This window comes from Acanthochromis polyacanthus, chromosome 3, assembly GCF_021347895.1.
Source record: "Acanthochromis polyacanthus isolate Apoly-LR-REF ecotype Palm Island chromosome 3, KAUST_Apoly_ChrSc, whole genome shotgun sequence".
Lineage (NCBI taxonomy): Eukaryota > Metazoa > Chordata > Actinopteri > Pomacentridae > Acanthochromis > Acanthochromis polyacanthus.
Window position 1 is genome coordinate 29313551 of NC_067115.1, and position 144179 is coordinate 29457729.

Sequence of the window (144179 nt, forward strand, 5' to 3'; positions counted from 1 at the left end):
TAATTTGTAAAAAAAAAAAAAAAAAAAATCAGTTCTGCTGGCGCCAAAACAGTACATAAGACTGCCACCACCATGTTTGGTGTTCTTGGGGTTAAAGGCCTTGGCTTGTCTCCTCCAAAAAATAGCTAATTTTTTTTTATTAGCATTATTATTATTATTTCATGGTGCAGGCAAGTGAAGTTTTCAGGATTATCTTGGAACATCTGTAAACTAATATTATTATTGTTGTTTTTAATGTTTTGTTGTTGTTTTACAGTGTATGTTGCTGTCCAGGATGCTGGAGAGGTGAAACCGCAGAAAAACTAGTTGTAAAGGTTAGGTTTCTTTCTTTCTTTCTTTCTTTCCAGCTATAATTGCTCATTTTAGGACGGTGCAACGACCCTTCTAGAGACAAGATCACCCCCTTTTTTTTTCTTGGCATCATCTTATTTTAATGGGACAGTACATATGTATATGTAAATTCAGTCAGTAACCAGTCCAGCTCTACTCTTCTACCTCCCTGCAGCTGAACAGGCTCAGATTAGAAACTCTTTTCTGGTCCGGTGCTGAGCCTCGGTGAGGAGGCGGCCGCTTTAAAAGCATCAGGCTCCGACGTCAGCGCCGTTTGAGACATGTGGGTTTGACATCCAATAGACGGATCAGGGATTTAGTCAGCGCCTTTCTCTCAGGAGATCCCTCCGTGAAGACCAGCGTAAAAGAACGAGGGGTTCGCCACGGCTGCAGCACCGTCAGCAGATTGAATTAGGACCAAGATTTCCTCCGCAGCTGCAGCATCACTTCACCTCCCGGACAGAAGCACCGTGTAGCGACCATGTCTGTAGCGGGGCTCAAGAAGCAATTCCACAAAGCCACTCAGGTAAGAGGACACGGCGTTCTGCGCACCAGCCCCCACCGTGTGTCAAAGTGTCACATTACTGGAGTGTCCAGATCCTGTAATGTTCCTGTTTCTGGTGAATAATCGCTGCTGCGCTCATGTGAAATATTTCTGCCCCATCTGTTACCTGCTACCTCTTCCGTCCTGCTGCTTGAAAACACTGCAGCATTGCGCCAACAGAATAATTTATCACTCGTGCTTTACTCTAGTTGCTCTTGTGCGTAACGAGAAGACACGAAATTCATCCAAAACCACGTTCTGCTCCGTCTGGGGCGGCGGATGTCACCACGGTGTGATGATACCGGAGGACGTCAGCTCCTCCCGGTACCCTTCAGATGACATTCCGCGCAGAAAAGCAGTCAGATCCGCAGCTCATGGCAGCCACGCACACTTACGATGCGCAAGTTGTAGCCCTGAAACGCAGGCCCTGATTAAATCGGTGTTTCTTGCAGCCAACCACAGTGGGAATTCCGACGCGCACGACGTTATGCAATCGTTAAGTGCGCCTTGGTTGAAAATCCGCTCCTGCCAGTAGCGGCACGCCATGACCTCTGCGCCCTCTAAACGCACTTACCGCCTATTGTGGGATGCCAGTGATAAATTAAATTAGGCCCTGCGTATTCCCCATCTAACGCTGAATCATGTGGTATTATTAGATCCCAGCACGGTGCGTGTGAGGCGGCTCGGTTCAAGGTTATGGAGAGGCTTCCTCAGCCCACCCACTCATCTGGCTGATTGTGATGCTTTGTCTCAGCTGTGGAGTTTAACTTTAGGGCCCCTCAGGGAGGCGGTCAGGCTCACATGTGATCCTCTTTGTGGCCGGAGCCGCTGACAGATCTGTCCCTGCAGTCGGACACCAAGTCCAGGGCTTGGGGTGAGTTTTATTTCCGGGGTCTGAGGGAGGTTGTGGGGGTGAGTCACAGTGACAGTGACAGCTTCAGACCCCCACAGCAAGACCCGTGGAGGCCCAGTGAGTCACACACAAGCCACTCTTCTTTATCCTGGTTGTCCAGATCAACCGAACTCTATCTACGGGCTCCAAGGTGCATTTTTCTTCATCTTTGCTGGCAGCTGTCACTAAGATGGAGGGTATAACGGAATAATTGTGGGACTAATAACAGCCTGTCTGTTGAAGGTCACTGCCTGCAGATGGGAAGCTTTCTTAACTGCACATTATACCTGAATTACACAGAATGAGGTAGCAGCTTGTGAATAAATTTACACAATTCACAACGGGTGCGGCGGAGTCTGGTGTCGTTTTCGTGTCCGACACAGGATTTGCAGATCAAAACTGTAAAGTATAACCGGAACAGTTAGATCTTGTTGAAGGATCACATTAGAAAGCAGAATAATTTGCTGTTAACATGTTTCTCAGCTTTAATCAAGAGCTCGTTATATCAGATCGGATCTCGACAGCAGCCCACACAGGGCATTAGATGGCTGCACAGATTGTGTTAATTCTCTGTGATGAGTCTATTGTCACCCATTAGCGGAGCCTTCCCTCTCCATGTGTGCGTCTGTGTGTGCGAGGTGAGGCTTTATATCTGTAAATATGCATACCGTTATGCAGCTCATGCATGAAGAAGGGTTGTCAGGTGTGCAGATATGCAGTGTGTGTGTCTGGAGTTGTAGCTTTTCACACAGCTCTGTCTTCATTGCTCAGTTTTAAATCCCGGTGTGATTCAGCCGGCTCCAGGCTCACAGCGAGTCGTCTCTGTGGTCTCCTGCTGTCTGCCTCTCAATGTTACAACCCCCCAAACACACACTGTAACACACACACAAACACACAGTGGCAGAAGGCTCCCCTCAGCCCCTCTGTTCTCGTGCCGCCACCGTCCTAATCCAAGTCCAGACTTTATAGGAAGCAATCTGGCTACTTGCACAGATCCATGCTGTCCAGCCACACTTTAGGAAGACCCCCAACCCCAACACAAGGACAGGGGATCAAGAGATTAAGGGTTTGGAACCGGGGATTTAAAATAATCAGACGGCAGTTTGAGGGGAATGAATATCAGGATTGGTGGTTTTTATTTTGCACAAGTTGCACAGTTTGGGCTCATTCCTCGTCGCCTGTCATGAAGCAGTGCAGATAAAACGATAGAATATCGACCTGCAGCTGTGCTGATTTGGAATCAATCATTTAAACCAGAGGTGCCAAACTCATTTTAGTTCAGGGGCCACATTCAGTAAAATGTGATCTCAAGTGGACCGGACCACTAAAATCATAACATTATAGCCTATAAATAACATACATGATGAACAACCTGAAATTTCTGAAGAAAATTAGGTTCAATTTCAACAACATCATGCCTCAGTTTATCATTTACACATTACAGCTTATGGATCACTGAGTGTCTACAAAGACACGAAACATTTAGTCATCTGGAACTGAACAATGTAGTATTTTACTTTTTGATCAAAACAAAAGTCAGACAAAAAACAAGACAAATATTATAAAAATGAGACACAGGACCAAGGGAACAATGATTTATGATCAAAATGACAAAAAATATTACAAAAACAAGGCACAAAATGACAAAAGGGAGAAACAAAGTGGCAAAAACTAGACAAAATACGCAAGTGAGACAAAAAGGAAACACAAAACAAAAAAACGAGAAACAAAGCGACAAAAACATGAGACAAACCCCAACGTCAGACCAAAAAAGACAACAAACAACAAACAACAGGGGAAAATATTTTATAAAAGAGACAAAAAAGAAAAAAACGAACAATGAGCATGATAATTTATATTTTTACAAATTTGTAATTTGCAGTTAATGTCTTCTCTGTAATTTTTACTCTGTACAGAGTCGTTTCTCGGGCCGGATCGGACCCTCTGGAGGGCCGCGTGTTTGACACGTTTGGTTTAAACCATTTTTAAGCAAAAATCATCTGATGCAGCTCCTCTGTAACTGTGAGGGTTAACTGGTTTGTTCTGTTTAATGCAACGGCAAAAATATTTCATGTTTTGATGGATATTTTAAAGTTTTTTGGAATCTAGCTATTGATAATAGTATCATAATTAACAACAACAAATAACTATCCAATAATTTGAAAAAGAAAATGATCTGCAGATTATCAATAGTGGAAATACTCATATTTTGCAGCAGTATCGATTCACACATAATGTGAATTTAAACTATTCAACTGATTTTATAGAGAAATCAGCCGAGGAACATCTTATTGATAGAATAACTGTCAAATCTGTAGTTCATCATAATAATCCAGTGCCTCAGTGACTGTTTTATGCGTAGATTGGAGCAGATTTTGAATCCTAAAATGCTGCATTGACCTCATAGCCTAATGTGTCAGTAATCGCTAATTAGCTGTGCAGCTTTGTCTGAAGTTAAATATGCGACATCTGCTTGAGAAAATCCTCTTCCTTGGTGAGGAGGCTTGCCGCATTTCTTCGTTCTGGACTTTATGGGTGCTGAGAGTGCCGGCTCATAAAACCAGAATGCCGTGAAGCAACTGGGAATTTATGAGATTCCTTCACACCACCTCAGTTTCACCTTCTCACATACATCACTTAGTAATTTATTTCGCACAATCACACTTTTCCCTGATAGAAGACATCTCTCTCTCTCTCTCTCTCTCCCTCTCTCTCGCTCGCTCTTTCTCTCTCTCTCTCACCCAAGGACATCCAGTCTCAGTGTTGGTACATTCATAACGGAGCCATTTTACTAAAGAAAAGAAAGCACAGGGCCATGAAGGGTAAAAACCCAGCTGGTTCACCAGAAATTGCTTTGTTAAATTTATGATTGATTTATTTAGCAAGCAATTAATTAGTCATTCTCACTATGGGCTGCGTTACAAAGTGATGCAACTCTGTAATGAATCAGAACACCAGGAAACATTTTGTGTTTGATCTAAAAGAAAGTACAGCATCATAGCTGTGCATGCGATGGTCCTCTCTGTGTGTTCGGCTCAGTCTTGTCGTATTTTTAAAGGTGACGATTTCTTGCTGTCACGTCACGAGTCGGCTTCACCTCACAGTCAAATGAGTCATGCTCGGAGCAGATGCTACTTTCACCATGCCTCTGTCAGAGTCCAGTTCTGCAGCTGATCGCTTGTGCATACGAGCATTTGATGAGTGTACCGGCGTGGTGAGGCTTTTTATATTGGACTGTCCACTAATGGGTCGTTCCAGAACTGGAGGACATTTATGTTCCACCCATCAAATTTCAAATAGTCCATGTACTAAATACATTAAGTTGTGTAGTAAATTTACTTGTTCTGACACCAAATCTAAAAAAAAAAAAAAAAAAGGAGAAAAAATGTTTGAAAATATTTTAAAAATACCAAATAAGTCTGGAGTTCCCCCTAAAATGCCATTTTCTCTTGTCATTTTCTCTGTCAGTATAACCTTTTTAGCTGGTAGAAGAAGAAGAAAACAGTGAGTCACATGAATTGCTGGAATTAACATCATCAGCAGTTTTCCAAAAGAATGAGTAGAGTGAACTTATGTCTTCTCTTGTATTTTTCATATTTTCATAACATTATCAGCCTTCATTGAATGTCTCACTCTACCTCATATTATCAGGAAAAGACTAATTCTTTTGACTGTTTTCCATCAGTCAGTTTGTCCTCTTGGTCAGCAGTAACAGCTAGCTAAATATCTAGCTTCTACTGCTGAGAAAAAGCTAACATTAGCATGGATTAGCAACCCTGTTACTGTGATTAGAGTAGGGTTAGCAAACAACAAATAAAACATGGAATAAAAATAGTACCATTGATGTGTAAGCTGAGCCAGTCAAGCCTTTGATAGTTTATTACCTATTATTGATGAATATGTAGCAGAAAATTGTAAAAGAGAAGGTTTATTTTTCAAACGTTGTGAAGCCCAAATGTCCTCCAATTCTGGAGTGACCCTAATCATGTCTTTTTAATTGAGATCTGACTAGTTTTTTTGGTATGCGCCAGGCTGCAGAGAGCTCGTTTTATTTCAGTGCAGCGAGCATGTGCTCCGAACCGAAAGAAAAAAATGTTCATTAAATAGAAATTGCAGGAGAGAGAGAGAGCAGTGGGGCCATGAAAGCTTGAGAAAGAGAGAGAGAGAGAAGCAAACAAAAAAGAGGAGTCTTTGGGGTGTTTTGCTCTTGCAGCTTTTTCACATAAAATGGTTTCTTTGCTTCTTGTCAGTGTCAGAAAAAAGCTGACAAGTTTGCTTAGAAGTTTGGCTTCCTCTGCACGCACAGCGCATACAAAGGCACTTCATTTAGGTTTTCATTTATGTCAGATTAGGAAATTGAAGGTTGTTTTTTTTTGCAAACAACATCATCTCTAAACAGTTGAATCATAGACATGGTAGATCTTTTTGTCACTATGTTGGCATCTTGACCTAAAGTCTCATTTTGCATCACAGGCATCTCAAATAATCTTTTTTTTTTTCTTTTTTTACCTCACTAATGTGTCTATATAGTGTGTTTTTTCTTATTATATGCCGAAAGACATCATTAATCATCCAAGTTGCGACTTACAATTGTGTCTGGTAGAAGAGTTTTACAATATTAAATCAGAGTTAGACATGAGCCGATGTGCTTGAGCTGCAGTGAGAGAAGAGAGGTACACCACCGTTCAAACGTTTACTTAAAAATGTTCTTATTTTTGAAAGAAAAGCAGTTTTTTCAATGAAGATAACATGAAGTGAATCATAAATACAGTCTAGACATTGCTAATGTGGTAAATGACTCTTCTTGCCCGAAACAGCTGATCTTTAATGGAATATCTCCATAGGGGTACAGAGGAACATTTCCAGCAACCATCACTCCTGTGTTCTAATGCTACATTGTGTTAGCTAATGCTGTTGAAAGGCTCATTGATGATTAGAAAACCCTTGTGCAGTTATGTTAACACATGAATGAAAGTGTGAATTTTCATGGAAAACATGAACTTGTCTGGGTGACCCCAAACTTTTGAACAGTAGTGTCGGTCACATTTTAGATGAAGTAACAGTGTAGAGTTGCATCAGAGTCATTTTAAGGCAGGAAAGAATCATTTTCCCAAAAAAAGCGTCTAAATATGTAAACCACAAGTGTTTCATAAGATAACATGTTTCTTAGAGAGAGCACTGTGTACACTTACAACGTTTCCAGCAATGTTCTTGGCTGCAGAATGACACCATATGGCGATATAATTTACAGTGCAGTTCATTAATTCTCGTTTATTACAGTGTAGTATTTATAAAATTATTATCCATCACAGTGATAAACAGAGGCTGACGGCTCCACAGATTCAGTTTATTTCAGTGAAACAAGATTTGCTGAAACGCCCTGTCAACAGGTATAAGAAGTGCGATTGTCATTTCCTGACGGCACACCGTGGAAACGGCCAGTGCTTTCCTTTTAGTATGTACATGTCACAATGACAGTGTCACCCATTATATGTCAGGAATGATCTCTGCAGCAGTTTTAACATCCATTCATCCATTATCTATGTACTGCTGAACCCTCATTAGGGTCCCTGTCCTGCTGATTAAAGGTACATGTCCACCTCATCCATTTTTTCCTGCATGTAAACACACTGCCTCTGGAAATCGCCCGCTTGGTGGGTATGTATTTGAGGCCTGTAGGTGGTGTTCAACTCCTGTCGACCTTCTTCTCCAGCTATCCCGTCTGCCTCTGATTGGATGAACGCATTGCCTCTGGAGCTGTCTACTCCTGGATTTCAAGCTGGACCAACATGGCGGCTCGATTGCAAACTTTCTGTTTTATTACGAAAACAGTTCAACAAAAAGTATTTCTGAAAGCGTTTGAGGAGCAGCCTGTGCAGCTGCTGAATATGTTCTCATTTTAGTTGAACGACGGCTCGTTTAGACATTTGACAAAAATTTCGTGATGCGTCGGATCTCCCCACGCCGCATCGAATTTGCATAAAGTAGAAGTTGAGTCTACTTCATGCAAATGAGCTGCGGAAGCTCTGGGGAGACACACCTGATCGCAACTCAAAAAGCACCACAACGGAACCAACATGCAATGCAATGTGTTTCACGTAGACAATGGATGGGATGCGTGAAATTGAAGGATCATTTGGATACATAGAGACAAACAATCACACGGACAATTTAGAGTTACCAATTAACCTCAGGATGCTTTTGGACTGTGGAAAAAAGCTGGAGAACCCGGAGAAAACCCACGCATGCACAGGGAGAACATGTAAACTCCATGCAGAAAGATCCCGGGAAGAAAACCGGGGATTTTCTAGCTGCACGGCAACAATGCTAACCAGCAAGCCGCTTTGCTTTAACGTGACCCTGGGAAAACTGTTAGAGAGAGGGGAAAAAAAGCAGGATGACGTGTCAGCTGTGTTCTGGGTATAAAGCTAGATTATCTGCCAGGATACTGTCGCTACATGTAGACGCGCCTTTGCTGGAATCTGCATCCGTCTGTTATCAGGTTTGAATGGGGTGTGTTTCCTGCAGTGGGTGATGGAGCGGTAATCCTTGATTCTGTAGTCAGCATCGGTTGGAGTAGAGATTTCCCAGCATGTGTGCTGCATACTAATAGATAGATAGATAGATAAATACTTTATTAATCCCGAAGGAAATTGTACAATAGTCCGTTGCTCACATTCATAAACACAGAAATAGAAATAAAGTTAAAAAAGTACAATTAAAAAGACAAATAGCAACAGCCATAATAAATAAATCCAACATTAAAAAGTCAAGTGCTACTCCAAGGTGCTATGAAGTTAAAGTTAAGGCACTGAAAAAACAAAGTTCAGGACCAGCATCAGTCTCTCCTGCTCCTCCCTGAAGTGGCTGCATTATACAGCCTGATGGCACGAGGGACAAAAGAGTTTTTAAGTCTTTCTGTGGAGCAGCTCAATGAAAGATACCTGGAGCTAACAGAACTCCTTTGCCCAGAGACCACAGGATTTAGGGGGTGGCTGTGATATATCTAATATATATAATTTCAGAGCCACACACGATTTGTGATATGTCATTTCATTTGACAGTTTGTAGTAAACCTCGGGGACTTTTTCTTGGTCCATTTAGATTTAATTCTTCATCCCTATCGCGCAAATACAGGCGTTTCCAGCGTGTACTTGGCTCTTGCCTCGTAAATAAGTTTGCAGTGTGCAAGCACGTATGTGGACGTGCATAGATGCGAGCCTGGGGACGACAGTGGGGTCCTTGGATGTGGTCGACGCCTGCGGGGCTTTAGGGCAGCAGATTGTGAGTGGGTGACTCATCCAGCCTGGATCCTCGCTAGGCCCTACTGCAGTGCAGCGTAAAACAGATCCAGCTGGGAGATAACAGATGGGGAGGGTTGGACAAAAACAGCAGAGCGAAGGAAGAGAGATAAGAGAAGACCTGAATAAAAAGGAGAGAGAGGGAGATAGAAAGCACCCTTGGAGGAGGCGGGGAGTGGCAGAGAGACGGAGGGAAAATTCAGCTGAAGGCCGGAGCAGGAGGACAGGCTCAGACAAATCAAACAGAAGAGTGTGGAGAATGTCAGATCTGCAGGGATTTACTGTCTTGCAGGAGACTTTTACACCAGCGCAGAATTTTGTCAGCTGATATTAGAACCAAGGCAGTCTGTATTTATTTTTACCTGTTGTGTAATTCCGAGTAAAATTTTTGGTACGACATATTTATTTTCTTTGCCAATTATTCTGCAGATTGTTCGCTTAATTATTTAATTTATGAAAAATTCTGGTCAAAATTCCCCTTAGATAAAGGCGACGGCTGTTGTCCGTCCATCGGTGTACTGCAGTAGGAGAAGAAAAGCAGCAAACCCTCAGTTTTCAGACCTGATAGTTACTCCGCCAAGGAGGTGGAGCCCCAGTGGAGTCACGTGATGATCAGTTTACGTCTGTCTGTCTGTCTGTTAGCAACATTACTCAAAAGCAGACAAATGGATTTGGATGGAATGTTCAGAGAAGGTCAGAAATGACACAAGGACCAATTGATTAAATTTTCACAGTGATGCGCCTTATAGTCTGAATCCACGGATTTGTTAAAAATTTTTGCATCACCATGGGGTAGCAGCACAGGGTCACTATTACTATGACAAGTGAACACTACATCAGCTGTCTGCTGACGATCACAATTGCGATCCGACTACAAATCCACCACTGCGGACTTATCAGGACTTATCCGTCAGAAATGATGCAAGAAATATTTGATTAAATTGTGGGGGTGTTTCTGAGTCCCATCAATTCCTGCCGCCTGCTTCATATTTAGGTCACGCAATTTGGTATTGGTACACAACGTACACGTGCATATCATGTGGGCTCAACGCATGTTTTGTTTGTAGGTACATCTGTATTAAATGGCCATTTTCTGTGGTGCTGTGATTTTTCAAGATTTCAGCCGTTGGAAATGATACGACCGAGCAGTCTTGGCGGAGTACTGCACTCGAATGGTTAAATCTTTTTGGCTCCATTTCTGAGAGAAGAGTGCCATATTTCCCAATAAAGGATTACTGTGGTCAGAGGATACATGCAGTGGGGTTGTTTTATGTTGACACTGGATGATTCTGCAAATCATCAGACTGCATTCATGCTTTCACTTCTTGCATCTATAGCAGCTATGGTGTGGTTAGGGGGGAAAAAAAACTCCTTCGTGGTTATTAAACTAATTATGGAATGCTGGTAACAAACAGGCAAATGTTTCCTGCAGAGCTGTGAGAGAACACAAACTCAGATCCAAGCCAAATGTGCTGCACACCCATCCTGACCTCTACACCTTTGTGGCACACTTCCCCCCCCTGCGCTGGCACTGAACCTTGGCAGTGGATGTAAATCGTGATGCCCAGAATGGTCCAATATGGACATAACAGCCGTAGTGATGATGCCTCATGTCTGCCACGTGCTCATAAGACAAAAACCCACTGCTGAAATGCTCTCCGAGGAATTAATGCTCCTTTCAGCCGACACACTGGATCCAGATTTGGCCAAGTGAGGATCAGCATTGCAGTAAAAGTGATGCTGCACTGGATTGGGTCCAGCGGTACGGTACCTGCAGCAATCCACCTCCCTTCCTTTTTATCTCGGTTTATTTTCTACCCTCTCGATGCTTCTAATGCTCTGTTTCTTTTGCTTTATTAAAAAAAGAAAGATCTTAGTACCGCAGTTGAGTGTTTTTTTTTTTTCTGTAATGTCTCCGTCTACAGATCTGATGTCCTTTGCTTGAGCCTTTCAAACAGTCGTACTTTTTTGTCAACCCTCGGACAGTAAATCTCTCACAAATGTTTGGTTTCGGTGGCTGAAAGCTGCTCCCTTCCTGAGGGAAATCTTTCACTGTTTCTCGGACGTGTTTTTCTCTACGTTAAGGTCGCAGTGACAGTTTTTTCGGCTAGTGTGAGAGTCAAACGTCACCTCCATCAGCGCACCTGCAGCAAACCAGTCATTTTCCTGACACCGCATTAATCCTCAGGACAACATTACAGCAACTAGTTTTTGTCTGTTGAATCTTGAGCGAGTGACTCACCATCCCCAGGCCTGCAGTGGAAAGGTGTGGCCAGAAATGACACAACAATGAGTCTGACTTACCGTATATCTCACTAAACTCAGTATCTTTACTCAGTTTATTAAATAGAAGCTGAACTTTGGCTGAATCTTTGAATACAGTGTCGATACGCTACCGTTCAAAAGTTTGGGGTCACCCAGAAATGTCCTTATTTTTGGAAGAAAAGCTTTTTTTTTTGCAGTGAAGATAACACTAAATGAATCATAAATCCAGTTTAGAGCAGGGTTGTCAAACATGCGGCCCGCCAGAGGGTGCTAGACCGTGACAAGTTGTTTTGATCATAAAGTACAATACTGTATTGCTCATTGTTCTTTTGTCATTTTGTGTCTCGTTTTCGTAATGTTTTGTCTTGTTTTTGCTGTTTTTGTCTGACTTTTGTTTGTCTCTCTCCTTTTTGTCATTTTGTGTTTCCTTTTTGTCTCGCTTGTGTTTTTGTCTTATTTTTGGGATTTTATGTTTCCCTCTATTCGTTATTTTTGTCTCGTTTGTGTCGCTTGTCCATTTTTTATCGCTTTGTGTCTCATTTTTGTAATATTTTTAGTTTTTTGTCTTTTTTTGTCGGACTTTTGTCATTTTGATCATAAAGTAAAATACTATATTGTTCAGTTCCAGATGACTAAATGTTTTGTGTCTTTATAGACACTGTGTGATCTGTGAATTGTAATGTGTAAATGATACACTGAGGGATAATGTTGCTGAAATTTTATTTATTTTTCTTTAGAAATTTCAGGTTGTTCAGCTTGTTTAGTAAAAAGATAATTCCATAAATGTGATCTTTTTGCACTAAAAAATTTGGAGTTGTGGTAATTTGTAGGTTATTATGCTGTGATTTCACTGGTACGGCACACTGGAGATCAAATTGGGCTAAATGTGTCCCCTGGACTAAAATGCGTTTGACACCCCTGGTTTAGACCTCGTTAATGTGGTAAAATGACTGAAAGATTTTTGAAAGAAAAGCATTTTTTTCCAATGAACCAATGAAGATAACATTAAATTAATCAGAAATCCAGTCTAGACATTGATAATGTGCTAAATGACTATTCTAGCTGGAAACAGCTGATTTTTAATGAATATCTCCATAGAGGTACAGAGGAACATTTCCAGCAACCATCACTCCTGTGTTCTAATGCTACATTGTGTTCGCTAATGATGTTGAAAGGCTAATTGATGATTAGAAAACCCTTGTGCAGTTATGTTAGTACATGAATAAAAGTGTGAGTTTTCATGGAAAACATGAAATTGTCTGGGTGACCCCAAACGTTTGAACAGTAGAGTAGATTGTAGGTAAAAGCGTTCCACTGGTTGCACATTTCTCTGTTCTGGAGGTTACAGACAGACGGACTCGACCTACACTAGAACTACTATCAGCTTATCAGCTGTGGTTAAATGCTGTGTGAAAAGGGGAACTAACAAGATAAACTCATCAAATGTCTTCATCCAGTGGAAATGTGGGTGAGCGATGTTTAGCCAGTTCCAGATCTGTCAGAGGAGAAGAAGGATGAGTGAAAACGGTGATGCCTGGTGTTCTGCAGAGTCATTCATTCTTCTGTTGACAGCCACTAGATGTTTTATGGTTTGGCTATAGAAAGTAGGTTGCTGTTCATCACTGTCCATGGTTTCTCTCTCGTCTTCTCCATTTGTTTCCTTCTCACTCTTTCTCAGCATCAGTATTCAGGCCATGGTTGATGTTTTATTCACGACTTGTATATTATATATTCTGGGCATCAGCCACTGCAGGAGAGACGAGTGTTGACTTTGGGGCTGGAAAATCGAAATTCTCAGGACTTGTTTTTAAGCATTAGAAGAAGAATTTCTTCACATAATCAACGGGAAGAATGAGCGCTGGTGGTTGGTCGATATGTTCTAATCCAACCAGATTCTCATTGGTCAGACAGTAGGTGGTATCACATGTATGCAGCGATAAAGCACAGCATCAACAGCCTAGCAGTTCATTATTTTTGGCGGTGGGTGGAAGAGACTGAATGTGAAAAATGGGATGTTTTGTATTTTCATAACTTTGCTCTCGTTCAACCTGATCAAGGATGCTAGGCTGAGTTTATTACATTTATCAGACTTTGCTTGGAGTCGGCTTCAAAATAACTGACTCCATGGCAAAGAAGTTGTTGTAGCTGCGTTTTGTCCGAAAAGAGAGACCACAAAATTCTTCCATCCATTATCTAAACACCACTTAATTGTCATTAGAGTCATGGGGGACTGGAGTCTATCCCAGCTGACTTAGGGTGAAGGCAGGGGACACCCTGGACAGGTCACCAGTCTGTCACAGGGCTACACATAGAGACAAACAATCACACTCACATTCACACCTACGGAGAATTTAGAATCACCAGTTAACCTCAGCATGTTTTTGGACTGTGGGGGGAAGCTGGAGAACCCACACATGCACAGAGAGAACATGCAAACTCCACACAGGAGATCCCAGGAAGGCTGAGATGCAAACTGCTGATCTTCTAGCTGCAAGGTGAATTGCTAACCACCAATCCACTGTGCAGCCCAGACCAGAAAACAAAAAATTTGAATACCACACCTAAACAGCCAATACAGCATGCCATCTAAAAACAGCAAGCTAACCCGACTGCATCATGTTCCTCCATAGTTCTTGTACTCCGATCCGCGGGACGACTTTGTAAAGTGTAAAAATTACAGAGAAGACATTAACGGCAGATTGTAAATCTGCAAAACTGGAAATTTAAAATAATATCTAGGTAATGTCTGACTTTTGTCGCTCGTCTCATGTTTTTGTCATTTAGTTTCTTGTTTTTGTCTCGCTTGTGTTTTTTGTCTTGTTTTTGCCATTTTGTGTTTTGCTTTATTCGTGTTTTTTGTCTCATTTTTGATGTTTTGTGTCTCCTTTTTGTAATGTTTTGTCTTGTTTTTTTGTCTGACCTTTGTCATTTTGATCATAAAATAAAATACCATGTTGTTCAGTTCCAGATATCTGTGACTAAGCGTTTTGTGTCTTTATAGATGCTCTGTGATCTGTAAGTTGTAATGTGTAAATCATAAACTGAGGCATAATGCTGTTGAAAATTAATTTTATTTTTCAGGTTCTCATGATTTGTAAAAATGATTGTTCCTTAAATGAGACATTTTTTGCACTAAAACGAGGGGGGGGGGAATTAGAGTTGTTATTTATTTATAGGTTGTTATGCTCTGATTTTACAGGTCCGATCCACTGGTGCTCAGAATGTGTTAAATGTGGCCCCTGAACTAAAATGAGTTTGATGCCCTGATCTATGGAGATATTCCATTAAAAATCAGCCGTTTCCAGCTAGAATATTCATTTCCCACGTTAACAATGTCTAGACTATATTTCTGATTCATTTAATGTTATTTTCATTGGAAAAACTGATTTTCTTTCAAAAATAAGGACATTTCTGACCCCAAACTTCTGAACAGTAGTGTAAGTTAATATAGTTCTGTTTTCCGAAATGAATATAGGCCGGTGTGTTTTTATGATTTAAGTACAAAATAACCAGGTTGAAATGACCTAGTGTGCTGCAAATAGTCACCTTTTATGTTTATTTATAACTTATTTAGGTTAATAAGGCTAGCAGGTGGCAGCTTCAGTTGGTGCTTTTGCTTTCGTTTTCCATCTGAATATGATTTTCACCATTAACAGAGCATGGTGAGAGCTCAGTAATATTTTGCTGTGTGACGATCCCACAATTAATATGTTCAAAAAGCAAAGCAGTTTCCTTTTACGCGCTGATAAATCTCCGCTCCAGGGACGTTCAGGTCGCGTCACTACGACCTGAATCTATCACTCACTCTTCTTAAAACCAATTCACCGTAGCTCGATATTGGCTTCTGTTTGACTGTCAGCGTGGCGTGGACATGATGGAGGGCATAATTTGCAGATATGGATGTGTTTACAGCCCCAACAACCTTGTGCGAGGCATTGTGTGTGATGGGTCAGACATTCTCTCAGGATTAAATAAAGGGTCACTGTCCGAACTGAGGTCACGAGCTAAATCACGTGATGTGATCGTATCTTCAGATTTAAACGGACAAAAAACATTATGCATCAACAGAGCTACCATTTCATTTGACTTCATACTTTGTGCTACTCTTGATGAGCGGTTGTATTTATTTTAGAGATGGAGGCGTTGAAATAAAGACACAATACGTTTAATCTACAGATACACGTTGCTCGCATGTTTTACAAATACACATTTCCCCTATACATCAGTGTCAAACACTTCACAAACGAACAACTAAAAAGTCAAAGAAAGGCATTTTTTTGTATCATAGCTGAGTTTTTCCTTCTTTTCTACACCCTGTATCATCTTCTAGTGTAATATTTTTGACTGATATACAAAACGTTAAGGATGATATAATTATGACAAATGCTGTTAAACTAAATAGAGTTAAAACATGAATAAACTGCATAATAGTGCATATTCTAGTAATGACTGACACACACACAGCTGGAAGATCAGAAAGTAAAACATGTATTTTTGGTGTCAAGTCAAATCACATCCTTTGTAGAAAAATGATATATGGCGTACTCAAAACATTATAGTGTAAACTTAAGGCAATGTAACTTTTAAAAGAGGCGTATCAGAAACGTAATACATAAAGGTACGCTGCCTGTCCAAAAAATAGTCGCCACTAAGAGTCTTCCACTGGATAATTACTGCAGTGATGAATATGTTTCAGGCATTTTGTGTCTTCTGTGGGGGGTGATCTAGTGAAATATGATAACCTGATGTCGAGATCTAGAAGTATCATGGTGTCAAAACTGTCCCCAGAAATGCGCCCTGTAGGCATGAAGAAAATGACCGACTCTCACTGCATAAAAGACGAAGCACAGCTCAGTATCTCTGGCTTTTCTTGTGGTGTTGTCACTGCTAAGAACTACTCTTGGATTTTTTTTGTCGACAATTAATCCTACAGCCTCTGAATGCTGACTTCTTCTAGGGATTCTTTGAAGATATTTAAGGAAGCTTTTTAGACATTTCAACATTGTCAAGTCTTAGACTCTGGCCCATGATTTGGGACTTGGTTTCCACTTCCTCGTATTTTGCTGGTAATGCTTTGTTATTTTGTGCAGTTGCGTTGCTCTAAATCACAGAAGAGAGGACATTTTAACAGGAAATAAGGAGAATAAAAGGACTGAAAAGGGGGTGAGGGGACAAAATGTAAGAGCGAGCAGGAAGAGATGAGAGGAGGAAGTGGTGGAGAGAAGTGGAGAGAAGAGGAGGATGTTGGGAACAAAAGAGGAGAGGAAGCAGAGAATCCTCAGTTTGGCTCATGAGGGGACTGTAATGAGGGAGAGAACATGCTTTTTTCTGTCTACATGTCTGCTATGGCAAATTTCCAACAGAGGAAAGTATATATTTAACTGTGAGGATGTTCCCTCAGTAGGAAACCATGTTATTTGAGCTGAACCGTGGACAGTGAACCGGTCGCCCCGTGCACAAACAGCATCCTCCCACCAGCTGCAGGCCGCGGGCTGAATGGCTTGTCGGGGATTATACTCCGATTAATCAGTGACTTTGCATCATATCGGAGCTGCGTGTGACTCAGAGTCAGCGCGCTACAGCAGTAATCTGTGAAACGTGCTGCATGTGCCGCACCAGACCGCCAAACGTACCATGTGACAGGGTCAGAGATTCAGGAGCTCTGCCGGGCTTTTCTTTGTTTTTTTCAGAGTAGTTAATGTCATTTGGGGATTTTCATTCTGCGCATGATTGCACTGAAAGATGTTCAAACTATACGAGGATGGTCGTGTAAAGCAGGGCTTTCAAACATACGAATGATTTTGTAAAGTGTAAAAATTACAGAAAAGGCATTACCTGCAAATTGTACATTTGTAAAACTATAAATTTACAATAATTTCTAGACCATGAAAAGTTGTTTTGATCATAAAGTAAAATACTAGATGGTTCTTTTGTCATTTTGTGTCTCCTTTTTGTCTTGTTTTTGTTGTTTTTTGTCTTTTTTTGTCTGACCTTTGATGCTTGGCTCATGTTTTTTGTTGTTTTGTTCTGTTTTTTTCATTTTCTTTCCTTTTTGTCTCGCTTGTGTTTTGTCTTATTTTTGTCATTTTGTGTTGTGCTTTATTCTTTTTTGTGTGTGTGGTTTTAGTCGTTTCGTTTCTTGCTTTTGTCATTTTTTGTCTCGCTTGTGTCATTTGTGTAATTCTTTTGTGACGTTCGTCCAATTTTTTTGCCAATTTGTAACTCTTTTGTCAAAATTTTGGTCTCTTTTTTGTTTTGTTTCGTCTCGTTTGTCTCATTTCTTGTCATTTTGTTTCTTGCTTTTGTGTCTCCTTTTCTTGCTGTCTTTTTTTGTCGTTTGGATCATAAATCATTGTTCTTTTGCCATTTTGTACCTAATTTGTGTAATATTTTTTCTTGGTTTTGTTGTTTTTTTGTCTGAATTTTGTCTGAATTTTGACATTTTGATCATAAAGTAAAATACTACATTGTTTATTTCCATATGACTAAGTGTTTTATGCCTTTATAGATATCTGTGATCTGTTAGTTGTAATGCAGAAATGATAAACTGAGGCATAATATTGTTGAAATTGAACTGAATTTCCTTACAGTATTTCAGGTTCTCCATAGTGTTTTGTAAAACAAAATAAATATATAAACTATTCCTATAATGTGAACATTTTCAGAATGTACTTTTTTTGCCTTTTTTGCACTAAAACAAAGGAAAACATTTGGAGTTGTTGTTATTTATAGGTTATAATGCTCTGATTTTTCTGGTCCGGCCCACTTGAACGGACCCTGAACTAAAATGAGTTTAACACCCCTGTAAAGATTCAGGCACTGCATTTATTTTGGTATAATCCACTAAATATGCCTTCATTATATAATTTTAGCTAGGTGCAGTAATTAAATGAAATTAAACCCTCACTGGGATGTCTTGTAATCCCTCTAATGCTGTTGTTTGCTGAGCAGTTGAGTAATTATTTAATTACAGCTGTGCTCTGTATAAACAAGCCCCTTCGTCTTGTAAAGCTGAACAAAGTTGTTTTCCTGCTCTTCACTCAGTATAACGAACACCACCTACAGGCTATATCGCAGATTAGACGCCTTAACTTATTATTATTATCTAAATGAAGGATAGCTTTTTAATTAGGGGGAGATGTTAATGGAGGTGTGTTGTGTTCGCTGCTGTGTGATCAGGTGTTTATAGAAGAATGTGGTGGAGAATTTTTCTGAGATAATTGAGTGCAGTTAAGTAAGTGAGAGAGAAAAACGTGAATAGAACTGAGATTTAAGTGGATTTTTTTTTTGTTCCAGTCTTTAAAGTTTGTGTGTTTGTCTGCATGAAACACACAAAAACCAACATAAAGGATGCTGTTAAAGCGAGCTATGCAACGCTTTGCTTTCAGCGTTAGCGTTTACAAGCAGTGTTAATCTGGTTTATCATGTGTTAGAACTCATAAATGGAGGCTGGTGTAGAAACAGCTGATGACACATAGTATAGTGAAACACTTCACTGGTGACGTTTAGGCTAATTGTTCTCCTAATATTACCTTATGATAATATATGCATTAATAAACACCCAAAAATGCTGTACATCAGAGCTGTCAGTCATTTTAGTTCAGGGGCCACATTCAGTCCAATTTGATCTCAAGTGGGCCGGACCAGTAAAATCACAGCATAATAATCTATAAATAACCACAAATCCAAATTTTACCTTTGTTTGAATGCAAAAAAGTACATTCTGAAAATGATCATGTTGATGGAATGATCTTTTTACAAAATATCATGAACAACCTGAAATTTGTCAAGAAAAATAAATTCAATTTCAACAATGTTGTGCCTCAGTTTGTCATTTAGACATTACAACTTACGGATCATAGAGTGTCTACAAAAGAACAAAACATTTAGTCATGTGGGACTGAACAATATGGGGTTTTTTTTACGGTATGGTCAAAATGACAAAAGTCAGACAAAAAACAACAAAAAGAAGACAAAATATTACAAAGAATAGACACAAAGTGAAACAAAAAAAAGAAATGGACTAATGACACAAACAAGACAAAAAAATTACAAAAGCAAGAAACAAAACCACAAAAACGTGAGACAAGCAAAGGCAAAAAAGACAAAAAAAAACGCAAAAACATGACAAAATATTACACAAAATGAGACAAAATGGCAAAAGAACAATGAGCAATCTAGTATTTTACTTCATGATCAAAACAACCTGTCATGGTCTAAAAATCATTTTAAATTTATAGTTATACAAATTTCCGATTTACAGTTAATGTCTCCTGTAATTTTTACATGTTACAAAGTTGTCCCTCGGACTGGATTAGACCCTCTGGGGGGGACGCTTTTGACACCCCTGCTCTAGAAGAAGAACAGTGTAATTTATTTTTTGCTGGCAGTGTATTTGTTTTTTCAATCTTCTGTTTGACGTACTGTCTTCCCCTAAAAATCTCACTCATGTGTCTAACCACTGACATCAAACTGTTAACTGACAGATTTTGGTAAATTCATCACAACAGAGTTTCTAGTAAAAAGGGAGCAGAAAAATGGATTTAAGCATGTGGACAATAAACCTATGAGTCAGAGAGGATGCACATCTCAGCCACAGTCAATAAATTATTGACTTTAGCCTGTGCACGGACACAAACACGCCACTGCTGACCATCTCTCTAATGCAGCGGCAACAAAAGCTGAACTTTACAGCCTTCATGATGGGAGGATTTATTGCAGGGTTGTTGAATTTGGATGCTTTAGTTTTATCTCAGCGTACTTGAAAAAGTGTCCGTTTGAGTGGTTAGAAAAGCTCCCCAGACACACTTCAGACTTTTGTCATTTCACTGTAAATGATGCTTTTAATATCAAGCTTTGATTTAACACCTGGAGATGAATTCATGGCACATGTTGACCTGCTTTTTTGTTTTTTAGTCACAGTCTTTTGGGTTTAAATAAAGCTAATGTTCTGACTACAACTTACTGATGTGCAGACGCTTTTCATAAGTTTTCTTTTGTATCCAACTTCTTCCTGTTTAGGGTGTTTTTAAGGGCTGTGACCAATAATTATTGAAAATGTTGTTGACGTATTTTCCCAATTAATAACTTTCACATGCAGTCCAAATCCCAAAGATATTCAGTTCTCCAAGGAGGTGAAGTTATGTGGCCACGTATGTTTGTCTGTCTGTCTGTCTGTCTGTTTGCAACATTACTCAAAAACGGACCAACGGATTTGGAGGAAATTTTGAGGGAAGGTCAGAAATGAAACAAGGACCAAGTGATTAGATTTTATTACTGATGCAGCTTGTAGTCTAGGTCCACGGGTTTGTTCAAGATTTGTTCAAGATTGTTCAACAATAGATAACCCTCCTGTTGTCCTCATTTACGGGCACCAAAAAATAGTGTTTCTTTGTCTGAAAAAAAATCCAGAAATTCAGCAGAAAAATTCCCCAAATTTCTGACAATTTGCGAAACCTTCAGGAAGAAAATTCTAATAATTCTTTAAAAGTTTCCCTTAAAAGTTTTGTTTTAAAAAAATTGCCCAAATTTGGCAAGAAAATTCTTGTAAATATTTTCAAAAAATGACTAAAAATCTTCCAAAAAATCCTTAAAATATCTAGTGATTACATATATATCAGTAAAACTTCTAATGTTTTCTTTAAGAACATTCACGCACAAGAAAATCAACCAAAATCTAGTGAATTTTGCTGGATTTTGGTAGATTTTCTTGTGTGAATGTTCTTAAAGACACATTTTTTTAACATTTCTTCTTTTCCACCAAAAAATGCTCAGAAATGTCCCAAAAATTTTGAAAATCACGTCAGAAGTTTCACTGTGAATTTTTTTTTTTCTCCACATTTTCAAACTTTAAATCGGGTCAATTTGACCCGCAGGATGACACGAGGGTTAAATTGTGGGGATGTCTCTGAGTCCCATCAATTCCCAGCACCTGCTGCATATTTAGGTCATGCGATTCAGTATCCGTACATAACATACACATGTATAACACAGACCTGTGCTCAGCACAAGGTTATTTTGTTTGTAGGCACATCTATAATAAATGACTACATTCTATGTTGCCGTGATTTCTGATCATCAATAACTAATAAACAAATGCTGCATTTCTGACTATGCCATATGGGGGAATGAGCAGCCTTGGAGGAGTACTGCACTCTCTGAGTGCTTTTCTAGTTATTGTATGTGAAGAAGAGGCTTAAACCACAGATTTCCACTCCACAGATGACTGAAAGAAATACAATCGATCATAAGAAATCGATGTAGACTGAGTTTCTGTTAGCTAGCTTATCATTTTAGCTTGAAATATTTGAGTATTTATCGTTGTATTTGTGTTGAATTGTATATTTCTGTGTTCGTGGAGGTTCAGCAGTAGCAATCAGTGTTCTGGGTGTCATTACATGTCCAGTGAGTCTGTTATGACCTTCTTCATGGGCAGGAAATCTAATCAAACCAGACCGGCGTTGAATAGCAGCTAGTCAATATCAAATCTACAGAACGTCGGTCTGCAGGGGCTTTTCAATTTTCTCATCTTTTATTGGGTCATGGCAGTTTCTGCCTGCATTAATATTATTGCTTATTTTGGGAGGGGTTGGTGCAGTATGATTGAAAGTTTAGTATCAGGAAGGTGAGGATTTTGCAGTTTTATTGATTTTAGCGTAAATGCTGCTTGTTTCTTCCAGGCTGAATAAGCGTTGAGTGGCTTGAACTTAGAAGACATTTATCTTCACTGGCAGAAATAATGAATCTGCTCCAGTCTGAAAAACCTATGTTGTATTCAGGGACCTCTCATCTTGGTGGATAATGGCAGCGTCTTGTTTTCACTAGTGGAGCTGTTTTTGCTCTCACTGTTGTACTGACCTCTCTGCTTATCTTATGTGTCGCTGCTCCAGATCTTTTGTCGCTCGCATCTCTTCTTATCATCTCCTTTGTGATGTGTCCTCAACTGTCACTGGTTCATTTATTTAAGAGGGACAGCATCCAGCTCAGAGAGAAATGTCATCATTTGATGCACTGTACCAGATTATAGCTTCGAGCTTATTCACAGCTGCAGTCCTTTGGTAGGTCAGAGTAAACAAACAACACAATAACTGACAATAGAGAATTGTTACAAAATACAGAGTTATGCAGAAAAGAACACACAAGATGCACAGTACTGTCTAACCTAGATCTGTACTTTATTCTGTCATACTGCAGTATTATAACACAGGACATTAAGCTAATAAGAACACATACACTACCGTTCAAAACTTTGGAGTCACTTAGAAATGTCCTTATTTTTTGAATGAAAAGCTTTTTTTTCAATGAAGATAATACTAAATTAATCAAACGTACAGTCTAGACATTGTTAATGTGGTAAATGACTATTCTAGCTGGAAACAGCTGATTTTTAATAGAATATCTCCATAGGGGTACAGAGGAACATTCCCAGCAACCATCACTCCTGTGTTCTAATGCTACATTGTGTTAGCTAATGGTGTTGAAAGGCTAACTGATAATTAGAAAACCCTTCTGCAGTTGTGTTAGTACATGAGTAGAAGTGTGAGTTTTCATGGAAAAAATATGAAATTTTCTGGGTGACCCCAAACTTTTGCACGGTCGTGTAGATTGTAGGTAAAAGCATTCCAGTAGTGGCACATTTCTCACATTTTTCACCTCTCCTGCTGGTACTTGTTTAGAAGAAGATGCTACAGAATCTGTGTTACTGTTTTCAGAATCCTATTTACTACAGGAAACACCAACAACAAACACAGCCTCCGGACAGCAACTTACCACACTGGTAATGTTAAAGTTTGCTGAAGGTTTGGTTTGTTGAATAAAGCAGCTCTGCTGGTTTTATTCACGACATTTAAATGTTCCACCAAAACAATATGTGTCACTTTTTTTGACTGAACTTTGTTGCATCCTTTGGTTAGCACCACCCAACATGACTGGGATTGATTTAAAGACATATGAACAAGACAAATCAAAATGAGGTGCAGTCAGACCATTCTGCACTGACAGTTCTAGAGAATGGTCTGACTGCTACAGGGCTACAGAAGCTTTAATGTGGATATTTTAGGCATTTTTTTCTTGAAAAATGATTATTCAGCACTGTTCCCAGTTATATTTTGTTGATTAAATCATTGATGAATAATTTAAATCATACTGTGCAGTATTTTAGTTTGCCTCTCTATATATTTTTGCTCTACATGCATGTCCATTGTCTGTCTTTTCATCTGTCCCTTTAATGTAATTCCTTGTTTTTTTATTATTTTTAAATGTCACTAATCATTATTTCCAGGAGCATTAAATCCTAAGGGTAGCATTATGTAAGTGTCTCTGAACTGAATTAATTCTAAAAAAGTTAATTTTTTAACATGAGAACAGTAGTGTGAGGACGTCGTCTTAACTCTCAGTTCCCTTAGAGTCTTTTTCTCCCAGCATACGGACAATCTCGGCCTAATTGGGGCTTTGAGATGCAGTTAAAATCTACAGTAACGTCCCGTATCTTTGGTAAGCGGTTAAAAGGGAGCTACTGATTATTGTAACTCCATCCATTACAGAGTGTATATTTCAAATCCTTTCACTGGGCTTCATTATTGATTAATGGTCATGTGCTCAGTGGAAGGAGTGTTTTGGATAGAGACTGATGGAGTGTAGCTTTTAAATTGGTTAAAACAGCTCAGCCAGTGTGTGTGATTGTGTTTATGTGTGATTTATGCAAAAGGTCAAACTCCTCAGAAAAACAAACCAGCCTGTGCTGTGGGGAAACGCTTGCATTCATCTTTCCTGAACCTGTTTCCCCTGAGATTGAAATTATAGAAAACCAACAAATCAATCAGTAGAGCAGCAGATATAAGAAACAGCTGCTGTCACCAGAATTAATGCATCTGACCAAATGAATGACACAATCAGAAATGCCACTGGATCACATATAATGCAAGACTTCAGTGCCTTGAAAAAGTATTTGCCCCCTTCTTGAATCCTTATTTTTTCAGTATTTTCCCCACTTTAATGTTTAACACCATCAAAAAAATTTAAATATTAAGCCAAAATAACCCAAAAAAAGGAAAAATGCAGTTTTTAATTGATGATTTCATGTTTTAAGTGAAAAAGCTATCCAAACCTACCTGGCCCTGGGTGAAAAAATAATTGTCCCCCTTGTTAAATCATGATTTAACTGAATGGCTTTAAAAAACAAAATGAAATGGACTTGAATCCGATGGAAATGCTGTGGCGTGACCTTAAAAAAGCCGTTCATGCTGGAAAACCCTCCAGTGTTGCTGAATTGAAGCATTTCTGCAAAGAAGAGTGGACCAAAATATCTCCACAGGGATGTGGAAAACTCATTGGCAGTTCTAGAAAATGCTTGATTTCAAACAGTTATTAGGTTTAGGGAAATTACTTTTTCCCACAGGGCCAGGCAGCTTTAAAATTTTTTTTTTCCTTAATAAATAAAATCATCATTTAAAGACTGCATTTTGTGTTTATTTTGGTTATCTTTGTCTCATATTTACATTCATTTGTTGATCCTAAACACGAAAGTGGTGACAATATGCAAAAAAATAGGAATTTGAAAAGGGGGCAAATACTTTTTAATGGCACTGTATGCGCTCAGCTTGTGTGGGTGGATCTATGTTCTCATTTTATTCTCTACAGGCAGCTCACCTGCTGTTAAATGACCCTCTCTAGAAGTGTTGATCAGATTGGATACGATTCAAAATTGGGAAGACTCTTCAAAATAAAGCTGACTAAAATGTCACTAATTATAGATAAAGCTGGTGAAATGTTAAGTGTTCATGCCTAATAAAGTGAACTGTATTGAGGATAAACGATGTGGTCATGCACACACTCTGCAGGCAGCGGTCTGAAAGTGAGCTTTAATAACTATCATCAACACTGATTTTCACTGTTCATTATCCAAGACGGCACCATCATTACTCCCACGCAGATTTAGCTCACAGCACTGCTGGGTAAACATTAAAACGATATTACTATTAGTCTACTGTATACATTTAACGTGTTTTCCTGTTCGGTTGTGGTTTGGAAAGAGTCGGGTCCTCGGCGGGCCTCAGAGCTCTATCATTATCTCCTGTGAAGAACACGCTGGCGTTTGAAATGGAAATTGCAGAGTGGCAATCATGTACAGAGGAAGGGAGACAGCATGTGTGTCTATTTTTGTGTTCACGTTTTCTCTGTGTGTGTGTGTGTGTGTGCGTGTGTGTGTGAGAGAGAGAGAGAATCAGTCGCTCCATGTGGGGATGGAATATCATTTATATTGTCAATCATTGTTTCAGGGTCCTGTGCTGGTGCTGAATGAAAGTGGAATATTTTAGATTTAACCAGTAATGATGCTAATAGGTGATATTTTATGCAGCATTCATTGTTGTCATGAAGCGGTTCCATTTCGATGCCGTGACAAGCAGCAGTCAGTTCCTCCTTTTACAGATAAAAAATTTTTTGCAGCTTTTATTACAGTCCAAGCACCGAATGGTGTGAAGACCCTGTTGAATCCATGGGTTTTTTCTTTTCTTTTCTTATTTTTTTCCTGGCAAAACAATCTCAAATTTGGTGGCCTAACAATGCTCGAAAATGGGTGAAAGTTGCCACACACATCAGGACCGGTGAAAAACTTGATATTTTGTAGGATTTGCATAGGTATGTCCCAAAATGGCTCAAAAGCGCAACAGGAACTAAAGCCACGACGTGTCACCTACAGCTATGAAGTCTGGTACATATATGTAACTTGTCAAGACGAATGACAACCGAAGTACAACAGGAAGTCAGCCATTTTGAATTATGTCATATTTTGGATGATTTTGGACCAACTTTTGCACATTTTCAAAAGCTATAAACCCAAACAGGGTAACTTCAGCAGAGCTCAAATTTGGCCAGGATGTACACAAAAGTTATCAAAATGCTCCCCAAAAGTCTAAGGATGTGGAAATGGCAGCCTCCGAAATTTTGACATTTCACCATGGCACAGGAAATGCTGTGTAACTAGTCTGTACATGCTCCAAGCTGCCTGAAACTTTATATGTGTGATCAGAGTCCAACCCTCATCACATCAAGAGGTCAAAATACCCTCTTTGTCGCAGCGCCACCTGGTGGACATACTTTGACTCGCTAACCAGAAAGGATGTGAGGACCCAATCAATTCCTGTCGCCCCCTGCGTATTTAGGTCATGTCATATTAAACCAGTATCTGGCTGCTGCTATTTTCCCACCATGGTGTGCCAGCTTTTGTGGAAATGGGTTGGAACGTTAAATAATTAATTTTGGAATAAATATTGTCAATTACATTATTGTCAATTAGGGGTGGCATGGCTCAGTGGGTAGAGTGGCCGTCTTGTAACTGGAAGGTTGCCGGTTTGATCCTCGACCCATCGAGCTCACGTCGAGGTGTCCCTGAGCAAGATGCCGAACCCCTAATTGCTCCTGGTGGGTCGTGGTTAACGTCTTGCATGGCAGCTTCCGCCATCAATGGGTGAATGTGACGTATCATGTAAAGCGCTTTGGATAAAAGTGCTATATAAATACAACCATTTACCTGAAACATGTTCTACAAGCTGGAAAAATGCAGCTTTTTAGAAATTGTCACTTATCTCCTGCAATTCAATCTCAACAAATAAGCTTAAAACATAGCAACTTTTATCGCAATTTTTTAGAAAAGCTGCCGCGAATTCAGGCATTTTCGGCCGCAACAGTCACGAAAAACGCCCGCGAAATCCTGGAGGGACTGATCATCGAGCGGTTTGACCATTTCTGGGAGTCCATAAATGTACCTCAGTTTTGGCCATTACTGGAGATATGAGATGGGAACCTGCAAACATCTGACATAAGTGTTTCGCCTTTGGAATAGACTGGTAAAGATGTCCCATCAGAGAATCACTAAAAAGATACTTAATTGGGACACCTTCAATCATCACCCCTGGGCTAATGAGCTAAAATGTTTGTTTCAGTTGAACAATTAATTATTGATTTTTCACAAGTCGTTATTCTGTGGTATTCAGGAGATGAGGAGTATTATGTTTCTTAGGTTTAGAGAACAATGGTCTGTTGATATTTGGTATAAAGCAAAATTACGAACTTATTGTCTTATAAAGGACAGATACAGTGTGGAACCTGTGTGCACAGTTACACTCAGGAACATTACCATTAGAGACTGGGAGGTTAGATTCTTCTCGACAGAAGGACAGACTTTGTTTGCTGTGTATTTTCGATGAAGTTGAGAATGAGGTTCCATTTGTGTTTTAAAAAGATGTAAGGAAGGAACTTTTCAGTAAAATGTCCTCTGTTTATTTTGATTTCTCTTGATTGGATGACCATGAAAAAACTTAAGTTATGTCTTAGAAGGGAAACGTTTGTCTGGACAGAAGTCTTTGCCAGGCCTGGGATAAAAGGCAGCTTGTTTGTTTGAGGACTGAGCAGCAGAATGATGTGGATGTATTACTGGGATGCTGGTGTATTGGTGTCTTTTATATCTATGAGGGTTGCTTGTGTGCATGACATGAAAACAAAGAAATCAATTGATCATGTACTCATACAGCAGCAAATGTATATAAAATAAAATGGGCTCTAAGGTAGAACCCTGGGGGATGCCGCATTTAGGATTAGTAGAAGAAGGTGAACAGGAGCTTATTCTGACTTGTGCCTTTCAGGTAGGAGGTAAACTATTTTAATCCTGTACCCTGGGGACCATATTATTGGTACATAATGTACAGCAGACATGATGGTTCAGAGGGAGAGTCTGTGGCTCTTAAGAGGAAAAGAAAAAAGAGACAAAAATAGACTCTCAGTAAACAGGTGAGAATAACAAAAGAGCAAGAAGAGGACTGCTTAGAAAATGTTTGTGTGTGAAAACCAAAAGAGTCTTTCACACCTTCAAATGATTCCTGGCCAGACATCCAGAGAATACTGAAAGTGTTGAATGCTTCATAATGGAAACAGATGGGGATTGTTCGTATTTCCAACAAATGATGGTTTCATTTCCTCATGTACAGTTCCATGAAGGAGTAAACGTGCCACTCTCACTAATTTCCCTGCACTACACACATCTTGCCGTAAATTATGAAAATAAAGTGCCGTATAAAACAGCAGTAACTCATGTTCAGTCCATCTCGTGTAATTCAGCAAAAGGCTCGTCATCATTCATGTCGCGTGTGCTGCTCCTCATCCTCCATCTCTGTCTCATCATCATCATCAGCGCTCACAAACTCTGGCACGCTTTCCTCACACACACAGTGCCAGCTGGTTCTCACCCTCCTCCTCCCCCCTTCTCCCCCTTCCTCACCCTCTTCCCCTCGTTTTTTGAGCGCTACGTGGACGGACGGGAGCGTGTGCACACATCTCCCCAGCTACAGACTCATCCCGGCTGTTACATAAGAGCCATGCAAAGGCTTACAAATCAGATTATAATAGCTATGGGCCGCACACTCACAGAGGATAGAGGTTAGTGAAGCAACATGGCCAACCAGTGGACTGATGCTGCATGAGTTTGGACAAGGAAACATCTGGCACTCCGTCCCGTCTGGGTGTTTGTCCAATTAGTCTGGCACCTACCTGTCATACAAAGACTGACGGGACTAAGCGGTGTAATGGCTGTTGTCATTGCTTGTTTCTCTTCTGCTTGTTTTTCTTTTTGTGGTTTCGCAAACATCACCACCGGCAGCACTGTTGAATTTTCTGCCCACTAATGTCACCCCAGGCCTTGATGTTCAGCGTGATTACTATCATCCTGAAACAGCTGTTGTTGGAACAAGAGCCAGCCACCCCCGCCGTGGCCATGATGTAAGAATAACAGCGGGATTGTCCTCGATTCCACGAGAGCACAGATCTCTTCTCAGGACACACGGTACGGTTATAGATTTGCCTCTAAATAAGGTAGAGGTTCACAGTTAGGACCTCCTGGTGTCGTATCCTCAGATAGCTCAACCGCTACGGTGTGGGTTTCCGTTAAGGCGAATGCAGTCAGACATATTGTTGAGTCACCGTCCAATGGTGCCAACAGTGAATGTTCTGGGAGCAGAGCTGCATGAGAACGGTGAGGCCTTGAGGGTATCTGGAGGTGAGAAGAGGAAAAGGAGGAAATGGTGGAGACAGCGGTGAAAAGAGAAGCAGAAAACAAGAGCGACCGTCTTAACATGAAGGAAAATAGGACACGAGACTGAGATCTTTTGGGCATTGTTATGCAATTTTTTCATTGTCGTATTCCCAACTGACCCAAGCTTTCTGTTCTGACCTACACTAGGTGACAAAGACTTTAAAAAACATGAAAACACAGGCTAAACAACTGGAAAAAGTGTGATCCAAGTGCCTCTGTCACGTTGTAAAATGTCCCCACAGAAGAGAAAAAAGGGCAGTAAGGGAGCAGGTAGGTGGATCAGGAGGAGAGGGTGTTTTAATGCTGTCAGGAAGAGTCAGAGCCTCCTGTTATTGTCCAGCAGCAGGGGCTGTCCTCCTAATAGCTTCACTAATCACTCTTGTCATTTTTAATCTCCCTCTTCCACCCTGGGCATATTTAAAGCAGGGGCCTCCGTGTGCCCTACCAAGGATTAGACTAGTGAGCAGGAAAGGAGGAGGGGAGGCGTGGGAGGCAGAGGGGGAGGAGAGTAGCGGCGGCGGCGGCAGCACTCCTGGTGCGCCTCACATTGGGCGCCATGTGACTAATGCTAATGCTAATAGCACTGTTTTTAATTCTCAATAAAAAGAAGATGGTATGAGGAGACAGTTGCAGCAGACGATGTAGTAAACCTCTGCATTACTGGATACATCCTGAGCGTAAAAGCAGAATTAAATGAAAAGTCATTCTGGTTTTAACCCACCCAGCAGCACAGCTCTTTGGGTATCAGTGTCAGTCTGTCAGTCAGATGTGTCAACACCTATTTGATGGATTGATGTGAGAGTGTGTGTAGACATTCAGCCCCCTTCAGGAAGAATTTTAATGACTTTCTTTTAAGCGCCAGAATTTCTATTTGTGCAAAAGGCATTGAGTATTAAAGAGACACTTTGAGCTGTGTTTGTAACTTGGTGCTATTTAGCAAATGTTAGCATGCAGAGACGCTAAACTGAGGACCACAGTAAACATCAGACATGCTTAACCCTCCTGTTGTCCTCATTTACAGGCACCAAAAAATATTGTTTCTTCATCTGAAAAAAAATCCAAAAATTCAGTAAAAAATTCCCCAAATTTCTGATAATTTGCAAAACCTTTAGGGAAAAAATTCCAATAATTCCTTGAAAGTTTAATTAAAAAAAAAAAAATCCTCCAAATTTGGCAAGAATATTCTTGTAAATATTTTCAAAAAATGTGTAAAAATCTTCCAAAAAATCCTAAAAATATCTGAAATGATTCATATGTATCAGTAAAACTTCTAATATTTTCCTCAGAAACATTCATATAAAAATCAACCAGACATGGGAATGTTCTTAAAGAAACATTTTTACATTTTTTTTTTCACCAAAAAATGTTCAAAGATTTCCCAAAAATGTTGACAGAAGTTTCACTGTGAAAATACATACTTTTTTCCACATTTTCAAACTTTAAATCGGGTCAATTTTGACCCGCAGGACGACATGAGGGTTAATATTGACATATTAATAGTGTCATTGTGAGCATCTTTGAATGTCAATGTTAGCATAATGCCTGCTTGTTTTCTAATGCTGTTTTCTTGTCTTGTCTTCTTCTAAAAGTCTAAAAGTCATTCCAGAATTGGAAGAGAAGGTTTATTTTTCTAAAATTTTGAAGCTCAAATGTCCTCCAGTTCTGGAATGACCCAGTAGCTAATTAGCCTCGCTTAGCATAGAGACTGGTTTTATCTAAACATAGCCACATACAATAACCAACACATAAATAAAAATTTGAATGTGTGTTATCTGGCTTTGTCACCTTTTGACAGCATGTTAAGCAGCATTTTCTGCTATTTACAGTGTTTTTTCTAAGCTAAGCTAACCGGTTGCTGAATGTAGCTTCATATTACAGGCATTAGGGTGGGACCAGTTTTCTCTACAAGAGTTGCTATAAAATGCTGAACTCATGCTTCACACTGGAGAAGCTTTTAATCAGTTTTTTAACTGTTGGCGTGAATTGTAGACATTAGTCCTGTTTTTCCAACAAATCTTCCTCATATTTGTGACATCATTGACCTGTTAGCATCACCTTTTCTGTTAAAATCTGTGTTTCAAATTTGAATTAGAAGTTTCATTGTTGCTAGTTATGCTGATTTATTATTTACCAGTTAACCAACTTTTGCTGCATTGTTCAGTTTAATTCAGTCTTTAGCGTCCTGCATGAGAAATACTGTCTTGCTGCATGACAGGAACAACGCAATGTGTTTTTTGTGTTAATGGACAAAAGCTTTAATTTTTATGACAACTATAACCATGTCATTGCTAAAAATGCACATATTAAATGTTGAATACACTAACTGTTGTTCTGATAATGTAAAAATGCTTTAATATTTATATTAGGTCACACAAGCTTTATTTTACAGGTATTTTCATGTAAATTTCAATTCTTCTAAAGGTTCAAGCTTTTTACAGTAAAATATGGAAAGAAGCACATTTTTGTAACCATAAAATCAACAGTATCAATACATTTCTTCACCATAAATGAAGAAAATGTTCTGCTCTTCTGGCAACCATAGTTGCCAGAAATTTACAATAGAAGATTTTTTTTTCTTTACTGTGCAAACAGTCCTTTAAAATAGTGACTGAGATGATTTAGTGGGTTTTTTGCACTGATGTGAAAATGACAACATAATTTTTTTTGTTTGTTCTTTTTTGATATACACAGTTAAATAAATTCTTAATAGTAAATGTATTTAAACAGTTGCACATGTCCTTTTGGAGGGTATAAAAATAGATTGAACCAATCTGCAAATTATGTCAAATAAATTCGTCACATGTAGAAATATGAGAGAGAAAATAAGCCGACATCAGAACCTTAGTCTTGCGTGTGCAAACATGATGCTGTCGTATTGATCACCGTGTTCTGCAGCGAGCAGCGAAATCTAATCCCGGACTTCCGTTTAAAAGCGACAACAACTGCTTTCTATGTCAGAGCGTGTCTCAGGCTTTTAATAGTATTAGCTGAGCTTGTCCTACACAGGTGTAAAAGCCTGGTGTTTAAACTCCAGGGCTGTGTTCGCCAAGAGTGTTTTCATTAATCTCTGTGAGCAGCTCCTCGTCAAAAAGAAAACATGGCCCGATGGCCTGAAGGTGAATAGTTACTGCTGATTAAATATCACAGAGTGGATCCTGTACTAATTACAACATCCATCAGTGTCCCTCTGGTCACTTTTAAATGGATATTTTCACTCTTAAAGGAATAGCCTAACATTTTTGGAAACATGCTTATTTGACATCTTGCTGAGAGTTAGATGAGAGAATTTAAACCGCTCTCATGTCCTCGCAGTGAGTGGATCCTTCCAGAATCAGAGGACATTTGGGCTTCAACATTTTTGAAAAATAAACCCTCCTTACAGTTTTCTGCTCCATATTCATCAACAATAGGTAATAAACTATCAAAGACTTGATTGGCTCAGCTTGCACATCAACGGCACAATTTTTATTCAAATTTACTGATGGAAAAAAGTAAGAAAAAAGTAAAAAGAATTTGTCTGATCTTGATAATATGTATAATAAGGTTACATGACGTAGAGCAAGACATTCAATCAATGCTGACAATGTTATGAAAATATGAAAAATGGAAGAGAGCACATAACTTTGTTCTACCCATTCTTTAGGAAAACTGTTTGATGTTAATTCCATCCTTTTATGTGATTCACCATTTTCTTCTTCTTCTACCAGATAAAAGGGTTATGCTAACAAATTTGAATTACAGTTTCAGTGTTGCTAGTTTTGCTGATTTATTATTTACCAGTTAGCTAACCTTTTCACTTCAGTTCAGTCTTTATTATCCTGCATGGGAAATGCTGTCTTGCTGTGTGGCAGAAACACAAATTACATTGAAAAAGTAACAGTAGTTTACAATAGGAACAAGGAAAAGTCAGCTGGCCTCAGCAGTAGCATTTAGATCGGTTTGGAGTTAAATGACTTTTCATTCAAGTAAAGTCCTCGACCTGAGAGTTGAATCTCTCTCAGCAGTAAATACACTGTAAGTTGACCCGTTACATCACTGGGGTTGACCTTTACTACACCTTGCTGCTGTCACTGCAGGCTCTTAGAGAGTAGACGGACCTTTAACAGATCCATCGGGAGAGCGTGTCGGGACACTCTGCTGTCTGACCCCGATGATGATGCAAGAGATTTTAGGAAGGCAAAGGAGGACATCTCGCTGCCTTTGGCAGAATCTCTCAGTGTTTTTTTTCTCTCTTCCAGTAAGCATATTTAATCTGATCGGGTTCACCTGGGTGTTAAGCAGCCAGAAAAAAAAAAAAATGGAGAGTGAGGATCAAAAGTGTTACGTGAACCAGGCCTGAAGGTTATCTAGGTGTCAGTTAGTATTTTTGTTCCGTCTTTTCTGCTTAACATTTGTGACTGATCCACCGTGGAGAGGGTTTTTATAAATTCCTAGAAAAATTCACTCATTCATACCCAGAGGATGAATTTCTCTCACTTTGATCTGCTGACCTTTGCTCTAGTGCCACCATGAGTGACTTTATTGGTTCTGAGTTAATTGTTGGATGTATTGGCGTGAAATGTGGTCCAAGTGTCCCTCAGGATGACAGGCGATAATTGTTCAAATTCCTTAAACTTCTGTGCAGTGCCACCATCAGGTCAGAATTTGAACTTCTCCATTATTCTGCCTGCTCAGGTCAGTTTAGTGTCTGCCTCCATTTAAAACATGTTGTTTTAAATCCGCCAAGGAACATGGCAAAGTTATGTGACAATTGATGTTTGTCCATCTGTCTGTCCATCTGTCTGTGCGCCACATTACTCAAACACAAACAAACAGATTTGGATGAAATTTTCACGAAAGGTCAAAAATGACACAAGGACCAAGTGATTAGATTTTGGCAGCGATGCAACTTATAGTCTGGATCCATGGATTTGTTAAAGATTTCTGTATCATTGTGAGATAGCAGCACGGTTTCACTGTAACTATGACAACAAGTGAACACTACGTCAGCTGCCTGCTGATGATCACATGATTGTGATCCTGCTACAAATCCATCGCTTTGGACTTACTGGGATTTATCCATCGAAAATGATTCAAGGAACAATTGATTAAATTGTGGAGGTGTTTCCAAGTCCTATCAATTCCCCCCACCCGCTACATATTTAGATCACGATATCCAAACATAATGTAAACATGCCTAACACATGCCTGTGGTCAGTGCAAGGTCATTATGTTTGTGGGTACATCAATATTAAATTGACAATTCTACGTTGATATTGACTTCTACCATGAATTTTTTCTGCCCTCAGAAATGATAGAAAAACTGAGCAGCCTTGGTGAAGTACTGCGCTCTCTGAATGCTTTTCTTGTTCTGATCTTTACTCCACCTTTGCTGTGCAGGCTGATTTCTGAGCAGACTTTGGCTTCACCTGCTGAGCGTCTGTGCTCATCTTTAAATCTCAGTTGGACACTCAGTGCACCCACAAGCACGATTTTTAACAACTAGTTTGTAAGTCAGTCAGTGTTCAGTATGAAACTTACACAAGAGCATTCCTGAAACTTGAAACCTCCACTACGCGTACACTACCGTTCAAAAGTTTCATGTTTTTCATTAAAACTCACACTTTTATTCATGTGCTAACATCACTGCACAAGGGTTTTCTAATCATCATTTAGCCTTTCAACACCATTAGCTAACACAATGTGGCATTAGAACACAGGAGTGATGGTCGCTGGAAATGTTCCTCTCTACCTCTATGGAGATATTCCATTAAATATCATCTGTTTCCATCTAGAATAGTCATTTACCACATTAACAATGTCTAGACTGTATTTCTGATTTATTTAATGTTATCTTCATTGAAAAAATGCTTTCTTTCAAAAATAAGGACATTTCTAAGTGACCCCAGACTTTTGAACAGTAGTGTAAACTAGAAGCTGACTTTTCAGTGAAATGGGAGATTTCTTGCACCCCATAGTTAAAGATGAACAAATATTCATGGATTCTTTTCAATTAAGGTCAGAGAACAGAAGGGATTTACAGAATTTTCTCAGAAGCTAATTAAATTTTCATGCAAAAAAAAGTGTACTAGGCATAAATGTTTATCCAAAGCAGCATGTTTTTACAGGGTTCAATGTATCTCTCTTGAATTATGATGTTCACCGTGTAGTAGGAACAGCCTTTTCAGAGATGCGCATTGAAACTAGGTCTCTGCGTTGCCTCCACTCACATGCATCCTTCACGGCGGTCTTCACCACCACAAGTGTGCGTGACGTTGCGTTCTGTGACATCACAGGTTACATATCACCCACGTCACTACTGTTTTTTCTCGCCGGCCAACTGCACAATTTATGGATCTCTTTAAGGTTCAGTTCACAGTGCCGATGCTGCTGCTCAGCTCACCTTGTCGTGTCCTTCCCCTGCAAGGAGATGGAGAGAGAGAGGAGAAGGAGGGCTGAGAGGGAGTGCTGGGTGAGGAAGAGGCTGAATGAGAGACACATTAGAGGTACAAAAGGAAGCAGTTGTGTGTAAATGCACAGTGACGTTGCTGGTTCCCCCGGGGAGGTTTGAAATCACTGGCTTCCTGGCCATTAGGTGAGACTGTTGGCTTGCATCACATTTACATGTGGAGCAGTAAGTCAGTGGGAGTAGCGGAATCAATCATCACTCCCTCGGCTATCGGCTGCGACATGCTATATATAGTCGTTTAATGTGAGGACGTCCTGGTGTGTGGCCTCCTTCCGCCGCTGCACTCAGTGTCTTCAACCCCGCAGCCGTCAATGCACAGCGTAGACTGACTTTGCAAGCGCCTGGGGGTTGAACGTGCATCGACAGCAGCTAGAGCAAAGTCGCTCCACTTAACAGCCACCAACAGCTCATTTTTATTCATTCAGCTGCTCTTCCCCTGCAGAGCCGTACTCAGGTCCCTATAGACGCTGCTTGACTGAGTTGTTTTTCATCCATTTCGCTGAAGAAATAACTTCTTTCTACTGACTGTGACTGCTCTGCCTCCCTGTATCTGTAAGCCAAATAAGTCATGTGGATTCAAACACACAAATACGTTATGGGTGAAAGTAGAGCCTTCGAAGAGTGTGGCTTCTTTGGCTTGCAATGGGGATCAGACGGTAAATCAGTGCTGAAATTCTGTTGAAGAAATTTCACCCTTAGTCCTTCAGCGTTTTCTGTAGTTGGGTGTTCATTGGTATTCCGGCATACGGTGGGCTTACCAACACAGAGCATGAGTCTGTGAAGGTAAGCCGACCCAGAGCATTTACAGAGTCCACATTTTAGAGGGATGGTCAGAGAGTAGGGAGGAGGTCATATGTAAGCATAAGGGTGAATAGTGGTGCTTATAGTTGCTAATCAGTGACAGAGGACCAAACAAAAAGAACAAAGAGTAATTGAATCGAGAAGTCTGACAAGCAGTTGCAAATAGCAAAGGTCTGACAACAAAAGCAAGAGGGATGTCTGGCAGACAGTAACGCATAACAAAAGATGAAAGAATTGTGGATAACCGTGGGAAATGGAATGAAGGAGTGATAAGTGACACAGGAAAGTATCTGTAGCAGCAGGTGTGTGCTATTTTCTTCCTTAATTCTTATAACTTTAATTACAACTTGTGCATCATGCGGACATACACTACTGTTAAAACGTTTGAGGTCACTTAGAACCATGCTTATTTTTGAAAGAGAAGCAGTTTTTTTTTAAATGAAGATGACATGAAATGAATCAGAAATCCAGTCTAGACATTGTTAATGTTACTAAATGACTATTCTAGCTGGAAACAGCTGATTTTAGTGGAATAACTACATAGGAGTACAGAGGAACATTTCCAGCAACCATCACTCCTGTGTTCTAATGCTACATTGTGTTAGCTAATGGTGTTGAAAGGCTAATTGATGATTAGAAAACCTTGTGCAGTTTTGTTAGCACATGAATAAAAGTGTGAGATTTCATGGGAAAACATGAAATTGCCTGGGTGACTCCAAACTTTTGAACAGTAGTGTATGTTTCTGGTGGTAAAACACGTAGGGCTGATCTGTGGACAGAGAGAGCAGCGAGGTTTATAAGGCTAAGCCCGTGACAGCAGTTTATGCAGCGTAAGACTTTCTGAGGATTGCTGCTCCGTGAGTCATCGTGGCAAAGTCTGTTCTGATCCCACTTACGAAAGCTCAATATTCTGACAGCGACGCAAAAGCACACGAAAAGAGTCCAACGGCCAACCCCGTTTCCTGCCGTTAGCTTCACCTACACGTCACTACGACGTCCTTGCATCTTCTTCAGCTGGTTACCATGGAGACGGGTACCTGAGCATGCCTATCTTATCGAGTGTCGTGTGTCTCGGCATCTGTGACTTCCTCTTTCTCCCGCATCGTTTTCTTTGTTCTGTTGCACTTTATGTTCAGACTCCAGCAGGTAGCTTCAGGATCATCACCACACTGTCAGTTGAGAGGCTCTGACTGTACCATATATGATTCGTGTACGTATGAGCCCCAGCTGTGGTGACACCTCTGGAGTTCATGTATTACATACAGAACTGCTTCCCACTGGGCACTGTATAAAGGCAGCTGTCATCTGATTTCAGGTGTACAAATGCTGTTAGACTTTATACACAAATATACTGTAGGCCATGGTTTTATATAGAAACTAGTATTCTCTACTCAGCGCAGTTTAACATGGACTTTAATGAGTCATCGGCGCTGACAACAAAATAAAAGGATAAGATCAAAGACAGAAGATGAGTGCTTTTTTGCGCTTTAATCTTGTCAGTGTGTGGGCTCAGAATATTTAGCTGTGCATAATGATATTGTCACTGTTTTGGTGGTTCTGCAGGATTTTGCCAATTATCTTCTCTCTCTATAGACAGAATCTAGCTCAATGTTCTGACCCAAGATGATGATTAGTGTTTACGTCCACACCGGGCTGAACGTGTGCGAGTGAAGCTTAGAAAACAATTAGAATTTATCAAGCCTTGTGTTTTCTTGTTTTGTGCTACTCTAGTGAGCAGCTTGGCGCCGTTCTTCACAGTTTTGAGGCCACAGAAAGAGGATAAATGTGCCACTCTGAATTCATGCATCAACACAACAGCAGCCAGTAAATACAATGCGCCATAGCAGGATAAGTAATGTGTAGAGCTTATCCTTGAATCTAGAGAAAAGGCTTACACTAGAGCTTAATCCCTTCCTGTGGTTGCTGTTTTGGACCTGCTTACTTCTGATTTTACAAACCTTTATGTAAAAACTTCACATGTAAGCATCCCAGGTCTGCTGGATGACTGACACTGAAGAAGATGCTTGAAAGGCTTCCTATATAAATGATTTAATTCAGTTTATTGCCATATATTCAGCATGAAAAATGCTGGTGGATTCACAGAAAAAGTCCCAATATTCTTGTAGATATTTTCCTTATTGTTAATGTCTTATTCAGTCTAGATATTAGCAATGTCTCGACTGGATTTCTCATTAATTTAATGTTGATCTTCATTGAAAAGAAACTGCTTTTCTTTCAAAATTAAGGACACTTATACTTATGAACAGCAGTGTAGCATCTCATTTTTACTCATTAACTCAAAATATTTAGGTTTGCAAAGATGTCCAGGAACCAGAAATGTAACCTTCACTCGTTCAGTCCAAGAATCATGTATGATTTTTTCCGTTTTGTTGCTCGAAGGAAAAGAATTCATCCCTGCTGACCTTAGCTTTCGTGGTTTCTTTGGTCACGCTTTCTGATGTCCCTTCTTCCTGCTGGATCTCTTTGTAAAGTACTCTGAGCGTGAATCAAGTGAAAAAACAAGTCCTGAATGCCTTTCCTCCTCCCTCGGTCCGCCCTCTGAGGGCTGTCTGGCCTCATTGTGTCAGAATGCTGCCCCCCTCAAGGCGTCCGGTTATATCACAGACTGGAGCTGGATGGTGGCAGAGCTGCAGCTGTTATCAGCAGACAGAGTGAGCGACTATTGCCGTGTTTATGTCTGTGCATGTGGATCTGTGCCGTGTCTGAAGCTTTGAATGCCCAAACACTTGAGATGCTCGTACTTCTTGAACTCCACTGGCTAGCTGCATCACACGAATATCGCTGAGACGAGATGCAGAAGCCATTTTGCCTGAGCAGTGAAGCTTGATAGTGAAATTTAAAAAGGCAGGAAGTAGGGGTCTGATCTGAGGGAAAATAAGTCTTTCAGTAATGTGGAGTTTATCTGTGTCTTCATGTGTGTGTGGGTTCTTATTATATAAGCTGACAGAAAACATCATATCGGCTGCAAAAGGAAAAAAATATTTCGAAAATTGGGACATGAAATGGCAAAAATGAGACACAAACGGACAAAAGGGAGAAACAAAGAATGACCAAAAATTTGACAAAAGTTACAAAGCGAGCAAAAATAAGAAAACACCCCAAACGAGCTACCAAAAAGATGACAAAAGTGTGAACAGCAGATGACAAAACAAGAAACCAAAACACAAAACATGAAAACAAATGACAAAAGTCAGACACAATTTTTTTACGAATATGGGACACAAAATGTCAAACAAAACAATGAGCAATCTAGTATTTTACTTTATGATCAAACAACTTGTCATGGTCTACGAGAATTACTTAGAATTTGTTTTGCAAATTAAAATTACAGTTAATGTCTTGTCTGTAATTTTTGCCTTTACACAGTCGTCCTGTGGGCTGGATTGGACCCTCTGGAGGGCCGGTTTTGGCCCACGGGCCTCATGTTTGACACCCTGGACTAATTGTTTAAAGACACGCTGTAACCTGCAATTGATTCCAAAGTAGACACTGCTTAATTCTAAGTGCTCCTCAGTTAGAAAGGCAGATTTATGTTCCTGTAGAAGTGTTTAGTATTATTAATAATATATTAATCAGGTTTATTCCACTGAAGCTCACTGAGATGAAGCCACACAGCCCTGATGATGTTGCCTGATGAGTGCTGGTGATTGCTGCAGGATGGTTTCTATGCTTTTGTTGTTTGAGTTTTTCCTAATCAGTTCAGAGAAGCACACTACTCCTAAAGAGAACAGGAAACATCAGTATCTGTGTAATTCGTGTCATGTCATTGATTCGTCTCTTTTTGCCCTTAAACCAGTTTGAAAAGGAAACTTTGTCATCATAAATCTGTTAGCTGTATTTGTATTTTACTTCATGTGCAACACCTGAATGTTTTTTGTTTTTGTCTCTGGCAGATTCTTTTTTTTTTTTTTTTTTTAAATAAGCGTTTTATTTTGACATAGAGAATGGCTGGCATGGTAAAATTTGCAGCATTTTGCATTTTAATCATTTGTTGAGCTGATAAAATGTTTGTTTTTGTCTTGTTTTTGCAGAAAGTGAGCGAGAAGGTTGGAGGAGCAGAAGGAACGAAGCTCGATGAGGACTTTACTGAAATGGAAAAGGCGAGTCTGAACTATGTTTTCTCAAGTTACTCTAGGGATTATAGCTAGATTAGACTGTAGTCATTGTTAAAATCACATTCAAACACTGCAAAATACAGTTTAAGGTTTAGTCATTAATCCACTGATTTAGCTTTGAGGCACAAATATTCTTCCCGAAACGAACAGGATTTTGCCATAGAGGAGTTTTTGGTATTTGCCTTTGCTGAGCCATATTAAAGGTTTCTTTTGATAAAATGGTCTGAAAAAAACAGGAAATAGCAAACCTTTCCTGTATGCAGACAATTAGGTTTACTGACATGTGTAACCAACTTCTCAAAGGCCACAAACACCCTGTTCAGTGTTCCCCTCCAGAGAAATCTTACACAATTAATTCAGAACTAACATTTTGGAAGAGTGGTTGATGGGGCAGAGCTGTTCTCACTCTCGGCGCCATTCTGCAGAACGCTTTCTCTTATCTTTTCATTCTCAGCTTGATGCAGGTTTAAAATCCATTAATCACGCTTTTTCTTGTCGCTGGTTTTACAGAGGGTGGACGTCACTGCTCGAGCAGTGCTGGACATCATGACCAAGACCACCGAGTATCTGCAGCCAAACCCAGGTATATAAGCCAGGTTATTTCTTCTGATTTCTTTTGTCTCCCAGAAAAGTAAACTATTAAAAAACAAAGCCGTCCACTGTCTTATTACTGTTTTCAATGCTATGTACAGTACAGTACTGTTTAAAAGTTGGTGTCACATAGAAATGTCCTCATTTTTGAAAGAAAAGCAGCTATTTTTTCAATGAAGATAACATTAAATTAATCATAGATACAGTCTAGACATTATTAATGTGCTAAATGATTGTTCTAGCTGGAAACGGCTGATTTTTAATGGAATATCTCCATCGGGGTACAGAGGAACATTTCCAGCAACCATCACTCCTGTGTTCTAATGCTACATTGTGTTAGCTAATGGTGCTGAAAGGCTCATTGATGATTAGAAAACCCTTGTGCAATTATGTTAGCACATGAAAAAAGTGTGAGTTGTCCAGGTGTCCCCAAACATGCCAGTAGCATACCACTGGTGGCTATGGCAAAGAGCTAATTTTGAACAGTGACTGGCTCTTGTAATGAGGTTTAAAGTCACTTCAGACAGTGTAAAGTGCCAGCTGGAAGCATTTTGGTATCTTGTTACAGCCGTGCTTTGCTTTTCTAGGCGTCAGTCAGCTTTATTTTTACATCTTTTGTCAGTTTCTTGGAGGAGCCCGTCGCTGCTGAGTGTCGCCACTGAGTTTAAAGAGAATTTATCAAACTGAGCCATCATCAGCTGACAACTCCTGACCTCATTTGTTGCGCAGGCCGCTGTTACTGTTGATTTTTTTTTCTTTTTCTTACATTCATTAAATAAAAATGACAGTAAAAGTATGTCAACAGTTGAAGAAATTCACAGTTGTGTCACAGTAATTTGATGCTCGTTCCACAGATTTCTTCAGTGTAAATTTATCATTCCATGAGATCTGTAGTTAAATGAACACAGTAACTGAAATAGCATCTATTTGCCTCACTGTGATGTGTTCTGATGTTGAAATATATCCAGGAATAAATACATAATAAATGTTAACAGTCACAGTAAAATATGATTAATAGTAAAATTGTTGTGCTTTTGCTTCTTTAAATACTTACAATTCTTGTAATTTCCAAAATTGCTCCATAAATGAAGGTTTGCTCAGCAACTAAGCTGATTTTGTTGATGCATACTGACTCTTACCTTCTGGCCTTCTGTTTGCTCGTCACCTCAAACCCTGAACAGTTTTTCCTGGATGCTTCAGATTTTTTTCTGAAGAGTGCATCTGAATTTTGTCTGAACCTGTCAAATTCCCACAGTGGGTCTGATTGTGCTCACAATGATCCTCAAATTGAATAAACTCCAAATAAATTGCAACAAACCACAATGAGGCATTTTGATTAGATCTGATTCTGGTGTCTTTGGCCTGCAAATTTAAACAGCACTCAAACATTTGCCCCAGGGTGTTTTTGAATTCATTAGTGCTTTGTCTTCACAGCTACCAGAGCCAAGATGAGCATGATGAACTCCATGTCACGCATCCGGGGTCAGGAGAAGGGCCCCGGCTACACGCAGACTGAGGCCATCCTGGGAGAGTCCATGCAGAGGTTTGGCAGGGAGCTTGGCGAGGAGTCTGGCTTTGGTGAGCTGCAGCGCAGAAAGTCTGACAAGCACAAACTATTTTTTGTAGGCTTCACAAGAACAAAGTGGAATAATTTCAGTCCCTCAAGGACGCAGTAACAATGTCATGAAAAATGTATGAGCCTGTTTTGGAGACGAGATGGCAGCGGTTAGTTATTTACTTCACAAGTGAAGGTATTAAAATGATATGAGAGCGAAGCCTGTGTCTTCAAAATCTGCAGTAGATTCTAATGAGATGCTATAACTGAGAAGGACACCTATGAAATATTGAGACGTTTTCTTTTCTACACGCTGGCATTGAAATGGGGCTGCAGTTTCTTGGTGGTTAGCACTGTCGCCTCACAGATAGAAGATCACCGTTTTGCGTCCTGGCCTTCCTGGGATTTTTCTGCATGGAGTTTGCATGTTCTCCCTGTGCATGCGTGGCTTCCTCCCCCAGTCCAAAAAAATGTTGAGGTGAATTGGTAGCTCTAAATTGTCCGTAGGTGTGAATGTGAGTGTGATTGTTTGTTCCTGTGTGTAGCCCTGTGATAGGCTGGTGACCTGTCCAGGGTGTCCCCTGCCTTCAGTCTAAGTCAGCTGGGATAGACTCCAGCCCCAAGCGACCCTAATGAGGATTAAGCGATGGATAGATAACAGACGGATGGATGGATGGATGGCATTAAAATACATCATTCAAGTTATTTATGGTCTAAATGTGAGTGTAATTTTCCCAGGCCTTGCTCTGATCGATGCTGGAGAAGCCATGCGTGAGCTCGGAGAGGTGAAGGACGCTCTGGACATGGAGGTGAAGCAGAACTTCATTGATCCACTGCAGAACCTCCATGAAAAAGATCTGAAGGAGATTCAGGTACGAGTGCAGAGCTTTAACACACAACGACAAGGGGATCTGAAGTCATCCCCGGTTCAAGGGTTCAGACTACTGTTTGTCTTTTGCAGCATCACCTGAAGAAGATGGAGGGTCGCCGTCTGGACTTTGACTACAAGAAGAAGCGTCAGGGCAAAGTGACAGACGATGAGATCAAACAGGCACTCGAGAAGTTTGACGACTCAAAGGAGATTGCTGAGCAGAGCATGTTCAACCTGCTGGAGAGTGATGTAAGGATCTGCCTTCCTGCTCGGTGTTCATGAGTAGTGGCTCAGTCTCAAACAATTTTCTAGTTCCCTCAATAGTCTTTATTTATTTCATCATCTCAAACTTTCCTCTCTTGGTGTCACTACATCTCTTTCCATTACCCTTTTGTGCACCTCAAACTGTGCCAATAAATTGGGGTCATGGCTCGTGATGTAGTCGAAGCCCCCTGTATTACTGCTGCTGGAGAAAAACATTTATGTACCAAATTGAAAATACAAAAATGAAACCCTTATGAGCATCAGCCTGCCTCAGTGGCATCCATAGCTATCATTATGTGACTCTTATTCAAACAGGAACCAGCTTAGGATGCAATTTTAGACACTTTCACATCTACAGTGGTTCCAGATGTTGCTCCAGTTTATTTACAGTCACCCCTAAGCAGTGTTTATGCACTTTATATTGAGCTCAGGACTATAAAATACCCTAAAGCAGGGGTGTCAAACTCATCTTAGTTCAGAATTCAGCCCAATTTGATCTCAAGTGGGCCAATATAAAAACCTATACAGAACCACAACTCCAAATCTTTCCTTTTTTTTTAGTGCAAAAAAGTTCACATTTAAGGAATCATCTTTTTACAAAATATTATGAACAACCTGAAATTTCTTAAGAAAAATAAATTTAATTTCAACAATACTATGCCTCAGTTTATCATTTACACATTACAACTTACAGATCACAGAGTGTCTATAAAGGCAGGTATCTGAATCTGAGCAATATAGTATTTTACTTCATGATCAGCACAAAAGTCAGACAAAAAAAGCCAAAAACAAGATAAAATATTCAGAAATGAGTCACAAAATGACAAAAAAATGTGACAAAGGACTTGAAACTAACAAAAGAGACAAAAATTTGACAAAAAGTTACAAAGCCACAAAAAAATGAAAAAATGATTCAAACGAAACAAAAAAACTACACAAATGACAAAACAAGGCAAAAATGACAAAAGTGAGAACAAACCAGCATAAAAATAGACACACAAGCGAGACAAAAAAGGATGCATAAAACAACGAATAAAGCAAAACACCAAAATGGCAAAAAATCAGACAAAAACACAAGCGAGACAAGAAAGAACACAAAATGACAAAAATGAGAAACACAAAATGACAAAAGTCAGACAACAAAGACAAAATGCAACAAAAACAATGCAAAATATTACAAAAAGAGACACAAAACGACAAAAGAACAATGAACACTAGCATTTTACTTTATGATCAAAACAACTTGTCATGGTCGAGAAATTATTTTAAAATTATAGTTTTACAAATTTGCAGTGAATGTCTTCTCTTTAACTTATACACTTTACAAAGTCGTGCCATGGACTGAATTGGACAATCTGGGGGACCAGTTTTAGTCTGTGGCCGCATGTTTGACACCCCTACCCCAAAAGACTTGAAACTGACCTTGAGTTTGGGATTTTTTGTCACCATCCAGGATTCCAAATAATTTTTTTCACTGAGTACTTTCTTCCACCTTTTCAAAGGAGAAAGACTCACTTACTGAACATCTTATCATTAAATACTACATTTACCGATGTTCCCTAACGCATCACAGTGCAGCCTGCTGACTGTGGTGTGCTCTGACAGGTGTTTGACCACAAAGTACATTAAATTAGTCAAATAGGCATGTTAATATCAGATCTGTTCAAGATGAAACCGAGTGATTTTTTTCTTTGTCTGAGTGGTTTTATATGAGCAGAAAAAATAGCTCTTTAAGGTGCATATTTTACAAGAAGGCCTCATTTTTTAATGTACATACCGCAGCTGACTGTGTTCGTGTCATTATAGGAAGCTAAAATTATCATTGTGATTTAATTTTGTGGCCCTGTTTCTGCATTAACCATCGTCATTGAATGAACTGTTTTTTTCATCAAGTGATTCTGAGGTGGGACCGCTCCATCTCCGTCTCTTCTTCCCTCATTTTCTTTTTAAATAATCAGCTACAGCTCATTTTATCTTTTATAACACACAGCAACAGACACAGGAACACACTGTTAGAGCCAATGATGTTATAAAAGTTCTACTTTTCGCCACTGTGGTTAACACAGCAGCTGCATGTTCCAGTTAGAGAGAAGCCAAAACAGCTTCAAGATCATGACACACTCACATGAAGGTTTAACTGGCACACTGTCAAAATAAGGTCAAAAATGCACCATTTTGGTTGCAATCTGGAGCCCCTGCCGTCTTGTTTGTTTGTTTTTTTTTTTAATCAGGGAGTGACGGGTGGATCTGATGTAAAACTCAAACACACTATGCACACTAAGCCTGTCCATCACAGAGTAGCCACATGGAGCGTCCACTGTTTGTCGGCTCTTTGACTGTAATCTGGACCTTAATGTAGAAAATAAACAACCAATGTATTAAAGGAGACTTGAAAGTAGTATTGAGACCCTGAATGCATCTCTAACAAGCTTACTGAGGTAACTAGTCTAGTCAAAAATAAGGTCATTTTCTCATAGATTGTAATAAAAATCAAACTACTTTTTTGCAAACTGGCAAGTCGCCCCCTGCTGGCTGTTGGGGAGAATGCAGGTTGAAGGCATTTTAACATTAGCTTTACTGGACATAGCCTCAGACCCAGAGACTATGTTTCACCCTTTTATTAGTTTTTTACACTAATCTGATGTAGTTTGAAGGAATAAGCATGCCTTTAGCCACTCATCTTACACAGTTTTGCATGTTACCTATCTCAAAATCCACTTTTTTCCATTTAGTTCTTCCTTAATAGTTCCCACTTTTATGGTGTGGTGGTCAGGATTACTGCACAGATGTGGAAATGAATGTAAATTTAAAATAATTTCTAGATCTTGACAAGTTATAAAATACCACCTGCAGGTAAATGTCTTTTACCTTTGCATAAACTGTGATCTGGAAGTTGTAATGTGTAAACGATACACTGAGGCATAATGTTTGTTGAAATTGAACTTATTTTTCTTAAGAAATTTTAAGTTATTTATGATGTTTTGCACAAGATAGTTCATTAAATGTGAATATTCTTAGGATGTACTTTTTGCACTAAAACAAATGAAAAATGTCATTTATCGGTTATTATGTTATGAGTTTACTGGTCACTTGAGGTCGAATTGGGCTGAATGTGGCCCCTGAACTAAGATGAGTTTGACAGCTCTGCTTTAGGGAATTTGATAGTCTGAACTTAGTATAAAGTGCAGAAACACTGCTCTAGAGATCCTACATTTTAAAATGAGATTTCTAAATGAAATGATTAATTGGCAATAAATTCATGAATGAGTTACCAATAATATTGCCTCCCAGATTTGAATGGCTGAAGCTTACAGTACAGGTTTGTGAATCCTCGTGTCGATGTTTAGTAGATCCTGTGCTTCTTCTGTGGGTTTCAACAGATTGAACAGGTGAGCCAGCTGGCTGCATTGGTCCACGCTCAGGTGGAGTATCACAGCCGGGCTGCTGAGATCCTCACACAGCTCTCCAGTAAGATCGACGAACGGTGAGTTTGTAGAAGTGTTTCAACCATTGCTACCGATGCAGCAGAGCCAGAATGCTGTTCGTGTTAATCCCGGTCTTCGTGCTCTTGTGTTCCTCTTTGCAGGATAAGGGAGACTTCTAACAAACCCAGGAAAGAGTACGCCCCAAAGCCACGTACATCTCTGGACTTCTCCATCAGTGAGAACCACAATGGAGGCATCCACAGCGCCCCGATCTCCAGGTGAGGCCTGGAAAACGAAGCTCAGTGTTCAGAAACACGTCCAGAAACTAGCCCTGCTGCTCTATATAAACACTGTAGGTCTAAATCTCACTAGTTTCAGTTTATTTGGAGACAGAAAAAAAGTGGATTTGATGCAGTTTTTTTTTTTTTCCAGTATGGGATAGTTTCTGGCTTGTTTCTTTAATTTATGAATTTCTTTCTGTTAACACTCTTGGTTTTTAATTTTTACTGTAAATTCTCAAATAGACAAAAAGTACTTGCTGTGGATAGGTACAAAAACAAAACAAATAAAGGCCAAAGAAAAATAGAAGAAACTAACCCAAGTCAATTTTGATCAATTTTTTAAATTTCTAAATATCAAAATACTGAAATGCAGTGTTTAGTTTGTGTTTTTAGGTAAAACTACAAATGGGAGCTACTTTAAAAGAGGATGGTCTCTTGCTATGTATGATAGTTTATCAATTAATCCTTCATTTAATCCTTAGATGCATAAGTAGGTCAAAATGAACCGGTGAGGTTGTTTTCTTGCAATATCTGTATATTGTTTGTTTTTTATCATTTCATTTTCCAGCTGTTCCCCAAAAAACATGTTTCTGACATGACAACATTTAAAGGTGAAGTAAAGTCACCTTTTATACTTTTAAAGAAATTGTAATATTTGAATTACTGCCCCAAGCTCTTTATCACTGATAATATCAAAGAGGTGATGCACAAACCAGGAGGGACGGAGAGCAGCAACAGCTGGAGGAAAAGAGTAGAAAATAGATGTTGACATTCCTCTACTGCTGTGCTGTGTAATATTCCTCTTTATCAATAATCAAAGTGTTCAAAATGTGTTATACAATGAAAAATAAAATATATGTCAAACATGAAATCATTGTGTGGACAAAAATAAAATACAGAATGACAAAAAATGACAAAAAAAAACGTGCACTAATTCTTTTACAGATCATTTGACCCACTTATGGAAGAGTTTAGGGTCCAATCACTGGAGCATCTAAAGGATAAATGAGTAGTTTTGCTGATATTTTTCTAGTATAGCAAAGTTTAGACAGAAGTAGAAATACTCAACAACACAGAATTTACTTTAGCTTCCCATCAAAGACTATGAGGAATAACATGTTTATATGGAAGAAAGTTTTCAGAGCAAAGCAGTTCCATTTATTTGAGAGTTTACAGTGCGTTTATTGTGTTTGCTAATTTCATCTTTCTTTTCTCAGCCTTTTCCCCCAACATTTATTACCAGTTTTTACCTACTACTACTGATCAAATGTACCAGAACAAACCAATACAACTCTGCACTCTTCTCTTCCTGCTATGATTTCTGTTTGTTCTTTTAGGTGCCAGGTCTCCAGGTGAGCCAGGTCAAACTTGTGCTTCTTTTCTGTTTGTTGCTTCTACATCTGTGCGCTCATTAAATCATTTCATCTACACTGAAAACTATACTTCTACTTCTTCCCTCCCTGCCTCCCTCCATGTTGTTTCCTCCTCCCTCTTTGCAGCAAGGTCTCCAGGTGAGACAAAAGTGAATCCCAGAGAGATACAACAATATCTCTTCATTTTTCCCCTCACATCCATTTCTTTTTCATTTATTTTCGTTGAAAGAAAACTGTTGTCTTAAATGATCCAAACCAACAAAGAGCAGAAAATCAAGTGCCGTCTCCTTGCCTCGCAAAGAATCTAAAAAAAAGCTGAGCGGCGGACGAGCATTTGTTGTTTCTGCTGTGTTCTGTCGTCGGTTTTCTGATCTGGCCTTATCCTCTCTGTTTCTTTGTCCATCTGCTCCTCCACCTCTCTTTCAATTTGTCGTCCAGCTTCCTCTCGCTGTCTCGTTTACTGACCTCATCATTTCTGCGCCTTCTGTGCTCGTCCATCTTTTTTTTTCATTTACAAAAAAAATGGTTACTAAAATTCAATTTTCACCATTTTTTTTCTTCTTTTCTCTTCACAGCAAGATCTCCAGGTGAGCAAGAGTGACTTGGGAAGAGATGCAAAAATCTCTCTGTCACTCTTATTTTTCTCTACCATGGACTTTTGAATATGTGCATTGTTTTTCTGTCTTCTTTTGTGTTTGCAGTGCAGCTTGTCTGCAGTGCTGTCTCTGTCTAACCCGTTTTCTCTTTTACTCATCTTTGTTTTATTGTTAAAGAAAGAGCAAAGTATTTTGGGAAATGCCTTTTTTTGTTGCAAATTTCCCAATACAACTTTTCGGCCTATGCTAAATACAAGCTACAATCAGATGACTTACTGGAGCACCTTTAAATTACACTAGTGATATTTTCAATGCTAATTACAAGGGGGAAGTATCTTTGTGAAATTGCTGGACAAACACTCACCTAAAAAAAAAGCCTTGGTAAAAGGGTGAATTGCAGTTTTTACTCTTGGGTTTGGTAACAGATAAAACAAATACATCCAATTTTACACTTTTATTTGTAAGCAGGTAAAACAAATGAGATATAATGTAGTAACTGGTGAGCTTTAGAGGATCTTTAGGCCACGTTTTGTTGCCTCTAGAACGTTTTGTTTCACCTCATTCATGTAAGGAAAGGTTTATGTAAAAGCACAGGAAAACGTTGTTAATGGACCCATTTGATAAGATAAGATAAGATAAGGTAACCAAATGTTCGTGCCAGATATTGCTCAGAAAAAAACAATGATAGTACATGAGAATTAATGCAATGCCTGGTAGACAAGCAATAAGAGATCAGTACGATACTTGACTTCAATAAAATACACTACTGTCCAAAAGTTTGGGGTCACACAGACAATTTCATGTTTCCATGAAAACTCACACTTTTATTCATGTGCTAGCATAACTGCACAAGGGTTTTCTAATCATCAGTTAGCCTTTCAACACCATTAGCTAACACAATGTAGCATTAGAACACAGGAGTGATGGTTGCTGGAAATGTTCCTCTGTACCCCTATGGAGATATTCCATTAAAAATCATCCCGCTGGAATAGTCATTTACCACATTAATAATGTCTAGACTGTATTTCAGATTCATTTATTGTGATCTTCACTGAAAAAACTGCTTTTGTTTAAAAAATACAGACATTTCTATGTGACCCCAAACTTTTTAACAGTAGTGTAGGTCAGTTAATGTTGAGATAATTTAGTGAAAATACCAAAAATATATATTTGAAACCATTTTCCATAAGCATAAATCTTACATTTGCATCACTTGTACAAATACATATTCCTGTGCAACAGTGTCTTTGGCTCTCTGGGGCGTGTAAATGGCTCATTACTGCCCCAGAGGCGGCACTTATTAGGGAGTATTTTTCCCAACCACAAAGGGCAACAAGAAAAGCACTCAGGCTGCTCAGTCGTTGTGTCATTTCTGATGGACGAAATCTTTAATAAAAATGACGTTGCGCTGAGCACAGGCATGTGTACGTTATATACGGATATAGAATCACATAACCTAAATACGTAGCAGGCAGCAGGAATTGATGGGACTCAGAAACACCCCCACAATTTAATCAGTTGTTCCTTGTATGATTTCCGACGGATAAGTCCTGATAAGTCCACAGCGGTGGATTTGTAGTAGGATCACAATCATAGCTACAGTGACGCCGTGTCGTTATCTCACAATGATACAGAAATGTTTAACAAATCTGTGGATCCAGGCTATAATGGTACGTGTCGACTGGATCAGTTTTTCTCACATGGAAACGCACCGCATCTGAATATCTCTCGCCTTGTGGACAGTCATTAGCGGGCCACAACGGGTCACATTACAGTGTTTTCAGCTTGAGTCTGGCAGATGCGTCAGACCAGCAAACTTTCTCTTTTATTTTGAAAGCACTTCAGGGAAAAGTAATGCTGAAGAGGCGAGAAAGAACCTGTGCAGTAGCTGAATCTGTCCTCGTTTTAGTTCCCCAACCACTAGTTTAGATGTTTGACGAAAGTTTCATGATCCGCACGTTACATCGAATTTGCATAAAGTAGAAGTCAAGTCTGCTTTATGCAAATGAGCTCCGGGGAAACACACCAGAATGCAACTCGAAATGCATCGCAGCGGAACCAGCTTAACGCATGTCTTGTAGACAATGATTGGGATGCAGGATATTGACAGATCCAGTGGACACGTACCATAAGCCACATCACTGCCTAAATCTAATCACTTGGTCCTTGTGTCATTTCTGACCTTCCCTGAAAATTTCATCCAAATCCGTTAGTCTGTTTTTGAGTAATGTTGCTAACAGACAGACAGACAAACGTATGCCAATTGTCAAAACTTTGCTGCATTCCTTGGCACAGTAATAACAAATTTCCACAAGTGGCACAGAGGATATGAGATTATTACTCTCTCATTTAAAGAGAATCCATACGAGCATTACCCAAAATACTGAGCTGCTTCTTTACGCTCTGCACTCCTCATTATACTTTACGGCCACTGATGGTTTTGTGTCTCCTTTGCTTTGTCTCCTCCTCTCCTTCCCCTCTTTCAGCCAGGTCTCCAGGTGAGCCTTTCACAAGCTTTTCTTCTGGTCAAAATGCTTCTGATCTATATGCTGCATCTTATCTCCTCCCCCTGCCCTGTTCTAACTCTCCTTCTCTTATCTCTCTCCATCCAGCCCCCATGGACCAGCCCTGCTGTCGTGCCCTGTACGACTTCGACCCTGAGAATGAAGGTGAGCTCGGCTTCAAGGAAGGCGATATCATCACCCTCACCAATAAGATCGACGAAAACTGGTACGAGGGGATGCTGCACGGCAACTCAGGCTTTTTCCCCATCAACTACGTGGACATCCTGGTGCCGCTGCCCCACTAGGACGACACGCAACAGATCCTGGCCTCCAGCTCTTCTCCCGCCCCTCCCAGTATTCCCAGTAACCATTTCCTAAACATTCCTACTAACCACCTGTGCTCCGCTTTACGGGAGTCAAAACAGCAGCAACACAATAAAGCGAGTGTAGATTTGAACAAGATTGACGATGAATAAAAGTATGCACCAAGTTGAGCGTAAAAGCTTTGAAAGAAAATGAGGAAAAATCTGCATTTCTATTGCTGCTCTTCCCCCTTTTATCCCAGGAGGTACCTTCAGGCTTCCATACTCATTTATCTATTTCTGTCCCGGCTTTTGTCTCAGTTTGAGTTGGCTGTCAGTCCGTCATGAGTTTATCAGAGCAGCTTTGCAAAATCACCACTTTCTCTCATTCACTGTATTTTGTGGAAACCTCTACAGTAGATAGAAGATTTTCTCTCACGTATTATGAACAAGAAAAATCAAAAAAACAAAACAAAAAACTTGGTCCATGTGCTTCATGTTTGTTAGACTGTAGGTCAAGCATGGTTTCAAGTGTTTTAACATTTTATCTTATAAGACATATGTTGAGCTGATGTAGTTTTGTTTTAAATAGTCCTCTCTCTAACTGTAGTCGTCCCTCGACATGCTCTAGGGCACTTTCTGCAGAAACTACGTCCTCGTCGTGCCCTAAAAAACTCCGTCCAAAGGAGTTTTGACAAAAGCTGTAAACGGATTCATCAAGCCGAGAACAAAGATTACTCGTAGTACTTATTTTTTACATATCAACATGTGCGCGTGATCCTTCATATGTGATTTAGATACCAAAGTTACCTGTTCAAACCTGAGTAAACTGCGACAGAGGGTGTCAGCGATTCTGTTCGATGCGACAGGGTGAAGCTTGTAATCTCTAGTTCTTTGGTATTTTATTAGGCGGGGATGAAACTAGTATTCTAGTACGTGACATTACATATCTGAGCCAGTGATTAGTGAAGTGACGACATGATTTGCAAAAACACAAGTTGTGAAGTTTAAACTGTTTGAAGTGATGTAAGAAAACTATGGTGCATAAGTTTCAGTCCTCCGACATGTATTTTATCTGCAGTGTGACAAATGGTTGATGTGTTGTGATATAATAACTTATAGGACTTAACCGCTCAACAGTTTGTTTCTGCAGCTGAAGGCGTAGCTCCTTCTGCTGCATCCCTAGTAGTCCGATTAGTATTCTGTACTCTAGCTTTGTAAGTATTAGGACGAAACCAGACGTGAGTACTTTCTATGGAGGACAAAGGAGCGCACAAATGGCTGAGTGGAGTGAGATCTCATTTCTTTTCGTCATTGAAATGATGCAACTTACACTGAAAACCCCTTTTTCTTTGGTATATTAAAGACAAAAAGCCACAGTTTTCCCCTTTTCCACATCGTGTCAGACCTCAGAGGAAGCTGTTGTACGTCATGTGTTTTTTTTCCCTGACCTGCCATATGCTTGTATGCAAAACTGTGTGGGATCGTGCTCCGTCTCTTAGTGATCTACCGATAATCTCAAATCCAGCCCAGTTCTGTGTTTTAGTCGGGTTTGGTGCCGCAGTGCACACAATGTCAACGACATATTAACCTTTGAGCTAAATAGTCCGCAGCAGCAGCACTGTTTTCTCCCCCATCTTGTAGTACTGTTGTGCGTGTAATCCAGGGGAGGGGTGTGTTTGTGGGTTTGCATACTGTACATGTTATGCACTGGGACGGGGGCACAGAGGACCTCTGATAATGAGGTATTTAAGATATACTGTCTCTGACAGTGTTCAACATTTAAACAAACATGGATGTCTCTGATCAAAGGACCAATAGAACTACAATAAGCGATGCAAAACCAACCGATGACCCATATTAAGTGTTTTTTTGTTTTAAAGGGAAGCACAACTTTAACAGACGGTCCACTCTGTTGGCTGGGGAGGAATAGCAAAACAGTCAAGAGGTCATGTATTTATTAATTTTTTAAACAATTCCTTCCTTCTTTTTCTCTTTCACTTTTTTTAATGTGTATCTTTGCCCTCAATGAGGACTGTACAGCTTTTTGTGTTTTGTTTTCACCTTGTGTGTATAGTCCCGCATCGACAGTAACGTATCTTATTTTTGTAAGTGTGACAAGAAGTATACACATACAGTATAGATGTATATATACAGTATATCACCCAGAAGTAATGTGACAGGAGGGATTCTCTGTGCTGCACATGATTGTCTTTGGTTTGTTTTTTGTTTTCTGTTTTTTTGTTTTCTCTTATTCTTGCACTGGATTCTAAAACTGTACGCTTGATGTAAAGAAAAAAATGTGAAAAATTAATGTAATTTATTTCAAATAAATACCAAGAAATGGTTATTGCTCTGACGACTTTGCATTCGTACGCACGCAGATTTGTTTTCTTGCATCCACAGTTGATTTAAAGCTCACTGTGAAATCATTTTATATCTGACTTAACAGCTATTTTACTTCACTTCACCTCTCGAGCTTCTGTTTTCATTACATGGAGACACAGCAGGGACTTGGCTCGGCAAGTAGAAGATGAAAACCGATGCATTATTCATCCTCCTGCTGGATTCTTTCATGTTGTCTTGTCAGAATCCAAACAGAAAAAATAGGTCAGGTAAGAAAATCTCTTTTGTAACTCCAAGATAAACCAGAATGTCTTAATAATCCGTTTAGAGCAACATTATAAGTCAGGACTGCAGATTCAGTCATCTTAAAGGCTCCAAAAGATATTAAACAGCCTGTATGTATGAGTAAGCTGGGATGTGCAATACAAACTTTTACAACCTGTACAAACAAAGAATTATTGTAGAGCTGTTGTAAACACTATAAATCATTTGCTATCAGCAGTAGGAATAAACGTCCTAAAGCTCTCTGCTTAAGTCCAAGTTCTGCAAAATGGAACTCCACTATTTCTATTTAATACAACATTATAGGTTTCTCTATTATAATTAGGGGACATTTTGCAATTAATGCATTTATTTGACAGTTCTGGTTAGTTTTTAGATAACGTTTTTAGATGCAGCACAATGATTGTGGATCATTGTAGAATTGGAGGACATTTGGGGCTCAAGTTTTTTGAAAAATAAACCTTATCTTTTACAGTTTTCTGTTCCATATTAATCAATAATAGGTAATAAACAATCAAAGTCTTAATTGGCTCAGCGTACACATCAGTGGTGCCATTTTTATCCCATGTTTTATTTGTTGTTTGCTAACCCTACTCTAATCACAGTAACAGGGTTGCTAATCCATGCTAATGTTAGCTTTTTCTCAGCAGTAGAAGCTAGATATTTATGAGATAAGATAATCCTTTACTGCTCTCCACACCAGGGGAAATTGACATTGTTACAGCAGCAACGTTTTTACAGCAGAAGCAAGCATATGTATAATAATAATGACATGTACAATCAGTGTCGGATCTTACCCCTACCCTCCATGATCTGATTGGCCACCCCGTGTGCCCCCCAAAATTTGTGTTGGAAATTTACATTGCCGATGATCCGATTTCCGACACTCCTGAACGCAACTTCGTTGTCCAACTGCATTTGTATTTGGTTTGGATTTGAAGAAGCTTTGAAGACGTTTCCTAATGCCAGAGGAGAAGGCGAGCAGCTTTGTACCTTTGTGGTAAGAAGACTGCAGCCGTTTCTCAGTGCGTAACTATCCATACCTGCCCGTACCTGCATCCAGGGATTTTTGGTGGAATGTTCCTTTAAGGTGGATGTGTGAGGACCTTGTAGGTGGAATACTTCATGAAACCAACCTTTTAGGTCAACATTAAAAGATTTAAGGTGGAATATTCCTTTAAACCAACCGAAATTTCATGTTTTGATCATTATCAAGTGAGAAACCTCAATCCAGACTCCTCATAATTACGTTTGCGATTTATGCTGTTATTTGTTTAGTCCAGACTAAATGACAGAAATCCACAACTGTAATTTTATTTCAGGACTCCGTTATTAAATGTCAAAACAATCCATGTGACTCTACAAACTCAACAGCTTTGCAAACTCTAAGATTAAACTCTCCGCAAGGATCCAAAATAAGTTGGACTTCAACATGAGAGCTTTAATTATTCTTCATCTACTTCCTGAAAAGTTTGGTCAATGAAATAGACAAAAACTAATATTTTCAGCTGAACTAAAGACAGACTTTGAGATTTTTCTGCTCAAATTTTGCTGTTGTAAACTTATTCTTTCAAATAAATAGCCTCCTAACCCCCTGGAAACCAGTGTTTGTCCTGTTTTTGTCGCTCCTCGGCGACCCTAGACAGCTGGATCGTAATGTTTTTAGAGCAACACACCATACTATGATGTTTTTACAATGATGGTTCTACTATGGAACCAGTTTGACATGTGCAGGTGTTCTTTGTGAAAACTCAGAGATTTCAGGTATCAGAAGGTGGTTTTAAACTTTCTTTGTTAACTTTCTGCTTCAACTTTAAACTAAATTTACTTCACTAAGCCAGCCCTCTGGACTTCCAGTAAGCTGTGTTCCTATTGGCTGTCCAGGTGGTTGCTTGGTGTTATCAGGAACACCTGAGCAGCTCAGTGTCTTCCTGCTTTATGTCTGCAGTCAAACATTTCTTCTGCTTCTCTTCACTGAACTGGGTTTGGCTCCGTTGTTTTAGTTTGTTCTTTAGGCGTTGGCTTCCACCTTCCAGCAATAAAATCCTCTTTAATGTGTTTCTTGGTGTGTTTTAGGGCTTTGTACTGGATAGTTGTCTTGGTAAATGTGGTTCTTTAGCCACAGTTAGCACATGGTGCTAATGTGTGCAGTCATTAGTGGGTTTGGTGCAGCTGAGTTGCAGTGGCGGGTGGTGAATTTTTCTTTTGGGGGGGCACACTTAATTTACCAAACCAAATAGCAGAGTCAGCAACACTGGAATACAAGAATTGATGTAAATTGTGTTCACAGCCATTTGATGTGCTATTACTATGCACCACTACGAGGGTACACCTAAGCACTACTGCTGAGTCAAATAGACAATTAAATGCACGTAAATGTTACCAGCTAGTGAATTTGAATTTATCTCCCCAGTGTTTGATATGATTTGCTCCAGATAAGGTGTAATTGGTACACACAAACCCTTAAAATCTCATTTTCTATAATTAAACAAATTGAGAATGTATAAATATGCAAATCTATTTTTTACTTCCAGAGTAAAAAAAAAAAAAAAGAAACAATTAATTTTTACAGCTTCAAAGAGTGCCAAGTGCTTCTTCTGTCCAGCAAAATCTTTGGAACAACATATTTATATTTACATACTCAAATAAACAAACAAATCCATACCTGTGAAACCAACAAACATTGGACATTTTGTTTTAAAAAAAACTAACTATAAGGCTTAAAGCAGACAGTGCTTCTGTGAGCTAACTTTTACATTAACAACCTTACATGACAATGAGAAAACAGCAAATCTGCATATTTAAGATCAAAGCAATAAAAATTTGTCACTTTGCCTGAAAAAAAAATACTGAAACCATTAGGCATTATACTATGTATAACTGTGCATCTTATCTTAGGCTTTGAGCCCAAAGTGCTTCTGTCAACTAACATTAAATATTTACAATGAAAATAAAGAAAAACAGTAATTCCTCAGATTTCAGAACATATGAAAATCAACAGGCTTTCAGTCTAAAGTGCCACTTGTGTCAGCTAACATTTCTATTTACATTATTAAACGACAAAAAAGTAAATCCTCACATTTTAGAGATTAAAGCCAGCACCTCTACATCTGTGTTATTTTTTGTATGCAAGTTTTGCTCTTCTGTCTTTGAGACATGCAAATTTCTCAATGACTCTATGGTTAAAATCTGGGGTCTCCCTGGCAAGTTTCTTTTCCATAGAGAGCATGGCCAGTGCATTAAGACAATCCTGCCACATCGTGTTCCTGAGGAAGGTCTTGATTCTTTTTAGTGTTGAGAAGCACCTCTCAGATTCAGCTGTCGTCATTGGAGTCGTGATGAGGATCTTCAGGAGAAACACCGGCTGAATCCCAAACCGCCCCCTACACACTATCCCTACACACTACCCCTCCGTTTGCGCGTTCACGCGGAGGGTCCTCCATATTAAGGGCCGTCCCAAACCGCGTAGTGCGGAGGGAGAGTGGACTGTTCAGCCCTTAAATAGCGAGTCTGCATCGATGCTCACTCTGGACAGCTTTTTCAGGAAGTGCAACGTCGAAATGGAGGAGGAAACAACAAATCGATGCAAGTTCCACATACGTCCATTATTTCTCCCACGCCTTTTTCACACTGACAGAACATCACAAAAAGAGTGGTGTAAAAAGATAAATCAAAAGAAACAAATCTTCTTCTCTGCTGACGTTTGATTTAATTGTGCACCCCCTGACACCTTAAAATGTGAACACAACTGACAGAATTCATTTATTCATTCATTCATTTGTTGGATTTGAAATGCCAGATAATAGGATTGGAAAACATGTGAGTGAAAAAAAATGGGACGCTTTCGTCTTCTGGAAGCAGCAGTGATCCTTGTTAGTTGCAACCTGTGCCACAGCGCTACAGCCATGACAGGCGTCTTTGTGTTACCATGGCGATGACGTCTTCCGTTTTCCGGTGAGGCGACAGGGCATCCCATTCCTGACAATCGTATTTATACCCTCCCCCTTCAATAATAGGTGCCCTCCACAGCTGCGAGTGTGACTTCTTTTGGAGTGACACTCGGTAGTGGAGGAGGAGTGTGTAGGGGGCAGTTTGGGATTCAGCCACAGTCTCTGAGAAGGTGTCCTGAAGATTGTTGCTCATGAAGAGCTGGTACAGAGCCACAGCACCATTGCAACTCCTGAACTCTGTGTTGCTGAAGATGAGCAACAGTTCAGTTTTCAGCTTGCCCTTGTTCAGCATTGGATAGGCCTCCATGGTGGTGTTGAGCGCTGCTTCAGGGAACTGGCTGTCGTACTCCTGGAATCTGTCTCCTTGAAGCAGTGTAGCACTGATTAGGTGTTTGGTGAAGGCAAACCTCTCTTTTGCATGGCCCAGGATTGTGTCACAAACCTATAAAGAAAGACACACATTATATCACACAGAACCTACATAAAAGTGTCTTGTCCAATTGTTCACATAACAGCTTACTATGATTATAACACTGTAAAAGACCATACAACACACTCAGGTCATGTCCGTATTATTGAATCTTATTTGGAAAATGTTTATCTACAACAGAAAAGCATATACTTTATTGGAGAAATTGGAGGTTTGGGAATATGGTTGTGGACACCCTCGTGTCCCTCTTTAATTTACCAGGTTTCAAACATGTTACTTTACAGAGGAAAATAACAGACTTAAGCCTTGAATACCAGTGTTAATTCAACACAGATAATCAATTATTGTTGCTGACATATGTGTATGCACTAGCAGCTGTTGCGCAGTTGAATTCTGTTTCATAAACGCCCTGCTATCTACATGTGGCAGTTTGTCCAGCAGGTTTATCAGCGCTACATGGAGCCATGTTGTTCAGATTGCTAAGGCCAGGAGGAACCGCTGCCAGTTGATATTAGATTTATTTATGAAGCTGTGTGTCCTGATGAGAGGTGAGAAAAGTTTTGATTGTTCAGGTCACCACTCATCAACTTCAGGGAGAGACGACGTCCACATATATATATAGAAAGGAATAACAACAGGAAGGACAACAGTCACAGACATATGGTAGGATACTACGTTACCAGAACCTCAGCTTTGATCTCACCTCTGTAGTTCATCTGGTCCCAGTGTGCAGCGCTTCTTGGCCAGCTGCTGCTGAGGCACACAGCTGTGATGTTCTTCATTGACAGTAGGGAGGGAGTCTCTGACCAGCCCCAGAAGAGAAAAAAATTAAACTTTAGTTGCCAGGAAACAGAAAGAAATTAAGCACATTAAGTATCATAAATAATGACTTATTATGGTTAACATTAATCAGAAGTTTTTTTTTTATTACAGCAATGTGATGCACACATGACTGAGCTGAGTTTTTCATTTCACACAAATTATCCACAAATAAATAATGATGGAAACAAAATCATTGTCAAAATCAATCATTGTTGCTCATCACTAATACATCCAAGACTGCATTAGTTTTAAATATTTCCTTTAGCATTAAGTGTTTGGGTAAAACTCAGTTTATTTTATTTTTTCACAATAAACAATAGTGATATAATGTAAATGAACTGGGAATTAAAGGTAATAAAGAAAATGTTAATACTCTGAAAATGATCAGTTCAATCAAAACTTTTATTATCTGGACTGATGGTTTAAAAATCTAACTATGTAAGAGGAAAATGATATTATTATATAATAATTTTATTACAGTTTTTGACTTGGACATTTTTGTCCCATAGTACTGCATATGACACTTTTTGTGAGAGGATGCATAAGGGTTTAATATGGTTACATACAAATGCATTTACCTGATCATCTGCACGTTGTCGGTGAAATGCTGCGTCACTCTGTGGACAAAGACCAAATCCATGGACCTCTTCTGGAGTTGGCTGTAGAGCATGTCCACATGAGGCATGATGCGGTGGAAAAGCTCCAGGAAGAAGCAGAAGGTAGCATCTTCCAGGAGTCTCACAAAACCTTCAGCTTCACGGACAGTGGTAGGATCAAAGTCACCTGAGTCCCTGATGGTTTCGAAGCACTGAAGGAGGTCGTCTTTGTGCTCAAACACAGTGTTGACAGCACGGCTGTGGAAGTTCCACCTTACTGTGCTTGCTCTTGGAAGCCTGTATGCCACCACTCTGTCAAGCACACTGGTTCTCTTGGGGGATCTTGAAAAAAATCCTGAGAATCCAGCTAGGTCAGAGAAGAACTGACCAACTTTTGGGATACAGGATGTATACAGGATGCATAGCAGTGGACATAGTGTGCGTTCGCATACACATCGCTCACTTTCTTCTGTACACCACCTGTGGCTCCTCTCATGACACAATCATAGGCCTGGGAGATGAGCTTGCTCTTCTGGTCATCAGGGAGAATGAGGCTCAGCCTCTCCAAAAGTGCTGTGGCAATGGACTCAGCTGTGGCAGATTGCAGAGGTATAAACTCAAAAAATCTCTCCTGCACCTCATTAATTTTGTCGATGTAGCGGATCACAAGAACAAGCTGACACTGGGTGGAGATGTCCATTGTTTCATCAGCCTGGATGGATATGAAGTCTGCACACTGAACTTCCTCAATAATGGACTCTCTCAAAACTGCCAGCATGCAGTCAAGGAGTTCATTCTGCACTGTTTTGGATGTCCCTTTAAACACAGTGGCAGTCTGAAGGTGCTCATGGACAGCTGCATCTAGTGATGCTACAAAATCCACCAGCCCTCTGAAAACACCTGGATTTTCGGAGCTTTCACTCTCATCATGGCCTCTCAGGGCGAGCTCAAAGGCACCACAGAACTTAATGCAGTTTATTATTTTAGACAGCACATGCCTATTTTTGTCCACCTCCTCGTTAGGTTTATGGATGCCTATCCTGTAGCCATCATCAAGCTGAGCTGCTGTTACGATCCAACCACTAGGGGTTGGCTGGATGCAACAAAAATACCAGGTGTTATTGGTTTAGGTTAAGGGATTTATTGCTTAGTAGCAAAGGAACGTAAAAGTGACAATAAAACATAAGACTGGTGGGTGTTGCTAAAACAAAGAACAGAATAAAACATAACGAGGGCTAACAGAGTTTGTAACTAAGCTAACACAAAGAAAACAACTAAACAGATCTACAGAAGCAATACCCACCACCAGGAACAAAAACTGATACAAAGGGTGTACAAAACAAACTAAACAAAACTGGTGCCTCACACTCACTGGTTACACAATTCACAAAGACTCTAACACAGAATGGCTTCTTCCTAAAGTGGCAGGCTGCTGAATGGGAGCCCCAGTCTCTGCCCAACCGTAGGCTCCACACCAAGGTAGCAGCCGCCAACAGAAACCCAAGGTGTCAGCAGAACCCACCAGGAGTATCTACCGACTGAAGTGTCTGTGGTACCCGCCAACCCACCACCGTACCTGCAGACCGAAACACATTGAAGTACAAACAAAGTTCACACACAGAGAGGCCCCAGGGTGGGCAGGTCAAAGTACCAGCCACCTCGACTAATGGCATGGTGGCAACTATATAGGTTGCAGGTGTGGTGCCTGGCTGCCTCTGATTGGTCCGAGGAGGAGGAGCTGGAGGGTGGCCCAATCCGGAAGGTCAAAGGGCGGGGAGAACCAGATCGCAGTGCAGGTCGTCATCAGCTCTGTGTCATCAGCTAAAATGGCTGGCAGCTGGGGTTCCAAAGACTCTGCAAAAACCACAGCTGAACCCACACAAATTTCTCCCACACAAAGGCCCAACAGAACACCACCTCAAAACAAAACGGCACATCAATATTGGTGGCCGTAACAGCTGTTATGTTAGCTCTCCCAAACATGCCCAGATGCATAGCATTTTCCAGGTGGCTCCTCGCTTGCTCATGCCTTCTTACTTTCTTGGAAAAACGCTTTAAATCTACCATACCTGTCTGAATCAAGGCTTGACCAGTTCCCTTGGTTTGAAAAAGCAGGCAAGTGAAGCTAAATAAAATACATGCCTCACTGCATCCTGTCAGCCAAGACGTCTTCTTATACCAGGCCCGCGAAAAAGACCGCGTATATCTCCTCCCTCTGTCCTCCGACTATTGTCTAATTAAGATGTCCGGCCAGTCAGGTCCGAGCTCCTTCACTCTCAGTTTCTGCTACAGTGTTCTCCTCTCGAACGGCGTTGTTTTCAGCAACTTCACTGAATTTTCTCTCTCCATTTTCTCCTTTTTTTGGCTTTCTCTATGACTGGTTGATAATCTTGCTTGCTAATTACTCCTACACTCTGCGCTGAACGTCACTCGCTTGGCAGTTTTAATTAAAGGCAAGCGGATGAACAAGCCGCTCGCTCTCTGCTGCCACCCCATGGCCGGTGGTGTGTAAAGCGATCAGAGGGAGACAGCAGGGCGCGGTCAGCCTGCGCCTAGAGTCCCTATGTTATCAGAGTATCGACATGACGGGTCCAACAAATTTTGGTCACGTGATCTATAGGCGCCATTTTGTTTCCTGTTCATGATCGCCGGGTTTTCCTGTTAACGTTGTTTACACCACAGAGAGTAATTCTAGGTCCTTTTTCGCTTCCTAAATACCTGAAAAATGATGGGCTGTTGTGCCTTTGGGTGCACAAATCAATCGGAGAAGGGATTCCACATGTTTAGATTTCACAGTAATAGTGAAAGAAGGAAACTGTGGGAAAATAAAGTCCAGAGAGTGGGATGGAAACCGACTTCATCATCGTTTTTGTGCAAGGTTAGTCCCATGTATGTACTTTCATGTTATGATGTATGGGTGAATGACAGATAGAAAAGTTTGATGTGATTTTAGGCAGTTGTGGTTATTTTGACTTTGACCATTTTCATGCATGGAGATGCATGAAATACGGGCCGCTTAAGTTTAACGGGTTACCCCCTTACACTTGCCCATATGTGCAAACGTAGTTTGATTCTCATGAATCCGCCGGTATAAACCACTTTCAGGTGTGATTACCACAGCGGGTAATATAAACACATTTGTCCAACAAATAACGTAAACAGCAAAACTCACCTTTGAAGGCTCATAACTAGTCACAGATGAAAATATTCCACAAAAAACGGCCCCAACGGTCCAACCTTGGACATCCAGACAAAACAAGCCAGTAAAATATTTTGTCCAAAACATGTCTTGAAATCAGTAAACAATCCACAAATAGCTAGCTTTCGTGAATGTGCACCTCGCGCTGCGCGTCCCATATTGAGTGAATGGAAACAAAGTGGCTTCAAATCCCCAGTTGTCGCTACTTTGATAATATAGGGACTCTACCTGCGCCCTGCTGTCTCCTATCTCTTGTACTGAAGAGGAACGAACTGCGCATGTCAAAGTTATAACGAGAGTCAATGGGGAAAGATGAGTGCGCCCCGGCCAGATATATGTCCACTATTAGTAATTGTAGCCAACGTCGGACGTTTCTAATCTGACTTTTTATTACAAATTATACATTTTAGTAACTCTCTACAGGCTCTATTATCCATTTTGCTTGTTAAAAACATAGGATATACATTTAAATGTAATTTTAAAAACGTTTTATTAAAGGAAGGGCTGTGACTCTACATAATGTGAGACAGAGGGGGCGGTGTCCTAGCGCCCTCTATTGACCAGCCACCCCTGGTTATTACAGAGAAAACATTCGTTTTGAAATGTATGTGTATTCTCTGGAGTGTTCTTGGCGCCTCGTGGTCAATTGCACTTAGTAAACAGCATGTGGTGTTCACATGATCACCTAGAAAAAACTAAGCTAGTAGGAGCTACTGGTATAGCAGAGACACAGTAAAAAGGATGCTTTTTCACTGGAAATAATCAGAGGACAATGAAAGACCTCAACAACTTCTGAATTTCTGGTCAGAAGGCACATACAGTATGTGAATGTAATTGTATTTTGTACTGATGTTTTGTTTAAGTTTGTGTTTTTATTTGTGTTGACAAAATACTCGTTTGTATCATTATTTTCTATTAGTTTTTCACGGTGGTTGCTGGTGAAGAGAAGATTTGCTGTGGCAAAGAAAAGAAAAAATACTGGTCTAACATCAGTTGGAGCGTGGCTTATCTGTACCAGAAGTAAAACTTTGGGAGCAGTTATAGGGTTCATATTGCTTTATACTTATTTAGTGCATATTTCTAGTCGGTAATGGGTTTTATGTGAATATTTATAATACCAATAATAATAACAATGCAAATAATAATAATTTAAAAAAGAAAATTTGCAAAACCTTCAGGAATAAAATTCCAATAATTCCTTAAAAGTTTCCCTTAAAAGTTTTATTTTAAAAAATCCCCCACATTTGACAAGAAAGTTCTTGGAAATATTTTCAACAAATGAGTAAAAATCTGTTAAAAAATCTTAAAAATATCTAAAAGTAAGTACATATATATCAATAAAACTTCTAATATTTTCACTGTAAAAAAGTAAACTTTGTCTATAATTCAGAGTAAGACAATCATCAATATAAAGAAAATATCAGTTCAGTGAGCTTTAATGCAATCCAAATTTATGTATTTTTAAATTTCTCATCAAGTTCAGCTCGACCCTCAGAGGCCAGACTGGGGACCAGTGGCGGCGGGACCCCTCTGGAGGCCAGGCAGGAGGCAGGTGGTGGCGAGACTCCTCTTAAGGGCGGGCAGAAGGCTGGACTGGGGACCTACAGCAGAAGCAGGACCCCTCTGGAGGCTGGGCAGGAGGCTGGACTGGGGACCGGCGGTGGCGGGACCCCTCGGGTGGCCGGGCAGGAGGCCGATGGCAGCGAGACCCCTCTGCAGGGCGGGCAGGAGGCCGGACTGGGGACCTACAGCAGTAGCGGGACCCCTCTGGAGGCCGGGTAGGAGGCCGGCCTGGGGACCGGTGGCGGCGGGACTCCTTGGAAGGTCGGGCAGGAGGCCGGACTGGGGACCGGCGGTGGTGGGACCCCTTACGAGGCTGGGGAGGAGGTTGATGGCGGCGAGACCCCTCTGAAGGGTGGGCAGGAGGCCGGACTGGGGACCTACAGCAGAAGCGGGACCCCTCTGGAGGCCGGACAGGAGGCCGGACTGGGGACTGGCGGTGGTGGGACCCCTTACGAGGCTGGGGAGGAGGTTGATGGCGGCGAGACCCCTCTGAATGGCGGGCAGGAGGCCGGACTGGGGACCTACAGCAGAAGCGGGACCCCTCTGGAGGCCGGGCAGGAGGCCGGACTGGGGACTGGCGGTGGTGGGACCCGTCTGGAGGCAGGGCTGGAAGCCGATGGCGGCGAGACCCCTCTGAAGGGCGGGCAGGAGGCCGGATTGGGGACCTACAGCAGAAGTGGGATCCCTCTGGAGGCAGGGCAGGAGGCCGGCCTGGGGACTGGTGGTGGCGGGACCCCTTGGAAGGTCGGGCAGGAGGCCGGACTGGGGACCGGTGGCGGTGGGACCCCTTAGGAGGCTGGGGAGGAGGCAGGTGGTGGCAGGACCCTTCTGGAGGTCGGGCTGCAGGCTGGACTGGGAACCGAAAGTGGAAGGACCCATCTGAAGGCTGAGCTGGATGCTGGACTGGGAACTGGCAGTGGAATGGACCCCTCTGGACGCCGGGCAGGAGGCGAGACTGGGGACCAGCAGCAGCGGGCTCCCATGGGAGGCTGGGCAGGAGGCCATTGGCGGCGGGACCCCACTGGAGGCCGGGCAGGAAGCCAGACTAGGGCCTGGCGGCAGTGGGCCCCTTCGGAAGGCCGGGCAGGAGGTCGGACGGCGGACCAGCGGCCGCGGGACCTCTCGGGAGGCCGGGCAGGAAGCTGGACGGTGGACGGGTGGCGGCGGGACCCCTCTGGAGCCTCGGCAGGAGGCTTGACTGGGGACCGGCAGTGATGGGACCCCTCGCAAGGCCGGGCAGGAGGTCGGACGGGGGACCTGCGGTGGCAGGACCCTTCTGGAGCCCGGGCAGGAGGCCGGTCTGGGGACCGGCAGGCCCCCATGGGAGGCTGGGCAGGAGGCTGTTACCGGCGGGACCCCTCTGGAGCCTCGGCAGGAGGCTTGACTGGGGACCGGCAGTGATGGGACCCCTCGTAAGGCCGGGCAGGAGGTCATACGGGGGATCTGCGTTGACAGGACCCTTCTGGAACCTGAGCAGGAGGCCGGTCTGGGGACCGGCGCCGGCAGGCCCCCATGGGAGGCTGGGCAGGAGGCTGTTACCGGCGGGACCCCTCTGGAGGCTGGGCAATAGGCCGGACTAGGGACTGGCAGCGTCAGGACCCATGGGAGGCTAGGCAGGAGGCCGTTGGCGGCGGGACCACTCTGGATGCCTGGCAGGAGGCCGGACCAGGGACGGGCGCCAGCAGGACCCCACGGGAGGGTTGACAGGAGACCACTGCTGGCAGGACCCCTCTGGAGGCTTGGCAGGAGGCCGGACTGTGGACCGGTGGCAGCGGGACCCCACGGGGGGGTTGACATAAGCCCGTTGCCGGCAGGACCCCTCAGGAGGGTTGGCAGGAGACTGTTGCCGGTAAAACCCATGGGAGTTGGCAGGAGACCGTTGCTGGCGGGACCCAGGGGGGTTTGCAGGAGACCGTTGCTGGCAGGACCCCGGGGGGTTGGCAGGAGACCGTTGCTGATGAGACCCGGCGGAGTTGGCAGGAGACCGTTGCCTGTGGGACCCCGGGAAGTTAGCAGGAGACCGTTGCCGGCGGGACCCCATGGGGGGGTTGGCAGGAGACCGTTGCCAGCAGGACCCCTCAGGAGGGTTGGCAGGAGACTGTTGCCGGTAAAACCCATGGGAGTTGGCAGGAGACCGTTGCCGGCGGGACCCAGGGGGGTTGGGAGGAGACCGTTGCCGGCAGGACCCCGGGGGGTTGGCAGGAGACCGTTGCTGATGAGACCCGGTGGAGTTGGCAGGAGACTGTTGCCTGTGGGACCCCGGGGAGTTGGCAGGAGACCGTTGCCGGCGGGACCCCATGTGGGGGTTGGCAGGAGACCGTTGCCGGTGGGACCCCACGCGGGGGTTGGCAGGAGACCGTTGCCGGTGGGACCCCACGGTGGGGTTGGCAGGAGACCATTGCCAGCGGGACCCCATGGGGGGGTTGGCAGGAGACCGTTGCCGGCATGACCCCACAAGGGGGTTGGCAGGAGACCGTTGCCGGTGGGACCCCACGCGGGGGTTGGCAGGAGACCATTGCCGGTGGGACCCCATGCGGGGGTTGGCAGGAGACCGTTGCCGGTGGCACCTGGGGGGGTTGGCAGGAGACCTTTACTGGTGGGACCCCTCTGGAGGCCAGGCAGGCGGCCGGACTGGGGAGTGAATGCAGCTAAAAACACACAAACACATGTTTATCCTTAGTACAATTGTAACAGTCATCAATGCTTGCACTGAACTTGTGTTAATTCAGCTTTAATAGGAAGCTGGTTCGTCTATGGTCATCGTCCCATCATCTATGGTGGAATAATATTTAATATTAATATAATTGACGGAAATTGAATTTAGTTTTTAGTTTTCGTTTAGTTTAATTCTGTTTGTCATGACTGGCTGATGTTTTTCTTCTTGTAGTCTGGTCTCCGACAAAGAAGAATACTACAAAACAACATTGATTTGTTGAAAACTGTAGTTTCTAAAGTGGTGGGCCATCAGGGCCTGCAAGGCCTTCTCTGTTGGCCTAAAAATTATATAAATCACAGACTGATGTTCATTATATTTTGTCCATGAACACTTATTAAATAATTCCAAATGGTCTGTCCACTTCCTTTCATAGGTTTTCCCCTTGTTGTGCCACTTCCAGACATGTGTTTTCATATTAAAGCATTTAACCAATCACATTTCAACCATGAATTTGTTGCCAGGTAGAGTCAAAGTCAAAGAAATCTGTCTGGAGGCCTTCACAAGCAGTTCTGCGGGCCCTCCAGCAAAAAATAAGTGTCGATTAAACTGTTGTTTCAACCAATCAGATTTTGAGTTGGCGACACCAAGGCCTTCTAGCAGGTGTACGGTGACATCAGTGTATTCACACCCTTTGATTGGATAGTCAGAGAGTTTACGAGTCAGAGCTAGGAAACTGCATCTGTAGCGAGCTGCACAAACAGAAATTTAGGTGTGTTGATTTAATAGCTGTTTTGTCAACCCACAATGGCTGAAGGAGGAGAAGAAATGGATTTGTTCCAGATTTATTGTCAAAAACCATTTTCATGATGGACTTTTCAAGAAAAGCTAGACATCGTTAAGAAAGGTCAGGCAATCCTGAAGTTAGCAAGCCTGTCAATCAGGAAAAGGCTTCATATATTTAATGGCATTTCTGAGTATTCAGATGTGGTCTTTTCAATACTGCAGGACAAAAAACTGGATGTAAAGTTTTGTCTGGCTAGGGCAAAGGACTTTTGTGACACTGTTGAGCGAGAGAGGTCGATATGAGGAACTCTACGAGGTTCCGAGCGCACGCAGAGCGAGAGCAAGAGGTTAAGGTCCTCGCGCGCACTACCACCAACTCCATGATCCTGGACAATATTATTTTTCAGACACATACCAGATTTCAAGACCAAGAAAAACTGATGCCACCCTCCTCGACCCCCAGAAGTTTCGGGAACACAAGAAAAATTTCCCACATGTAGCCTTCTCCAGCTTACCACAGAGCCACGGAACACTTTACATCTGTCTCGGTTGAAGACAGAACTGACTGTAATGTATGCCATAGATGATTTTACAAGAAAATCTCCCACTAATCTCCTTAACTTCTTTACGCAGAAAAATCTGAATGAGGACACGGGGCAGCTGTACACGTGTGTGTTTGGCGGTGACCACCCCGTGTCCACTGCTTCTGTCCAGCGGACATTTTCAGCCCTAAAACTAAGTAAAACTTATGCCAGAAATACGACAGGGCAGGCTTGACTTTCAGCAATTGCTCCGATGGATAGAAAAGGACTTCTGGATGGAACTGAAGCGCACAGATAATCTGTATGACAGAGTAATTGAACTCTTTTTGAGGAAAGAAGGGAGAACAGATTTGTGTACAAATTATCAGAATTTTTGGTGAGTAAAATGTTGCTATTTTAGTAAATAATATTGCAATTTTATCAGTTTATTATTGATGTTTTTTATGAGTGTCACAGTTGTAGCTGCAGTAGAAGGAGACTTGTGCACCCCGGGTCTGTTTCTTCGGTCAAGGCATTTATTGTAGCTACACGAGTTATCTATCGGCGATTGAAAGGCTCTTTATATTGCAATTCTATATAATTTTATAGCCATAAAACAGTTATTGTGGGGTGGATTAATTCAGACGGGGCACTATTGAAGGCCTAGGTGTGAAATGCACGGCCCGCCACTGAGTTTTAACTGTATGAACTCATCTGTAATCTCAACCTCAACTGAAATCTACATTCTGGAATTATACAAGATCTTATTTCAATAACCAAGTCCATTGGTGTTTTCATAGCAGCAGATCTACAGCCATACTCCGTTGTTGAGAACTGAGGTTTTAAACTTATGAAAATCAGCTTACATTAACTTTACATTATGGCTGTGCTCTTTGCAATAGATAGGGTTTCTGCAGGGCATTAAAAAGCATTAATAGTCATGAAGTGGATTTTGCTAAAATTAAGGCCTTAAATGGCATTAAAAGTCATTAAATTTGATTCTCAATGTCATTAAAAATTCCTTCTGCAGTTTTCAAGAAAAATATTTGACAATAATAATATTTGATTATAGACTGCGATTTGTCAGATACGTGCATCTATGTAAACATGCTGAGACTGCGATAATTATTCCAGGTGGTCCAGTACAATTGCCAAAAAGTACATGTTTTTTTAGTGTCCGGCAGGCTGGACCAGGTGGAGGAAGGGTGGGAAATGGGGAAATGGGGAAATGTAAATGCCAGCAAAAATGGCTAGAAAACATGGATTTCAGAGAATACCTACACTCCGCTGGTGGTCAGGGGTGGTTTCTGGATTCAGAAATAGTGAAATGTAGGGACAGTTTTCATATGAAAATCATCTTTTAAAAAAAACAAACCCATGTAATTTGTTGAGTTTGCGGTCATAGAATTAAATTTTTTTGCAGCACAGCACTAAAATGGCATTAAAAAGCATTAAATCTGACTGGTTGATTTCTGCAGAAACCCTGTATAGATAAATGACTATATTGTGTATTTTTTTAGCCTACTATATTTATGTTGGTAAACAAGAGCCTAACTAAATTATATTGTTGTTTTTTTTTTTAAAGCAATTGCATTAAAATATATTTCCTATTTTAGGTGATAGAGCCCCGTTATGAAGTTCGTTCTCTTCCACACTTAAGCCAGAAAGTCATATCAGCAGTTGTTTTTTTTAAAAATTTTTCCCTTTAACTGAGAACCGAACCGTGATTTTTGTGTACCGTTACACCCCTACTAACTGGATAAAATATCCATTTTATCATCTTAACCTCAACAGAAACCATATCTGAGCGATTAAAATGTTTGAAAAGTTGATCTCTTGGTACTAAATGAATTAGCTCTGACTCTCCCTGATGAATCCTTTGGATCATTAACATGAGTGATAGCAGGTTTTTTAAGTCAGGATTTCTGACTTACTTTGACGTTTGTCTTCCATCGTAGCTTTTGCTGAGGTTTTTCACGAACAAGATACAGCTTCTGTGTCGATCAGTGGTCTGTTGAGTTGAGAGGATAGATTGAAGCAGCTTGGAATGTTGTGGCATTGTGCATAACAACGGAGTGTTCCAAAAAGAATTGTGTTTACATTTAAATTTGATGGCACACTTTGAAAAAGCTGGAGTAGTCCTCCAAAAGAAACATATTAAACAATCCAATAAGTACAATGAAACCCACAAAACTGCTGATATCACCACGTTCTCAGTCACCTGACTGACTTTCCTGCCTGTTAAAAAAATCTCAATTTGTTTTAATAAACTGTTTGTATTGATCCAAAAGACAAACACTTCAAAGACTAAATACTTGATGATTTTAGTCGTGCTGTTAGCATGGCTTTAGGTTTGGCAATGTTTAACTATCCCCATTTATCATTTGTAAACAGAACACACCATAATGTATTTGTAAGCAGACATAAGGACATTTTAATGTTTATCAATGGACAGTATTTGTTGGTTACATCTGTGTCTTATAATATTGTCACTCAACTACTAAACTTAGCTAGTAATATATTTGATACAGACATTCATGGTGCCCTGATGATGGATCCTTTTCTCTTCATCTGGCATCACCAGAGGTTGCAAATATAAATCAGATTGTATAGAAGTCTATGATAAAAATGACCCTACTTCTCACTTGTGTTACCTCAGTAAACATTTCCTGAATGAGTTTACAGTCTATAGCCCCTCCTTAAACTGTCAACATTGGAACAGAGGTAAAAGTACCAATGCACATGACAATTTAAGACCAATTCTTCTCTACGGTGCTGAGGTGTGGTCGCTGACATAGAGAACTGAATCCAAGGTCAGAGCTGCCGACATGAGAGCATTGAGATCAATTGATGGAGTCACAAGATGAGATAAGAAATGTGAAAATAGTGGAACCATGAACCATCTATCATCTATACACCACATAATCCTCATTATGGTTGCAGTGGGGCTGGAGTCTATCCCAGCTGACTTTGGCTGAAGGTAGGGGACACCCTGGACAGGTCCTATGGACAATTTTTAGAGTTACCAATTAACCTCAGCATGTTGTTGGACTGCAGAAGGAAGCTGGAGAACCCGGAGAAAACACACACAAGCACAGAGAGAACATGCAAACTCCATGCAGGAAGATCCTGGGAAGGCTGGGACATGAACCAGGGATCTTCTAGCAGCAAGGCAGAAGTGCTAACCAGGCCACTGAGCAACCCTGAAGGTTGAACCAAACCCACATTTTTCTCTTGTCCCACCCCTTTGATGACCAAACTGTATCTCAAATTTTCATTGATATCTCTTCTAATTGTTGGAACATTTTTTAAATCAATATATTTTAAATAGCTGTTATGCATTGAACGTGTGTCCTACAACCACCCTGTTAGCATAACCTTTTTATCTGTTAGAAGAAAACAATGAATCACAGGACACATTGGAATTAACATCAGTTTTCCTAAAGAATGGGCAGAGCAAAGCTATGTCCTCTCTCCTATTTTTCATATTTTCGTCACATTTTTAGCCTTGATTGAATCTCTTACTCTAAATCATATTATCAGGATCAGACTAATTCTTTTGACTGTTTCCCATCAGTTTGTTCTCTTGGTCAGCAGTAACAGCTAGCTAAATATCTAGCTTCTACTGCTGAGAAAAAGCTAGCATTAGCATGGATTAGCAACCCTGTTACTTTTATGAGAGTAGGGTTAGCAAAGAACAAATAAAACATGGAATAAAAATGTTACCACTGATGTGATGAAGCGTCTGATATTTCATTACCTATTATTGATGAATGTGGAGCAGAAAACTGTAAAAGAGAAGGTTTATTTTTCAAACATTTTGAAGCCAAAAATCTCGTTCAATTCTAGAAGGACCCATTAAGATCTTTAATTCAGCCTCAGTGGCAGCATTCACAGCCTCCAGACTTCTAGGAAAAGTTCAATCAAGCACCATCAGATTGGATGGAAATCGCCCACCAACTTCAAATTTCTCCACAGATGTTCGTTTTGGTTAAAATGTCGTCTTCGATTCGGCCACTTAAAGACAGATTCGTCTTCAGGACATTCTAGTGTGGTCTTGGATGTTTGCTTTGGTTTGTTGTCTTGCTGAAAGGTTTCAGGTCTCTGCATTCTGGACCTGTTTGGCTTCATTCAGAAGAGGCCTCATAGCATGATGCTGCCACCACCATGCTTCACTGTATGGGTGGTGTCAGTACGTGATGAGCAGTGCTGCTGTTCAACATATCCTGCTTGGAGTTCTACATAAATATTTCAGTTTGTAAATCCTTTAACCTCCTGAACCCCTGAAACTGGGAGTAGATTTGAAACACATTATCTCTTAAAAAACTTCGAAATTAAACAATTTTTTTTTCAAAGCTCTAAAAGTGGAAGAATGGGTTGATTTTCAGAGTTTCAACAGCCCTCGACCAATCATTTGTGACATGTCTGTAAATTAACCAATAAAACCGTAAAGTTGTCATATTTTCATCACGTCTCTTTTTTTTTAAAAAATCACCCAAAATCAAACAGATCTTGTGAGTCATGTGACAGATACTCGTTCACAATTTGATTAAACTGCACTCTGAGCAGAGACAAGAAAAATAGGAAAATAAATTGGTGAGACAAATACAGTGCCTTGTGAAAGTATTCGGCCCCCTTGAACTTTTCAACCTTTCGCCACATTTCAGGCTTCAAACATAAAGATATAAAATTTTAATTTTTTGTCAAGAATCAACAACAATTGGGACACAATCGTGAAGTGGAACGAAATTTATTGGATATTTTATACTTTTTTAACAAATAAAAACCTGAAAAGTGGGGTGTGCAATATTATTTGGCCCCTTTACTTTCAGTGCAGCAAACTCACTCCAGAAGTTCAGTGAGGATCTCTGAATGATCCAATGTTGTCCTAAATGACTGATGATGATAAATAGAATCCACCTGTGTGTAATCAAGTCTCCGTATAAATGCACCTGCTCTGTGATAGTCTCAGGGTTCTGTTTAAAGTGCAGAGAGCATCATGAAGACCAAGGAACACACCAGGCAGGTCCGAGATACTGTTGTGGAGAAGTTTAAAGCTGGATTTGGATACAAAAAGATTTCCCAAGCTTTAAACATCTCAAGGAGCTCTGTGCAAGCAATCATATTGAAATGGAAGGAGTATCAGACCACTGCGAATCTACCAAGACCCGGCCGTCCCTCTAAACTTTCACCTCCAACAAGGAGAAGACTGATCAGAGATGCAGCCAAGAGGCCCATGATCACTCTGGATGAACTGCAGAGATCTACAGCTGAGGTGGGAGAGTCTGTCCATAGGACAACAATCAGTCATACACTGCACAAATCTGGCCTTTATGGAAGAGTGGCAAGAAGAAAGCCATTTCTCAAAGATATCCATAAAAAGTCTTGTTTGAAGTTTGCCACAAGCCACCTGGGAGACACACCAAACGTGGAAGAAGGTGCTCTGGTCAGATGAAACCAAAATCCAACTTTTTGGCCACGATGCAAAACGATATGTTTGGCGTAAAAGCAACACAGCTCATCACCCTGAACACACCATCCCTACTGTCAAACATGGTGGTGGCAGCCTCATGGTTTGGGCCTGCTTTTCTTCAGCAGGGACAGGGAAGATGGTTAAAATTGATGGGAAGATGAATGGAGCCAAATACAGGAGCATTCTGGAAGAAAACCTGTTGGAGTCTGCAAAAGACCTGAGACTGGGACGGAGATTTATCTTCCAACAGGACAATGATCCAAAACATAAAGCCAAATCTACAATGGAATGGTTGACAAATAAACGTATCCAGGTGTTAGAATGGCCAAGTCAAAGTCCAGACCTGAATCCAATGGAGAATCTGTGGGCAGAGCTGAAGACTGCTGTTCACAAACGCTCTCCATCCAACCTCACTGAGCTCGAGCTGTTTTGCAAGGAAGAATGGGCAAGAATTTCAGTCTCTCCATGTGCAAAACTGATAGAGACATACCCCAAGCGACTTGCAGCTGTAATTGCAGCAAAAGGTGGTGCTACAAAGTATTAATGCAAGGGGGCCGAATAATATTGCACGCCCCACAAAGTTTAAAATATCCAATAAATTTTGTTCCACTTCACGATTGTGTCCCACTTGTTGTTGATTCTTGACAAAAAAATTAGAATTTTATATCTTTATGTTTGAAGCCTGAAATGTGGCGAAAGGTTGAAAAGTTCAAGGGGGCCGAATACTTTCACAAGGCACTGTACATACATATATACAGTGGTATGCAAAAGTTTGGGCACCCCTGATAATTTTCAGGATTTTCCTTTATAAATCACTGGTTGTTCGGATCAGCAATTTCAGTTAAATAGATCATATAGCAGACGAACACAGTGATATCTGAGAAGCGAAATGAAGTTTATAGGATTTACTGAAAGTATGCAGTAATTATTTAAATAAAAGTAGACAGGTGAATAATTTTGGGCGCCCTTGTTGTTTTATTGATTTGAATACCTTTAGCACTAATTATTGGAAAACAAAATTTGTTTGGTAAGCTCATTGACCCTTGACCTGCATACACAGGTGGAGCAAATCATGAGAAAGGGTATTTAAGGTGGCTACCTGAAAGTTATTCTCCTCTTTGTATCTTCTCTGAAGAGTGGCAACATGGGAGCCTCAAAACAACTGTCAAATGACCTGAAAGCAAAGATTGTTCAACATCATGGTTTAGGGGAAGGATACAAAAAAGCTAGCTCAGAGATTTCAGCTGTCAGTTTCCACTGTGAGGAACATAGTGAGAAAATGGAAGACCACAGGCACAGTTCTAGTTAAGGCCTGGAGTGGCATTCCAAGAAAAATCTCAGAAGATAAGAAGAGGTGAAGGATGGTGAGAACAGTCAAACTCAACCCACAGACCAGCTCCAAAGACCTACAACATGATCTTGCTGCAGATGGTGTCACTGTGCTTCGTTCAACTATTCAGCGCACTTTGCACAAGGGGATGCTGTATGGGAGCGTAATGCGGAAGAAGCCTTTTCTGCGCACATGCCACAAACAGAGCCGCTTGAGATAAGCTAAAGCACATTTGGACAAGCCAGCTTCATTTTGGAATAAGGTGCTGTGGACTGATGAACCTAAAATTGAGTTATTTGGACAGAACAAGGGGCGGGATGCATGGCGGATGAAGAACACAGCATTCCAAGACAAACACTTTTTACTCACAGTAAACTTTGGTGGTGGTTCCATCATGCTGTGGGGCTGTGTGGCCAGTGCAGGTACTGGCAATCTTGTTGAAGTTGAAGGTCGCATGGATTCCAGTCAGTATCAGCAGATTCTTGCCAACAACAGTAAAGATGATGAAAAGCTGGTACAGGGCATGGCCCACGATGTTGATCTTCATGGCTGCAGAGATGAGGGTGTCACGGCTGTAATAGACCGTGGGGCATACCTTGAAAATAGGCCTAGAAAAAGACTTTATTTGACCATCAAAGGAACTAAGAAAACAAACTTGCTTTAGGATAATTTGGAGGTGCTCTTACCAAAGGTGCAATGCTTGCCACTGTAAAGTTGCACATTAACTCTGTATAGGCCAAAAACAGAAAATAATCATTTTTATGATTTTCTCTCATCGGATAATGGGAGGTTGCTCAAAACACAGTAGCTGTTGGATATTTTGGGGTCAGAGCTTCCAGAGAAAGTGCCTTTTGCTTCCTAAAACTAGATATAAACCCACTTCAGGCCAAAACATGAATATCAATGCATTTTAACACAACTTTAATCAATGGATTTAATCCTGAAATGGAGAGGTGATGAATTAAGAAGTACAGACACCCACATTACAAACATTATACCAAAAAACTTTACTTTTTGAGTGCGCTGGTAATCATTTGATGAAGCCAGTACTTCAAACTTCTGCTGAGGTCCTGTCTTACGAACCCTACATTACCCTAGACAGCCGGATCGTAGCATCCTGTCTTCTTCCCACCAATATGTCTGAAGCAAAGAACAGAGATATTAACTTAGAACTGTTCTTCATTCACTTAACTGAGAGATCAACATTCATCAGTAACAGAGTTCTGTTGAGGAACATTAACGTGGATTAATTTATATCTGCTGATCATTAATGAACTGCACCTCGAGACAGCAGTTGTCAATTCATTATGATTGATCAGTTGCGACCTGCAGGACCCTTAGCTACAGCTAACAGTTAACTAATTTATGACACTGTCACGCCCTCCTGCTCCAGTGATCTGGCACAATCAAGCCAACTATGAGCGGCTGTGCGGGCGCACAGCTGACTCGAGTTGTAATCAGCACAGTGTAAAACCGGGATCCGCTGACAGCTTGATGCTGGTTCATTATCCCATCCTCTCTGTGACACGGATGCTCCGCTACATCCCACACACCGCTCACTGTCTCATCCTCCCTGCTACATGTCGTTCCCCGGACTCTGTTCTGTATTGGATTACCTTCATCATGTCCCCGCTCCTCAGACCCCATCGCCCCTCGGATGATCTTGCTCGCTTCCCAGCCATCGTCACTCTTTCCCACCACCGTCTCTGACAGCTCGGCCCCCTCTTCCGTCTTCCATTCCCTGGACTCAGTAAGCCACCTTCCCCTTTGATTTAGTTTAGTTTTATGTTCTGTTTTACCTCGGCCTTCGGGTCCGCCCTTTGTTTAGTTTAGTTTAATTTCTCCTCCCCGTTATTTTCCTCCTACTACCTTATTTAAGAGTTTTCGGTTATATATATTATTTGTATTAAATCATTTTTACATCACCCACCTGTCTGTGCCTGTTGCTTGGGTTCACACCTCTGGATTCGTGACAGACACTGACAAACCTGATGATTTAGCATCAGTGTGCACACAAAGTTAGGAAACGTAACTTGAGATTTACAGAACAACTTTAAAACTCCATGTCAGAACATATTTATATCAGAGGTTACAGTCTGATGTTAACTTACAGTAACTTAAGCTACAGTAACGTAGGTCACTGCTTTATATGTGATGTTGTACAGATGTAGAGAAGAGTAACACTTTAACACTTACCTGTAGAGTTTAGCTCGACTTTTGGACGCTAACGTTGTTAGCACCAGCATCAGTAAACAGCAGAAGCCTGTAAATGTGGGCGGGACAGAGAGTCCTCGGGTCTCAGTCAGTCTGACCAATCACTGCTGTCCGGCTCTGCCCTCTGTGAATGTTGTTGATGTCACCGCTCCAAAAATCCAAGATGTCAACCAGGAAGAAGCAAAGTCCGGGCTTCGTTTTCTCAGTGCAGAACCCAATGGGTGACGTCACTGTAGCTACGTCCATCTTTATATACAGTCTGTGCTCTCACTGTGTTTTCACATGAAGTGTAAATAAATGATACAGTCCTCAAATGACAACTTCAACACAAATGCATCCTATAAATGAATCAGAAGGAGTTGCTTGACTGGACGTTGCAAAATAAAAATAATGTTAGACAAAAAAAAACACAGCTCTGTATTGTACACAGTGAGTATGCAAATATTTACACCACGTCTGCATCAGTTCTTTCAGCCTGGTCAGGAAACAGGACCTCATCAGCATCACAAGCTGTGTTTTCTCTGGAAAGAAAGACCTAGTGTGTCTGATCCAGCCCTGAATGCATCAACAGAAACATCACCACATGCCAAGACCACTGATTGAAGAGATTTTCCCAAACTATGGCTGCTGCTCATAAACCTTCCACCTCCATGGAGAGAAGAATTCCTCTATAGGATTCAGAAAGGGAAAATATGGAGGCAGAAAAACCACAATAACTTGAGGGTTCACATTAAACCATTCCCAAATCAATAGTCCTCTATGAAAACTGACATTGTCCCAGATGTATTCATGTGTATCATCAGAATCCAACTGAAACACTCTCTGGAACAAACGCACACAAAACACAGAAAAAGTCAGTCATGTGCACTTTCTGTCATTTTACCAGCACTTGTGAAGCAGAATAATACACTAGATTTTTACAGTATTCTCAGAACATTTCTGACTGCTTGTATTGTTCCGGTATAGACATGTCACTGAAGAGACAAACAACATTTACACACCGTGTAAAGCAATTTGTAAAACAATCTGCCAAAAAATTACCTATCATATTTTGCCTTACACAAATAATATTAATTGATGGTGATATTACTATTGGGTCAGTGTTTGGTATTATCTGATGGTTGATTAAAAAAAACAGTACTCACCAGTTGCAAAAGTGCATGAAAAGTGCTGCTCCTGAGTATCAGTAATGTAAATTTTCAACGAAAATTTTGAGAGGGCACACGGGGTGGCCAATCAGATCACAGATGGGGACATTGCCCCCCCCCCCCCCCACACACACACACACACACACACACACACACACACACACACACACACATACACACACAGAAGATCTGCCACTGAATTGAACACTTCCACATTTTTCCCATCTTATATCTCTCCCCTTATATCCCCGCTGCTAAATGGGAGAACTGAGGTAATCAGTCCCTCCAGGAATTCGCGATGTTGCGATCGCGCGAATTCACGCAAAATCAACCAATCTCCGCGAATTTTGCGCGGCCTTGCAATTTTGTCCAATCACTGCAACTTTCCTGTGATTTTGGCCCGCCTCCCGTGAGTTCAACCAATCAGAGCAGCTCCCCGCGCAAACGTAATGCGCATACATCACCGAATTCACTTCCTTGTTTATGATTTGAAGATGCAGATGTGTGCGATACTAATGTCTCTCTTTTAACAACAAAAATTACTGCTGAAGACCGTGATAAAGAATTAATTCACTGATGTTCTTCACCAAAGCGGAGCTAAACTGTTTTACAACCGCGCAATATTGTGGTAGAATACAAAAAAAGAAGAAAAACTCATCGAATGATACACACTTTTTTTAAACATGAAACATATTAGAACGGCTGAAATGAGTGGACAACAGACCACATAAATCACCATGATGGAAGCTGTTGCATCCAGATCCGTTAGAGCACTGAAAGAATGAAGATAAATTAGATTAATTATTCCACCAAAGAGCACAGCGGAGTTATGTGACGATCAGCGTGTGTGAATCATTCCTCGGTTACCCACATCACTCAAAAACCGACTCAGGGATTTGAATGAAAATTTAAGAGTCGGTCAGAAATGACACAAGGACCAAATGATTAAACTTTGGCAGTGGTATGGCTTAAAGTTTGGATCAATGGATTTGTTAAGGATTTCCCATTGAGGTAGCAGCATAGTAACCATGGCAACGAGTGAACGCTACCTCAGCGGCCTGCTGATGATCACATGATTGTGATCCTACAACAAATCTAACACAGTGGACGTATCGGAAACGGCACAAGGAACAACTGATTAAATTGTGGGGGTGTTTCTGAGTCCCATCAATTCCTGTCGCCCCCTGCATAATTAGGTCACGTCATATTAAACCAGTATCTGGCTGCTGCTAATTTCCCTCCATGGTGTGCCAGCTTTTGTGGAAATGGGTACAAACGTTAAATAATTAATTTCAGAATAAATATTGTCAATTACAGCATTGAAACATGTTCTACAAGCTGGAAAAAATGCAGCTTTTTCGCAATTGTCACTGTCTCCCGCAATTTTATCACAACAAATAAGCTTAAAACATCGCAACTTTTATCGCAATTTTTTAGAAAACCTGCCGCGAATTCAGGCATTTTCAGCCGCAACAATCACGAAAAACGCCCGCGAAATCCTGGAGGGACTGGGTAATATGAGGTAGAGTGAGACATTCAGTGAAGGCTGATAATGTTAAGAAAATATGAACAACAGAAGAGAGGTCATAGCTTTGCTCTATCTATTCTTTACGAAAACTGTTTGATGTTAATTCCAGCATTTCATGTGATTCACTGATTTCTTCTTCTTCTACCAGATAAAAAGGTTATGCTAACAGGGTTGTTGTGGGACACACGTTCCATGCATAATAATAATCATTTTAAATATTGTGTTGATTAAGAAAATGTTCGCACAATTACAAGGGAAAAAATAATACCAAAAAATGAATTTTAAATGTCATTATAACTGTGTTATTTCAGATTCAATTTAGTAATCGGGGGGTGGGACAAGAGAAAAATGGCATTTTAGGGGGAACTCCAGACTTATTTGGTATTTTAAAAAATATTTTCAAACATTTTTATTCTCCTATTTGGGCTGTACAGTGGTTTGGTGGTTAGCACTTTCACCTTGTAACAAGAAGATCCCTGGTTCGCGTCCCGGCCTCAGTGTTGCCAACTTAGTGACTTTATCGCTAAATCTAGCGACTTTCCAAAGCGTCCTAGCAAATATTCGGATGCCAAAATTAATATACGAATACCGCCGTAGGGAACGAATATTCCGATATTCGGGATATTCGGGTCCAGCTCTCGCTACAATATTAAAATGCTACTTACACGTGTTAAAATTTGAAGCCTTTCATGCTCGAAACTATGAGTCAAACCACCGCCGGCCTCCATACAGTGACAGAAAGTTAAAAATCCACAACAATCTGATAAGACAGCTCAGGTTGTAACTGTGTGACGGTTGACACCAGTGAAACCTGCAGGTCTCCACCCATTATCTCGCACCACAAGTCAGTCTGGCTACACCCTCTCATCATGCACACATTTAACCCCTATCCTACCTCCACTCTGCTGCATGCGCGCACACGCACACACACACACACACACACACTTCACACACTGATCCTGCAGTAACGTCCTGCTGCAGACTAAGTCAGCCTGGTCTTTTGATCAGCATCAGAGCATGTCGCCCTCGCTGCCACACACCCTGTGGCCTGTCGCTCCGCTGATCACAGCAAATATGGACTCAGCCTTCACTTTGTTTGACATGGTGCATGTGAGATCAGTCCACAAACACCTATGCAAACCAAAAGACACAGTAACTGGCACTGTTGTGTGTGTACAGTTGGATATTGTGGATACAGGGCGTCACCTACTAGATGTTGTTCATGAAACTGGGCCAGCTTTCTGTCTGAGCTTCTCTGCTGCTCGGCTAAACCTACGGTAAACTAGAAGTGAAGCAACCTCTAGTGGCGGCAAACTTACGGTGCTCTGCAGGGACAGAGGGGAAGTTTTAGATAGTTAAAACTTGTTTTTTTTTATTGGTTAATTACTTATTACCGCCCGGCAAAACATCGTTTTCCGGAAGGTATTGTTTTCAGCTGCATGGTCTTGCTTGTTTGTCTGTAACAATTTGGTTTCCGCGCGATAACTCGATAAAATATTGATGTAGCCTCACCATATTTGGTACACAGGTGTACCATAACAAGACACAGGTCAAGTTCGCATTTGGTGACCTTGACCTCATTTTCAAGGTCACAGGGGTCATCTTTGTCGCCAAGTTTGGTAAAACTTCTTGTTAAATTATTGTTCTTTTTATATTTGAAGGTAGAAACCAATCAATGAATGTAAGACAATGACAGAAAATGTTTATATTTATACTACTTCATGATTCCACTTCAAACTTTCTACATTTATTTGACAGTTACTAGTTACTTTTCAGTCTGAGATTTTTTTTAAAAAAAACCCTACAATCATCCCATTCCAAGTGACAAATATAAACAGTACAAACATATAGATAAATACAGGAAAAAAGAAAATAGGTCTTAAAAATATAAATGTGAGCAGAAAAATATGATCTGAAAATATAAACACGCGTAGAAAAATATGATAAGAAAATATAAACACGCGTAGAAATATATGATCTGAAAATAAATAGAAAAATGTGACCTAAAAATATAAACATGAATAGAAAATATGTTTTAAAAATTATAAACATAAGTAGAAAAATATGACCAAAAATATAAACATAAGTAGAAAAATGTGACCTAATAATAGAAACATGAGTAAAATAATATGGCCTAAAAATTATAAACATAAATAGAAAAATATGATCTAAAAATATAAACATGAGTAGAAAAATATGTTTTAAAAATATAAACATAAGTAGAAAAATGTGACTTAAAATATAAACATGACTTAAAAAATATGATCTAAAAAAGTAAACATGAGCAGAAAAATATGATCTAAAAATATAAACATTAATAGAAACAGTAAAAGCATAAATGTAAAATGTGCTTTCCCTAAGAAAAATAAAATGTAATATACAGTAATAATCATAAACAATAATAAGTGTTGTGTTATTAAGTTATTGCAAACATCTTCTTACACATTCACATACAGTAATAGTAATACAGTAATATAATAATTATACTTTAAGTAAAAAATGTTCTACATTTGACTGCTTTGGGTTCTTACAAAGTATGATGGACATTTTTTCTAACATTCATAAACTAAACAAGTAATTGATTAATTGTGAAAATAATTTTAAAAATCGTGATTATTCACGAATAAAATGTTGAGTTGAATCTTGAATTTGTCTGACTTGCTTTGTGACTGTAATTAATTTGACAACAAAGTCTCCTCAAAGTTGAGTCAGAGAAAACTCCCGTCAAAACATGATTTGGGAAATCTAACATAATGACAATGTGCTATTTCTGCCATGCATTTCTGTTTTCCTGTATCTTCATCGTGAAGCATCATGTGTAAAATCAGACTATTATTAATATATGATTCATGCATGAGGCTGATTCATTTGCTTTTATAAAGACATGCAAGCTGTTCTCGCCTTGATCATGAAACTTCACTCGCTTTCAGGAAAAACTTTCTTGCTGTAAAAAAACCTAATTATCTGTGGTGCTGACAGCAGGCAGCAGCAGCTAGATTTCTTTCTATTATTGTTCTTACTCATATTCCTAAGGAGAGGAATAAACACAAAGACAACTTTATAAATGTTATATTTGTTATTCAGATGTGTGATCTCAAGTGACACAAACGAGTCAAAAAATTACAAAAGCGCGAAACAAAATGACAAAAATGACACACAAAACAATGAATAAAGCAAAACACAAAGTGACAAAAATAGTACAAAAACACAAGCGAGACAAAAAGGAAAGACAAAACAACAAAAACGAGAATTAAAATGACAAAAACATGAGACAAATGACAAAAGTCAGGCAAAAAACAACAAAAACAAGACAAAATATTACAACAACAAGACACAAAAGAACAATGAACAATGTAGTGTTTTCCTTTATCATCAAAACAACTTGCTCCAGAAAATTTTTTAAATTTATAGTTGTAGAAATGTACAATCTGCAGTTAATGTTTTCTCGGTAATTTTTACATTTTACAAAATCGTCCAACGGGCAAGATTTGACTGGAGGGCCGATTTTGGCCCACGGACTGCATTTTTTGACACCCCTGATCTGGTTTGTTTAAAATATTCTGTTAATAATCATTGTTTTGATTAATTTATCTTCCTCTATTTTGTCGAGTAATCTGTTAATTGTTTGAGTGAAAAATTCCACAAGTCAGATTCTAGGTTTCAGGCTGCTATCATTACAAATCCAGAAAATCTGTAAATACCATCTCTTTTTATTTAAAATATTCATCTTTCTAATCAAGGGCTGCACAGTAGCTGCTGTCGCCTTGCAGCTAGAAGATCCCCGGTTCACATCCCGGCCTTCCCGGGATCTTTCTGCATGGAGTTTACATGTTCTCCCTGTGCATGCGTGGGTTTTCTCCAGGTTCTCCGGCTTCCTCCCACATTCCAAAAACATGCTGAGGTTAATTGGTGACTCTAAATTGTCTGTAGGTGTGAATGCAAATGTGTCCTGCCTTCACCCTAAGTCAGCTGGGATAGAATCCAGCCACCCATGACCCTAAAGAGGATGAAGTGGTGTATAGATGATGGATGGATGGATCTTTCTTATTAAAAACTGTCACCTACATTACCCATAATGCAAACTGAGTGGTGACCTTTCAGTCAGAAGTTCAGGTGTGATGCTAATAGAAGCTACCTGTTGATCTTTTACTATTAAACAGTAATCACATCTGATAACTTCCCTTCTTCTTTTCTCTGCTCACCACCAGAATTTTATCATCTTCAAAATACCTCTTGTGACATCTTTCAGAGCAATTTTTCAGACTTCAGACAGCTCTGGAGCCTCAACAGGCTTTGCACACAACCATTTTTCACACATGCAGCAGCGCATAATCAGTCAAATTGCTCCTTTGAAATCTGCGGAGTTTCCCCCTGAATGGTGGAAAAGATTATCAAAATTGCTGCCGTATCATTTTCTGTCTGAAATAATTAAGGAATTCTTTCATCTCTATCTGTGAGATTTAAAAAAAACAACACAACACCTCCTCCTACGCTGACTCCCTGAATAATCTGTCAGCGGCAAGGAACCACTGACTCAAAGAAACAGCACTGGTGGTCACAGCACACGTGGAAAATCTCACATCCAGGCAAACAAAAACATGCTGACTACATGAACTCCTCTGGTCCAGGTAATGTATGTAACATCACCTCTGACACATGCCACACACACACACACAGACTCACAAACAGCGTGGGTCTGAGGAGGATGATGAAGAGGAAGGGGGAGATGAGAAAAGCAATCTGGTAAAAAGCATTCCTCAGACCCTCTCTCCTGGTGGGTGGCCTGCTTGGATGCTGCAACAGCTCCTTCTTTTTTATTTTCAAAAAGCCTCTGCAGCCATTTTGTCTGTCCACACTTTTAACACCTTATCATACTGCCGGGTGATAAATGATAAATGTTATGAACCATTGATCAGTGGGTTGTTTACCAGCTGAATATATGGATAAAATTTCAAATAATCCACACACAAAATACTAAAACATGCAGTTGTTGTGTAAATTTACTTGTCCTGAGACCAAATCTAAAAAGACATAAAGAAAAGAAAGTTTGGAAATATTTTTAAAATGCCAAATAAATCTGGAATTCCTTTTAAAATGGCATTTCCCCCCCCGATGACCAAATTGAATCTCAAATAAAACAGTTAAAATGAAATTGAAATCTCTTTTTTTTCATTGATGTCTCTTGTGATTGTGATAAAAAAAATATTAATAAACATAATATTTTAAATAATAATTATCATGCATGGAACATGTATCCCACAACAACCCTGTTAGTATAACCTTTTTAGCTGGTAGAAGAAGAAAACAGTGAATCACATGAAATGCTGGAATTAACATCATCAGTTTTCCAAAAGAATGGGTAGAGCAAAGCTATGTCCTCTCTTCTATTTTTCATATTTTCATAACATTATCAGCCTTCATTGAACATCTCACTCGACCTCATATCGTCAGGAAAAGACTAATTCTTTTGACTGTTTTCCATCAGTCAGTTTGCATCAGCAGTAACAGCTAGCTAAATATCTAGCTTCTACTGCTGAGAAAAAGCTAACATTAGCATGGATTAGCAACCCTGTTACTGTGATTAGAGTAGGGTTAGCAACCAACAAATAAAACATGGAATAAAAAGGGCACCATTGATGTGTACGCTGAGCCAATCACACCTTTGATAGTTTATTACTTATTATTGATAAATATGGAGCAGAAAATTGTAAAAGAGAAGGTTTATTTTTCAAACATTTTGAAGCCCAAATGTCCAAAGTCTCCAATTTTGTGCTTCGGCTACAGATGAGCCTCCAACCAGAGCGGCTCTTTTTTCAGTCTAAGTTTAGAAAGTTGTCCTTTTAGAAATCAAGCTAAACTGGTGCATCTGCATGAGTTGGATTCTGTGATTCATCCACAGTGTGCGTGTAAAGAGAAGCGATGCCCCGCAGCCAGTGAGCCGCTCAGCTACAGCTCAGTCATGGCAAGCTTAAACTGGCAGAGCGGCCGGCCACTCCATCATATCTGACAGCCTGAATCAGCCGCAGCTCTCAGCGCATGAATGGCAGGATGCATTCTGTGTTCTGGCCAACCCCAAACCACAGCAGACCGCAGACGCATCCACTGAGGAACAGGGAACAATAGGCATCCGACCTAGTACCACCCACAGCCTGCAGAGTGTTACACCAGCCTCTACCTACTGTCACACTATTTATACTACTGTAAGGAATGCTAAAAGGCATTTACTGAACACTGGAAAAACCTCATCTCCTCAACACTGCTGCAAGACAAAGCAGCTTTCTACTAGCGTTACTACTAGTACTACTAATTAATCAACTCAGCATCTGCAGGTTTCCAAACAAAACACACACACGACACGTTATCTGTTCATCACATCCAAACTATTTCAGCCTAACAGCAGTCCAGGCCTCATCAGGGGTTTCGTTTGTATATAATAGCTTCAGTTCTGCCTAACTGCCCTGCTTCAGGTGTTCATAAAATATACGTTTACTTTATTAATATAAATTCTACTCTATTAACCCTTGTGTTGGTTGTGTTTTAATATTACCTGCTTATTTTTCTCCTTTTTTCTCCTTTTGCAAACAGGATGTAAAGTCAAGTCAGGTCAAGTCACTGATATTTACATAGCACTTAAAACAACAACAGCCACTGCAGCAAAGTGTTTTCCAGTTTACATGTCACTTTGTTTTATTCTTTATTGTTATAAGACTTCATAAAAATACACAAGAGATGGGACTTTGCGGAAGTTTGTTGCATCTTTATCTGCCTCATTTGCTCTCCTTAGCTACTGTTTATATTAAAATCATAAAGATGTCAGTGTTTTAAAAAAAAATCAGGTGTCGATTTAAAAGAAAATCACTTGGTTTATCTTCATGAATGCCAACACGAGTACACACTACTGTTCAAAAGTTTGGGGTCACTTAGAAATGTCTTTATTTTTGAAAGAATTTGAGGCTAAGTGTACATCCTGCTAATTCTTTTGGAAATGTATTAGTCATGCTGTATTGTTTCAATAAAATGGCTTCTTTCTTAGGGGAAAAAAATGTTTTCAATATGCAGTATTACACAGAAAAGGTAAAAGTATTGATGGCACGATGTAAAACTACTGCAGTAAAATGAAATGTGAAAAGTTCTTCTTCTGAAAATGACTTTAATTAGTTTACTTTTTAAATTTTATTCAAAATTGAATTAGTAAAAGTTACAGCAAAGTATCCTAAAGTAAAAGTTGTGGTTCTCCAATGTCCTAATATTAAATCTAATTGATCTTCTACTGAGGCATGAAGCTGGTTGAGGTTAATCTGAACAATAAGGCATGTGTCTTTATAATTTTAATGGACAGTTGTTATCACAGCTGGCAAATAAATGCAGAGAAGTAAATATTACAATAGTTGTCATTTGTGGTGAAGGGAACAAAAATGTAAAGTACAAGTAAAGTTGTATTTATAGACAGTTCTTTACATCATTGGCTATATTACTGAACAATACGAGAAACTTCTAAACTTTGAAGCAACTAAAGGGAGCTATTTTTAGATGGGATAAAAAATACGAAAGTGTAAATATTTGCATAAAGATTTATGTATTTCTGCAGCAAAACAGCACAAAACATGTTTATTTGGTGAAAAATTATAGAATAGATTTACTTAAAGTACAAGCTAGAGTTGCATGATGAGCTTGTAATATATATATATATATATTAAAAAACAGTAAATAAAATATGCTGCCTTAAGAAACTACAACAGTAAAATGATGTAAACACATCAATGCATCATCAAACAATATCAGTTGTTGCATATTTTTCTGATATTACTTTAATTTTACCTCAGTAACTTTTTAATTTTTATTTCTAACAACTCTAACTATCTTTTGACAATCTAGTGTTGCTACTTTTACATTAGCAACTCAAATTTTGATTCCTCTGTTCTCTAACTACTTGGCACACACAGTTCTTTGCAAAGAAGTTTGCCTCCCATGGGAATAAAACAGACAAACTTTTTGTGAATCACCTTGAAACAAATTTCCAAACATTGTCCTCTGACAACATGCAAGGTTTCAAGACAGTGTTTAAGGAAAAAGCCAAACTAGTAAGCATTCGTGTTTTTATTACCTCCGCCAAGGAGGTTATGTGACACCCGGCGTTTGTGTGTCTGTCTGTCTGTTAGCAAGATAACTCAAAAATGCCTGGGCAGATTCACATGAAATTTTCAGGGGATGTAGACTATGGTAAGAGGAAGAACTGATTTAATTTTGGTGGCAATCCGGAAAGGATCCTGGATTCTGGATCACTTTGAATTTTTTAGTATGTGGTCCAAAATATGACATAAACATCATAGGTTAGTATGTCGTCCAACAAATTGGAGCAAGGTGTCCAGATAGCTCAACTGGTTAAGAAGGTGATTTGTAAACAGAACTGTGTCAGAGATGCAGGTTTGATTCCAGTTCATGATCTTTTACTGCAAGGGTTTCCTGTTTTCCTCCCTATCCTTGGCGGAGGTCTGCACTCTCTGATTAGAAAACCCTTGTGCAGTTATGTTAGCACATGAATAAAAAGGTGACTTTTCATGGAAAACATGAAATTGTCTGAGTGACCCCAAATTTTTGAAGGGTTGTGTAGATTTAATTGGGATTGTTTTAAATAATAAAAGATTTTAAAAAAATCAAACACTGGAGGACAGTATGTTAGAAAATAGTGGACACTTTCACAATAACGAAACCAATAAAAGAGTTAAAGCTGCAGGGAATTAACAGACACACACGCAAACACACACTCACACACTCTGAGGAGCAGCTGTTAGTGGGAGTGTGCCATTGTGTGTCACTACATGTTTTCCTGTGGCGTTCATACATAGTTTCTCTATTCAGCAGGGAAGCCCAGCTCTCAACACCAGACTGAGGCGGCTAATACCCCTGTCTGTCAGAGGCGCTCAAAGAGCAAGTGATTGGAGATGACAAACGAGGCAGTAAGACAGGTCAGGCAGCTCCGTGGCAGCAGCAGCAGCAGCACAGGCAGAGAAAAGAGCGGAGGCGGGACTGAGCCGAGCATGGAAGCACTAACAGAGAGGAGGTGTTTCACGTGTGTGTTCCTGCATATTTGTTAATCATACCGTGAGGGTCTCTGGGGGTCTGACGCCACACGTGTCTGTCAGGTCTGAGTTTGTTTCCGGCTCTGGATTCACCTCCAACAGCAGCTCTGTCCCCCCTGTGAGGGTCTCTGTCACTCAGGCTTACACACTAGAATTTAAAAGACAGAGAAAAAACATCTGTACTCCTGCAAAGTTATCCATTTGAAATCCCCAAACAACAGGAGACAGTGATCAGCAACACTATGAGAAACTCACTGAAGTCTGTGTTTTTCCTCTTCTCACTTAATCAAGCAGTATTTTGATGTTGAATTAAGGAGGTTAGACGTTATGTGAGGACACTTTTAGCTGCAGTTTAATTATTCTAATTAGGATCAGTGGAAAAGAATGAATGCTGCCAGAACACTGAACAAAACTACTACAGTATGATTATGTTTTTCATCAGGAAATCACACAAGAAACTGTATAATTACTCTGCCAAGGAACACGGTGGAGTTATGTGATGATCGGCGTTGGTTTGTCTGTCTGTCTGTTAGCAACGTTACTCAAAAACAGACCAACAGATTTGGATGAAAGTTTCAGGGAAGGTCAGAAATGACACAAGAACCAAATGATTAGATTTTGGCAGTGATGCGGCTTATAGATCGACGGATTTTTAAAGATTTCTGTATTATTGTGAGATAGCAGCACACTAACTATGACATCAAGTGAACACTACGTCAGCTGCCTGCTGATGATCACATGATTGTGATCCTACTACAAATCCACCGCTGTGGACTTATCGGGACTTATCGAACGGAAATGATACAAGGAACAATTGATTAAATTGTGGGGGGGTTTCTGAGTCCCATCAATTCATGTCGCCAGCTTACATATTTAGTTGCATCATTAACTTACACATGCATAGCACACACCTGTGCTCAGCTCAAAGTCATTTTGTTTGTGGGTGCATCTGTATTAAATGGAACCATTCCATGTTGCCGTGATTTCTGATAATCAATAACTAATAAACAAATGCTGCATTTCTGACAATGCCATATGGGGGAATGAGCAGCCTTTGCGGAGTAAAGTGTTTTTTCAGTTTATTACGCATTTTTATATTGCAGCTTACAGATGAAGTTTTATCTGGATGATAAAATTATGCAGATAAAAATTTTAAAAAAGTAAAAATTTATTGACAGTCCACTGGAGATAATCTACTGGTAGTGTTTGTAATCTGAAAAAGTCAGTCTGTCATGGCGGTGGGTGGCTAAAATAAAAATCTACTGTTCAGTAAAATGGGAGCAGTACATCAGTTTGGATCAAATCAGCTGATTTAGTAGTTTTAGAGTGTGCAGATTTTTTCACTTATTTTTAATGTTTGAAGAGCAAATGTCTTCACCACAATTAAAAATATTCTCGACGATATCTACTCATGTTCAAAACCAGAAGCTATCCTGTCATCCTGTGTACCTCATCCCTTTATATCCTGCTCCACCTGCTTCAGCTTTCACTTAGTTCTGGGTTAATAGTAAAAAAAAAATTCAATCTTTTGCTTCCACTTTTATCCCGAAACTTCACTCATTGCAGAAATACTGCGTATCACAGAGGCTTATATTTTATAGAACATTTCCAACAACAAGGTTCAAGATAAAGTAAATTCAATAAATAATCAATCACCTTCCATGCCCCTTTTTTTTTTTTTACTCTTGAATACTGGTTCATCTTTTTTCCTCGCTGAAGGGACATCCTAGAAAATACGCAAAACAGACAACACATTGCATGCATTATGGGAAGCAACACCACATGACAAAGTAACACCAGTAAACTTTTGACCTAAGTTGAGAATTTAAAAAAAGTTTAAATTCAAACATCTATTAAAGAATATTACCTGTAATAATATAAGGAAAATATAGTTATCTTAAGCACAGACATGCAGCAGAAAACTATGCTGTGTAAGTTTTGGAGTGGCACCTGCAGATACAACGATGCTGTTAGAGAAAAAAGTCGATGATGGATATTTATTTCTTATTTAACACAGGACAATAGGCTCACGCTCCACTCCAGCAGGCTATTTATGAGGAGCTGGGAGTTATTTGACAGCATTGAGCACATTCACTTCAGTGTTGCTCATTCCTAGCCATAAATCCTCCACAGTGGTTGAGCTTGTAAAAAGGTTTTTTAAAGTGTGAGCCCGAGAGAAGGGCTTTCATGACAAATGGTGCCAGGTTAAGGGCCAGCCGCACAGCATGCAAAACAGCGCAATGGGACAACATTTGGTGTGCAAATCCATCAGTCCATTCAAATGGTGCCCTGAACAAAAAGTTGATACACAAACAAATCAATTAACCTGAGGAGGAGGAGGAGGAGAGGGGTGGGTAGGAGGAATCAGAATAAGCGAAATAGAAAAGGTCTTTCATCCGCTCTCACATTTGCACTGGATTTAATCCGACATTTAACATCAGATCAAACGCAGTACCTGTGATAATACTGTGACATTAAAGAGTGTCAGGATTTCCCCGTTTGGTGTTAAGGAGGAGTCTCAGTGAGCCAGGCGGTGGAACCAGTCTGCTTCTGGATCTATTCTGCTACTTTAATCCCAGAGACAGTCACACCCATCACTCTGCCATTGTGCAGCCGAAGCCTCTCTATGCATGACAGAGTGTGGGTGCTGGAGTTCATTAACCTGCAGAAGTACAGCCTCACACACACACACGCAGGCATGAGTATGCGCACATAAACATGCAAACTCAATCACATAATAAGCACAGAATAAGTGCTAAAAAACAATACGAAGCTGAGCATTCCTTGTGCAGAGTAGTAATAGTATTCAGTCATATAAGACAGAACCTTTTGAATTGGGATGAAAATCTTCCTAGACAACAGAAGAAGCCCTGAAATAGAAGGAAAACACATGAGCTCATTTATCCAGAAGAGTTTTAGAATTTTGGCACCGATTTGAGATCACTTTATGTGGAGGCTACTGAAGAAGCTGCAGCTCTCCGCCACTCAGATCTTCATGTTAAATTAATCAGGCTTCAGGCTCACATGCATGTCCATCCATCCATCCATCCATCCATTCTCTATACACCGCTTTATCCTCACTAGGGTTGCAGGGGGTGCTGGAGCCTATCTTAGCTGACTCGGGCGAATGTTTGCAATGTTTTTTTTTATTAACTTATTTTGAACTGGTTTGTGTAATTATTTGTTTTTATGTGAACATGTATTTTATTGTTCTTTTGTAAACTTTTCTGTTATTTTATGATGTTATATATCCTGACTTTTATATTTAAAGGCCCATCTAGGGACAAGAGTTGGAAACTAGCATTTGCTATAAACTCTCTGTGCAACACATCAGATTCATGCTAAGTAATGGAACTATGTTAAACTGCATCGTCCCTATCAAATAAATAAATTCAATTCAATTAAATTCAAAGGCAGGGGACACCCTGGACAGGTCGCCAGTCTGTCACAGGACTACATGCATGTTTAGAGTCTTTTTTTTCTGTAATTTATGCATTTATATCCTCATCTCTGTACCTGCAGATGGAGGGTCTCAACCTGCATCCAGGTGACAGTTTCAGTGTCCATGTCAGACATAAAAATAAAGTCTGTTATTTTCTGAAAGAATCCAGAGTAACTCGTCAAGCAGCGAGGCCTCATCCTGCTCAATAACACTGTTTTAGAGTATCCTTACATGCTCTTACACAGCAGCACACATGTTGTTTTAAACCTAAATCCATGACTGTTTGGGAATGCAATCTTTAAGCCTCCTTCGTGCCATCTTTCTCTGCACATTTTCGAGGTTCAGTAAAGAGTCACCTTTAAAGGGTAACTTTAGTCAATCACAACTTTTATTTTCAGAGTTTTAGCTCTCATAACTTCACTGCTGAGATCCGTGAAAAGAGCAACATTTCCACTCTGTGTTCTGACCTTTGCAAGAACTGGGTGTGTTCAGATGTTCAGACAGCCAGTTATTTAGCTGGATTACAGTTTTTAAGTCAGTATATAAGTATATAAACCACTTTATTAGCAGGTAAAGCCAAATAATCCTTCATTCCACAAGAAAATTAAGAACCTGCTAAACTACGGCAAGCACTGCAGGCCAAAACTGAACTAAAGGTTCCATCTGTAAGCAATGCTTTATGTTTAAAACAGATAGTTTGTGAAATTATGTCACGCTCTGTCTTCGTTTTCTCATCCAGATAAGTTTGGCTGAGCTGAGGTTGTGTTTGAAACTTGCCTGATCATCCGACAGCTCGTCCAATTCTTTTCTTTCTCAGATGTCAGCAACTAACTTAGTAAGCAAAATCATATTTTACCCACAATTGCTACCAAAAAACTACAAAAATAAGAAACTCCGTGCGTCACATCCCATCAGCTTGATGCATTTGTATTGTTGATATTTGGATTACCGATGAGGCTTTTAATCTGTGAACCTTTGGTGACCTTCCTCTCCCTCTCCTTGCTATTCTATAAATGGATAATAACACACACGGCATATTATGCAAGTTAACAAACCAGCATAAATGGTGAATAGACCATGTCAGCAGCCCCTGGAAGCTAAACAAAGAAAAGGAAAGTATCTTCGCTTTGTGGCAGACTTCCACCTGCAGCTACACAGGGAGAAATCCAGGTGAGTAGGTTTCTGATGAGGGAGATTAGCATTATTGTTCAGCAGCATTTCCTATTCTCTCCGTCTTACTCAGTCGACTGTAATGTTTCCTCAGCAGTTGACCCACCTTTAACCTGTTTGTACCCGAGTTCGACGAAGCCCAGAGCGCCTCATTACAAAGCAAAACACAGCACACGCCTCTTATCATCCAATCCACCAAGTGTCAGGAGGACAAATCGGCAATTATCTCATGTACGGCTTCAATTTAAACAGTTTTATAAACACTACTGCTTCAGGGTGGCTGTCTGTGTTTGTGAAAATGTATTAATTTACAAATGCTCAGGTTTTACGCTGAAATAACATTCTTCTCCGGGTAATTACAGCAATTATAGTTGGTAGCAGCTCTTCAGATGATTCTGTTCACAAAGGGGAAAGATATGTAGTGTTTGAGCACCTGATTGCTCACACACAAGATGTGGCTTGTATTGGCTTTTTGCCTTAAGTACAGATAATCCACATGTGTCAGTGATTGAGGAGGTACAAATCCCACAGTAACAGACACACAGGTGGCACTGGAAAGAAACAGCATACCAGTCAAGATTTCTCTCTCTGTCTTACCTGGCCAATTACCATGCAAGGCTGAGTCAGAAGGGCAGCCTCCCTCTGCTCAGCCCAGCTACAGGTATGCGTGAGACTCACTGCTGCAAACACACATACACACACACACGCACACGTGCGCACACACACACGCACACACACACACACACACACACACACACACACACACACACACACACACACACACACACAAGTAGACTGTTCTGCATCACATCCTGTTTGAGTGGTCATGCCCAAGTCTCTCCGTCGAGTCATGCGTGAAGATTTTGGTTCCACTGCTGCAATTGCAAGAAGAAAGATGTTTCGTTATTCTGGCACAAATCGCAGCCCCACAGCACAATCTAAAACAAAAAAATAACTAACTTGTGACTTCACAAAATATAAGGCTAAGACTTCTAAAAGGCTTCCAATATGATTAAAAAAATATTCAAGGATTTGTTTTCTTGGAGAGTCAGATAAATACCACTCGTGTCTGTGCAGTGAAGACATAGTTGCAGCTGGTTATCTTAAAATGGCACAAAAACCAAACTGGAGAAGCACTCAGAGAACGCAGTACTCCTCCAAGGCTGTTCATTCCCCCATATGGCATTGTCAGAAATGCAGCACTTGTTTTTTAGGAATGCAGCATTTGTTTATTAGTTATTGGTGATCAGAAATCAACATAGAATGTGGCCATTTAATATAGATGTACCCACAAGCAAAATGACCTTGCACTGAGCACAGGCGTGTGTAATGCATGTGTACGTTATGTACGGACACCTAAATATGTAGCAGATGGCGGGAACTGATGGGACTCAGAAACACCTCCACAATTTAATCAATTTTTCCTTGTATCATTTCCGTTGGATAAGTCCCCATAAGTCCACAGCGGTGGATTTTTAGTAGGATCACAATCATGTGATCATCAGCAGGCAGCTGCTGTAGTGTTCACTTGTTGTCATAGTTACAGTGACACCATGCCTCTATCTCGCAATGATACAGAAATCTTTAACAAATCCATGGATCCAGACTATAAGCTGCATCACTGCCAAAATCTAATCATTTGGTCCTTGTGTTATTTCCGACCTTTCCTGAAAATTTCATCCAAATTTGTTAGTCCATTCTTGAGTAATGTGGCTGGCAGACAGACAGACAGACAGACAGACAGACAGACAGACAGACGTACGCCGATGGTCACATAGCTCGCCATGTTCCTTGGCAGAACAATAAAGGAGGGGAAACAGTTAAACTGTGCAAAAACAAAAAAAACCCAACTTGTTTGGTACACGACAACAGCAATTTGCAAAGTGAGTGAATGCACCATTTTTTAGGTTCTATAAGGCTGAGACTTGTTAAAGGGTTGCAAGATTTTTTTTAAAACTAATTTTTTAGGATTAGTTTTTTTGGAGACATGTTTTCTATAGACACAGTCTTAACATGGCACAAAAACCAAATAAAGGAGAGGAAACAGTTCATCTGTGCAAAAAAAAAAAAATCACAACTTGTTTGGTGGCATCAAGACATTAGACCACATTCCCCTGCACTGGCTTTCTTCCACTGATTAGCAGATAAATGGAATTAAATTAATGCTTAATTATTCTGGCACAAATCGAACCACACAGTGTAATCTAAAACAAACACTGTCAACTACCTCATGACTTCTAAAAGCAAACAGACATAACTTGTGGCAACACTCTGCAAAGTGAGTGAATGTACCACTCCTTAGGTTCTGTAAGGCTAAGAATTCTTTTAAGGTTGCAAATTTGAAAAAAAACAACAAAAAAACAGGGATTTGTTTTTTTGGATAGTCAGATGAATACAATTTGTATCTGTGCAGTGAAGATACACTACCAGTCAAAGGTTTGGACACACCTTCTCATTTGATGGTTGTTCTTTATTTCCATGACTATTTACATTGTAGATTCTCACTGAAGGATTTAAACTATGAATGAACACATATAGAATTATGTAGTAAACAAAAAGTGTGAAATAAGTCAAAACATGTTTTATATTTTAGATTCTTCAAAATAGCCACCCTTTGCTTTGATTACTGCTTTACACACTCTTGGCATTCTCTCCATGAGCTTCATGAGGTAGAACCTGAAATGGGTTTCCAACAGTCTTGAAGGAGTTCCCAGAGATGTTGAGCACTTGTTGGTCCTTTTGTCTTCACTCTGTGGTCCATCTCATCCCAAACCATCTGGATTGGGTTTAGGTCAGGTGACTGTGGAGGTCAGGTCATCTGATGCAGCACTCCATCACTCTCCTTCTTGGTCAAATAGTCCTTACACAGTCTGGAGGTGTGTTTGGAGTCATTGTCCTGTTGAAAAATAAATGATGGTCCAACTAAACACAAACTGGATGGGATAGCGTGTCGCTGCAGGATGCTGTGGTAGCCATGCTGGTTCAGTGTTCCTTCAGTTTTGAATAAATCTCCAACAGTGTCACCAGCAAAGCACCCCCACACCATCACACCTCTTCCTCCATGCTTCACGGTGGGAACCATGCACATAGAGACCATCCATTCACCTTTTCTGCATCTGGTGGAACCAAAGATCTGAAATTTGGACTCATCAGACCAAAGCACAGATTTCCACTGGTCTAATGTCCATTTTTTGTGTTTCTTGGTCCAAAAAAATCTCTTCTGCTTGTTGCTTTTCCTTAGTAGTGCTTTCTTAGCAGCTGTTTGACCATAAAGGTCTGATTGGTCAGTCTCCTCTGAACAGTTGATGTAGAGATGTGTCTGCTACTAGAACTCTGTGTGGCATTTATCTGGGCTCTAATCTGAACTGCTGTTAACTTTCCATTTCTGAGGCTGGTGACTGGGATGAACTTCTCCTCAGCAGCAGAGGTGACTCTTGGTCTTCCTTTCTTGGGGTGGTCCTCGTGTGAACCAGTTTGGTCGTAGCTCTTGATGGTTTTTGTGACTGCACTTGGGGATACATTAAAGGTTTTTGCAATTTTCCAGACTGACTGACCTTTAGTTCTTAAAGTAATGATGGACTGTGGTTTCTCTTTACTTAGCTGATTGGTTCTTGCCATTATACAGATTCTAACAGTTGTCAAATAGGGCTGTCAACTGTGTACCAACATGACTTCTGCACAACACAACTGATAGTCCCAACCCCATTAAGAAGGCAAGAAGTTCCACAAATTAACACTGACAAGGAACACCTGTGAAGTGAAAACCATTTCAGGTTCTACATCATGAAGCTCATGGAGAGAATGCCAAAGGTTTGCAAAGCAGTAATCAAAGCAAAGGCTGTTATGTGAGTCCTTTGAGAATTATTTGTTTGATAGATAATTCCATATATCTTGCTTCATAGTTATGATTTTTTCTTCAGTATGTCTCTACATTGTATAACGTACTAAAAATAAAGAAAAAAACATTGAATGAGAAGGAGTGTCCAAACTTTTAACTGGTAGTGTAGATCTCATTAACTTTCAAAATAAGTTTGTTGGGATGATAGAAACATTTTAATCATTGAAGAATGGACCACATGAGATTTTAAATATCACTGAAATGTGACTTTGTGTCTGTTGTTGTTTATGTGAATTTTATTTTCTGCATATTTTTATCATGTGTTTGATTATGTTTTACATATCTTATGTTTACCTCTGTGTGTGACCTATGGTTCTCAGAGCTGCAGGACAAACTTCTCCAACAACACAATAAAATTAGCTTGAGGCTGAACGGTCAGAACAAGCCAACACGCTGGGAAACTTCAAAGAGATACAGTTTTATGACTGAGAAGAAATTCGCTGTTCTTTTGTGAAATCTACCCACTGCTTACGATTCATTTATCTACAAATCAGTCATCTCTTCATATAAAAATATTCAACAGGTTGAACATCATATAATGACAAACATGCATTTTCAGAGCCAAGGCCCTTTCCACAAGTGTTCCATCTGCCAAGCTTAAAAAGACATGTCAGGTGTTTGACAGCTGAGAAAACACAACGCTGTGCTCAAGGATATCAGTAGAAGCTGGATGAATACCTGTATCTTCCTGCTTAGGAATCAGAGGATTTAGGTGGCGGTGAAAGCTTGTCAGCAACGGCACACAAAAGCCTTGTTGTGCGCCACTGAATGAGCAAAGCAAAGATTTTAAAATTGAACTGGCCATTATTGTCGTAATAATGGAGATACGGTTATGGTGAGGTGTTGAACTCACACAGGCAAGAAAGACCGTAAACTCTTTTGGTAGCATTGACAGGACCGGGGAGTGCTTCCAAACTTATCTCAGGTCATTTTTAGTGTGTCCACTTGTTTGACTATTTGTTTTCTTGCTGCAAGTTACATGAGTAGATTGATGTCACTCTCATGACTGTACAGTAGATATAAACCAGTTAGCTTAGCATTGGTGTGGCTATGCCCCAGAGCAACATCTTCCCCCCAGAGCAACATCTTCCTGCTCAAAGTGGTGATTCTTAACTTAGGCTGATTTTAGCTTCAATTTTGTCTGATATGATTGTCATATTTTTCTTCTAACATGCACAAGGGCATGCAAGAGGTTCTTGACTTACGTCAGAGTCCCATTCCTTCAGCCCGATGTAAGTCGATTTTTTTTTAAAGTCGGAACTCTAGCGAAAATGTAAACAAAAGTCATTACATGCATCACGGTATTGATCAGTTCTTTGGAAAAGTCATGAATACCAATGACTTTAGTGCATGGATGAGCAATTTTACAAGAAGATAACAGAATATGTTGCAGTTTTTACAATTTGATCCACTTGATCACACTTGGGAAATCAAAATGAAGGGCAAAAAGTTAGCAAATGTAGCACAATCCAAGGGGGCGTACAACTGGCAAATGTAAACAGAGTGTCTTATAGCACCGTGTGACGATGTATTCATCCACTCTGCTTGAGAACTAGTTCCACATAACAATGAAATGCTGTAGGTCGAGGATGTCGTAAACCGAGGACCTCCTATATAGTTGAGAAAGGAGGAGAGCAATAAACAACAGGAGTCATACTTGAGATTTAAAGGAGATAATTTCCAGCTTTGACTAATGGCTCCATTTTTTCTCAGCTGAGCTGCATGTGAGCCATATCTACAGTGGGTACGGAACTGATTGGACTTGATTAGGAGAGGCACTCACCTGTCTATATGAGACCTTACAGCTCACAGTGCATGTCAGAGCAAATGAGAATCATGAGATCGAAGGAACTGCCCAAGGAGCTCAGAGACAGAATTGTGGCAAGGCACAGATCTGGCCAAGGTTACAAAAGAATTTCTGCAGCACTCAAGGTTCCTCAGAGCACAGTGGCCTCCATAATCCTCAAATGGAAGAAGTTTGGGACGACCACAACTCTTCCTAGACCTGGCCGTCCAGCCAAACTGAGCAATCATGGGAGAAGAGCCTTGGTGAGAGAGGTAAAGAAGAACCCAAAGATCACTGTGGCTGAGCTCCAGAGATGCAGTCGGGAGACAGGAGAAAGTTCCACAAAGTCAACTATCACTGCAGCCCTCCACCAGTCGGGGCTTTATGGCAGAGTGGCCCGACGGAAGCCTCTCCTCAGTGCAAGACACATGAAAGCCCGCATAGAGTTTGCCAAAAAACACATGAAGGACTCCCAGACTATGAGAAGTAAGATTCTCTGGTCTGATGAGACCAAGATTGAACTTTCTGGTGTTAATTCTAAGCAGTATGTGTGGAGAAAACCAGGCACTGCTCATCACCTGCCCAATACAATCCCTACAGTGAAACATGGTGGTGGGAGCATCATGTTGTGGGGGTGTTTTTCAGCTGCAGGGACAGGACGACTGGTTGCAATTGAAGGAAGGATGAATGCGGCCAAGTACAGAGATATCCTGGAGGAACACCTCTTCCAGAGTGCTCAGGACCTCAGACTGGGCCCAAGGTTCACCTTTCAGCAGGACAATGACCCTAAGCACACAGCTAAAATAACAAAGGAGTGGCTTCAAAACAACTCTATGACCGTTCTTGACTGGCCCAGCCAGAGCCCTGACCTAAACCCAATTGAGCATCTCTGGAGAGACCTCAAAATGGCTGTCCACCAACGTTCACCATCCAACCTGACAGAACTGGAGAGGATCTGCAAGGAAGAATGGCAGAGGATCCCCAAATCCAGGTGTGAAAAACTTGTCGCGTCATTCCCAAGACTCATGGCTGTACTAGCTGAAAAGGGTGCTTCTACTCAGTACTGAGCACAGGGTCTGAATACTTATGACCATGTGATATTTCAGTTTTTCTTTTTTAATAAATTTGCAAAACTTTCTACATTTCTGTTTTTTTCTGTCAAGATAGGGTGCTGAGTTTACATTAATGAGAAATAAAATTAACTTTTTTTGATTTTGGCAAATGATTGCAATGACACAGAGAGTGAAAAATTTCAAGGGATCTGAATACTTTCCATATCCACTCTATCTATCTATCTATCTATCTATCTATCTATCTATCTATCTATCTATCTATCTATATCTATATAAATTAGGTGATTGTTCTCTTCCTGTCTCACTTATACACTACCCTTCAAAAGTTTGGAGCCACTTAGAAATGTCCTTATTTTTAAAATAAAATAAATGTTTTTCAATGAAAATAACATGAAATGAATCAGAAATCCAGTCTAAACATTGTTAATGTGGTAAATGACTATTCTAGCTGGAAACGGCTGATTTTTAATGGAATATCTACATAGGGGTACAGAGGAACATTTCCAGCAACCATCACTCCTGTGTTCTAATGCTACATTGTGTTAGCTAATGGTGCTGAAAGGTTAACTGATGATTAGAAAACCCTTGTGCAGTTATGTTAGCACATGAATAAAAGTGTGAGCTTTCATGGAAAACATGAAATTGTCTGGATGACCTGGAACTTTTGAATGGTAGTGTATATATTCCCACTTACCAGTACAAATTTTTGCCCGAGTGAGAAGGACTTATTCAAGATTTTTTTAAAATAGTTTTCTTTAAAAAAGTTTGACAACAAAGTTACCGAGACCAGAGAACTTAGAAGAAAAACAATTTTCTTGCATGTTTAAGAGAATCAAGAAAGCACTACTCAGCTAGTTGACTAAATTAGGGCAGCTCATTGCACTGTTTTGATTGTCACTTTTCTTTTCGGTGTTTATATGAGGCCATGCAATCTCTAAAATGTCACAAAAATAGCTGAACAAGAAGCCAAATTGGACATTTCACTAAATATTATTTAAATTTAGGGTCAGACCCTGCAGTATTGAGATTCGTAGTGTCTACAGATACGGACCCGTACCCGCAGCCTGTGGCCTACGGATACGGCACTTTCCCTTACTATAAATATTAATGAGACGGACATGAATATTAATGAGCCGGCTGATGAACGCGCTTTGTGATTGGCTGGTAATCCGACGTACATAAATATTAATGAGCCGGTTTGGTAATCCGAGTGATGAAGGCGCTTCCGTGATTCGAGGTGAATCTGCGTGCCGAGCCTGTCATGTCAGTCATCTGCTGTTCTCTTTTCTATCATGCATAATGTCTTATAAATATCATTATCTGACTTTTTCACGGACAGCGATTTGGGGGTTGAAATCAGCACTACTATTAAAAATAGCAAAACTTTTTATTCACGTGACCCTGTTCTAATAAAGCACAGACAGCAAACAAAACAAATGGCGGAACTAACAGCCAGCAAACTACAAGTATTTTTTTACCTTCAAAAGTAGCGACAGACTATTACATATTAACAACCTAAACAAAACCCTGACGTATTTTCTACGTCTGTCTACACAGACACTGCACGTCAGTCACTTTAATGTTAGCGGACTCTGTTGAATGGCTAAGTTACATAACCACAAACAAATCTCACAATATCACAGTGAATCGAGTTTGTGGGTTTTTTAATTCATGCCGAATTAAAGAGCTGCTCCTCACCATTCACGAGTGTTTGTTTCATATTCGACATCCTTAACTTTATCTTGTAAATTAGCGTCCGAAATTAAATGGGAACATTTGCAATGGAGTTCGTCAGCTAGCGGGCAGTGGCGGCTTGTTAATCGGGGGCGCTGGGGCGCCGCCCCCATCAAGATTTTGTGAAAAAGGTATTGATACAGTAAACATAAATACGTATTTAAAGCCTACCCGATGCTGAATGGAAGCAAGCTGAAGACAGAACGCAGGTCTCATCTCCAGCAAAGTAGAGTTCAGAGCCTGCTGTGGTGCACTGGACCTATTCCAGCTGTTTATGGAGAACAATCTTGAAGTTGTCTTTTCAGAAACTGTCAATCTTTTAAGGATCCTGATCACCACACCCATGACCACAGCTGAAGCAGAGAGGTGTTTCTCAACCTTGAAAAGAGTGAAAACTTTTCTCAGAAACACCATGACCCAGGAAAGGCTGAATGCCTTGGCCATGCTCTCCATGGAAAAAGAGACTTGTTTGTGAAATGACAGATTTCAATCAGAAAGTCATTGATAAATTTGCTGGCCTGAAGGAGAGGAGAGCAAAATTGATGTTCTAGTAATTGTTTTGTTGTGTTGTAATGCCCGTCTGCTAGTTTGGGCTGATGTTTGGGCTGCGAGGGCCGGTGTTCAGTCATGCCACTGGATTGATCATTCTGCTGCTGCTGCTGTTCCTGAGCCGCCTCCATTGGCAGCTCTTTTTTTTTTTTTTTTTTTTGTGTGTCAGACGCACCGTGACGTAACACGTCCGTGCACACGGTCAGAGGTGTTTGAAACATATATGTCTATGGTTTGAAAGATGAAAACAGGAAGAGCAAAGCTGGTGTGGAGTAGTGACCCATTTTATTTTTTATCATTAAAAGACAGTAAATACACAAAGCCCACAAGTGACAGGGAATAGGAAGAGATAAAAACATTTACTGTCATTACCGATGTCCAGTTTTAATAAAGTTCATGCAACTTTTATAAAATGATGAAAGTGAATAAATTGTATTTGTGTGATCTGTGTTTGATAGCTGTCTTTTCTCCGGTCATCCAGATGTTCAGAGGGAGGTGATGCCACATCTGGTCCAGCCGATGGAAGGTCTTGAAGTTCTTTGACTGAAGATGATCCTCTGACTGGATTTAAGGTTCAGATGCTCAGGAACAAACTTCACCAATGAGCCAACAGGGAAGCTTTAGGATTATTAAATGCTGCTATGAAGGTTTCGCTGTTTTTCTTTGTGAATGCAATGTGCTCCAACTGAAACTTGAACTAGAACTTAGAAGTAAATCCTTCCATCTGACAGGATTTAGTTGCATTAATAACCTCATAACGTTCTAATTTTTATCCCAGTCTTGGTTGGAAATAGAATCTCTGTATTGATTCAGGTAAAAACTGAACTTCACAGCATGTTGGAGCAAAACAAGCAGATGAAAAGTGTGATGGTGTTGGGTTGTCAGACCGTAATGTTGCAGCTTTTCTATCTCAGTTCATTCTGACATTCAGCTCTGAATCTACAGTAGATCCAGTTGATGGTGATCCATGCTGTGGAAGTCTCACATCTCCTCATTTAATTACACTGTTTTTTTCACCAACACTTTATTTAATAAAAGTCCCATTTAGTTTTTATGACTTTTTTTTTTTTAAATGTGATGTTTTAATTTCTCTGTGAATAACTGCAGTCTAGTGGAACAGCTGGAGTTGTAACATCTGTCCTGATATTGATCATGAAGTACTTATCAGAATACTTTTGGTTAGCAGTCATCCTTGAAGTTTTACATGAAAAAAAATCTTTACTTGTGTTGTGAACTTTGGTAAGAAGCAGAAACTTTAGCGTTGCCATGGATACATGGGTGTTAAATTCAGTCCATGTTTCATTTTGGGATGCAGTCCAGCAGATGACTTTGTTTTTACTGACAGTTACCATTCAGTCTGAGATATTAAGAATAAATAAATGTGCATAATGTGGAAATGAACACATTTTATTTTATTTATTCCTACAGCTGCCGCAGTCAAAGTTCCAGAATGTGGAGGAATTTAATCTCACGATGACGGACAATGAATATGATCTGAAAGTCGGGTTATTGTTGTTTATCAGCACAATACAGAATGATTGTCAGAAATATTCCAGTTAAGAATATCATGATTTATGCAAATTTACCTCAATAAGGTGAATGTTCAGGTTAAGATTGTGCAATGATATTTGTTATGTAAGTTTAGCTGATTAAAGTTTATGACTCTGCAGATGATCTGTTTAGATAAAAATATCATGTATCTCTTTAAATGCAAAGCTCTGGATGCATTTAAAGAAATGATATAAAAACATAAGCATTTTCTGTCAGCAGATCAATTTTATCCTGGTGAGTTTTAGGGATAAAAATGACAATTGTATTGGACAAAATCCAAACTAAAATAAACTAAAATGAGAATCAGTTTTGTCTCCCAAGCTATAGAAGAGCAGTAAGATTTTCCTGTGTGTGGAGGTGCTAGTAGGCACACTAAGGTAAGCTGTTTGTGCATTTAATATTTACTCTACAGACATGAGAGTCATTCTTCTCACCTAGCTCTCAACAAGGAAACTGATGTAATTGGTGGAAAAAAAAGGTTTTAAATTGACTTTAACAGCAGCCTTCAAGAAAAAAAGTTTCGAATGACAACACTTTGAAGGCTGAATTGCGTGCCATTACGCGCCCACACACAGAACAAGCCACGCTGCACAACACAAGACTCAAGACTGCCAAGGCTTCTCTTCATGGGAAATACTTTGCCAAAGCCACAAGTGCTGTGTGCAGAAACAACACAGCTACTCCAACTCCCTCCTTCGCTCTGCTCTCAGCCTCGGTGCCAGAAGCCAGACACATGCAGAGAGAAATGAATCCGTGCTAATGAAGTAGAACAAAATAAGGATGGCGCTCGACCTCCACAACCATCCTGACGTGCAATGCTATTGTGCAACCGAGGTTCCTTTCAGGTGCAGGCATGGGTAAAAATGCTCATGTGCGGCTGCCGGCGCTCTGTGCAGGCTCAGACATCTATGAGGTGTTGACACATGGATCCTAGCAGAACCCGCCTGACATAGATGCACTGACATTTGCAACCAGGCATGACTTTAATTGTGCGCTCTGTTACAGTGCAGGAGGGAGATACTGTCTCTATCAGGTGAGGGGTGAGTCACACTGTTGGTGAGTCATACTAAGACAGGCTGATCCAAAACCGACTGGGAGCAGCGATAAAAATACGACAAACTGAAAATTAAACCTGAATGCAAACTGTATAAATTTATTGCATTGCTTTTTTAAAGTTTCTCAGCTACAATCATGCAGTCACCTTCCAGAATTAATGAGTGGTGATTTTTCTGTCAGAATCAGTTTGAGGTGACACCTGCTGATTGGACGGCCGTTGGGTTGACTCATGGAGCCGGTCCAGCTTTGATGTGGCAATTCAAAATTATGCAACCGTGTTTAATTAACTCCGATGGGTGTGGATTTATTGTAGCTAAATGTGGTCGAGGAGTTCGTTGCATTGTGTTTTAAATTGTTTGCTGTGACTATTCATTTACATGATTTAGTGTTTGTCTTGCATGTTTGCACCGGAGTCTGAGAGAATTGCATTTCAGTCCCATCTTTGCCCTGTACATATGGCACAATGGAAAACAAGGCTCACTTTGAATAAAAAAATAAGTAAGGTTGACTTTTGACTTTGAATTAAGTATGAACACTACAATCAGTCAGGTAGAAAGGCCTGAAGGACTGTTCTTGCTCTCTGCATATCTTGTTGTGTCTAAGTTATGTGACAATAGGTGTGCATTTGTCTGTCTGTCTGTCTGTTAGCAACGTTACTCAAAAATGGACCAATGGATTTGGATGAAATTTTCAGGGAAGGTCAGAAATGACACAAGAACCGAGTGATTAGATTTTGGCAGTGATGCGGCTTATAGTCTGGATCCATGGATTTGTTAAAGATTTCTGTTTTATTGCGAGATAGCAGCACAGCGTCACTGTAACTATGACAACAAGTGAACACTACATCAGTTCCCTGCTGACAATCACATGATTGGGATCCTACTGCAAATCCATCACTGTGAACTTATCCACTGGAAATAATACAAGGAACAATTGATTAAATTGTGGGGGTGTCTCTGAGTCCCAATCAATTCCCTCCGCCTGCTACATATTTATTCTGTATCCGTACATAACATACAAATGCATAACACACGAGTGCTCAGTGCAAGGTCATTTTGTTTGTGGGTAAATTTGTATTAAATGGAACCATTCTATGAGGCCATGATTTTTGATCCTGAATACCTAATAAACAAATGCTGCATTTCTAAAAAATAAAAAATATTTTTTTTTTAAAATGCTGCATTTCTGAAATTGCTGTATGGGAGAATGAACAGCTTTGGTGCTTTGGTACTGCGCTCTCTGAGTGCTTTTCTAGTTTGGTATGTTCCCACTCATTTGACTTCAGGAAGATTACAACACATGAGGGAGGAGACGCTTTGAAGACACCTGACCAGAAACGAACCAGGGATGTGGCCAATACAAAAAATGAGCTGCTAAAATTCTATATTTTCTTAGTTCCTTTTTTTTTTTTTTTTTACAAATCTAATGAAAAGGCCAAAACAAGCGATGTAAATATCTGTCACATCATGTACAGTATCTTATTCCTGTATCTGATAAATGCGTTTGTTGCTCAAAAACTCCTGATTTCACTACATAAATATCTTAGGCTATTAGATACCTAAAGTTGCACCCTCACACCCCTTATCAGGCAGTTTGTTCACACCTAAATTAACACAACTTTATTGCCTCTAATGATGACCACGTGACGCAACTAAATGAACAAACCGCAAAAGTGCAAACATCTGGGACTCACCACATGTTTGTAAAACCGATGAAGCCAGTTGGGCAATTTACAAAACGTCTTCAACAGCGTTTATGTAGACTTTACACTACCAGCTTTAGTGGGTCAAGTCTGCTTTTTCTCAACACGTAAATGAGAGCCACACGCAAACACACTCCGACACGCGGTGATTTAACGGCAGGCTCCCGGCCAGTGCAGCGCTTCAGTTATGTAAACTGCCCCAGGTTTGGAGCAACTCAACCGTCAGAACTTTGCATCCACACCAAGCCCCTGCAGCTGCTAATGCAAACAAGACGCCTTCACTTTCCTCAACAGTGAACTCACTACGTCACAAACACACACACACACACACACACACACACACACACACACACACACACACACACATACTGTGTTTTTCTATCACTGTGGGGACTTACCATTGACTCCCATTCATATCTAACCCCTAACACTTGCCCTAACCCTAACCTTAACCCAGACCAAAACAATGGCTAACCCTAAAGAAACATTTTTGCACTTTTACTTTTTTCAGTAACAACAACATGGCCAAGAAAACACTGTTTAAACTTGTGGGGCCCGAAATGAGGTCCCCACAAGTGACAGAGTTTTCGGTTTTCCTAAAGTTGTGGAGACATTTGGTCCCCACAAGTATATCCAGCACCTGACCACACACACACACACACACACACACACACACACACACACACACACACACACACACACACACACACACACACACAATGTGCAGTCACTGAAAGGCTTTCAATACCAAATAACACCTTTTGAATTTAAAATTATATAGAAATAATAGAGTTTAAAAATATGATACTTTTTATATGTGTTTAGCATATTTTTTGAGAACTTAAATTTGGAAGGACTTTGGAAATAAGAAGTTTTCAAATGCACAATTCAAGGAAGTCTACATTCCATGGTACTACAGGTAAAATAAAAAAAGACTTACATTTTTTTATATTATTTCAAAAAGAAATTGTCTAATAGGTCTAACCTGATTAACATTAGTTGCAAGAAGTCCTTATAATATATAAAAATTTTAAAAATCCATTTTTTTCTACATACCATACTCATAGTCACATATAGACATGTGACAGTAGATGTTTCTGAGCCATCAGTTATTTGTAATAATTGCTAAAAGAAGTCATATTTTGATCCACAACTTGCAAACCAAAGCACAGCCTTTAGGGTTGAGAAGTTTATCCATCCATTCTCTATACACCGCTTTATCCTCACTAGGGTCGTGGGGGGTGCTGGAGCCTATCCCAGCTGACTCGGGCGAAGGCAAGGGACACCTGGACAGGTCGCCAGTCTGTCACAGGGCTACATATACAGACAAACAATCACACTCACATTCACACCTACGGGCAATTTAGAATAATCAATTAACCTCAGCATATTTTTGGACTGTGAGAGGAAGCCGAAGTACCCGGAGAAAACCCACACATTCACAGGGAGAACATGCAAACTCCATGCAGAAAGATCCCAGGCCCAGGCCGGGATTCAAACCGGGATCTTCTTGCTGCAAGGCGAAAGTGCTAGCCACTACGTCACTGTGCAGCCCTTGAGAAGTCTAACATGTCAATATTAAGTTGCCACATTTGCATATTTAACCCTCAATCTATAAGTGGGGTAAAAGTGACCCGGTGAGATTGTTTTCTTGTAGTATCTTCTATCTATTGAAAAAAGTTTTTTATAATTTCACATTCCAGCTATTCCTCAAAAAAACGTGCTTTCGATATCACAACATTTACATTTATAAGTTGCCTTTAATACTTTTCAGAGATTGTAATATTTGTATTACTACCCCAAGCTTTTTATCACTGAAAATATCATATAAGAGGTGATGGAGGGATGGAGAGCAGCAACAGCTGGAGGGAAAGAGTGGAAAAATGTCAACAAAATGGACATTGACATTCTTCTATTGTTGTTCTGTGTAATATTTTTTTTCTTTCTCAGTTAACAAAATGTTCAGAATCTGTTATAAAGTGAAAAATAAACACATTTCAAACATGAAATCATGCTGGTGTGCACAAAAATATAAGAAAAAATAATACAAATGATTATTCTCAACCAAAAATGACAAAAAAAAAAATGGCAAAAAAAACCCTGCACTGATTCTTATGCGGGTCATTTTTGAATCCACTTATGGGCGAGTGTAGGGTCTAATCACTCTTCATTTTTTTCTCTTAGTACACAACTTACATGAAATATATGCATTCCTCCTATCATATGTACTGTTAAAGCTTGAATTATTTGCTCCTATCCCCAGTACCACTGATGCTCTGTCTTTACTTGTATCAGTACAAAAAGCCACCTGTATAGCTGCAGCCACTGAATAGTGCAAGTCAAGTGTTCAAATTCAAATGTCTAATTTGTTTGTCTTTGTTTGGAGAGAGCCGTTTCTCGCTGGCACAGTCAGAAGTATAGGTGAGACACAAAGTGAAGAGCTCTTCATTTGCCTTTCGCTGCAGCGCTGCTCTCCGGAGCAGCTGTCTCAACCTCCAGCCATCATTTGCGTCTCTACGCTGCTCTGAGGTGGAAAGGTGGAGGCCTCTCACGGCGGCAGCAGTGCATGGCTCCAGGGCCCTTAGCTGTGGAGGCTCCGAGGTATACTCAGTGACGCTAAACCCAAGTACACTTCAGGGAAGATTGGGGGCCCAGTTTGCAACTGACTGATGCAACTGGGTGGGTTTGCAACCGGAAAGTGGAAAAACTTAAAAAATGATTTACTCAAAAGCAAAAGCAGTTTAACTTTAACTGATGTAGAGCAACTGTAATTCATTTTTGAGCAACTTTAAATAATACAGAGCAACTTCAATTCATTTACATTACCGTTCTAAAGTTTGGAGTCACTTAGAAATGTCCTTGTTTTTGAAAGAAAGGTAATTTTTCAATGAAGATAGCATTAAATGAATCACAAATATAGTTCAGACATTGTTAATGTGGTAAATGACTATTCTAGCTGGAAACGGTTGATTTTTAGTGGAATATCTCCATAGGGAACAGAGGAACATTTCCAGCAACCATCACTCCTGTGTTCTAATGCTACACTGTGTTAGTTAAAAAGGCTAACTGATGATTAGAAAACCTTTGTGCAGTTATGTTAGCACATGAATAAAAGTGTGAGTTTTCATGGAAAACATGAAATTGTCCCCTCTTGCAAACTTTAACAGCAGTGCATACTGATTGTTACTTAGACTTACTTACTTGTTTTAGTGAACAGTGAAAGTTTGCTGACTTTCTAAATGAAAACAGTCTTACTGAGTTTCACAGTATGCTCCATTTGACACAGACTGAGTCACAAAGGCTGACAGTGGTTGGTTGTTGTTTTTTTCTTTAACAGCAGCATAAGTCATATGTTTAATCCAACAGCACAAACACAGAGATAAAGGGCTCACGAACAAATATTAGACAGTAAATGTTGTGCGAGTGCCAGATCGAGATGCATATGCAAACTATGGCAGCTATGAGCCCGAGTTCCAGCTACAACGAGTACCTGAGAAATTACTCACCACCAATTGTTCTCAACCATCGAGCATGAGAAGCCGTCTTAAGCAAAGGGTGAGGTCTGCTGCAAAGATGTGACATGTCCATCACATCTGTCAGAGGCTGGAGAAGCCAACAATCAAACACATTGTTGTGTTTCTGTTGTATAGGAGTGAATTAACTGAGTGCAATATTCCTTCTGTTTGCTCTGTCTTCAGCTCAAATATACTCTTTAAAAAAAACATTTAACCCGACAGGCTGATGATTTTATTTAACTTACATGTGCCACAGAATGCAGCCTGGTTCCCTGCATCCACCAGGACTAGATCTTTGCTCTTGTTGATTTTAGAGCATCTTTTCTATGCTCTGTATAATATACTCACCTTTCTCCTTATTTTTTTTTACCGTTTTAATGTCATACCTTTTTGAACAAGGCTTTGATGGCCTGAAAAAAAAGGGAAACTAAACTAGGATGTGAATTCTTGCTCCAAAAGTGGTCACATTAATCTTGTCTGAACATTTTTGAGTTTATTTTTGCCTTCCTAGAATAAACATGGAAAGATATTCAATTTTTTTTCAAAAAACTTCAAAACATCACTATAGTTTTCACATTTAAGAGGCATAAACTTGTGAATATTTTGCTTTTTTTGTATGATGAATGAGTTGAAAAAGTTGCTCCTACGAATCAATTTATCAGATTTACATGTATTTCCATTGACGCTGCAAAAGGCTCACAATGACAATGCACTGTGCTCCATTTGCCTGAGTTTGAGTCGTATGCTAAAGACCGAAGAGTGGAAAAATAAAAAAATAAAAAGAGGAAAAACATACGTTCTTGTTGTGGTCAGCTAGTTCTGCCTCAAGAAAATTCAAGTTTTCTCATAGATTAATAACAACACGTCATTAAAGCTAATAAAAATGTGGTCAATTTTTTTATTCATTGAAAAGTCCAACATGGGGAGAAATAAATGTTGAGTTTAACTGAAAAAAAAAATGAAAATGACCATCATGCAAATATATTGTATATATCCTAGAGGTTATAATGTGTATACTAAATTAAAAATATGTTAAATAAATGTGTCGCTTTGTCTAACAATAGTTACTTAATCCTATTATAATAAAGGGCATTGTTTCCATGATTGCACAATTATGCACCCATAAATTCCAGGTAAATGTGACAGTAATCACATATTTAGAAATAATAATGATCCCAAAAAATGTGTAAAGAAATTGAAGACTAGTCTAGATACTGACACAGACTGTCAGGGTTTGAAAGATACTGGGATCATTTTCACTAAATACCTATAATAAAAGTAAACTCATCCAGCTTCTTAACAAATGCTGCCACATTCCACCTTAAATCAGGGGTGTCAAACTCATCTTAGTTCAGAAGCTGCATTCAGCTGAATTTTACCTCAAGTGGGCTGGACCAGTAAAATCAGGGAATAATAACCTATAAATAACCACAACTCCACATTTTTCCTTTGTTTTAGAGAGAAAAGTTCACATTAAAGGCATTATCTTTTTATAAAACATTATGAACAACCTGAAGAAAGACCTACTTCTCTTTCTTAATAAAAGTAAATTCAATTTCAGCAACATTATGCCTAAGTTTATCATTTACACATTAAAATTTAGAGATCACAAAGTGTCTACAAAGGCAGAAAACATTTAGTTGTCTGAAACTGAATGATATAGTATTTTACTTTATGAACAAAACGACAAAAGTCAGATAAAAAACAGACAAAAAACAACAAAAAACAGGCCAAAGTATTACAAAAATGAGACACAAAAAGACCAAAGCGAGAAACAAAATGACCAAAAAATGCCACAAATGACACAAACAAAACAGAGACAAAAATGAACAAAGCAACAAAAAATGGACAAATGACAAAAACAAGACAAAAAATGTCAAACGCAAGAAAGAAAATGACAAAAACAAGACAAAGAACACAAGCGGGACAAAAAGGAAACACAAAATGACAAAAAATGAGAAACCAAACAGCAAAAAGCAGCAAAAACAAGACAAAATATTACAAAAGTGAGATACAAAGCAACAAAATAATAATGAGCAATCTGGTATTTTACTTTATGATCAAAACATCTTGTCGTGGTCTAGAAATTGTTTTAAATTCATAGTTTTACAAATTTATAATCTGCAGTCGGACCCTCTGGAGGGCTGCATGTTTGACACTCCTGCCTAAAATTGTATTTGTTTTGTACTTTTTCAAACATTTCTCTGCCAGTGTTCTGTATCAGATGCCGTGTCTTGAAAGCAGAAAAGCTGAACGGCCTTCAGGTAACAGCCTTCAGGTCTGTGGATTCCCGTGTTAACCTGAAAAAGCTCCTCATCTCATCACATACCGCGCCCAGACCAGCATAGAGCAGGGATCCAGCCCAGGACTAAACCTTTCATCGGGCTGTTTGTCTAAGCAAACCCACGCTGCAGCTCTGACACATGCCTGCAGTTTATACCCAGGCCGGTGCTGAGCAGTGGGAGTGTGCAGCCGTGGTTCCCTCTCTGTTTGTTTAAGAGATTAAAGCGGTGAACCCCAAACCTGAGGAGCCCCCGGACTTCATACCACCAGAGCTCAGCATTGTCTCCATCCTCAGTGGCTTCACAAAGTCAGATTAAAAGCAGAGATTTCACAGCTGGGACTATCTAAGTGCGAGATGGCTCATTTAAATGTGTACACCAACAGACTCAGAAAGAGAAAAAAAGAATCTCTCAAGGCATTTGACTTTCACCACCAGTTCACACAGCCAGTTTCACTGAGAAACGTCCATGTGGAGGGTTGGTTATTCCTGTCTCTCGGGTTGCGTCCGGGCTTCATGATGATGGCTTATATTTTGCATGCTGAAATCACAGGAGGGCTTTTGTCTGGAAAACATTTACATCTCTTAACACAGCTGGCCTGTCCAAACACTGGCACAAAACAAACAAGGAAGCAAGATAGAAAAAACAACTCATAGGTTAAGTTACCACTAAAGAGGTGTTTTAGTTAAACGTCTAAACAACATGGACCATTTTGGAGTTTTTAAAATAAACTGAGGTAAGCTTTAAGCAGGGATTTGAATACTAAGAGGAAACCAGGTCTGTTTGGACAGTTACGGTGACTGAAACTTAAATAAATAAATAGAATGAATCTGATAGTTGCAAGTAAATAAAGGTGGTAAAAGGTCACCTGTGGAAATTCAGTGTTTAGTTTGTGATCAGTTAAAACTTTAAAATCAAACCAGAAATTATTTTTTTCTGCACTTTTTCAGGATTTCAGACATGTAATTACAGGTTCATTTAAAAAAAAAAAGACTACTAAAATAGAAATATCCCCCTGAAGGTATGCAGACTTTGTCAAACATGAACAATAGACCCTTATAAAGCTGAGGTATGTTAAGAGCATGTGATGCTCGGGGGGGTGTGGCCCTGGAGCTGCTCTGCCGAGGTAATACACTCTTCAGGTATCGTGAGTGACTCATTCTCACACACACCTTAAACACCACTAATGGCGTTCTCACACCTCGGCTCTTCAACTTAACCCGACAACAAACTGGAGGAGTCAAGCCGGACAAGCAATTTAGTGAAAGAAGATTCCTGGGAGAAGCAGATTCCTTTTATTTTAAAGACCTGCTGGATTTGGACTCAGAAACAGTGAGTTGATAAAAATCTAATGTGAGCTTTCTAGCAGGACCAGAGCTCTTGTTTTGATCTGTCCAGGATCTAAATTGTTTCCTCCGACGCAGGGAATTTCCTCAGAGCTGTGGAACACTGTGCAGCTTTTGCAGCAAGTTCACTGTTTAATCTGTCTTTTAAGGGAGGATTTTTTGAACAACAATGCCAGTGGTCAAAGTGGAGAAAGAGTCTCCAGCAGACACCACCTTGCCTGCCTCCAATCCTCCTCCACAGACTGAGGATCAGCCCCGAGGTCGGAGGAGGAAGAGACCCCTCCAGAGGGGGAAACCTCCGTACAGCTACATTGCACTCATCTCCATGGCTATTGCCAACTCCCCGGACCGCAAACTGACACTGGGGGGCATCTACAAGTTCATCACAGAGCGCTTCCCCTTCTACAGAGACAATTCAAAGAAATGGCAAAACTCCATTCGCCATAACTTGACTCTCAATGATTGTTTTATCAAGATCCCCCGAGAGCCGGGACGGCCGGGGAAGGGCAACTACTGGGCACTGGACCCCAACGCAGAGGACATGTTTGAGAGCGGCAGCTTTCTGAGACGCAGGAAGAGGTTTAAGCGCTGTGATTTGAGCACTTACACCTCGTACGTGCACGAGACGCCAGTCTTCTCTCCGGTCCAGATCACCAGATCAGCCGCATACACCAACTCAGTCTACCCCAACATGACAGTCAGCTCCACCTACGGGCAGCAGCTGCCCTCCGCTTATTACCCCTCCTCATCACCTCCAGGGTTCGGACACGGTCAGGCCCGCATGTTCAGCATCAACAACATCATCGGACACCCGAGTCCAGCCGGCATGCTGTCGGGTCAGGGGCCAGACGTGATACAGCAATCCAACCGGAGCTTCAGTCCTGAGGGCCTCTCCAGTGGGTCCAGTCCCTGCAGCCTGGGAGCTCCGGGCTTCCAGAGTCAACCATGCGGAGGTCCTGTTGCATCCCGCCCCTCTACACATGCAGGGTTCACCTACTCTGGTCCAAACAGCCACCACCACCCGCACCAGGGCTCGTACGGACAGAGTCACACCCAGGGCTACGCAGCCGGAGGACGGATCCATGCCTCGGCTCACGGGCCCACAGAAACCATGGACCATTACAGCAGAGGCTCCCCAGTGCAGCTGGGCTCTTTCTCCCAGTATAACGGTGCTGCAGGTCCCATCGCCAACACCGGGGGGTACCTGAGACACCCCACGTACCCGGGGAATATGGACCGCTTTGTTCCTGCTATCTAAGCTACTGAGAATCTGAGCATCTCAACACATTTTTTTTTTTAAAAAGAGCGTCAGAGACTTGAGACGTCATAAAGTGAGCCATCCAAACACGATCACTTTTCTTTGTTCTTAACTTTCATTCAGGAAAAGAATTACCAGGCTGACCTCTGTTGACATAACTGTGATTTTCCACATTATTCCTAAAACCCATTTTCCAAACTGTTTTTAGACACATAGCTTTAGTTTAAACGTCTTCACAGCATGAGCTCTAGAGTGTATAATACATTGAATTTGTGTGCTGTTGCAAGTTGTTTTTCTTTTTATTGCGCCATGACTTGAATGTCCAAGTAAAATATTTGCAGTACTGCTGAGTTTAAAATGTTTGTATAAATTATTGTGCTTCGTGGTCATAGGTGTTGCAATAAGTGGCTTGTATGAAGAAGCTTTAATGCATCTGCATGTATTTCGTTGCCAAATGAAAATGCATTTTTGCCTCTTATCTTTTTGGAAATAAACAGCATGGTATGGCACTTTTTGTTCTTCAAGAATAAACTATTTAAATTATTGACAGTGATTGCTATTACATTTTAAGCCACTGTGCCAAAACATTACCTTGTAATTGGTTCATTTTATTGCTCCCAGAGGGCAGTTAGATTTGTAGGCAGGCGTCACATATCACAGATACTTTTGTAGTAGCCATAAATCAGTGGTAATAAAGGTAGAGCTACCAAAAGACTGAGACATAATGCCAGCGAGGATAAAACATAATTGTTCTGCTTTTGTCCTTGTGTTGCTTTTTACTCCGTTTCAGCTCGGCTGCTCTGAAGTGTTGTCTGGAGCCGCAGTATTAGCAGCGACTGTGACCGGCCCCAATTATCATGTCCAGACATCAGCCGACCACTTAGACGTGAATCCACTAATCACAAAAAAATGAATTGACTTGTAACTCGATAGTTCATCCCATAACGTTAAGACAACACAAGAAACCTTTTCCACACCAAGTCTGACAAGATGAGGCTCGTGTGGTGAAACCTCATTGTAGTTAATTGATTTTTTATCCAAAAAAAAAACAAAACAGATTTATCACTTGAGGTTTTTCTTGAGTGCTGCTTAAGTAAAAAAAATCCATGAAGATTAAATGAGAATAACATTAATCAACAAATTCTAAATTATGAGACTTTTAAAAGGAGAAATCTGAAAAGCTTTAGACAGATTTTGGGCTTTTTTTTAAAAAAAAAAACACTTTGCATTTATTCAGTATTCTATAATTAGACAATATATAAAAGGGCATGGATTTATTTCAGCTTCTGTGTTCTCTACACTGCCGTTCCTCACTGGCAACAATAGAAAAACCAAAAGAAATACTGTCTGGAATAATATAGCAAAAGTCTGAAAAAGTGGAACAAACACATTTTTCCCAACTTTTACTGAACACTTAAATGTCCACAGAGGAAATGAAAACCTATTGCAATACAAACAAGTAAACACTAACACTTTCACTGGACTGATAGTACAAGTATATCTATATTTAAAAGCATGGTTAAGTTTTATTACAATAAGGCAGCGAAATTCTAATCCAGGGATGTCAAACTCATTTTAGTTCAGGGGCCACATTCAGCCCAATTTAATTTCAAGTGGGACAGACCAGTTAAAATCACAGCAGAATAACCTGTAAGTAATCACAATTCCAAATTTTCCTTTAAGTGCAAAAAAGTACATTCTGAAAACATTCACATTTAAGGAATCATCTGTATGCAAAACGCCATGAACAAACTAAAATTTGTTACGAAATTAAATTTCAGCAACATTATGCCTCAGTTTATCATTTACACATCACAGCTCACAATTTATCTACAAAGGAACAAAACATTTAGTTACAGGTTTCTGGAACTGAATGATATAGTATTTTACTTTAAAAAAAAGACAGAACACAACAAAAACAAGACTAACAAAATATAACAAAAATGAGGCACAAAACAAAAGCGAGAAACAAAACAAAAAGAGCCAAAAAAGTTCAACATAAAAATGGAAAAATGACACAAATGAGACCAAAAACAAAAGCGAGACACAAAATGACAAAAAAAAATAGACAAACACAAGCAAGACAAAAGAACACAAACAATACACAAAACGATGAATAAAGCAAAAGACAAATTGACAAAAAAGACAAGTGGGGGGAAAAAAGGAAACAAAACGAAAAAAGAAACAAATTGACAAAAACATGAGACACCAAGTCAGAAAAAAAAAGATAAAATATTACAAAAATGACACACAAAACGACAAAAGAACAATGAGCAACGAGTGCCTTACTTCATGATCAAAACAACTTGTCACACTCTAGAAATTATTTTATATTTCTAGTTTTATAAATTTACAATTTGCAGTGAACGTCTTCTCTGCAGTTTTTACACTTTACAAAGCCGTCCTTTGGGCCAGAATGGATCCTCTGGAGGGCCGGTTTTGGCCCGCTGAGTGCATGTTTGACACCCCTGGTCTATGTGGTAATAATTTGAATCATATGTTTTGCATTCAAGGTTTAGTTTGGACCATCAGTGTATTCAGTATGCTATAGCATCCGTAACGGCTGCTATTAATATTTTAAAACATTCATTTTAATTTGTGTGATTTTTATTTTCTTAATATTCAAAAAGGAAGCATATGACACAAAAAACAATTGAAAATTACTTTATTATTGCTAAAAAAAATCTGAACACTTACAGCCACGAAAAGCCAAAACATAACAGACATAAATACAACAAACACAAGCGACCGTAACAAAACATGTCAGCCGATGTATTCAACGAGCTGCTGGAGCTGGTCGCAATTCTTCACAATCTCCGGCAAAGACAACAGCGTCTGCGAGGCAAAAATGAAAACATTTCTATCTAAACATGCGTTCTATTCATAGACAGGATAGCAAAGATGAAGAATAAAAAGCATCTCTCACCTCCCTGACTTTATTTATCATGTTGTTTAATATCTGAAGCTCATTCTCACTTTTCTGCTGGTTGGTCTGATGGATGACTTGCTGTGAGAGACGTTAAAAGCATGAATGTAACTGATCAAGTCGTCGACGTCATGAAGACCGTTTAATGCTTTTCTACCGCGACAGAGAAAAGTTCTGGTATGTGGTCAGGAGTACGTGGAACACTGGATGTTCAGTACTTACGTGTCTTTTTGCTCTTTCAAGGAGTTTAACTCTCGCCTGCTCCGCTTCCTGAAGACTCACCTTCAGTCGCTGAACCTACAAGAGAGAAATTCAAGAGACGTCTGAGAATATAGACGCTACCGTTCAAAAGTCTGGGGTGACTTTTTTTAAACAGTGCTGTAGGTCAACTTTAACTCATGTAGAACAACTTTAAATAAAATAGAGCAACTTTAGTTAATATAGAGCAACTTTAACTAATACAGAGCAACTTTAACTCATGAAGAGCAACTTTAATAAAGAGCAACTATAACCAATATCAACTGTAGCTTGTTTTGAGCAATTTCAACTAATATAGAGCAACTTTAGCTAATGTGCAGCAACTTTCAACAATATAGAGCAACTTACACTCATTTAGAGCAACTTTAGCTAATATATAAATCAGCTTTATAATATCAACTTTAGCTCATATAGAGCAACTTTATGTAATATAGAGTAACCAATAACAACTTTAACTTATATAGAGCAATTTTAGCTAATGTGGAACAACTAAGTCATTTTTAAGCAACTTTAAAAACATAGAGCAATTTTAAATAATCTTTGAGCAACTACTTTGAGCCTTTTTAACTAATATAGAGCAACTTCATCTAATGTAGAGCAACTTTATCTAATACAGAGTAACATTAATCAATAACAACTTTAACTTATATAGAGCGATTTTAGCTAATGTGGAAAGACTAAGTCATTTTTGAGCAACTTTAAAACACATAGAGCAACTTTAAATAATATAGAACAACTTTAAATAATCTTTGAGCAACTACTTTGAGCCTTTTTAACTAATATAGAGCAACTTTATCTAATATAGAGCAACATTAAACAATAATAACTTTAGCAATTTTAGCTAACGTGGACAAACTAAGTCATTTTTGAGCAACTTTAACTAACAGAGAAACTAATTTTTGAGCAACTTAAGCTAATTTTTGAGCCACTAACTCATTTTTGAGCAAATTTAAATAATATAGAGCAACTTTAACTACTCTTTGAACTATTAATTTTTGAGCAACTTTAATTAATTTTTGAACAACTTTATATAATATACAGAGCAACTTTAACTCATTTTTGAGCAACTTTAACTAATATATATATATTCAAAAATCGTATGAAAACTGAGGAGATGTCAATGTTTACTACTAATTTCCCTACCTCTTTCAACAACTGGATCTTCTCTTCCATGTAATGTGTCGGCGTAGCTGATTGGCTGCCGGCTTTCCTCATCTCCTCCCGCAGGAACTGAGACTCCACCTTCGACTGCTGGAGAGCACGACGGAGCTCAGTCACATCCTTTCGCAAATCCTACGAGAAAAAAAAAGGAAAACCAACAAATATTCAGACAAAAATTAAGACAATGGCCTACACAGAGAATTCAAAGTGCTTTAAAAACAGTCATTTGGAGGCTTACGCTGTTGTCAGTCTTGTGTTTGTTCAGGATTTCCTGGGCCTCCTGCACCTCTGCTATCAACTTTGTCACAGTTTTCTCATCCTGTACAGAAGGGAATACTGTTAAATAAACTTGTCAGTGTTTTTGCCCGCTTGAATAAATCATTCCCATCAGTCGGCAGTCGTCTGTACCAGCTGATGCCGAGTACAAGCAGAACTTTACCTGCTCTTTCTGCTGCAGAGCCTGATTTCCCCTCTCTGCCAGGTTATTGAGACGGCTGAGTTGATGCTTCAGTTCACACACTTCAGCCTCATGCCTGATGTTTGCAGCCTGCTGCTCCGCCTGCAGGCCACAGCTGGAACAACACATTAGATATTCTTAAAGAGGGGCATGCGTTGGCGTAAATTTTACATTTTGCTACATTTATTAAAAGCATATTCCGAAATTGTTCACATTTAAGGAATCATCTTTTTGGAAAACATTATGAACAAACTGAAATTTGTTCAGAAAAATAAATTTAATTTCAAGAACATTATGCCTCAGTTAATCATCTACAAAAACACAAAAAATTTGGTCACAGGTATCTGGAACTGAACGGCATATTATTTCATGTTAAAAATGACAAAAAAAAATAACAAAAACAAGACAAAATATTACAAAGGTGAGACACAAAATGACAAAAAATTAGACAAATGATACAAAACAAAAAATTTGACAAAAATGTTAGGGAGCCAAAAAAAAAAAAAAAAAAGGAAAAACAAGACACAAACGAGCTGAAAAATTACAGAAACGACAGAAATGAGACAAAAAAATGACAAAAGCATGAAACAAAATGACAAAAAGACGCATAAAACAAATAAAGTAAAACACTAAATGACAAAAATGAGACAAAAAACACAAGCAAGACAAAAAGGAAGCACAGAATGACAAAAACGAGAAACAAAACGACAAGTCAGTCAAAAAAAACAAAAAAGCAACAAAAACAAGACAAAACATTACAAAAATGAGACACAACATGTCAAAATAACAATGAGCAATCTACTATTTTACTTTATAATCAAAACAATTTGTCACGGTCAAGAAAATATTTTAAATTTATAGTTGTACAAATGTACAGTCTGCAGTTGATGTCTCCTCTGTAATTTTTACATTTTACAAAGTCGTCCTACAGGCCGACTCGGACCCTCTGGAGGCCCGGTTATGACCCGCGGGCCGCATGTTTGACACCCCTGGTCTAAATTTTTGCAGATGCATTTCTGTTGATTAGCAGATTAGACTAAATAGGCTAAAATTGATAAACATGACGAATCCTGCTTTTCAAAAATCAGAACTTGCTCCTCCTCTCCATTTCCCATTATTATAATCTGAGTGTTTTTAGGTTCAGAAACTTGTGTTGGGCCTTTTATGATTTTGCAACATTTCATAAAGAGATCAGTTAACTAACAACTACCAAAAAAATTTAAATCTGCTAATTAGTCAATTAACAAATTCCTAATTCATCTAATGCATCTAGAAATGTATTCGTCATAATCTCAAATCAGCTTCCAATTCCCCGAACTCAGAATTTAACAGCACTTACACGGTGCTGTGCAGCTCCTCCAGCTGAGCATCTTTGCGTTGTTGTACCAACTTCATGGTGCGGACGAGCTCGGTGACGGTGCTGTCCAGGTCAGCCAGCAGCTCAGCCACACTGCTCTGCTGCTCTTCTTCTGCATTCAGATTCTTCTTTGGGGTGACGGCTGCAATGCGGGTGAAGGCGCTCGTCTGACTGAACAAAGTGTCGCACTGTGGCTCCGGTGTGTCTGAGGGGTCTGAAGAGACAGCGAACTTGAGCCGAGATTTTCAACTGTTTGAAGTCATCAGATGACTTTTAAGCTCTCTATCTACCGAGTTTGAGTTCTGTCATTTGATTTTCCCACGCAGGTGCACAATATTCACTTAATTACAGCTCTTGTTGCCCAGATTCTGGCTCAGCAGATAATAAATGCCTCAAAATTACTCATGTGAGCCATGCGTTAATTCAAAACACAGTGAGCAATTTTAGCTGTAAATTTTAGATGACAGCCAGAAAATGAAGGCAGTGATTAATATCTGAAAATGTGCTAATTACATGAGCAGATAACAGAGAAAGGACAAGAATAACAGAGTGTGAAAGGAACAGCTACAATTACTGGAGCACGAGAACACGTCATTGTCGCTTCCTACCTGAAGAACACCGTGTTCTTTTTAGGAAATGGACTACTAAGCATTTAGAGTCTCTATTCCAAAAAGGAGACACATGCTGAACATACAGTATATTTAAGCCATGTAAATTAAACTAGTAATCAACATAATTACATTGCATCATCATAAATAAATCATATTTCTAGATCAGCTCTGGTCCTTACTGGCCACAGATGTTCAAAGACACATGTGGAGTGAGCAGCAATACCTGATCGAGTGCCTGTTCCAGCATCTTCCTCCTTCTCAGCAGCTAATGCCACCATGATGCTGTCTACAAAGGAGCTGGAGAAGTGACGGCGCTCCATGATGCAGACCGGTTGTGGCTCTTCATCCTTTCTTAGTTCTGGTTTCTGAAACATAACACATCAACCAAATTCTGTCTTAGAAGTTATTTCTCGCTCTCAGACTGCAGGCTTATTTGTTGTTCCTACAATTTCTAAAAGTAGAATGGGATTTAGAGCCTTCAGTTATCAGGCGTCTCTCCAGTGGAACCTGTTCCCAGTTTGGGTTCAGGAGGCAGACGCCCGCTCTATTTTTAAGTCCAGGCTTAAAACCTTCCTTTTTGACAAAGCTTATAGTTAGCCCTCACTCTGGTCAGTTGGAGTCCGCACTAACGGGGCACAACTGACTTCTTCTTGACGTCTCTTTGTTAAGCTGCTATAGGCCTAGGCTGCTGGGGGATCTCTCTTGATGTAGGGAGCCCTTCTCTCATTACCTATGTATTACTACATGCATATTACTAGATATATTTACTATATATTAAATTATTGCATTGCATTTATTTTGTGTCCCCCCATGTCCTTCTCAGTCCCAGAGCTGGATGCTTCTGATCTGTGGTTTCTGTCCCACCAACTGGCCTAGTCTCCATCATGTCCACTGTGGGATGCTGCTGCTGACCTTCCTCCAGTCCACTGCTTACAGCTGCCCATTTCCACCAGTCTACTCTGCATCGTCCTCATTTTACTTAATATGCTCATCTACACACTGTTTGCATCTTACTACCAGTTATATAAGTAGCATGTTTAATCCCAGTAAGATAGTAAACTTATGAATGAGTTCATTGCAGGGTTCTCGCCAGCGCATTTCAGCGTAACGGCCCGTTACGCTGTCATAACGGCCCATTACGCTCAGTTTAAAAGATTACGCTGTGATTAGGGCCGCTATGCCAGCGCATTTCAAAGATTACGCTGTTGTTATGAGAGTCTGTGGCTCCGTCATGAGAGTGGGAGAGAGAGCAGCGTGTGTGTGTGTGGGAGGGAGGGGGAGAGCGAGTGAGAGAGACGGGCAGTCGGTGCAGTCGGTAGAGGTGGAGAGGTGTGTAGTTGCTGGGTTGGAGGTACTGTGTGGTTCAGCCACTGTTTATAGACAATAAAGGCTGCAGTGTTCTTCGATGCGGCTGGGCTCCTGTGTCTTTGCCTCTACGGCTGCTGCTGAAGTGAAGGAGCTTAACCCCGGGCTTCCTGACCACGGTCGGGGGTCGAACAGGAAGGGTTAACACTGTGATTAGGGCTGCTGCACTGTTATTTTGACAGATAACGCCATGTGCGTTTGTTTTTTATCAACTGGGTGCCTATCTAGGTTAATTTATGTCTCCCCACATCAGCCGTACTTTCCTGTCGATTGACCCGTTCCCGTCTATTGCGCATGCACGCATGCACATTCCCATCAATTGCGCGCACGCGCAGGAGGACCTGCCGTTACGCTGAAAAAAAATCCTGGCAAGAACCCTGCATTGTTGGCTTGTACTTTGTATGTATCATCTAGCTTATCATGCATGTTTGCCACCAATGTGTGTTATGTTTCCTCATCCCCCACCCCCTCTACCTCTTCTGTCCCTCTCAACCTGGGCTGGTGTGGTTACACGTGGTCTGTGGTTGTGAGGATGTACTACCAAATTCTCTGAAACGCCTTTGGAGACGGCTTATGGTAGAGAAATGAACATTCAGTACACGAGCAACAGCTCTGGTTGACATTCCTGCTGTCAGCATGCTAATTGCACGCTCCCTCAAATCTTGCCACATCTGTGGCATTGTGCTGTGATAAAACTGCACCTTTCAGAGCGGCCTTTTATTGTGGGCAGTCTAAGGCACACCTGTGCACTAATCATGGTGTCTAATCAGCATCTTGATATGGCACACCTGTGAGGTGGGATGGATTACCTCAGCAAAGGAGAAGTGCTCACTGTCACAGATTTAGACAGATTTGTGAACAATATTTGAGAGAAATGGTGATATTGTGTATGTGGAAAAAGTTTTAGATCTTTGAGTTCATCTCATAAAAAATGGGAGCAAAAACAAAAGTGTTGCGTTTATATTTTTTTTAAGTGTAGTTTCATGGCTCCTTAACCACCACAAGTAACACATTCTTAATGTTATTAGAAAAACAGATGCCACTTTGCATGCCGTATGGATCTATATTATTCAAGTCTGAGCCCATGCAACAGTTGTGGGACAAACCTGACAAACTCTGGTTAAGTTGTGTTACTGTGCTGATTGTTACCTGGTCGCTAAGAGCAGCATGTAGCTCGTTGGTCAGTCCCCTCAGTGTGTGATGCAGCAAGGTGATGTCCGTGACTGCCTGAGCCATCTTCTCTCCGAGCTCCAGCTGCGTTGCACTGGCTTTGGTCCTTGTGGTTTCCAGCTCTTCCTGCAAATTCCCGTTCTCAAGCCTGCATCACACGTACACAAACATGGAAGTCATCATTCAGCATATAGACAAATCATTAAACAATTTTACAACAAGAGAGAGGGTTTCAAGGACTTGTTACACACCGAGAACTTTTTATCTAGATCAAATCACACTTAAAAAAAGAGACGTATTGCTTTATATTTCCTTTTAGTTCCACTCACATAAATTGAAAAAAAAAAAACATTTTGACAAATATTTTACAAGCACATTCCATTAAATACAATAGAAACAGTCAACAACAAACAAAAAATATATTAGCACAAAATCAGTTGATGATGAGTAACGAAATTGGAAAACACAAAAATGACAAGACTACATAGATGTTGTTCACTTGAACTTACTGAAGTTGGCAAAGTTCTCCTTTCAGGTCCTCGCACTCGATGTTCCTCTCTCGAAGCCCCTGCATGCTTTCCCTTAACAAACGCTCACTTTCAGCCACCTGCTCCCTTGCCAACTCATTCTCCATCTGCAAGAACTAAAACAGAAAAGACAACAGGAACATTTACCTAGAAATCAACCATAGGACGGAAGTCAAAAAGTATTTCTATGATGGTTGAACAAGTCTGTCAACAGCAGTTTATGATCAGAAACCTGCTGACAGATTAACCAAAAAGCTTTTATAGTTTAAAATGCATACTCAGTTACAATTAGACTACAAGGGACGTAGCTACAAAATTAATTATATGATGCAAAGAATTTTACTTTACTAAAGTATTTCTATAGATTAAGGTCCATCGATTCCTCAGATTATACACTGCCCACCCACCCCCCCAAAAAAAGTCGCACATTCTAATATTTCATTGGTCTGTCTTTAGCTTCGAGAACAACACACGTTCGCCGTGGCATCATTTTGATAAGATTCTGCAATGTCACAGCATTTATTTCTGTCTAGAGTTGCATTAATTTCAATACTTTGAGTTCCCTTCACATTGTGCGTGTGGAAATACTCTTACTTTCACTATTAAACATAGCTGTGAGTTCTATTGTTGATTTCTTACGATCGTCTAAGCCTTTGTTCCGAACACATTTGTTCCTCGAAGATGATGGTTCACCACTATCCTTCAGGTTTTAATAATGCGTTGGACGGTTCTCAACCGGATTTTAGTAGTTTCAGAAATCTCCTTAATAATTTGACCCTTCTGAGACAGATTAACATCCTTTACATGACCACAGGATATGTCTTCAATGTGGTTGTTTAAGAAATGAGAAGCTCCTCACTGCATCAGCTAGAGTTAAATAAGTTGTTGCAGCTGAAACATATTCATCACTGCAGTAATTATCCAATGGAAGGCTCTTACCTATTTGCTTAGATACATCCAAGTGGTGACTTTCTTAGTTTTTTGGACGAGCAGTGTATTTTCAGTTAACAGCCTACATGAAAAGCCACATAAAGGAACAATAAGAGGGTCTAAGTCACAGGAACAGTCCAACCCATACACACTCTCTGCGCTAACCTCATTCATTTCCCGCACGCCTTTGAGTTGAGTACAAACTTCCTGGAGCTGCTGGATCTGGAAACTCTGAGACTGTGAGAGGATCTGCAGCTGACTGAGCTGCTCCTCACTCTGAGCCAGAGCCCGACTCAGCTCACACTCTCGCTCCTCCGACTGACCCAGTGATGCCTCCAACCTGGACACAGAGACAATAACACATACTGCAGCATTAAGTGGTGTTTTTTCTGTAACATATGACTGCATTTGGAAATAACTCCAGTTAATCAGGGAATGTCACCACTTACTCATTTGCTCTCTCATTGGCTTGCTGTATGTCTTTCCATGACTGCTGCAACCTGAAAAAAAATATTCAGTTTTGAGCATATAGATGCTGCATTTGAAAACATTTTTGTTGCTAAATTTCTTGATAAAAATGGAAGGGGATCATACTTTGTAGACTCAGCAGCAAGAGCCTGCTCCAAGAAAGTGTAGGAGGCCAACGAGGAGGAAACTGTTGCTGACAGCTCCGTCACCTTCCTCTCTAGCTGACCCGTCTCCTCTTCTTTTTCTGTCAGCTTCTGTCGCAGTACACCCATCTCTGAAGTTATTTTTAAAAACAGAAGCAGAAGAAAAATGTTGGCAAATTTATAGACTAGTAAAGAGAATTATTTGAGAAATGAGGAGATGGAATAACCAAAGAACGTTACACAGATTTACGTCCGTTTTTACCTGATGACAGAATTGTCACTTGCAGACTTAAATCACCAATCTGTTCTCTGGCAGTTTGGAGATTCAAATGAGCTTCATTCAATTCTTCTTCAATCTGTTGAGTGCAAATTAGTGGAAACGACGAGCATAATTAGATTTTTTTATGAGGCAAGTAGAAAAGAGGTGCAAGGCAGTAAATGTCCAAACTAAAATATGGACATGTGACCTGCTCTCGCTCTTCAATGGCCTGGTCTCTCGCAGAGATATGCTCATCCCGCTCTCTCAGAGCAGCAGCTGCCTTCTCATTCAGCTTCAGCAGCATGGGAGCAGCTTTCTGCAGAAGGCTCCTGACTGCAGAGAGCTATGAAAAGATGAACCATGCAAAAGAAACGTTATCAGACAACAAACAATGATGTTACCATTCTGACATAAGGATATGTAGTTGTTTCTGGCTAAGAGGAATTTATATCTATCCCAACATACAGCATAATGGTTTAGTTACATGCCTACAGTCTGTAGTTAATACATTGAACATACTTCCTTCATCAAGCTGGACTGTTCTTCCATGGTTTGGGACAAAAGATCAGAAGCCGATGTCAGTGTTTCACTACAGGTTTTATTTAATGCAACCTGCATTAATAGAGAGAGAAAAACAGAAATTAGACACACTAGACACTAAGCCGAATACTTAACAATCAAGCTGTTTGTTTTCCCTTGGTGTACCTGTTCTGGATAGGTCTGGTGTAGTGCAGCCAAGAGTTCTTGCTGACACCCCACACTCTTCTCTAGAGCTGAAATTTCTGCGGCACAGTGTGTCCTCAGCTGATCCATCGCACTGAAGGCCTGCAAACAGGCAACCAGATACACATGTGATGCTGCGTAAATATCACATAACACAACATTACTGGTTATATCTTTGGACAGCTCTATGAAAGATTATCCATAAAGAAATCAAGCATACCACTGCACATACACTACCATTCAAAAGTCTGGGGTCACTTAGAAATGTCCTTATTTTTGAAAGAAAAGCATATTTTTTTTCATTGAAGATAACATTAAATGAATCACAAATACAGTCTAGACATTGTTAATGTGGTAAATCACTATTGTAGCTGGAAACGGCTGATTTTCAATGGAATATCTCCATAGGGGTACAGAGGAACATTTCCAGCAACCATCACTCCTGTGTTCTAATGCTATATTGTGTTAGCTAATGGTGTTGAAAACCTTGTGCAATTTCATTAGTACATGAATAAAAGTGTGTGTCTTCATGAAAAACATAAAAAAATCCCCCCACAACAATTTCATAATTAGTGCTTACTGCCTCCTTGACTGCGAAGGCTTCCTCCATCTGGATCCTCATGTCATTCCTTTGGTGAAGAGCGTCTTTGACCTTCTGGATCATTCTTATCTGGGTCTCCTTTGATTTCTCAAATAGAGACTTCATGTGCCCATACTAAACAACAGAAGAATGGTACACAACAGTTAGTAAAATACTGTGATTTGATTGCCTGGTAATACAAATTATAGAAAGACACATGCTGCTTGTGCCACGTTAGAAAGATATTGAGGACACGATTCCTTACATGTGAAACGAGGCTTTCATGGTCCTCTTTGACAATGTTGACCGTTTCTTTCATGTTAGAGAGAGCAGCATCTGTTTCGCCACTTAAAGAAGTCTGTTGGGACAAATAGACACACTATTTCCCTCCTGCACAAAATGATATAAATCAGAAAAACATACTGTATTGTATAGGTGCATAAAGCCCTTATACAAACTGAGGGATCAGAGCATTCCATCTATAACAAAACAACATAGACCAGTAGTTATGAGGTGGTTTGTGTCTCACCAGTGTGATCCTCATGTCTTGCATACACTGCATGAGGTTCTGCAGAGAACTTCCATCGAGCTCCAATTCACTAATCCTGCTCAGAGCTTCCAAATATAGGTCTCGGTGCATTGTGGTCTATCGAAAACACAAAACAGTTAGCTACTTAAAACACAAATGATGGTCCCTATGAAGTCTAAAAGGAGGGCATCATCACAGTGAAAGAATTCAATACGCAAATGAACAGTGTGCGTCCTTACCTGACTGAGCTCGGTGTGATCTGTCTGCACTAGTTTCTCCCTGAGGTCTGAGGGAGCAGGGCCTGCTGATGGACATCCTTGTGCCCTGGCTGTAGCCAACTGTTGCACCAGGGCCTCAACCATTATCATGCTAGTCTTCAACCTCTGTTCCAGCTCCGGCCTGGGGAGACACTCTAAGCTGCCTGGAAGTAAACTGACATCACATAAACAGAAAGAATGAAGAACACAGATAAAGAAATAGCAAAGCCAATTAAGTTAATTACAAAATCACAAATCATCAGGTGCAATCTAAATTTGAGTAAATGACTAATGCAGAGAGAACACTCACTTCCACAGAATAGGATCAGTCACAGTGCAGGCATCAACCACAGTGAACTCCCTCTTCCTCTCAAAAAGGCCAGATGTGTTAAGGCTGTGGTCCACCAGCTTCACAGGACTTGTGCCCACACAGACACTGTAGGATTCTGCAGGAGGAGTTCCAGCTGATGGAGCCATGAAGGCAGTAGGAGCTGCAACAGAAGCAGAGACACCAGCCAGGCCCATCTTTCCTGATGCCAAGAGAAGGAACTCAGCCATCTGCCGAAGCTGCTGCTGAAGTGGACCATCGGGAATCAATGGCACATCCAGAACCGGCTTCTCAACTTTAGACTGAGGCGCTGCACAGAGCTTCTCTGCCAAGTTCTCGACCGGTTCTGTGACTGGGTCTGCTGAGGGCTTGGCACCCAGTGCTGTGGAGTTGAACAGAGGACAGGGTATGGGGCTGTCCAAGTGGTCTGCAAACAACCCAGTGGGGTTGATGTTAACAGGACCCAAGAAGCTCTTCTCGCCCTCAAGAGCAGAATCATCAGACAAAAACTGGTATTGAGTAGGATTCCCACGATCCTTCAACAAATACTGAGAGGCTCTCCTGATAACAGGAGTGAGGATTTCCAAAGCTGAGGCAGCTGAGGGACACTCTGACAAGACTTTCAAAACATCAGCAAAGTTCTCTGCAGGAGGTACTTCTGCAGAGTTACAAAGAGCAGGTCCATTTCCAGATGGACCAAGGGCACTGTCTTTTGCCTCACTGGATTCAGAGGGAGTCTGGGTGGAGTACATTTGAGAGACATGTTCCAAATGCTGCTGCACTTCCCCAGGTGTAGGACTCTCTGCCAAAGCTGCATGATGGCTGCAGTCAGAAATCTCAGTTCTATGAACCACTGAATGCAAATCCTTGTCCTCAGGCTGAATTGTATGCTTTGACTTTTCTTGCTCTTCACATTGAACAGCTTCATTATCCAAAGCTTTTAGAGATGTGGTAGTCAGTGAAGACCCACTAACAGCTGATGGGTCAGTATCTGCCACAGCTTCATCATTTTCCAAGTGGCTGTTGGGTTGTTTATAGTCGTCTTGAATGTGATGCTGTGTAACAGAAGTACATACGCTGTGGTGATCCACAACCTGGTCTTTGAGTGGACAGGAGGTCTTCTCAAACAACTTGACATCATCTGATTTTTCAACCTCACCGTCAGCTGTGAAGAAACAGCTGAATTTACCACTCTCTTGGCTGGAAGCCTGGTTATCAGGTATCATCAAGCTTCTCTGCTTAACACTTACAGCATCTATGTTGCACGGAAATGATTCCTGGGTTGCTGAAAAGTTGCCAGGCAGAGGTGATGAATAATTTTGAACATCACAGTATGGGTGATCTAAATGCTCACTGCAGTTTTGCAAATCAGCTCCAGCTTGCACGCTTGGATCCACATCATAACAGTAAGACTCATTGTTGGCTACAGTGTGGTTGGCTGGAAGTGGAACAGTCTCATCTGCAGACTTGGTGCACTCCGAAATTTCAATCTCTCCTCCAGCGCAGTTAAATGACTTGAAGGTCACATCACTCAGTCCATGAGAAAGATTGTCAGAACTTGTGATTTCAGAGGAGGTGTTGATAACAGGAACAAAAGGCTTTTCATTGCTACAGTATGGATGATCAGCATGTTCAACCTGACATAGCTGGCTACTGTCGACAGAGAAGCGAGTTAAATTTACACTGTTGTCTTGTAAAGGTTCACAAAATCCTGTCTTGGGTAGAGGAATGGTCTCATCTTGTAGTTTAGTGGCATCTGAAACTTCCACTTCACCCATGTCTTCAACAAAAGATTTCCAAGTGATATATTTCTCTTCACAGCAGTCATTCGGAACATCTCTTAAATCTTGAGTGGCTTGTTTGTCATCCTGGTCTCCAGAGGTCAGCGTAGTGTTGGGAATATCTCGAAGACATGTTGCACTGACATCAACAGAGTAAGACTCTTTCATCTCAGGATTGTGATAGGGATGTTCTATATGTTCACTGCATGACTGCACTGTCATACTGTGAGATGCGACTGAATCTTCGCTTTCGTTGTTATATGTAGCTTGGTCATTCGGCAACAAAAAATTCTCCTCTGTACACAAGGAGGAGTCTGGAATCTCAACCTCACCACCAGCACAGGTGAAAGATTTAAATGTTACATCTCCAAGTCCGGAATCAGTCTGAGCAGTTGTCATATCAGTAGTGGATGGATTGGTTTGTATCATTCCAGTGGATGGACAGTGCAAGTGGGGATCTTGGTTACTGAGAGGAATGTCAACCTGTCGATAAGAATGAGTGAGTAAGAGAAAGTCTTGAATGCATTTAAAACAATGAGAGTCAAATGTTAGCATAAACCCACCATCGCCTTTTTCACAGCAGCAGTACTAAGCTGTGATCTTGATTTGAACCTTGATGATGGAGTCGATAAGTGCAGACTTTCATTGTCAAGGCTTCTCAGAGGGGTACGTTCTCCAGTTCTGCTGAGGGGCTAGCATCAACAAAAGTTGAATCATTGTTAGCTCGCTTGCTCAATAATAACTTCACATTGTCGACGGCACCCAACAGAGAGCAAAAGTCTTACCGGGTCTTCCCCACTGGAACTGGACTTCTTGGAGGACATTATTCTGAAGTTCTTTGAAATTACTTGTACAACTGTGAGAGAAGATAAAAAAATCCACACAAAAACTGTTTTGTAAAACGTTGCTTAAGCTGTTTAGCTGATCAAACAACATTTAGGTATTGGTCAAACAGGTTTTCTAAGCTTCAATCAATCATCCTGAGGCTCGTAATGCAATTTTCAATTTAGTGTTGAAGCACAAATTCCACAGTTCTTCTCCTGTGCAAAAGACATTCACAGTTCAATCAAACACATAACTTGATCAGTTTGAGACAGATAAATCAATTGGATATCTTTCATTGCTTTATAAAAATATAGGCACTAGGAGTCAAAAGTTTGGACACACCTTCTCATTCAGTGCTTTTTATTTTTTTGTATTATTTTCTACATTGTAGATTAACAGTGAAGATTAACAGTTTTTTGTTTACAACATAATTCCATATGTATTCTTCTATAGTTTTGATGTCTTTAGTAAAACTATATTGTATAAAATAACTAAATAAAAACCACTGAATGAAAATGGACAAAAGTATGTTTTGTACTACGAACACTAACTTTGAAAGACATCCTCTTGATTTCACTAAATCAGATTATCCTTATATCTTATTAATGCCCAGGACAGTATGAGGATTATTGATTTTGACACCCATTACTTACACTGAAACTGATCTGAAAACAGAAGTCTTCTATTTTATTATCAAAAAGAGAAAGTATTAATTACCTTACTTCAAATGGATGCAATTTCTTTTAAGAGACTTTAAAAACTGTGTTTCTATCATATAATCTAGTATCTACAGAGACATCCAGGCAACGACAGCAAGGTAGCGAAGAAGCTAGTGTACTGGCGTTAGATGACCTGTCAGGTACAGGCAGTTGACAAAAAAAATCTTATTAGCGCCTTTATAACAGCGTTTAACAACCCAACCCTCTCCAAAATCACGAAACACCACTGAACGTGCACACAATGTATTGCTAGGAAAGAAAACAATAAAGGCGTAGGCTTGTAGACTCACTTTGGGGAACGTTACTTCAGTCGTTAGCTAACGTAACTCATGTAAGCTGAAGTTAGTGTGCCCGCACTTTACAAAGGTAGCCAAATGACATTTGATTTGACTAAATTATGTAAAAGTACACTACCTTTCAAACGTTACCAGCCGCCTTCATTCAATGTCGTGGAAAGTGACGAGTCCAGGGTAAACCAATGTTGTGTTGAACTGCCATCAACCGCGTTTCATTCAAAACACGAATGTCTGCGCTGCTATTGGTCCATTTTTCTTCTTCGGTGGTTGCGTGATGCGCTGAGTTCTACCGCCGACTGCTCCCCCTACAGGAGCCTAATGTCACCGCAGCAGGGTTCTTACGCTTCTTAGATATCAGCAGGCTGTGGTGTACATTTGATCTTATTATCATATAATATAATAATCAAGCCTGTATATGAAAAATAACACCTTAATTCTTACCGCTGCCTTAATGATAAACATCATTTTCCTTACGTTAATTTTTAGAAAATACAAACTTTTTAACATTTCAAAATCAACTTTGAGAAATTCTCCTATATTCTAAACCTTTCTTAGTTTTTAGAGACACGTTTAAGAGAATTCCTAGTCAGCATTTCTCATTAAAGCTTAGTCATTGTATCCCCAGTTTCTTCCAACACAGCAAAATTCATGCATCTAGCCATTATCTATCCTGCTTTATCCTCATTGGGGCCTCAGGGGGCTGGAGTCTATCCCATCTGACTTAAGGTGAAGGCAGGGGACACCCTGAAAAGGTCACCAGTCTGTCGCAGGGCTACCTATACAGACCAACAATCACATTTGCATTCACACCTACGGATAATCTAGAATTATCAATTAACCTGAGCATGTTTTTGGACTGTGGAAGGAACCTGAAGAAGCCAAAGGAAACCCCACATATGCACAGGGAGGACATGCAAACTTCACACAGAAAGATCCCGGGAAGGCTGAGACGTGAATCGGGGATCTTCTAGATGCAAGTCAGAATTGTTAACCACCACTCCACTGTGCAGCCCTACAATAAAATTCTTGCGGGGGGGTGCTGGAGCCTATCCCAGCTGACTCAGGCGAAGGCAGGGGACACCCTGTACAGGTTGCCAGTCTGTCACAGGGCTACATATACAGACAAACAATCGCACTCACATTCATACCTACGGGCAATTTAGAATAATCAATTAACCTCAGCATATTTTTGGACTGTGGGAGGAAGCCGGAGTGCCCGGAGAAAACCCACGCGTGCACAGGGAGAACATGCAAACTCCATGCAGAAAGATCCCAGGCCCACCCCGGGATTTGAACCGAGGATCTTCTTGCTGCAAAGCAAAAGTGCTAACCACTACTCTACTGTGCAGCCCTGCAATAAAATTCTCAAAAAGTGATTTTAAATGCATGGTTTTACAAATTTACCATTTGCAGTTAATGTCTTGTGAATTTTACACCTTACAAAGTCTTCCCGTGGGCCAGATCAGACCCTCTGGAGGGCCAGCTTTTGCCCACGGGTCGCATGTTTGACACCCCTGACCCAGACCAATAATTACAAATAAAGCTAACTTTAATTATCTACAATTTCTTCACTATTATAGTTGATTGAAAAATAGCAAAGCACATGGATTACCATTTCAAAAATCTTTTATTTTATTCACTTATACAAAAATTCACATCCTACTACCTTTCATCTGACCACTCTCACATCTGCTCTACAAGTCAGATTAGAAATTCTACAGAAATCTGGAGGTGAGAAACATTTGACAGGCTGTTTTTGTTTCTCCGCCCACATGAACACTGATACTCTGCAGCTCCCAAGCCTTCACTGAAAGGGCTTCTCACACTCAACAGGTCGGACCTGCACAACCTCAGCAAAGCCTTGTCCAAACCAGCAGGTGATGTCAGCCGTGTCGAGGGTGAAGAAGAAGAGTCTGTCTCTGCAGCGGGTCCTCCTGTAGACGGAGCGGGGGTCGGCTGACAGCACCCCTCTGATGGCAGCAGCCGCCTCCTCTGGGCTGCGCAGGAACTTAAACCTGGGTCTGTCGCTCTCAGAGTTTCCTGTGTGGTACATAAACACACTCACTCAGCTCTGCTATCAATGACTGCTTTCACAACAGCCCCCTCTTGTGGAGGAAAACACAACAGTCTTTTCTCTGCCTACTGTGAGGTTGACTCAACCCCAAACTCTGCACTCAGGGGGCTTGTGGACTTAGAGGTGCATTCCTGCGAAGTGGCTGATGATTTAAAGTTGTTCAACTGTGAAATCATCACACGTATGAGGGCTTTGATGTGGACTTTTTAGTGCTATTATACACCTTTTCTGTGGGTCCAAATGTCTGCAGACTTGGCTGAGAGACGCATCTTTAGTTCAGAGCAAAATTGGTTATTACTCTGCCAAGGAACAGCAGTTAAGTGGCAATCAGTGTGAGTTTGTCCGTCTGTCTGTCTGCAATATTACTGAAAAACAGATTAGCAGATTTGGATGAAATTTTCAGGGAAGGTCAGAAATGACACAGGACTTATTGGGACTCATCTGTTAGAAACCATACAAGGAATAATTGATTAAATTGTGGGGGTGTTTCCGAGTTCCATCAATTCCCGCCGTCTGCTACATATTTGGGTAACGTCCTTCCATAACATGCACATGCATAACACATGTCTGTGCTGAGCGCAGTCATTTTGTTTGAGGGTACATCTATATTAAATGGTAACATTCTATGCTGCCGTATTTTCTGCCACGAATTTTTTCAAGATTTCATCCGTCAGAAATGACTGAGCAGCCTTGGTGGGGTACTGTGGTCTCTGAGTGCTTTTCTTGTTTATAATGTGGTTGTCCCACCTCCAACAAAATGTACACAAACCAAGCATGGATGGTTGCAGAGAAGAAATCCACGAGTAAGAATATTTGTTGATGAGAGCATTATAGAGGTGTTTGAATTGTAGTTAAACATCCACAGAAGATTTACAGATTTTCATGACTTTCCTGAACTTGGCTAGAAACATTATAATGTAACAAACGGGGACTGATCAACTGAGAAGCTCCATCCACTATTAATCTTCATTAGGGTCACAGGGGGCTGTAGTCTACCCCAGCTGACTTAGGGTGAAGGCAGGGGACACCTTGGACAGGTCACCAGTCTATCATAGGGCTAAATATAGAGACAAACAAATCACACTCACATTCACAACTATGGACAATTTAGAATTAAAAATTAACCTCAGTATGTTTTTGGACTGTGGGAGGAAGCTGGAGAACCTGGAGAAAATCCACGCATGCACAGGGAGAACATGCAAACTCCATGCAGAAAGATCTCAGGAAGGCCAGGACCCAAACCAGTGGCTTGGTGGTTAGTACTTTGTCCTTGCAACTAGAGGATCCATGGTCCAAGTCCACAGTCCAAAAAACATGCTCAGGTTCTACATTGTCCAGCTGTGAATTCGAGTATGATTGTTTGTCTCTATATGCAGCCCTGTGATAGATTGGCCTTCGCCCTAAGGATAGACTCCATTCCCCCACGACCCTAGTGATGATAAAGCGATCTAAAGATAATGGATGTAGGGGTCACTTTCTTACCTGGCAGGTGTTTTGGAAGGAATTCTGCCAGCTCCCTCTCAGCATGAGGAGTGAAGCGCACGTCCAGACTGGCAACAGGAGGCTCTCGGATCCAGCCAGCGATGGTAGTGTAGGCCTCCTCTCCAAAGCAGGGGTGGCCCGTCGTCAACCCTGATGGTCTGGTTTGAGGAGGGTCTGAAACCTGGCAGTTGCTCTCACAACTTACTTGGCAAATGTCATCTTGGGTCACGTAGGCCTTGACCTCCTCCAGCACACTGTGAAGGTCTTTGGGCAGAGAAAACTGAGCGCTCACACGAGATGGATTACCAGTTTCAGATTTGTTTTCTGAGAAAAGACTCCCCACCTTCTCTGCTGTTCTTTCACCTTTTATGTTCAGCTGAGCATACGTGTTCGAGTGTTTACAGGGGCTGAAGGTGTTTGTCTCCTCGTTTAGCAAAGCAGAAGCTGAATTTGGTTGGTCTGAGTTTGAATCATAAGGCTCAGAGTCTATGTTCATCCTGGTGTCGGGGGAGTCGTACTCTGGGATGTAGGGTTTGATGTCCAGCACTGGGGTGCCAGCGATCATGTCAATGTCTGACAGATGTAGTGTATCACCTAGAAATCAAAGAAAAGCATCAATCTCTCATTTAATAGTCTGGCTGAGATTTAATCTGACAGTCGAAAATTTGAATAGCAGGACACTTAACTGCAAATAAATTTTAAAAAATAAGGAGTTGAAAGCCTCATTCAGACAGGATTGACATCACAGTGTGGCTAATATTTGGTAACAACTGCAGTCATTAATTCCTCTGATATTTCAGAGAATTGGATGGTCTTCTTGTAATTAAACCCTGTTCAGACACATGTCCTGCTGGTTTAAAGCGGATCCCATAGTTGATCTGCGTATTCTGTTGTCTAATTTTTTAAATCAGCGCAGTGTAAAACTTTGATCACTGTGTAAAACGCTTTGGCTATTCTGATGAAAGTCCTGTCTTTCTGCTGTCTGCAGAGCAACAGCTCATCAAATGGAGGCTGAATTTTCACCTCAGGTGCTGTCTCCTGAATGGTTCCACAGATCGGCTGTCTGGCTGTTAAATTCCACACACATGATCCCACACATGCAGTCAATTGTCCGCATAGACAAGATCAAAGTTTGCTAAATCCCATCGAAAAATAAATACAGGTCAAATGAGTCTGAAGGCACTTTTAGTTAGCGACACCCACCTTCAATTTTGTCAAGCCTGGCCAGTGTCAGGCCCAGAGCATTGGGTCGGTGAGGACTGCGCGTCGAATAAACACCAACTCTCTGACCGTTCAGTCGAGGAGGCTTCACTTTGGCTTTGTAACTGAGGTGGCCGTTTTTGTGAAACAGAAAGATTACCCTGGAAAGAGCAAATGAGGGACACAGATAATGTAAACGACAAAAAATGAAACAACACAAAACAGACAAAAATTACACAAAAAAAATGGACAAACCACATAGATGAACCAAAAAAAAAATGACAAAAGTGTTAAACAAAATGACAGAAAGGAGACAAAATACAAGCGAGAAAAAAGGAAGCACAAAATGACAAAGAAGAAACAAAACGACAAAAACATGAGACAAATGACAAAAACGACACAAAATATTACAAAAATGATCAACAAAATGACAAAAAATGAGACAACACGAAACAAAAAAAAGAGACAAAAAATGACACAAAATGTTGCAAAGCGACAAAAAAATGGAAAAAATGACAAAAGCTTGAAACAAAACGACAAAAATGACACAAAAGAATGAATACAGCAAAACACAAAATGACAAAAATTAGACAAAAAAACACAAGCAAGTAAAAAAACAAAACAAAAACAAGAAAAGTCAGACAAAAAACAACATAAAATAGTCCAAAAATGAGACACAAAACGACAACAACATAGATGAACAACATAGCATTTTACTTTATGATCAAAACAACCTGTTGTGGTTTAAAAATGATTTTAAATATATACTCTTACAAATTTACAATCTGCAGTTAATGTTTTCTCTGTAATTTTTACACTTTACAAAATCGTCCCACCGGCCGGATTGGACCCTCTGGAGGGCTGGTTTTGGCCTGCGGGCCTCATATTGACATCCCAGACTTCAGTCATCATCTCAATGACAACAAACACAGACACTCAGAGGGATGCCAAGCATTGCTATCATGTATTTTTATAAACAGCAACACCATAATATGGACTGGACTGTGGAAGATAAATAATAATAAATAGATAAACTATATGTGACCTACCAGACGTGGGAGTATTGCTCCAGTCCCACCAGAGCGTGATCCGGGTTGTTGAAGACGCTCTGCTGGATTCGCAGTTCTGCCCTTGAGGGTCCACATATAGTGGGCTGTCTGGGGGTCCCGTTCTTCATGGAGAAACAGGAACTGATGTAGCCAATAGGGACCGTCTGGATGCTTCCTGTAATGTTAACAATACTGTTTCAGCGTAACATGGTAGTACAGGCGTAGCTTTCAGCTTGTTATTTATGCAAGTTAGGCCGACCAGCCACAACACTGAAACCACTGATGGGTGAAAAGAACAACGCTGACATCTCATTACAACGCAATATTCTGTTGGGAAAGCTGGAGTGTTCATGTGGATGATACTTTGGTCACCCACCTAATTATTGTTGCAGTGTGCCACACCTCATCACATCACAAAAACTGCTCAGGAACAGTTCAAGAAACACAACAAAGAGCTGAAAGCACTGTCCCGGCCTCCAAAACTCCCCAAATCCCAATCCAGTCAAGCATCTGTCTGATCCACCAGGACAAACCCAACCCCAGAGGCCCTATCCTCCAACCCACAGGACCCAAAAGGATCCACTGTCAACATCCTGGTGCCAAACACCACAGAACACCCCAAGAGGACCGATGTCCAGTCAGAGTGGGTTTGAAGGCACAGCAGGAACCTGCACAGAATAACGTACACTACTGTTCAAAAGTCTGGGGTCACCCAGGTATTTTCATGTTCTCTATGAAAACTCACACTTTTATTCATGTGCTAACATAACTGCACAAGAGTTTTCTAATCATCAATTAGCCTTTCAACACCATTAGCTAACACAATGTAGCATTAGAACACAGGAGTGATGGTTGCTGGAAATGTTCCTCTGTACCCCTATGTAGATATTCCATTAAAAATCAGCCGTTTCCAGCTAGAACAGTCATTTACCACATTAACAATGTCTAGGCTGGATTTCAGATTCATTTAATAATAATAATAATAATAATAATGGATTAGATTTATATAGCGCTTTTTTGGCCACTCAAAGCGCTTCACATTGGACCCATTATTCATTCACTCACACATTCTCACTCTGGTGGTGGTAAGCTACATTTGTAGTAACAGCTGCCCTGGGGCAGACTGATGGAAGCATGGCTGCCAATCCGCGCCTACGGCCCCTCCGACCACCACCAATATTCACACGCATTCATACACCAGTGTCAGAGCAGCACTGGAGGCAAGGCGGGTTAAGTGTCTTGCCCAAGGACACAACAGCACATGAATAGCGAGAGCGGGAATCGAACCGCCAACCCTTCGATCATTAATGTTATCTTCATTGAAAAAAATGCTTTTCTTTCAAAAACAAGGACATTTCTAAGTGATCCTAAACTTTTGAATGATAGTGCATATGTACCTATGCGAGTCCTGAAACAGTAAATCAGGTTAATGATTAGTCAGCTGGCAGAAAATGCTTGTTATTGTTTTATATCATCTATTTAAATGCATTTAGAGCTTTGGATTTAAAGAATTAGATGATATTTTCATCAAAATAGGTCATCTGAAGATGTCCAATTTGGCTTCTAGTTCAGCTATTGTTGTGATATTTTAGAGACTGCATGACCTCATAAACAAACAGAAAAATAATCAAAACAGTGCAATGAGCTGCTCTTATTTATCCTACTAGCTGAGCAGAACCCCTTTGATTCTCTTACAGATACAATAAAACCTCTATCTTCTAAGTGCTCTTTACGCTGGTCTCAGTAGGTCTTTGTTGTAAAACATTATTTATTAAGAAATGATACTCACCTTGCTCTAAAGCAGTCTGTGCTGAATGTTCTGATGGTGAAGGTGGTGGAGGTGTTTGGTCCTTCTCATCTCTACTGAGTCCAATCTTTGACACAGCAGCCTGAACAGATACCAGATGTTTGCGATGAGCTCTGACTGCACCGTCCAGCATCTGCCTGTTGGAGAAGAGAGTTGAGGAGAGGTTGTTCTAGTACAGTGGTGTCAAACATGAGGCCCACGGCCCAAACCGGCCCTTCAGAGGGTCCAACTTGGCCAGTGGGATGACTTTGTAAAATGTAAAAATTACAGAGAAGACATTAACTGCAGATTGTAAATTTGAAAATACATAAATTTAAAATTATTTCAAGACTATGACAAGTTGTTTTGATCATAAAGTAAAATACTAGATTGCTTATTGTTCTTTTGTTGGGTCTCATTTTTGTAGTATTTTGTCTTTTTTGTCTGACGTTTGTTGTTTTGCGTTTCCTTTTTGTCTCACTTGTGTTGTTTATCTATTTTTTTGTCATTTTGTTACTATTTTGTCTAAGTTTTTGTCTCTTTTTTTGTTTTGTTTCATGTCATTCGTCTCATTTTTTTGTCATTTTGTTTCTCACTTTTTATGTTTTGTGTCTCATTTTTGTAATACTTTGTCTTGTTTTTAATATTTTGTCACTTTTTTGTCTGACTTGTTGTTTGTTTCACATTTTTGTCATTTGTTTGTGTGGTTTTGTGCTTCCTTTTTGTCTCACATGTGTTTCTTGTCTTATTTTGGTCATTTTAACATTTGCTTTATTCATTGCTTTGTGTTTCGTTTTTGTCATTTTGTTTCACGCTTTTGTCATTTTTTGTTTCGTTTGTGTCATTTGTCTCATTTTGTGTCCCGTTTTTGTCGTTTTGTGTCACATTTTTGTCGTTTTGTGTCCTGTTTTTGTCATTTTGTATTTAATTTTTGTCATTTTATGTCACATTTTTGTTGCTTTTTAAAGTGAAATACTATATGGTTCAATTCCAGATACCTGTGACTAAAAGTTTTGTGTCTTTGTAGACACTCAGTGATCTATAAGTTGTAATGTGTAAATGATAAAGTGAGGCATAACAACAAATTTCAGTTCATTAAAAATAAAAAAAATGTATGAAACGTGAATATTTTCATAATTAACTTTTTTTGCACTAAAACAAAAGAACAATTTGCAGTTCTCGTTATTTTTTATACAATGTTATGCTATCACTTTACTGGTTCGGTTTCTTTAAGATCAAACTGGGATGCATGTGTTTGACAATCCTGTCCTTCTAGTAACTGTTGTTGAGATCATGAGCAGCTTTGTGCCTCTATTAGTTTATTACAGATCGTAAACATACCTCAGATTCTTGATTTCCTTTCGCATCACAGAAACCTGCTGGTTCAGTTTCTGAATGTGCTCACAGCAGCAGTCACATAAAGGACTCATCTCTCCGAGGTAAACAGCAAGAAACCTCAGCTCTGTTAGCCTTTAGCTGCTACCACAGACAGACAGGAACAGAAGAAACACGTGGGAGCAGCTCAATGCGGAAGTACACGTTGTTGTTGTGTTTTTTTTAAATTGTTGGCCAACCAAGAGTGTTTCATGTGACAAACTGAAGACTGACAGCTCGTCTGACGCAGCGAAGCCTGTTTCAGTTTGTCCTTTTCTGTGTTTTTAGTTGTATTATTGTAGGTTTTGCAGAATAAATTGGGCGCACGTGTTACAAAAAAGCACCCATATATTTCGCCCTGGTGTAATTTGCACTGCATGTTTCCTACCAGCAGGGGGCAGAAGGGAGTAATTTTACTATTTTTTCCCCACAAAGCTTTATGTGGGGATTACACAATAAGCAGCCAACACAAAGGAATGTAATGCAGTGCATTTTACTATTAAAAATAATGTAGTCATTTATTTTTTACCTTACTGTATTTCAGAGAGAAATAACCTACTGTATCACAACTAAGAATATACAAATAACTATAATAATACTACAGGTTCATATTTGACATACAACAGGTCATATTAGGGCTGTAAAATGCGGTGACAGTGAGATTTTGTTAAAGTAAATGGTCTGAATTAAAGCTACTATC

At 40.3% G+C, this 144179-nt stretch overlaps 6 protein-coding genes across 6 annotated transcripts; 2 read left to right on the forward strand and 4 right to left on the reverse strand.

Moving 5' to 3' along the window:
- The first annotated feature begins 575 nt into the window (after positions 1-575).
- sh3gl2a (SH3 domain containing GRB2 like 2a, endophilin A1) lies at positions 576-54911 on the forward strand. Its single transcript, XM_051945600.1, is given in 9 exon segments — positions 576-856; positions 40716-40784; positions 41310-41382; positions 42825-42968; positions 43684-43817; positions 43907-44065; positions 47461-47564; positions 47667-47809; positions 52368-54911. Coding segments are annotated over 9 exon segments (1068 nt in total). The 5' UTR covers positions 576-811; the 3' UTR covers positions 52565-54911.
- Positions 54912-65756: 10845 nt separating this feature from the next.
- LOC127533315 (basic salivary proline-rich protein 4-like) lies at positions 65757-67071 on the reverse strand. The gene is made up of 2 exons (XM_051945975.1): positions 66847-67071; positions 65757-66770 (listed from the first exon to the last, which is right to left on the reverse strand). The coding sequence occupies exons 1-2, from the start codon at positions 67069-67071 to the stop codon at positions 65757-65759; spliced, it is 1239 nt and encodes a 412-aa protein (XP_051801935.1).
- A 287-nt stretch (positions 67072-67358) lies between these two features.
- LOC127533316 (proline-rich protein 2-like) lies at positions 67359-68282 on the reverse strand. The gene has a single exon (XM_051945976.1). It carries the CDS (start codon positions 68280-68282, stop codon positions 67359-67361), a length of 924 nt encoding a protein of 307 aa, XP_051801936.1.
- Positions 68283-115430: 47148 nt separating this feature from the next.
- foxe1 (forkhead box E1) lies at positions 115431-117332 on the forward strand. Its single transcript, XM_022218191.2, has one exon. The coding sequence runs from the start codon at positions 115756-115758 to the stop codon at positions 116842-116844; it is 1089 nt and encodes a 362-aa protein (XP_022073883.1). The 5' UTR covers positions 115431-115755; the 3' UTR covers positions 116845-117332.
- A 2160-nt stretch (positions 117333-119492) lies between these two features.
- spag5 (sperm associated antigen 5) lies at positions 119493-134732 on the reverse strand. The gene is made up of 25 exons (XM_022218192.2): positions 134633-134732; positions 133460-133530; positions 133238-133366; positions 130876-133157; positions 130548-130740; positions 130309-130425; positions 130045-130137; positions 129780-129914; positions 129182-129301; positions 128996-129088; positions 128685-128819; positions 128480-128573; positions 128201-128348; positions 128056-128106; positions 127772-127946; positions 126659-126792; positions 126129-126297; positions 123838-123979; positions 122986-123217; positions 121629-121761; positions 121428-121508; positions 121172-121321; positions 119993-120067; positions 119771-119851; positions 119493-119679 (listed from the first exon to the last, which is right to left on the reverse strand). The coding sequence occupies exons 2-25, from the start codon at positions 133496-133498 to the stop codon at positions 119608-119610; spliced, it is 5073 nt and encodes a 1690-aa protein (XP_022073884.2). The 5' UTR covers positions 133499-133530; positions 134633-134732; the 3' UTR covers positions 119493-119607.
- Positions 134733-136122: 1390 nt separating this feature from the next.
- trmo (tRNA methyltransferase O) lies at positions 136123-143619 on the reverse strand. Its single transcript, XM_022218190.2, has 6 exons — positions 143447-143619; positions 142109-142263; positions 140320-140494; positions 139274-139431; positions 138071-138664; positions 136123-136554 (listed from the first exon to the last, which is right to left on the reverse strand). The coding sequence occupies exons 1-6, from the start codon at positions 143533-143535 to the stop codon at positions 136319-136321; spliced, it is 1407 nt and encodes a 468-aa protein (XP_022073882.1). The 5' UTR covers positions 143536-143619; the 3' UTR covers positions 136123-136318.
- Between the last annotated feature and the right edge of the window lie 560 nt (positions 143620-144179).

Coding starts and splice junctions, on each gene's coding strand:
- trmo (XM_022218190.2), bottom strand. CDS start 143,535: ATGAGTCCTTTATGTGACTGCTGCTGTGAGCACATTCAGAAACTGAAC. Junction 140,495..142,108: donor ACAGACTGCTTTAGAGCAAG/GTGAGTATCATT, acceptor TTAACATTACAG/GAAGCATCCAGACGGTCCCT. Junction 138,665..139,273: donor CAGGCTTGACAAAATTGAAG/GTGGGTGTCGCT, acceptor TTTGATTTCTAG/GTGATACACTACATCTGTCA.
- spag5 (XM_022218192.2), bottom strand. CDS start 133,498: ATGTCCTCCAAGAAGTCCAGTTCCAGTGGGGAAGACCCG. Junction 128,574..128,684: donor CCATTGAAGAGCGAGAGCAG/GTCACATGTCCA, acceptor TGCACTCAACAG/ATTGAAGAAGAATTGAATGA. Junction 121,509..121,628: donor CTCTGCAGCAGAAAGAGCAG/GTAAAGTTCTGC, acceptor CCTTCTGTACAG/GATGAGAAAACTGTGACAAA.
- LOC127533315 (XM_051945975.1), bottom strand. CDS start 67,071: ATGGGGGCCTGCCGGTCCCCAGACCGGCCTCCTGCCCGGGCTCCAGAA. Junction 66,771..66,846: donor CCCGCGGCCGCTGGTCCGCC/GTCCGACCTCCT, acceptor CCCGGCCTCCAG/TGGGGTCCCGCCGCCAATGG.
- foxe1 (XM_022218191.2), top strand. CDS start 115,756: ATGCCAGTGGTCAAAGTGGAGAAAGAGTCTCCAGCAGACACCACCTTG.
- LOC127533316 (XM_051945976.1), bottom strand. CDS start 68,282: ATGGGGTCCCACCGGCAATGGTCTCCTGCCAACCCCCGCGTGGGGTCC.